The sequence below is a fragment of the Oenanthe melanoleuca genome, chromosome Z (assembly GCF_029582105.1).
Source record: "Oenanthe melanoleuca isolate GR-GAL-2019-014 chromosome Z, OMel1.0, whole genome shotgun sequence".
NCBI lineage: Eukaryota > Metazoa > Chordata > Aves > Passeriformes > Muscicapidae > Oenanthe > Oenanthe melanoleuca.
Window position 1 is genome coordinate 44,328,137 of NC_079362.1, and position 144,179 is coordinate 44,472,315.

Sequence of the window (144,179 nt, forward strand, 5' to 3'; positions counted from 1 at the left end):
GGGCCAAGGCCTTTATTAAGAAGCAGCTCTTTTATTTGAATGGGGGTCGCAGGGATGCCGACACCTGCTGCTGCTGCTCAGCCAGTTCAACGTGGAGAGGAGGTCCCAAGTGCAGTCCCATCTGAAGGCAGGAATGGGAGTTCCAACCTCACGAGCACGTCAAGAACTCTCCAGGTGTGTCAAGTTAGGGGGGGTCATTTTGTTACACCGCTTATCAGGTGATGGCAAGTTGAACGAGGGCTTCCTCTGGTAGCTGAGGGTTTGCCTTCTGGACTGTATCAGTTGCGTTCCTATAGCTGGTGTTGTTCTGTTGCTTTTAGGGATTTTTGGTCTGGATGGAACTTCTGCTGCGGAGGTGTCTCTTGGGAGTTTTGCATATTGGGCAGAGTTCTCAGTTTGATGGACTGGCACGGGGGTGCAGCAGCAGGGCCGGAAATGAGATGATGGGACAGGGCGGAAGGAGGAAGTAATTGGGAACTCAACAAACTCGGAACTGAGATCAAACTGGGAAGTATATACTATGAGAACAACTCATAACAGAACTTTTTAACTGGGGATACAACTCATTGTAACAAATTAACATAGTTGTTTTTGTACAACTCTAACAAGGATTAACAGTAACTGTTTGTAACTCTTGGTTCATTGCCGCTGAATTCCTCTGTTTACTTCAGTTACAAATTTAGGGAATTTTTTAAAAGTGCTTTTCAACTAGATCCCTGTTGTCTGAGCATCCAGAACATAAACAGAAAAGCTGCATAAAGTTTTACAGAATGTTAAGAAGATAATGACAAAGGCCAAATGGAAAAGAATTGCTGATGCTATTCTAAAATACAGCCAGAAGAGATGAAAAGTAGTAACTATTTTCGGTGTCCTCTGGAACACGAGTTCTCAAGGTTTACAGTGAAAGGCAAAAGAGATACAATAACAGGAAAAAACTGAAAGTAAAAGGAATAATCTTGATCACAGAGATTCAGAAATTGGTATTATTTGATCAACATTTTCTCCTTCAGGGCAAGCTTCTAACAAGATTCTTATGCATCCTCTACAGAAACATAAGTTACCCTACATAAAACATGACAAAATATAAAATAAGAGTCTATTGCTTCAATCTGTAGTCTGGAAAACGGTCGAGTGCAAATTGTACAGTCATTTTCCGTATAAAGCATCTATAGACACCATCTTATATAACAGGGTGCTGAAAGAACTAGCTGATGTTGTAACCAAGACATTTTCTATCACAATGGAAAAGAGGTGATCTGAGGCAGCCAGCACAGCTCTTTACTAAGGGCACATCCGCCTGACCAATTTGGTGGCTTTCTATTATGGAATGATGGCAACAGTCAAGAAGGAATGACTGACAGATGCTATCTGTCTAGACTTTTGTAAGGCCTTCAATATGGTCCCACGTGATATCCTCATCTCCAAATACTGAGTTGACTAATGGACACTTCAGTGGACAAGGAATTGGATGGATGGATGGATGGATGGATGGATGGATGGATGGATGCAGCCAGAGTTGGGATCAGTGATTCTGCATCCACGTGGAAGATGGTGACAAGTGATGCCCTTTGAGTCTCTGTATTGGGACAAGTGCTCTTCAAAATCTTCAAGTTACATTGATGGTGGGATTGAGCGCACCTTCAGCAGATTTACAGACGACCTGAAGTTAACAGGTACTGTTGACACAACAGAAAGATGGGATGCTATCCAGAGGGACCTAGACAAGCTTCAAAAGTAGGCCCACAAGAACCGCAAGAAGTTCAAGAACGAGCTAGCTTGGGATAATCCTAGATATACAGAGTGGGAGAAGAAGCCATTGAGGCTAATCCTGCCAAGAAGGACTGAGAGTTCTTGTGAATGAAAATCCAGACATGAGCCAACAGTGTGTGCTATCAGCCCAGAAGGCCAGTCCTTGGCCTGCACCCAAAGAGCTGTGACCAGCAGATGAAGGGAGGGGATTTTCCCCTTTTACTCTGCCCTTTTGATTCCCCACCTGGAGTGCTCTGTCCAGCTCTGGGGTCCGTAACAGAATTACATGGATCTGTTAGAGCACGTCCAGAGGAGGACCATGAAGATGATCAGAGTGCAGGAGCAACTCTCCTTTAGTGACAGGCCAAGAGAGCTGGGGCTGTTTAGTGTGGAGAAAAAAGGCTCCAGGCACACCTCATTGTGGTCTTGCATTACCCTGAAGTACCTTATAAAGCAGGAGAGGGACATTTTATGTGGACAGAGTGACAGAAAATAGGAAATGTATTTTAACAGAGAGAGGACTAGTTTAAACTAAATATGAGGAAAAAATTCCTTATTCAGAGGGCAGTACAGCATTGGGACAGGTTGCACAGAGAATTTGGGTTCTCATTCCTTGAAGTCTTCTAGGCTAGGTTAGATGGGGCTCTGAGCAACTTGATCCAGTAAAAGGTGTCCCTGCTTATGGCAGGAGAGCTGGAACCAGGGAACCAGGTGATATTTAAGGTCCCTTCCCAAGACATTTTATGACACTGTGGTTCTATAAGACCCTGTCTATTTTAATCTGGGTCTATGAAGTGTTGCTGTGGGTCACATCTTTAATTACAGATGTACTCAAGAGCCTATCTCAGAAAAAGTTATAACTTACTTAGTACAAATTATCTCCAGTGGCCTTTTTCTTAGAATACTGACTCAGAGTAAAACATCTGAAGAGAGAAAAAGTTTAAATACTTTTTCTAAAGATAGTGTCCTGGTTTGAAGGACAGGTGTCTGCCAATAAAGGCAGAAGCTTCTCTTTGAAATGGAGAATGCAAACGCCCTCCCTCCAAATTATTATTATAATTTTGAAATTAAGGGGCTCTCAGGCAATGATACGGGAATTAGGAATAACAGTTCTTTACTAGGAAAAATAGAAATACAGTATTACAAAGAACAATTCCAACCCTGACAGAGTCAGAATACAACCTGACACCTCGTCAGTCAGGGTGTTGGTAGCAGTCCAATTAAATGGTGGCTACAGTCCTCCTGCAGTGACAGATGTGGTTCAGCTGAAGCAGTGCCCCTGTTGAAGTGTGCAGTTTTCCTCTGAAGGTCCAGGGATGATGTGGAAAGGTCCAGCTTTCCTCTGGAATCCAGGGGAAAGAAGGTATATCTGTGTTCAAAATCTCAGTTTTTATCTAGGTAGGAAAGGCTTGGTTCCTCCCCCTGGCTGGAGCATCTCCTAATGGGATGATGTGATTTTATCAGTCATGCAGTGGGACTCAATGGCCCAGCTGCCGATGATATCTTCCTGGAGGGAGGGTGGGTTGTGGAAAAGATAAAGATGATTACCCCACCTGGTCTTGAAGATGGCCCTTTAGCAGATAATATGTGCCATGGAGATAAGGAATCACTGTCCCACCCGGCCTCAACAGATGGTGATAGAATACACATTTCTGGCCACATCCTGTATTGCAACCGAAGACAGATAGAAATATTAATTTTTTTCAGGGTTTTGTTTGTTTGTTTGTTTGTTTTTTCTACTGAAACCCAGGAAAAATACGGCATGTAGAATGCATAAACAAGAAAAAACAGTAGTCATTTTTCTTCACTGGAACACTTAAAAACATGATAGCAGAACATTAAATCTTCTCACTCTCCAGTTTGGGTCAAAAGCATGAATTCAACAACGAAAAGAAAAATTTTTCAGTGCTGAGACATTTACATGTAAGAAACTAAAATTTACATTTAAAAGAAAAATTGTCTCTCACCAAAAAGGAGAAAATACTTTGAAGGAAGGTAGCTTCCATTCTTTGACAATAACATAATATTATGGGGGAAGAAGAACACCAGGTAACATGGCACTGATGAGTTGACTTCTTTATTAAGTGGACCAAACCAGCAGGGATAGACTGTGTTAGGTAAAGGATTGTGCACATGTGCACATGCATAATTTTATACTAGAATGCTGAGGACGCAGAAAAAGAGACTGTCTAGTGGCTCCATGATGGGCTCTGCCTGAGGGCTTGGCAGACAATGCTTTAATATAGTTGAATTCTGGATGTTCTGTTTCTTCATGGTGCCGAATACCAGCTTCCCCAAGCTCTTATTGCTGGGGAATATTTACAGCCACATGCTTTCTCAGTGGATACACAATGGTATCACATTAGGCCTTTCCAGCTGTTTCAGGGGTTGTTCTGGCACTTTTGATCCATGGTCCATACTATGGCTCATTCCACTCCTTGCTTTCCTGTCACATGTGGCTTATTATGCTTGGGTACCTTAGGGAAACGGTTGCAATAATACTGCAGCATATAAAAATACTTTGAAACAAAAATATCAAGTATTTGGAAATGAATGAAAATTTTAACATGCTATGAAAAGGATTTGCTTTCAGCTATCACAGGGTATTTTGCCATCTGTATTGTCCAGAAGTTTTGAGAATCTATCACAGCACAGAATATCCAATTAATTTGGCATTGAGACTATGCATTCCTTGGAAACCCTGTGTTTCGTAATCCATATGGGGTTAACTGTAAGGAATTCCCTTAGGTCTTTAGGAACAAATAACTAGCTGATACAATTGCTGTCACTAATGATGCTCTGAAAGGACCAAGGAATAAAGACAGCAAAGATTGGTTGCTAGAAGGGATTTTCCAGAGCTCATCAACAAAACATTTCTACTTTGCACATTCATGATACTTGCAAGGAATGTGCTGACACTGTCATGCCCGGAGCAGAGATTGTGAACCTTCCCTCCTACCATGGTGTGCTGGTGGAAGCTGAAGCCTGTATCCATGGAGCTCTATCCCTACTCTTGTGTTCTTGACTTATTTTGCTGTTCCAATAAGGACAAAAAAAGACCTAGTTTCTTTTTGTCTGACTGTTTTGTTTTCTTTTTAATTAATTCTAAATGTCAAAATGATAGCTAGGAATGTGAAAGTCTCTGTGTGATGCTGGACAAAGACACATTTTACAAAGCATTGGCACTGATGATGACGTTTGGCACTGATGATGACATCTCGGGTGGAGTCATGCAGGGACACATGACAATGGCTTGCCATCATTGCTTCTGTACCTTTGACATCCTGAGTCTTTTCTGCCTCATCTATACCAAGTTTCCAGTGCCTTATTATCCTCATTCTCTGTGCACTCTCTCCTGCACGTGAGCATAAGGTTGATATGATTGCAGTCTAGTTACGTGGATGGTTTTCAGATTTCTCATGAAGAGTTATTTCAGCATTTTAAGAGGTATTTTCAGCTTTGCTGTTTACATACGAATAACTTTTGGAATGTCTCTGGAGAATTCAACTTTACTTCTAAAAACACTTATTATTCCTGATTCTCTAACTTATATCTGGCATTCAAGTTAGAAATTAATTAAATTCCTAGACAGTATGAGTTTCCACATCTCCTCTTAATGCATTTTTAGAGAAACAAAACAAAACACATTTGAAATTACCCTCCACTCATAGTGAGCACTGAGACAACGATTTTAAAACACATTTTGTTAAAAGAGGTTTTTAATCACTTATTGCTCAGGGGCTCAAATATAAACTAGTTATAATAAAACAAATCTGCTACTAGAAGGAACCTCAATTAATATATGTGAAATATTCAGGGAATTTCAAATGAAAGATGCTGTGAACTGTCAAAATACTCACATTCTAATATATTCTTTGAGAAAGTTTGGCCCAAAGTAAGCAACTCTCCTTGTTGCTAAAGGCTCACAGATGGATTTTAGGACAAATAATTTGTGCTTGAATGAACCATTTCAGAAGTTATCCAGGTTTTTTTCTTTTTCAATTTTATGTTTTCTGATTATGAGTATTTGCAATTCTATTATTATAGGGGGCAGAGGGGAGAAAAAGAAATCTTAGTTTAAGTGTGTGGCTGACTGCAGTAACAAAGTTTTGTGCTGGATTGATCTGTAGTGAGCTGACAGCTAAAAATATACAGGACAGATGGTAATGTAATACTACTCAGCTGTTATACTGGAGTTTTCAACCCTTAGGTGTGTTTTATTAACCAGTTCTGAAGATCCATATGAAAAAAACCCCTCACCTACATTATGAAAATGTAGATAAAAGTAAGTAGGGTGAGCTTTGGCTATTACCTCAGCTTGGGCTTTTGTGCTGTTTGGGGAGTTTAAAATTCTAGTATTCAGGTTTTGATGATATAGAAAAAGCAGACTTTCACAGTTGTCTTTGTACAATAACCGTTATCTATAGAAGTCTCTACGTCTGTTAACAGACGTCCTTTAAAACTAAATTTCAGAAAGACAGTGGGGCTATTTAAAAGTGAGTAACACTAAAATGAAATGTCAGGGTGCCCTCTGCTGGTTCACAGTGGTAGCACCAAACAGTAATAAAAATGAGGCATTTGTAATGCACAGTGGTCCAAAATCTGAAGGATCGAGTGCATTTAATTTCAAGCATCTTGCCCCCGTTAAAAACAGGTTTACATCCCTCCCAGGTCTTGAAAAGCTGGTGGTACCACAGGGCTGAATGCAGCTTGAAGGAACAGACTGGCTTCTCCAGTGGCTGCTGAGTGCAGGTCAGAATGAGACACGGTCCCAGTGCATCAACATAATGCATCAACCAGGCTGCAAGGCTGTGCATTATCAGTGTTTGACAAAATGCTTTCCAGGGTATGAAGATAGAAACCAAGTATGTTCTGTTACATTTTCTACATCCCATGAGAGCCTACAAGTTCAGCTACGACCGTGAAATTCCTGCTTCTGCACGAGTTTCCCTGCTATAGTTTTCCACAGGAGCTGTGACAGAAATGGGCTACTGACCTGTGTTAAGCTTAGAAAAAGACTGAGAGTTGCACACTATCAAGAGGGAAACAAACATCAAGTAAACAGATGCCTCAGATATCAAGTGAAAATCTTCTTGTGCAAAATGGAAACATTTGCTCTGAAGGGGCAGCAGCTGATTCCTGACTGTCAGCATCCAGTGCCTGACATGGGGAAGAAGATTTTAACATGTGTCTATTGTACCACAGTTTTAGCATTAGTACTAGGATTAGTATTAGTATCTCTCAGGCTATGTGTAAAAGCCAGATAAGCAGACTTGCTTCTTGATACCACTCTTCATACTTCAACATTGCAGACAAACAGGAAGCGATTGATTTCCTTGGGGTACAGGGAATTTCGAAATTTCATGACATTCCTTTAGACATAAAGAAATGAAAGATGTGTAAACTGGGCATTATTTATTACTTTTGCAAGCTGAGAATCAGAGTAGAAATAGAAGCACTGATGCTTGTTGCAGTATTACTTGACAGGCCCTCTGCCATGAAGGTGTAGAGAGCACATCACCATATAGCTGCACAGTCTAGCAAAGTGCTAATGTTTTGACCTCCAGATAACTATGAAATTGCAGCTCATTAATACTTTTTCTTTGTTTCCAAACAGCTTCCCAGTATTCAGTGGAAGACACCTTCAGGTTACTGCTGTTTTCAGATTCTCAGCTGAAGTTTAGAGTATTAATGATTTGCAAATACTCTTAAAATGTCAAAAGTAAAATGTCTGGCCTTGAATAAAAGCAGAAATTTTGTTTTGGCTGGACTAATAACATAGTTTTGCAAAGAAAACAACAGGTTTTTTTCTCAAGTCCAAAGCTCTCTGAGAGCTTTATGTACATTCATATCTATCCTAAACCACTCTGTGAAACACAAAATTATTATCATCACCATTGCACAGATGGAGAATTAAAACTAAGTGCATTACCCAGGCAACAATTCTCTGTCAGCAAGGGAAATGAAATCTATGCTGAGTTCCATTCTAGAACCTAAAACTGATCAGTTAGCATGTGACCTTCTGATTTTGGGAACCCCACGAGATGCTTCTAGACTTCCAGGCCAAAGAAAGCAGCAACTTCATGATGCCCCAATGTGAAAACAAAGAACAGTTTTTGGGAGAAGGAAGGCTGAGGATGTGGTGAAATGATCTATAATATCTTACCTCTGGAAGCTTACTCGTTTTTAACAGCTATCTCAGATTCACACATAGCCAAGATTCCAGTTCTGCTCTGTTGTTTTGGACATTGTGGTGTACCAAGCTTTTCATCCTTTTGATCAGAAGTGTTAATGATGACATAAACATTCCAGCTTCCTTCTTTATATCTAAAGTTTCTTCTACTCCTGGAAGATGACATTTTAAAGCACCTGCTTAGAGGACCTGCAAAAACTGATCTGCTGCCTTAGCACACTCTTCTCTATACCCCACTCTGTACCAGAGAAGCTGGGTACAACATTCCATCGGAAGATCACTGTAGGATTGATGAAGCTGATGCATCTGCAGCTTCCTCTAGACATCACCACTGCTGTATGATGTCTATCACCATACTGTATAGTTTCCTCATGGTTCAAAAGGACTGCGAGAGGCCTTTATTCTCAAGCTGAAGAATTAAATTATGCTTGAAAGGTTTTCCATTTATGACTGTTTTTCTCTTTGTGCAGTATTTGCTCTAACAGCACCTATGATCATGTTTCACTCCCAGGCTAAAATCAGAGAAATTCCAGGAATGCATTATTCTTTATCTAGAAGAACAGAAAACAAATAAAATTCCTCCCTCTTTTTCTTACTCTGCTGTTCCCTTATGACTTAGGAAGCATTCATTTCCAGTAGCACCTGAAAATGCAGCAATAAGAGGGGATGGTTCTGGTAGAACTTCCTACTAGCAGTTTGGACTTCCTTTCTTCCTCTACTAAAGCTAAGAAGGGCTTGTTCATCATGCAACCCCATACATGGGCTGAAGCTTCAGGCATATGATACCTCTGACATTCCTATCCAGGATCTCCTGGGTTCTTCCTGCTGTGATCTGTGGAAGACCCAGGCAGGTGCAGGTGTGAAATGTTTGACTGGGACTGCCCAATTAGATTAAGTGCTCCAGTTCTTGCTCAGCATTTTAGATGTATTGAAGTTCAAACCACCAACATATGTCAAGAAAATTTAACTACATACGCACTCAGTTCTACTTGCAGAACTGGCAGAGGATTTATCTAGTTGATCAGTTGTGAAGGGTCACAGAGTTTTGCCAAGCTTTCATTGCTTCTGAATAATAAATACAAATACTTGAGGAACTTTACAAACAAAACCTGTGATGGCAACTGGGCTAAGAAAAAACTCAATGGGCACTTCAAGAAACCAAATTTTAAATTCAGTCACTTCAAATGCATGTTCTTCACCGAGGTATTTGTGGAATTCTTCTTATGCAGCCAATTTGGTACAATTATGCAAGTTGTATATTGTCACACTGACCTTTACAGGCCTCAGTACCCCTCAAATACTTCAGCCAGCCAGCCATTGTAGCTGTAACAGAGTCATAATGCACAGCACATACCAGCTAACTTTTACAGTGCTATGAATTTACTGTTTCCAGCAGAAACAAAGTATGTCCTATCTCGCTTTAAAAACAAACAAACAAACAAACCACACAAAAACCCAAACAAACAAACAAACAAACAAACAAACAAACAAACAAAAAAAAAACAAAAAAAAAGGGAAAACTGCACTTCCATCTTATATAGATTCAAGAATTAACCAGATATGGCACTGAGCAGCATTATCTAATCATACCTCCTCTGAGAAGGAGGTTGAATTAGACTTTACAAATCTAAATTTTTCCTTGGTTTTGTGAAAATTTGTTTCACCAACTAACATGAAAATAGATGACGCATTAACTAATATATTATATTCATATTAATCTTCAGTATTTAAGAATTTTGCCATCATTTAAGCATCAAAGTGTTTTGGGTCTGCTCTACATACAGACAACTGGTACAAAAATATATACAATTTATGAGAGTCTTGTAATGTAACATTCTCTGAGGTTTTACATTACAGTAGTCAAACCGAAAAACCAGGGCACAGTGAGGCAGATGGAACACTGACTGAAGGGCTGGTCCAGACAGCTGTGTTCAGTGGCACAGTGATCCCACATGAATGGAGTGTACCAGTGACCACTGGAAACGTGTCCAGTCTTGCTCAATTTGTTCAGGGCTGGAAGAGGGCCATGAACATGGCCAGAGGACTGGAGCATGTCTTCTATGAGGAAAGGCTGAGACAGTTTGAGTTGTTCAGCTCAGAGAAGAGAAGGCTCTAGGGAGATCTTATTGCAGCCTTTCACCATATAAAAAAGGTTTATAGGAAAGATGGAAAGATACTTTTTAAAAAGGCCTCTAGAGACGAGACAAGGGGAAGGGTAAGTGATTTAAACTGAAACAGGAAAATTCAAATTGGACATAAGAAAGTAATTGTTTTACAAAGAGGAGGGTGACACACTGGAGCAGATTGCCCAGAGTAGTTTCCATCACTGAAAATGTTCGAACTCAGGTCGGACAGGGATCCCAGAAACTTGATCTAGTGGAAGGTATTCATGCCCATGGAAGGGTGGGGGCTTGGAATTGGACAATCTCCAAAGCACCCTTCAAACTCAAACCATTCTACAACACTGTGATTTCATTATTTATAGTTTGGAAGATTAGGCACTCTCCATAGCTTTGCAGGTGATACAAAACAGGGAGGGGTGGCTGATAAAGAGGGTTGTTCTGGCATCTGGAAGGACCTGGACAGGTTGGAGAAATGGGGCTTCATGAAGTTCAAGAAAGTGAAGTACCTAAGCAGATGATCTTTGTGATGTGGAAACACAGCACAGCTACACAGGAGCTAGAGGAGCCCATGGAGGGTGGTGGTGCTCACCACAGTGGGGAGGTGAAATAGGAAACAGCTGTGGGGTGTCAAGTCCAGGGCACTATAGCCATAGTCCAGGGATGTGCAGCCCCACAACACCCTGGCACAGGGTCCCTATCTGAAGCCATGCTTTGTCTCTCTCTGCATCAGTCCTCATGTCCTTAGCAAACCTTTTGCATGACCATGGTCTTGGAGGAGACAGAGTTACTATGGGGATCATTAGAAATGCTACTAGAACAGCTGTCTTGGTGATGTTCATTACAGCTAGTGCCTACTGAAGGATCTTGTCCCCATGTGAAGGCTCTGAGCACAGGACATGCCACAGTTCAGTAACTGTTGAGGGAAAGAAAAGTTCCTAGATGTTGATGGTAGTTGGATAAATTGGTGAATTCTCCAGTTTCAGACAGTGACCCAAAGAAGCCCCAGTATTTCTGCAGGTGCTGGGAAAGCAGATTTTGTCAGATAGGCTCTCCTATATTCACAGATAAGCAGAGACAGACAAGCTTGAGCCCTTTATCTTCTCCTGCTGTTTTTCAATTCCATGTTTTACAAAAGGCAGAGAGAAAGACACAAGCCTATAGTAGTGTGAATAGTAGGGGAGAACAAGAAGCATGAGGCAGGCTGCCACTACCCCACCAAATGAGCTGTGGGCCAGGAGATGGCTCTCACTACAAGGATTTCAGCTTGTCCACTGTTTGCCCTACCAGCATCTGAAAGGGTTTTCTGTGTCCCAGAGCTACACCAGTTTTCAAGAGCCAGCAGCTCTAGGAAGATATAGCAGAAACTGCTGTTTATTTGACTCTGCAGCTCTATTGTGCTGCATCTCCAAGAAAATACTAAACTAACAAATATAAACAGCTTAGAAATTTTCTGTATATTACAGTGCACAGCAAGAATATGTATGACAAATCTGTTCCCATCTTCCACAATACGTTACATCAAATGGCAAGGAAAGACAGCAAAGGCTTCTAGAAATTTCACCAAGTCTGTGCTTGAATTACCAGAATGCTAAAAGTTTTAAAATATAAAATAATAATTACAGAACATTCTAGACATTCTAAGTCAACCTACTGTGCTTTACTGAAAATTAAACTTATAGAATGTATCTGCTTATAAACAGTGTTAACTCGAGTACATGCCCAAATTAATTGTGTCATTTGCCTGTCACAAAGTCAGCCAACTCCTGTGTTGACCCATTTCCACTGACCTACACACCTGAATCCTTGCCTTCATGAGATAAGAGAAGCTTAAGATACATTCTGGAGCAGAACTATTTCTCAGCGTAAGAGTGGCCATAAAGATTTTTCAAGACCTAGAAGTGTGAAACCAGAAAATAATTCCTTATAGCAGTTTTCAAGTCTTGTTGAAGTCGTTCATGTGGGAAAAGCAGTATGACTATCTTCAGAAGGAGAATTGTCTGCAAGCCAGATTTGAATACAAAATTCTGGATGCGACTACCATCTTTCTTTCTGAAGGGAAGAGGCTATTTTAAAAAAAAAAACCTTCCTTTTCAATCACTTCGTTATTTAGACAGAGAACTGTTAGGGAACTGTTGGGGTATTTTTCACAAAGATTCACTCTGCAATAACTAAAGCAGGCTAAGAACCTTACAGTTCAACAGAAAAGAAGCCAAAATCAAACCTAAAACATTTAGCTATATTTGGCAGTTGATAGCTGAGTGCTGGCAGGCTTCCTAATTTCCTCTGTGAGGAGCAGTTTGGCAGCCAAGTTTATAACTAGGAATCCATGTCGTATTTTTATAATATTTCTGAAAACCTACACCTTAGGAAGCAGGATTACAGAAGTTTTAAGTCTCCCAGAGAAAAAAGATTATAGCCATCAACAACATAACTTATATGATTCTAGAATGAAAGAGTCATGGAGCCCCATGGGCAAAGCTTTGTATTACTTAACGTGCAAAAGCAAACACCTTCCTCCTTTGTTTCGTGGGGTTTTTTTGGGTTTTTTTTTTGGTTTTTTTTTTTTTTTTTTTGGATCACTCTCTTTATCCTAGGTTTAGATGCAAACTTTTGTCGGCCCTGGTGATTCCTCTCTTAGACAAGTCAGATTTTGATCTTACCACCTCAGGAATAAAGCATTCTTTAGGTATTAGTATTACCTGCAGGAAACACAGAATAGAACAATAAGGATGTGCCAAGAATTGTGCAACATGTCAAGACCAGGCCTATGCCATCATAATGACTATTCTGTACAATCCTTCTGGTCCTGTTCATTGAAAGACCCTACCATTCCCTACACCTTAAAAACCAGGGCCCTCAGCAGGGTGGGGCAGCACTACATGCCAACCACCATTTTGCTCTAAATCATGCAATTTTATCTCTGAGGTTGTTGCCTGTGGTTGTATGCTCTCCACAAATGCTACAGAATAATAATCTGACAAAACAGAGGTGCGCCAGTGCAGTACCTGTGACTGCTAGGCCTTGATAATTAACCTGCTTAACAGTTCTGCAACTGTTTATATTAATAATAACTAACAGTAACTGTAGTATGCCACTATTAATGTATCTCTAAAAAAGTTTCAGGTCCATTGTGTTTGAAATAGATTTCTTCCAATCACTGACAGAAACGTCCTTAGAGGCCAGCCATAGGGTTTAGGACTGAACTGTAACAAAAAGTTGCAGGAATTGTACCTCTATCTTAATGTATATTAATAGTTTGGGTTGGAAGGGACTGTAAAATGTCACCTGGTCCAAGACATCTGCAATGAGTATCTTCAACTACACCAGTTTGCTCAGACCCCCGTCCAGCCTGACCTTAAACAGATCCTTGAAAGAGGTGCCATCTCTTCTACTCTGTCAGTCTCTGTCAACGTGCACTGGGACATGAACATACAGTAGAGAGCAGAGGAGGAGGAAAATAAGAGTGAGAAACACTCCTAGCAGAGGGAACACCAAGATTGAAAAATTATGAGGTGGAGACAGTCCGTGACACACCAGCAGATATTCTCAGTGAGTCCTGTGCTTGACTCACCACTGAAAAAGGGGGAAAAGAAGAGGAGGGATAAACAGTGAGGAGCTTTTATGGACTTACTGTACACCAACAAGTACCCATGCCAGTAAGCAGCTGGAGGGAAGACTCAGGAGTGAATTTGAGCTTGGGAACTGGGACAGGAAAAGTGAGTCTCTTTGTTCTCACTGCACAAAAATACCTGAATTGGTTTAAATTAGTTTTCTCCAAGACAAGTCTGCTTTGCTTGTGACAATATCTCTGTTTTTCTTAAAACCACAAATTTTACTTAAAACCAAAATTTATATTTTTACTTAAAACTATTATGAACACCATGATTCTTTGATAAGAAATAACCTGTATCTACAAGACTGTATACTAGTCATTGAGACATTAATTTAATGTGGTCAGTGTTAAATTCATCCCGCTTATAAAGGTCATTATATGCATTTATTTGACTGAAGTAAAATGATAATGCCAAAAAAAAAGGAAAGAAAAGGATTTTTCACATTTGCAGGAAATGAGGAATATGTTTTCTGAAATAAAATTTTTGTCAGCTGAAGTTATCGAGATTTTAAAGCAATAACAAAGCAATAATCCACAACATTATTCTCATTATTCTCTCAGCATTTATTTGAAATAACAATACTTTCCAATATAGTTTATACATTAAGCAGTAGGGAATTGTCTTCATTTCACATCATCCAGTACTGAAGTGGCACATTCGAAGCAGCACATTAAACCTCTGATAGAGTCTGTACATTTTAGATAAATATAACTCTGGATAACTAAACTAACAGAACTGCAACTGTTACCAAAAGAATTCCAAGAAGCTAGGCACAGCACTGTACACACCAAGTGCAGGAAGGAGGAACACAGGAGAACCAACTAAACAGATGGAAAGTGTTTTTGTATATACAGCCACATGTCTTCAGTTGCTCAACAAAAAAATAACATGTTTTATTTTGTCCTCATTGAGGAGAGAGTATGCACAAATGATGTTCAAAGAACACATGGCAGACAGAAACAAATGAAATGAGGGTTGTGTTTGGTTGGTTACTGTATTCCTCAGTGAGTAAGTTTACAAAGGGTATCTGGTGCTTAAGCAGCAAGGTTTTGTGCCAAGACTTGACAAGAAACATTAAATAAATGCCAGTTTTATTCCCCATCTTGCCCATTTACTGGCATTTTGGTGAGCATGCTAAAAGTTCCTGAAGGGCAAATTCAGGTGGTTTGTGGTCCAACATTTCTACTACAGGAATCCCCATTTGATAGCTTACAGTTTACTTCTGGAGGGAAATAGGCCTTTTAACAATAATTAAGAATACAAAACTTAGCAGAGAGCAGCAGGACACACAGTACAGTGGTTCACTTTCTGAGAAACCAGAGGATCTACACTTAACGCTCTCTCTGTGAGTACAGCCAGCCAGTTTGGTTGGAAGATACAATTCTGGTTAGTCAATGTTAGACCTCTGTGAACTGTATCATTAGGAAGGGAAAGATGGAATGGCAAGAACTTTTCCCTCTTTTTATAGAGAACTAGGGCTGAAAAAGTAATACGGTGGTGATAGGCATTATCTTCCCAACACCACCTTCACTTCCTGCTACTTCACTATGAATTACCTGCTTTGCTTGCCATCATCTTCCCCATTTCATCTCACTAATGGCCCTGGTTACTACCAGGCCAGCACAGTCAATAAACTAATCCATGCTATGCTGGCTCAGAAGATACAACGCATCACCACCACATAGTATGACAACACGTAAACCAAAGATGCTCATTAGGAATTGGTAACTCTAACCACTGCAGTTTGCACTTGTAAGGTGTAAGAAGCAGCATTTTTAAAGCAGTGGTGCTGACACAGCTGTCTGTGTCAGAGGTGGTGGATCAACATTCCTAATGGGGTAATGGAACCAGAATATCGACATAATTGATGGGAAAGAAACCTGACTGGCCATGAAGCATCCCCTCATACCAGTTTTCATCAATCTGGTTAGTGAGAGTAATAATGTCACCCTCTTTAAATCCCAGCTCCCCTTCATTCTCTGGTTCAAAGTCATACAGAGCTCGGCAGCATGGCTGATCCATGTGAGCACCTAAGGAGAAGAAAGACAGAAACAGCATGCTTAAAAATACCAATGCTACCATTTTACTACTGTACCTATGACAGATTTTGCTGTTTCTGTTATCACTCATATTCTAAGGACAGTTCCTCAATAGTATCTGGACTGACAAACTTTGTTACAAGACAACAATTAGCTTCTGACAGTCTTCAGTTACTGTAAGTGTCTGCTGGTAAAAGTGTGAGAATACCAAAAGAACCAAGATACAGTCAAGCTCAGACCCGAAAGTGCAATTATGATCAATCTGGAATCTAATTTTTATCTGTTTATAAAGCATAAAAAATTAAGCAAAAGCCCTAACATATTTGCCAGCTTTACTGGCAAAGAGATGCTTTGTCTATTTACCTCACATAAGTAGTAGCTTTAAGTCATAGCTTAAAACACCAGTGAAGATACAACTGTTTGTTTGCCCTTAATTTGGAAATTTCACTGGTGAAGCTATACCTCTGTATATGCTCCTAATTCTCTGAACTCCAGCATCATGTTTCCAAAGACTTTTATTCCCCACTCCCAAAAAATACTTTACTGCAGGGCCATCAGGATAGATTCAGAAAAAGTTTGAAATTGAGAGCTTCTAATATGCTAGTTCATTAACATCTGACCATAAACTCTTTAGGATGGCTAATGGGTATTATTATAAGCCATTACTTTGACTGGATTTTCATATGTTATATGAAATTAATAAATATGCTCCCTCTTCCCTCCCCCTGAAGCCTCTATACCTCCAAGCCCACCAAATCCAAAGCTTTTACTGGTCAAAATATTTAGGATTTAGCAGCACTAAATTGTAAGAAATCACATCCACACCTGAATTTCCATAGTAAAAGTTCATGTAGTCTGAATGAACCAACACACGCCACTGCACCACAATGATAGTTCTAATAGTGAATAGTGAATAGTGGCTTTAAGATGAGTAAGTCTCAGATTCAAACACCCTACATATTCATTCTGGACATTCACTCTGGTTAGAAGGACCATGCCTGAGTTATTTTAGGACAAAAGTTTTACATTTCTATAGATCCCAATAGAGCAAGCTTTTCAAATACCAGATTTAATTTATTCTATAGTAAAATCTTATTTTCTTCCCTTTACATATTGCTCACAGTGTATTTTGGTTTCTTTGTCATGAAGACTACTGTGCTGACATCAACAAGCCTTACAGTGTGTTTGGTATTCTCATTGTTACCAGCTGAAATTTAGAAGAATTAGCAAATAAACTCTTTAAATTAATCACCTCAAACATATATTCAAGAATTTTCAAAAGCACTTCAAAAGAAGTGAAGAACCCCTATTGAAGAAAATGTTAAATACTGCTCTTCAAAGAGGGAAATATAAATACTGGAGAGATACATGAGCATCAGTCTGCTCTGTCTTAGCACAGACAAGTGCTCATGACACTACAAAAAAGGAGTGAAGAAGAAAATTACTGGTGGAACTACTCCAGCATGCAAGACTCGAGTCAAACTCATGCACAAGGAATCTCTATTATATCCTTCTCCTTGTTAGCATAGTGAGGAGATTGCTAGGAGTTTGTAAGACTGTGTGTGATAATTTCCAGTTGCCAGTGCCAAATGGAGATACTGTTCTTGTCTATGTGTGGGAGAAAATCAAACAAGCACATCAGGATGTGACAGAAAGAAATGAAATATCTGACTAAATATCTAGTGAGAAAAATCTAGTCTTGCAAGGTGGAATTTGATAGCAGTTGTCACTGAGGTAAATGGGAATAACTAAAATCAGGGTCTGGACAGCCCTCACTGTACCAGTGGATAACAGATCATTATTATGTAAGAAACAATAAGCCTTCCATGGTATGTGCTGATATTAAATAAACCATTCTTTAAGATAGTAATTATGTATATTCATAGTAATGCGTTAATCTTGCTTGTGCTGCTCCCATTTGGACAAAGAAAACAGCTCATATAGCTTAGTTTTTCTTTTGTTATTTTTACTTTCAGGTTAATTGTGTTGTAATATCTGATTTTAAAAAGCAAGATATGGTTATGGAGGTCCAGCTGGCCTCAGCTTTCTGCCTTTTCATGGAAAATTTTCCACTGTTATTTTGGTTATCTAAATGCCTATTCTATCAAGATCTGTATTTCAGGGTAATCTTCTAGGACAAAATAAATTTTTGACCAAAAGACACATTTAAAGCAGGTGGTAATCCATCTCTGTTCTACTGCCTGATGATATAACACTTGACAAAGAAACAACAGTTCAAACATTTCTCTCCTATATACTATCCCATTCTCATTTTCCCTTATGGAAAGAACTAATCTCCAGAAGAAAGCAGGCAGCTTCTGCACTGACACAAAACTCTGACGTTACCTGATGGCTTGGGTGTGGTGGCATGGGATATTCCCCCATTGTGCTGTGTATTGTCACCAGTCACAAAATCCAGGCTCATGCGGGGTTTGGGCTGGTACTCTCGCCTGGGCTGAGAAGATGCCTCTTTTATTCTGCCAAAACAACAACGTTAAATGTCAAGAGTTATTATCTTGTTAGCAGATGAGATGCACCAAATACCTTCATTTCCAAGGCTGAAGTTCTCATCCACCAGTCATCCATAGTAAACAAGTTGAGTCATTTGGAGTAGTTTTTGTGTTTACAACAGTAGTTTAAATTACCAAAGCCAGCGGATGTGACTGTGCCATGAAGTTGTTAATTGTTCACTCCATTTGGAAACCTAGCCATTTGTCTATCTTCCTTTCACCTAATGAAAACAAAGAGCTCATAATAAAGAAAATCTTGTAATGTGACTATCAATGCTTAGAGAAGGGCTTTTTTTTTAGATTATAAACTATGAGGTGACAGTTCTAGTGACTTGCTGAAAATTACCCAAAAGCTCAGCATGAGCCATGTTTCTTAAGAAAAGGAATACCTAAAAGGAAATTACTTCTGCCTCCCAGCTGCTCTGTCATGATATTGTGTTGGGAAAACTGCATTCTCATTTCACTTGGTGAAAAAGGGAGTTTAAAATAGTCTTTGTTGACCTTCCATATTTTTTAATTTTACTGAAAGTTTCCCAATGTTCGCCAAGTTCCTAATGTTTCCCAGTTCCTGGAATCATGGCATTTTAAGGAAGCTCATGACTTGCACTGTATTGAAAATCCTTCTCTTGTACTTCCTGAAGAAAGTCCTGAAGTATAAACAGCCCAGAAAAAATTAGAAGAAAAGTGCATTTTAAAATTTTTCGTAGTTTATGCAGTCTATCTCATACTTTACAAAAATTATTTTGTGAGTATTTTACACAGGATAATCTTGGAACTAGTAAGACATTGTCCATGCCAGAAGCCAGCATTAACCAGTTCCATTCACTCTTTTAAAGTACCCAGAAAATGGGCAGTATGTGCTGTAGACATCAGTGATGGTGAGCAGCAACAAATTTGCTCAGCTTAAAAGGAAATAATAATTTATTTTCTCGTCCATATAGTGAAAAAGAAAAACCAACCCAACCAACCCCAGGGGTTATGCATTACTTGCTACCTGCCTATCACCAGCAGGGAAAGACTAGCAGTTTGATAGTAACTGCTCTACATCCTTGATTCATCTCTGGTGTGAACATAGCACAATGCTCAATTTGTGTCCAGTAGTGTGGATAAAGTATGATTTAGCCAGCAGGCTCTTTACAATTAGGGATTCAAACGATTTAGTTAACTGAATTACCATAGCATTATGATGCAAGGTCCTTGAAAAGCTAAAATCATTCACAGCAGAAACTTAAAGCAAAAACACTGACCAGAAGCAGGTATTTCAAAAGGGCAAAGGATCATCTGAATTGAAATATGGAGAGAAATCTATTGTAGAGATGTATGTTCACAAAATGACATAATCCATGGACCAGATAAAACACCTGTTCCTGAGGAAATTGTAATGCTTGTGTAAAGATAGTTAATTGCAGTACACTTTTGCAAGTGCTATAAATTTTTGTTAGCTGTTTAGACAGTACTGCAAACTGTATCCAGGAACAGTCAGCTGGACAGCCTACCCACCAAAACAAGTGCTGCTCCTAGTCACAGTAAGCCTTAGAGCTGAATGAGGTTTTTAGGATATATGCTCTGAGAAAATTAATGCTGACAGATCCAGCAGTGTTAGCAACTTGATCTAGACTGATGACATCAGAAAACAGCTGCCTTTGCATAGTATGTGAATATTACCTCCACTTGGGAATTATATCCAGCTTTTACTAAAAAGAACCATATTGATAGAGAAATCTTTCCTGAATGTTAAATTTCTTTGAAGAAGGATGTGTGTGAGAAGCTGATCAATCTCTTTGGATGGAAACAAAAATTCTAAAATAATATGAAACACTTTTTAAAAAGACGTTGTAGGAATTCTTATAGCATACGCATTCATACAAATGGGGATGGAAGAGGTAGCTCAAGTCTTGTATCAAGATCTGATAATAGGAGGAGTATTTAATAAAGTGGTTAATAATGAAGCTCAGGAAGATCTTCAGATATACAAGAATGCAACAAAGATACTCTTTTGCAAAAATCAAAATTTTAACATCTTCTTTCAGAATAAGCACATTTTGCAAATACATGCACAAACAGTAAGGAATCCAGAGTTGTGAGCATCACTGAATTCAGTCTTTATAAACACTTTCAGTTAACTTTACTGAGCTGAGGTGCTTTCCTGAACTCATACTCAGAAGCAGATTATCTCCAAAATATTTAAATCTCAGCTTGAAATCCTCTAATGAAATGGCCCTTGGCTTCATAAAAGTACAAGTACCAAGTGAAGAAAGATAACAGCATTGCATTCTACTCATAGGTTTTTTACCTCTGTAAAAGTAACTATTCAAGAAATTTACAAAAAGCGCATTACCTATCTTCCAGTTTAGAAGTAACTCGCTGTAGGATCTGTGTGGCCTGCTTATGGTACTCCAGCTGGGCTTGCACAAGAGCAGAAAGCTGGCTCACTTGTTCAATCTGAGGATTGACATTAAAACATCAGATCTTAGGTGAATACCAACAGCTCAGGCAATAGAGAATAGAGATGTCTGTCCACTGCAAAGGCAGTTTAACTTATCTCTCTAAAACCTTGAATTATCTTTGTAGTTAGAAGTGAAAATTTACATATCAGTCTTTATTCATTACCACGTCTGGTTATGACCTGATCTGGAATGGTAACTGCAACTCTTCTCCGCTGATCATCTCTCCATGGCTGATTTGCATGCACAGCAGCCTACAGACCTACCACATTCAGCAAACACTATGAAAGTAAAAACGAGACTGTAATCAGAGTATAATACACCTTTTCTCCCTCCCTGCCTTTGAAGGGTGCAGAACCATAGGGACTATGGCCATGCTTCTGCTGTATTCCGACATGTGAGGCAGACCAAAACAGAAAGATACTACATACTCTGGCATGCAGAATGTTTGTAGTGAGGGCAGAGAGCATTCCACTTCATGAGGGAAAGAACACCCAGACCCCTGCTTTGTGGGCAATGCCTTTGCTAGCAGTTTCCACAGATGGTGTAATGTTGGCCAGCACTATTTGCACACATGGGTATGGATGTTACTATAAAGATTAAAACTACAGCTTTGTTATATTTCATTCATTTCAGTGCAGCTATATTTAATTCCTATGCAAATATTAAGTTCTATATGCAAATATTTTCAGGTTTGTTATGGTTCCTCTATAGCAATCTGGTAACAAAATGAGGAGTTAGAATAGGTGTGTACTTAAAATAAATCAAATAATTCACATCAACAGAAATACTTAAAATTAATTTCCTTTGACTACATATTCTATAAGACAGACCTCAGCTGACATGTTATAGAGATGTTTTTCTTCTTTAATTAATTTCAACATTAATTATAAATAAAACACTAGATAAACCCAGAAAATGTTTAATCCCAACCTATCTAAAAGCAAAATATATTCTGCAGAGTCAGATATTAACAGTTCACAGTAACACTGGGTTTTCTATTAACTATTGCATCTGATTACCATGGGGTAACCATGGGGTTATGAGTTCGTAATTTCTAATCTTTACAGTCCTCTCAGCAGACCACACACTTGAGCAAATTCCTTGGCACAAACCCTATAACCACATGTAAAAATAATTTGTTACATTTACATGATTCTAAGAGGAAGGGTACTTTGGTTTTGTAAGTAATGCTTTGCAGTTAGGAAGCATAATGATGCTACAGAGGACTTACATTCTCTAGCTCAGTTACCTATAAAATACCTAAGAAATTGTTGCTACACTAAGATACTGTACATTACTATAGTTTCTGAACCTTTCACTGTGTCCAACAAGGAGGAAAGTGCTTCCACTATCTTTCTAAGACTGGTCAAAGATTAACAAGGTTTATCTCACATCCATCTCCAGAAGGTTAAACATGCTAGACTCAGCAATTTCTTTTGATTCATCAAATTTCTCCAAAGCTTGACGAAGTTCTTCATCAGGGAGTTTGCCCTGTCTTTTCTTCTTGTAATCAAAATCCAGGCGTCGACCCTCCATTTTCTTCAGGTGATGCTAAAAAACCCAAAAAAAAAAAAAACGTAAGCAGACAATAAAGAATCTTCCCCAGCTCTCCTGATACTGCATTGTAAGCAGGTAGTGCATGCACACTTGAAAGCATATGCTGTTTGCTATCTACTAACCCTTTCCCAGAGGAGAGAGATATGGAACAATGGAATACATGGGTTTATGTATCATTTAAGAAGCAAAGACAGGCCAACACTAATAAAAGGCCAAACAGAATGGACAACTTCAATTGCCATCCATATAATAGATATGCAGGTTTCTTGTTTTTTAGCTCTAATGAAGAATTACCTGAACACTAAGTTTTTTTTCTCTAAATGTTCAGGAGAAAATTCTTTTAAAAGCACAACTTAGTACATTTTTGTCTCTGCGATAGCTTTCATAAACAAAGCAACACAGGAATTATTTTTATCATTTTTATCAGACCACTAATATATCTTAATGCTATCTCATACTGAAGATTTTCTAGACTGTTAATTGAGCTAACAATCACATTCATCTGTTTAGCAGCTGCCACTCCCACTGGCCAGAAGTGAATGCTGTTGTCATGACCATGTTTACTTGAGGTGTTTATTTTATCTCAGAAGAATCAATTTATCATCCACTATGATATTTATAATTACCCATTTTCTAAATTATATCAAGCAGTTCAAGAAAACTTTCATCTACATATATTTAACAGTATGTGAGCCTTACTGAGCTGAAAAGAGCAGCTACTTATGCAGACAAGCATTTGCTATACACTAGAAAATGGAATGTAAACATTGGTATATCCATTTTGTGAAATGGCTTTCAAATGGCAAGAGTACTGTGTTCATGCCTTCATAAGACTGAAAATTTTGCCATAAAAAAATGTTCAAATTTTTATCTTTTCCTTTCTAAAGCATCAACAAGAGACACAGAATTGAAAAATAAAATTCAAGCCAAAAGAGACAAAAATCAGCTCATTTTCAAACCTGAATATCCCATTTTAAACTACACAACTAACAAAAATTCTTAAAATATAGACAGAGCACACATTTGGCATTACTAAAGTGCTGCATTGAGGGCAATACCTGTATTTCTCTCAGATCTTTGTCATGGAGATTCTGAAGTGGGTCAATGAAGTTTTGCTTCACTTCCATGTCTAATGAGTCCTTGACTTCAGAAAGCTCCTTCATAGCTTCTCCCACATCAACAAGTGCTGGCCCTGAAAGAAAAGATGCAGTCAAAATAACTTAGTTTTGAATCACTGTAAAATGAAACTGAGTCATGGAAACTTCATGGCAACTTCAGTTAGTATTTCATTTTTGGTCTCAAGTTTAGGAAAGAAACAGAGGATGATGCACTGTGTGAAAGAACAATGTAGATTTTACTCTTCTGCAGCCACCAGAGTTCATGCCTTGTAATACAGCTGAATCAGTGGCTCTATGTTGTGTCAAGGCTCCTCCACATCCCTTGCTGTCTATTCATTCCTCTCTCTGTTGAAATAAATACGCTAGAACAGAATTAACTGTAGTTAATTAACTATATGTAAGTCGGTGGTACAATCACCACATTGGAGTCTAGGTCTCCCTATTTCTACCAGTGAAACTGGTGACAGGACCAATTGTAAAAATTCTTAACAATTTAACAGATTTTTTTAAATGAAAGTTGTTTTTTTTGTGAGACTATAGACTTCATACTAGACAGACTACTCAAGTGCTGTGTGTAGGTGTATGAAGCTCATAAACTTCAATAACCCTAACTGCCTTTTGACATTTCCTCTAAGATTAACCAGAGTGCCACAAAAATTACCACTCTGTTTTACTCCTGCTGCATAAAAAGAAAAGCAAGAACACACCCTCCTGGTTTGAGGAGGTACAGGTTGGGGATAAAAAAATCTCACTTCCAAAGAATACAAAGCATCTGAAAACCAAAATATGTGAGAAACCAGAAGAAGTTTTGTCTCCCAAGCAGCAGATGCCAGCAATTCACTGCAAAATGAGAGAGCCTTCCACATTTGGACAAAGAGTGACAAATAGCCATAATAGCTGCTATTAATATATAAGCCATAATTCAGCTACTACTGTATCTATTCTGCTGCATGGTACTGCAGTTATCACAGAATAAAAAGTAATTTGCAGAAACTAGATTATATTAGTTCTTCATTTTCCTTTTAAAAACGTGTTTGAAATTTAGTAAATGAGAGGCAACCAATTTAAAAAACCCCCAGTATTTAGCAAAAATCAAACTATGTCTGTCAAGCTTACTAAAAATTACATAAAATAAGTAAGAAATACTTTTCCCACTTCAAATGTCTTTATGTGGAAAACAATTTTATAATGGTTCAAATAGACAATAGGATTTTCACAGTCCCATTTGAGGGTCCTGTATGTTGTCATGTAAAAATGGCCACAGAGAAGTCCACACAAACAAGACAGAAAGACAAAGTATTCTGTTGTGAATGTCATCTTTTTATAATCAGAACTCTACTGCTGAACATAGTGTTAAAGAGTCAGTTTATCATTTGTAACTCAGACAGTTGTGAACTCATCTGGGCTCGGGAAGAAGGAGCAGTTAACAGATAAGACAGGAGTGTTCACTAGTGCCTTAAATGTGGAATTTGGTAAGAAAAAAAAAGACCAAAGCCTACAAAAAATCCCTTTTTATTCCTTACCTGCAATGACGACAGGAAGAGTTACTTTAAGGACTCTGAGGACAAAAGCACTTTGTTTTATATATGCATAAACAATAATACAATTTCTGCACATGTTCATATTTCAATCCAACACAATTTATGACAGAGAGCTAAAGCCTATGGGTCCAAATGGAAACAATTTGACTTTCCATTTATAAGAAAAAATTCTCTAGTTGAAATCTTCAAAAGATACTCAAAACAGGCCTCGACCAACCTTAAAGCAAAAGAAGGATGAAGCAGAAACTCTCGCTTTTTGCAGAGAAGCAGAACTCTAATGTTCCTTGCAGATTTCTTTTATAAGAGTGCAGCCCTTTAATAATGAAAGCTATATGAAATTTTACTACCATTTTTATTGCATTATAATGGAAAAGGAAGTAAACAAGTTACCAAAGTTGCAATCTTCACCAAGTTCTCGGCCAAATTTCAGCATCGCATCTGCCAGCAAGGCTTCTGCCTGAGGGTAGCCTGGCCCCTTTTCCTGGCCTCGAATTTTTGACATAGTGTTGATCATACTGAGTTTAGCCCTGGAAGCTGAAGAAGGCAAGTGACAGAGGTTACAAACATGCAATTGTTTGCTTACACAGGAATAAATCCATTCTTGTGTTTAAATTTATCCGAGCAACTTAAAACATATTTTTAAGACACTATGTAAGTTTAGGACTAAGCTCTGTTTTTCATCAATTCTTTTTAGAGCAAAGGAGTGAAATGTTGTTGGTCAACACCGTTTTTATTTTGCTGGCAGACTAGAGAGGAGTCTGTCCTGAACTTTTAAGTCAAAGCTTCCCTTGAAATGACTTGGACAGAAATAAGCCCAGGAACACTCCCAAGATAGTATGCTTGACATGTGACAGAGAAGAAAATCTTTAACATATCTCCAAATTCTTCTTAATCTTAAAATCCCTAGGTACCAGATGGATACCAGATTTAGCCAGCCTTCCCCTCAAGGAAAAGTTCAGACTGGGTAGACTAAAGATTAAACTGTGGTACCTCTTATTTTTAAAATGTTTTGAAGTTTTTTTGTTGCAGAATATTAAGGAAAGCCTGTGTCTGCAAACATGATGTACAGCAACCTTTGCAATGCTTTATGCTTTTTATGAGGATTCAGGGAAACTCCTACTTCAATAAAGGTTTTCAACTGTACTTTAGCTTGCATTTTATTCCAGACACACAACTGAAGATCAGATATTAAAAGAAAGGACAAAAACATCATAAACAAAGACAGCAAATATAAAAGAACTAATTTGTTTGCTGATGTGCTTTAGTGAATTTTTTTAACTACAGTATGCAAATGGCCTGAAGAGAGTGAATTAATTAATGCCACTTGATTTCAAATTTTTCCAGCTAAATCCTATTGCCAGCAATGGAGACTCAGAGCATGTTTTTTATCTACATTGCTGTGTGTGCTACTGCAGGGCAGCTATGAACACTTCTACCTTCCCCCTTGCAAACGCTTGACTGCATGGTGCTCTTAAAATTAGTTTTACTCTTTACAGAACATCAGTAGTTCACACCCTTGTGTACTTGACTGGTCAAAACTCAACCTTGCACACATTACTTCAACAAAATGAGATATTACCAGACTGGAGTCAACAAATGTTCTTCGTATATTTACTGTAAAAAGTGCATATCAAGAGAAAGTTCTTGTAGAGTATGTTTCAATTTGCAGCTTGTGTATGTGTTTGCACTGATACAGACACGGAAACAGATGCAGGAAAATCAGGCAAGTCTCACAGCACTTGTTTTGCCTGAAAGCAGCTATGAAAGGGCAACGTATCTTTAACATTTAGTAATTATGGTTTCTTTAGTTTTCCTGCTTCTTTGAGTGTCACCAGATTATGCTTTTCAACATCTGAATTTCTTGATGCCTTCTGTTTCTACCCACTACAAAACTACAAGCAGCAGACATGCTGAATGTTCAGTATAAGAACTGCATTTTAATGAAGTTAAAATGTCATTGAAATGATGGTGGCAATAAGAAAACACAGAAGCACAAAAGAAAATAAGGCACAAACAAAATTAGTCAGGGGAATGGAGGCAGCAAGCTGAATTAAATCAGGAGCAAATGGGAGTAGTTTCAGAAATTAAACTAAGAATTATAAGAGGAAATATGAAAAAAATTAAGTGGCTATATTTTGGACAGCAAGGTAAGAGTAGAAAGCAAAAGTTAGACATTAATGCATACTTCTTCTATTGACATTTCAAAACACCATAGACCCAGGTACCACAGTAATGTGCTATCCAAGGATTTTCCATCTTATTTATCAAGGAATATGTGCCGCATCTCAACTCCTCTTCTTCCTACCAAACCCAGGTAAGCAATTAATCTTCTTTAAAATACTGCTGTTAAAAGGTTTATTGCTTATTTGTGGCTTGTTTTGGCCTGTTTTTTATGTTGTTTTTAAAATTACATTTCCTCTTTTTTCACCATGTAATATTCCTAATTTTTATGAAAGTGAGAAAACAAATGGGAATACTAGAATCTGCCATTTAAGGGGACCCATGCAAAAGGTAATACAACTGCAGGGAGAATTTCAAAAGTGAAAAATTTTTATTTTATTGAAAAAATAAATTACAATTCCTCTCACTGTAGGGAGCCCTTTTGCAACTGACATAAAACAATCTAAGATCAGGTGAGTGCTGGAAAGTTTTAGTCCTTTCCTCTCACCTGTGGAATGAAAAACATTATCTCACTATGTTGGCACAAAAGTGAGTCTTCCTCCTGCCTATCACGATGTTAATGTTTTTATTCTACTTGCATGTGCCATAAGCAGATGAAGGGATATGTAGCTGGACTACGGAAACTGCTCTTTCATGCAGCACTGCAAATTTACATCTGCCTGAATTGCTTGAATTCACACCCTTAGCTACATGTAGAAATTTTGCTCTCTGCTTTTGCTGTGAGCCTGTTTCACGATTTACAGCAACCATAACCACTCAGATGTGTCAAGAAGGCAGTCAGAGAAGCACTGAACAGCCAAAGCTTATTACTCAGTCTACGCAGTGTTGCTTAACAACAGTTTGAAGCAGTTAACAATTTTATCATTATCCCTGTAATGTTTGCCAATCCTGTTGCTTTTCCTGCAGAGTACATGCAATGAAGCTGTGGTCTCAAGTCATAAACAGAATTTAATCTACTGACATAGAAAGTGTTCCAGCCATCATTATTTTCTCTCTAGCAGTTCTTGAACTTGTAAATACTATTCCTATTTTTTTTTCAATCCACTGTCAGCATCATCAAAATATTTTCTTCTCTTTTGTGGCCTAATATAAAAATATTGCCAATTAATCTGTACGAGTAATAATCCTTCAGCATACCACACTGGAGTTGAAACATTTCACAGAAGCTCAAATTTATTTCCAACTATTAGGAAAACATTTCTTAGTGTAAAAATGTGTGAATTTGGTCTGTAGTTCCATGAAACTCTAAGATGCTTATGGTAGACAGAAGGCCTAATTTTACTTTCAGCCTGACAGAGTTTGAGAAGTGTTTGAACAACACTCTCAGGCATATGGTATGACTCTTGGGGACGGTGCTCTGTAGGGCCAGGACTCAATAATCCTTGATGATCCCTTACAACTCTGCATATTTTGTGATTCTGTGATTTATCACAAGCTAATTCCATTCATCTTACCAGTGATGCTGGCATTGACTTACACTAGTATCAAAACACTTACATTCCTGATCACTACAGAAATCTCCATAATATTCAACGAATGGTTGCTTGTTTATTGCAGGTTCACATCACCCGTCCCTGCAAGAAACCTTTGCAGAAGAGGAACATGCAGTTCTCCAGCAGTCCAATAAAACCAGTTCTTTCATCTCCCTATGGAAAAGACTCATTGATTTCTATTTTGAGGGTTCAATTTTGACATGTCTGGTAACACTTGATTTTCAGTCTTCTTGTCCAGTATGACACCAACAGCTCTTTCGTACCATTCCTTCTCTGCAGCAAGAGTAAGAAATTGCCAGAGGACCAGAGGAAGAGTGGAAAATCTCTTCTTGTGCCATGAAGGAAATTGCTTTGGAACTTTGGTTCTTCAAGGACTGCCTGGTCCTTTTCCTTCACATGGCAAATGACTGGGAAGGTAAAGGAAAGAGCTGCCTCATGCAGACACTTGTACCATGCCTCTCCTGATATTCAGGTGTGGGCTGATTGTGGGGTCTCCCCTGCCCCATGGCCGGGGCTGTGCCCTCTGCCAGGGCTGCAGCTGCCATGCCTCCAGCTCCTGGCACTGGCAGTGCCAGCCCCAAGGCAGTCCCCACGCTCACAGCTCTGACACGCTGCTTCCTACCAGGAAGTGCACGCAGTTCCTGGGCATGTGCTGCCCACCTACCTAGAGAAAGAAGACTCAGAAGAGAAACAAGTCTTCCAAAGCCAGTCTCCATTCACTGTGACAGCCTAACACAGAGGCCTGTACTCATCTCTGTTGTTCACTTTATGGTAACTTCACCAATTTTGTGTCAACCTTAATTGCACCAGTGAGGATGAGATCTATCAGACTTTATGCCGATAAGAAAGAGTGCTTTCAAAACATGCTGTAAAATTGTAAAAGTGTGAAATTAGGTTACCTGGATTTGGCTGAAGATACTCTATTGTCTTTGCCATGATTTCCATAACTGCCCTGCTGGTAACATCCACTTTCTAGAGGACAGAGATTAAACAAAAAGAAACATGAAAGTTAGACAAAAGGAAGACGTTTTTCTCATATTTAGTTCTTATAAATTCTTTTAACTCGTCTTATAATTTTATTTTATGTATTTCAGAACAGCCCTGGTACCAGAATGGTGGTAATACCTGGAAAACTACTAAAGCATGAGTCTGCCATTTCAGTTTATAGCAGGTCTGTTCTCAAGTAAGGCTAATCATTAGTATGGAACACTTCAGAATGTGTTAGGAATTGCACGTTGTACAGCTTTATTGATACATTTGATCATTGCACAGTGCTAATTCTTTATATCCCCCTGGGAATATGAAACTTTTTCATAGAACAGTCACTGACAATTTTTTGGAGATCTGTCTATCTTTGATCCCCTAATACTGGCAAAATGAGAGGAAAGCAGAAGTCACTCAAAACCAACCATTAACAATAAAAGGAACTGTTTATCTCTTCCAGAGGAAGGTCTGGTAAAATCGGGGTAAGGAAGACTAAATATCACTCTTTCTTGAAATTGCTTGCCATCAGCATGAATGCACTGATCATGTATTTCTCCCTAGTTGATTCCCATATTTCGGATTTTAAAAAACTTAGAACTGAATACCATTACTTTCTTCTACTTTCTTTTGTAGTAAGAAATCTTCTTTTCTTAGGAAGCAGCCCCCTATCCACATCCTAGACTGAATGCAGCAAAGTACGCAACTGTTCTTACTCTCAGAATCAGGTCTCAGAGAAAAAATGCTGCTTTGGCAGATTGGGGGATCCCCATAATATCCTGTACTCTCTATTTATGTGGACACATTGTATTTCTCTGCAGGGTAGCTTTTGTCCCACAGAGCAAAGTCCTTTATCATAATGGCATGTTCCTATTTTAAAAAAGAACACCTGAGACAGGTTGGTTGCATCATGCTGTCATAATGTGTTTCCTGTTTCCTACTGCCACTGCCATCTGCCAGGCCTTGCTCTATCCTTTACAAAGGCAAGCAAGAGTGGTCTGCCAGACCTGGCAGAACAGGGAACACAGAAATGGCTAGGAGGCTGCAGAGGATAGTGTGGGAGGGGGAACAGAAGGCCAGGGACATGCAGAAGGATCATGTCCATTGCCTGCAGAAAAGCTGCAAGTGGACACAGGGCCAGGTGGGGAGTGTGGAGACAACTGATAAGTTCACTCCATTCCTTCCTCAGCTTTCAGTGTTCTTGTCTCCAAGTGTTCTTGTTTCAGTGTTCTTGTCTGCCAACCCATCCTGCCCACAAGCATGATGTGGGACCCACACCTGGCTGTTGCAATGTCCTGTTTTCCTCTCTAAACTTTACCCCAGTTTTCTGAATCCTTGTTAACATCTTCCAGCAGGAATCCCCATACTGGTTACCCATTCAAGCAGAATCTGAGAGGGAAAAATCAGCTCTGTGCTTTCTTTGTAAGACGTACAAAGGATATGCCCATTATTATACATCCAAGATTTCTTCCCCACCTGATTATACAAATATACAGATAAATAGCTTCTTTTTCTTTTAATCAGAGTTCTATATCAGATACATATATTATAAATCTCCTAGCACAAGCTTTTATTACAAGATTTGATAGTACCTCTCAAAGTTGAAGCCTGAAAAAACGCTGCCCCTACAGTTCCTTTTTGAGTGAAATACTATCACTGCCACACACAGCTGTGGCTTTTTTTCTTTTTATTTACCCTTCCACTGAGACACTCAGTGCTATCACTGCCAGCCTCACCAAACAGCCTGTTGGAGGGTTAGCCCCATCTACCTGAAACACACTGCCAGTGGAGGCTGCCTAACAGGACCTCTAAATCTGTGAATTAATACCCCAGTGCCTTGATCCTCAAGAAGCAGAGATTTACTAGCAGCCTTCACCACAGAAAGGGCTGTCTTGTAGACTGACTCAATTTTCAGAGATCCTCTACAGGTTTAAATGCAGCTAATTTGTAGCTGACTTCAGATTCAACCTCTGAATGAAATATTTGCATTATGGAGTGCCATATTACATATCCCTTGGTTAGAAAACAAAAAGAAACAAAAAATGGAAAACTCAGTCCTGCTGAATAAAACTTAAGTATAGCAAAATTCTCTGAGTGATTCCAGGACAAAACCTTTGAAATTCCTGTCCTAGAAAGAAAAAATGCATGGTAATAATGAATATATGCTGTATTTATACTTACCCTTTCCATTTCTTTGAAATCATCATCTAGCTTTGTTCCTTCTGCACCTCCTACTTTTTCACTCACTTTCTGCAATTAAAAAAAAGAACAATAAACAGATTCAGCAACAACTGAAATACCTAGCTACACCCTGTCCTTGTAGAAATGCTAGACTTTTTCTGTTAATTCAGTACAAGTCAGACTTATTATTCCTTTGGAAAACTTATTTTAAACACACTCTACAGTTAAACACTTAGAAATAACATATTACTGCTTAACCCTCAGAGATCCAGTCTTTGACCAAGGATGGAAACCATACCTAAGCACGAAGCAGTAAGAAGATCCCAAGGTGTGGCCCTAGCCATCTAGAAGGCAAGAGGCACCCATGCTTGAGAACTTTCAGATATTGACTCAACCCAAAGCAGATAATCAGTAAAAATCAATGGCTTATATATAAACTTGATAGAGAGATTGATGAAAAAACCACCCTATATTCATGCCATGGAAGAGCTTGAGTGTTATGTAAGTTATACATAAAATACTCACCTCACTTATCTAGAAAGAAAGAAATAAAGTGAACTCTGGTAGAATGACTTTTGCAAATACTCTTGGTTTTTTTATAAAATATTCAGCTTGAAAACTGAATTTGTGAATTATTTTGTGCTACTGTTTCATTTCCCTGATACAATGTAATACATTGAACTATGTTTCCCTTTACAGTCAGTAATATTGACAGTAACAGACTTGAATGGTAACTGCTATGCAGCACCATTCAAAATGGATTTTAGCAATTGCATTGTCAGTCACAAAGTCTTTTAGTGGTATAATCCCTCAACTAAATCACGCGCGTATGATCTAGTGAGCGTATTAATCTTTCACTGGGATGTCATTTGTCATAAGAAATTAATCACCATATAAGTTATTAACTGCTGATTTCAGTGAAGGGATTCCAGTAATAAACAAGAAGGAAAAGAAAAATTTTCCTTTTCCCCACTTGGTTTTAACTACTGTGCTAGGTCCTCCATACTATTTTTCAGTATAAAGAAGAGGAATACCCACAGTCACTCACATGCAGTTAGTAAAATCCAGACATCTGTATGATTTTAAATTCACTTCGGTTCACTACAACAAAGCTGCAAGTGCATCAGGGCCAAGCACTTACTAATGCAGGCTGTAATTATCTGTGCAATAGGAAATAGCTATCAGCTCTGTTTGTTTTTTGTCACCATCTCACAAATTAGTAGCCAAAATGGGGCATTAATGAAACAACAATACTATGACAAAAGCAAGGAACTGTGTTTGTCCTGTCTTCCCTGTAAAAAAAGATATGCTCAAAACCATACAGACACCCTCTTACCAATAACTTGAATACAAATGAATTTAAACTTGTGCTCTACAGAGATAGGTTAAGTGCCACAAAAGAATCACAGTACTGTTAGGAGTAGTGGACAAGGAAGAATTTCAGTGCCCTATTTTTATCCATTTTAGGTTTCATTAATAAATCTTCTGCAAATGGATATCCTACTACAGATAATATGGCTAAATCTGTGCAGGAGCTCCCTAGCATAAAGATTTTACATCCCAAAAATAACAGTATGCTAATATGCTAGCACTCAAATATTTAAAATAGATTTTTAATATCCATAGTTCAACTCTAGGGCTGCAAAGTACTCAAAAGTAATTAGTCTCCCGGCCCTTTTTGGCTGTAGCTCTACATCTCATCATTTTGAAATATTTTCATGGTTGATGAGGATTTGCAAAGACATGTCTGTTCATCCCCACAGATGCACTAAATGTCTTAATTCACATCTATAAACCATAGCAATTGCTCCTTTCTTTCACATTCATCACTACTCTAGCTGAGGAATGTATGACATTCCTAAAAGCACAGCCCAACAGTTCTCTGCTGGTCACTGCAGAGTCAAAATGCAGGTCACCCCTCTCTAGTAAACTTCAATTTTTGCTCACCTTGTCAATATTAGGCTCACAGATACCACTGAGACTCATTCATTTAAGGTGGCTAAAAAACTATGTGCTAAGCAGAGAATTAATTTGTAAAGCCTTGTGACAAGTACTGTTACAAACAGGGGTAAGTCAAAGGAGAGAGAGAGATAAGCTGTCAACTCCTCAGCCCTTCTGGGGCTAGCAGTCTCTTCTCTCAGCACAGTTACATCACAGGCCCTCAAGGAACTGTGTTCACTTCCATTATCCAGAAAAACCTCTGGTTTGGGGAAGCACTGACAGACCTCAGGAAAAAACCAGCTAAATCAAAATCCCACTTAAAAATTTAAGTACTGTTTGGTTTTGATTTTTTTTTCCTTGAAGACCACAGTCATTCAAGCAGTCAGAGATGAGAACTCAAATTAAGAATTCAGATTTAAGGATAAAAAAAATTAAACCCACAACAGTTCTTGCCTCTTGGAGCAGAAGGGGATAATCTGGTCAAAAGAGGGTATCAAAACCCCCTTTTCAAGGCCAAAATCAAAAGTGGTCAGGTGAGACCTTTGACCCTGAGAAAGGCATTTGCAGTTGGGCCCACATCTAATGCCATGTAGTAGTATTGACTAAGTTTAGAGAAATCTTTCAGTCTGTTTATATTAATCCTCCAAATCACTGTTAAAGCATTTCACTAAGGCTACCACTCCATCAGTATCTAAGACTGTCAGATTTGATTATCACAGGTCATGAAGCCATGCCAGCTTCCATCAGCTAGGGATCTGCTCTCCTGCCAAAGATTTAAGAAGCTTTCAGGAACATTGTCACCTAACAGCTACAGATACTCAGAACCAAAAATCTCCCCAACCACGTCATTTCAAGGTATCAACATTCTGGTTCCTGCTTTACAGCAGATTTAAAATTAGGCTTCTTAAAGGAAGGAGGGGATACCCTGAAAACCCTTTTATCAATCAAGAATATAAGACTTCTTCTATCCCTAATAATGTCATGTTTTACTGTTGGTATCTTCATACTTTATTTGACTGAAAACCAGTGCTATATAGCTCCTTAGAGTAAATTCCAATTTTAAGATGCTATTTCCACTCAGGTAGAACATGAATTTGACATCTGCTGGTCAGAATGGTTTCAGTAGGAACAAAAAAACTGGCCTGATTCTTACACTTAGGGGAAAAATAAACTATCATTTTCCTGGCTGTTAATATTAGGAACATAGTTTTTGGTAAATGTTGACAGGAGCTGGAATATAAGGTGGAGAAACAGGAATGAGGTTTGGTAGATGGATTTCATATGAAACAACAAAACTTGTTGAGTCATATTTACAAAGCTATTTGCTTAATTTTTCATATATTTGTGCAAATAACCCTTTCCCCCCCCCCTTTTTTTTGGAGTATTGCTGTGTTATGATGCAGCATGTCAAAGGACAAAAGAATGCTAGTGCAGTCACTATGAACATCTTGAAAATGCCAGTAACCTATTATAGAATACAGTGATGATCACTTACTCAATATCTCATACAGCAGTACTCTAAAGATGTCTCTGATGCTGTCAACTCTCACTATTCACAAATATAAATATGAATCAAACATGCATTAGACAGCCATTCCAGGACACCACATTGTACCAGAGTTCTGAACAACCCACAGGTCAAACAACTGCTACCAGAAAATTGTGAAGGGTACAATATGATAATACCTAAACTTGAAAATGCAGTAAGACCCACATTAAACTACACTAACAGTCACCTGAGTTTGCAGCTAGATTAGTTTAATGACATACTAGTTTGGCAGCAAGTATAGACAGCAGCTTTGTTTCTATAAAGGAGGAGAAAAACAACTTTAAACAGAATACCGACACAATGCACTGTCTTCCCCTATAATGCAGACTGAATACCCACTTTGCAAAGTGGCCATACCACTGTAAGACTGAAAAGTAACAGTCTCCTTATTGTATGCATTCCTAACGCCAAACAGTATCCATGGCATAATTGTCTATTCCTCAAAGGAAGCCTGTTGACAGCACAGTCCTATAAAAATTGTCACACAGTGGACAAGTTGGTAGAAAGAAAATTGTTATTAATATGAAAGCTATGGGAAAGAGTAATGAATGAAGTTTACAAATTCACAATGGAGAAAGACAATGCTCTCTGTAGTTCATGCTCATTAAATTCAAGTCACCCTATAAATTTCTCATTCCTGATTGCTCACTATTTGTTCCAAAGGTTTCTACAGTTCTGTCATGCTGTTTTGCCATTTTGAGGTTTTTTTTGTCACAATAAGGAAGCAGAGTGACAGAATTATTTTCAGGTTTGTTAAAAATTTTCAAATAGCCTTTAAAATGCTGTGATGCTGTGAGCTTTTCAAACACAAGGAAGATATAGCTAACTTGCAAAAGAAAGTACTGAGAAGTATACATTTTAATGAGAAGAAGTCTGTGTGTATATGCTGAAGGTTTTAGTTCATTGCAGGATTTTCAGGAAAAAAACATTTGAAAAGGACCATTTTTATTTTTAAAAATGCAGTCTCTAACCAAGACTTTTTGTTTGTTTGTTTGTTTGTTTGTTTTTGTTTTTTAATTCTGTTACTCTACACACTGGAGTAAGAAAAAACTGCCACTTGCAGGCTAAGTTTTGTGTCTGGCTGATCCTGCACTGTTTGGCATTTATGGCATTAAAATTTGTTACCACAGAAAACATGTGACATCTGCAATTTAGATTTATGATCATGACCCTGGTTCTTTGTGGATTACAAAACATCTTGTGGCAAATCACATTCTCAGCAATAACAGTGAGCAAGAGAGGAACTCTTCTGCGTATTCAGATAAATTAGAATAGGAACTGTACCCACTACAAAAGCATATGTAAATTATCTGCAGTTTGGACTTCTTATTTTTCAACTGGTATCAAAATATACAATAAAAAAAGGACTTTTCCAGATTAATATGGAGATACCTTATCTATCTCAGAAACATTAAGAGGCTGTAGAAAACATCAGTGTTGATGCACAGCATCTTATCATATACTGAAAATTATTTCAGCTGACATAGAGCAATCTTTCCCAATTTTTCCAGAACAGCCATCTGTATAAGGGTATTCCTCACTTACAAGCCAAATGATCCACTAGCATTAGTTCTGGAAAGTTTCAGGAAACTCAGGAAATGTGATAGATCTCACAAGAGAAGCCAGAAGGGTGCGTGTTAAGCCTTACATTCACACTGTAGTTATTTGTTAGTGAAATTGAGTAAACCCCACACTTCCATTAAACACAACAGATTTCACAAGGAAAGCTTATCACACTCAACGTTGCATTTAAAATTATTTTAATTTTATTCTATCTTTCTTTTAAATATGTAAACAACCTCTGCAAAATAGAGACTGTCAATAGAACAACCTGAGAATATAAAAAGAGTCACTTCTGTAGTAAAATGAAAATAGGATCCAAATTTTACATGCATCTAAGTTACAGTAATGTCCATTTACAGTTCACTAGTAAATTGCTCTTCTTCAGCTGTACAGCCACAATGGCAAGCCACCATGCCAGCTGGAGCTCAGCAGCAGCATTCTTTGCCACACAGAACTGAGCAGCACAGTGACACCACTGCTATCACACAAGCCGTTACAGGTCATAAAGACAGTGTGAAAGACAAAAGTAAAAAACCCTAGAGGTCTAGGAATCTCAGGAGAACTTAATATTTCATTCCCTGTTTTCACTGAGACTTTGATCATGCTGTTGAGTCTTTGCTTTCTCCATGGCAAAATGAAGAAATGCACTTGCAAAGCACATGGGAAAATGGTTAGCATTAATTTGCACCTGCTACTGCTTGCCATCAGCAGCATATCTCAGAGAAATGTTCATGATGTATTTTAGGTAAGCATCTGCCAGACAAGCCTGAGATTATCTTTTCTTTTTCCCTTCTGTCACTCAGTAGATATATTTAATCACGGAATAATATACGCTGTCCCCTGATGGCCCTGAAATCACTTTCTTCCTGCTAGAAATCTTTGTTTGCTGGCCTGTTCCATCACAACACCAAACTAGCCACAGGCTGGCTAGCTTTATTCACCCTTAAAAGTTCCCTTGACTCTGCTGTTGGATTCAGAGTGTGAACAATAAAATGTGCTATTCAAAGACCAGGAAGTAAACTGAATTTTGGAAACTGAAGCAGGGAAGGCTATGACTGGACTCTAAAAGGCTTGCCTTCTTCTCTCACAAAGCATCTTCTAAATACCCTTTATACATATACAATAGCTTGGCCTTGCTAGTCCTCACAGCTGCTAGTAGTAGGGCCCACAGCCCTGTTTATGAGTTCCACTAGCAGTCTGAAGGCAGGTCAGAAAGCCAGGGAAATTGGCTATAGATGTGACATACATCAGACACAGGAACTGTCAGCGTAAAAGACAAGCCATTACTAAAGCTTGTCAAACCATGAATTAAACTCTTTGTGGGACAGGCTCTCCTGTAATGCCAGTGTGGAGCAAAAATATCTCAGCCGTACTCTTTCTCCTGAAGAAGGATCCATAAAGGTCAGGATCCCAACCTCCAGCATTTTAACATGATAAGAAATATGCATTGTGAACCTGTCCCATGTTCTTACTTTTTTCATTTAGATTCAATCCCTTTTTTTACTTTTCATCTTCAGCTAGAGTATTAAAAGAGAAGGGAAGAAAATGGCAGGAACAATCCTTTCTTCAGCCTGATCTAGCCTTACTACCAAGGGCCATACTGCAAATTTCTGCAACTCCAGCAATGCAGGGGAATCATTCACATTCAGCGCTAGTGCACAGTATGAAAGTATGCCGCAAGCTTCTGCACTGGCAGGAGTTACTGCAGAGTCTCTGCTGCAATGCTGCTGCATTACACCAGAGACTGTCCTGTGGTCAGTGAAACAAAACTAGGGTGATGGCAGGCAAGGAGCTGCTGAGGAAGTGCTTTTGTAGTACTGCCCCGTGCTGTACCTCTGTAAGGGAAGTCCCTGGCCAGAGGCACCCACATCATGACAGGTGAGGAAGATATTACCCTAGGACCACAAAAATTGAAATTTATGTTATGCATTCCAGTGACAGAAGTGGGCTGATAGCAGAGACACTGCAATGCATCCATGATAACAGAATTAATTTCACCCATTTAAACTTATTACTGAAGTCTCGCCTGTTTACCAAACACACACTTCAGGAGGCTGGCTCTCTGCAAAGTTTAAGTTCAGCCAGAAAGCTGGTCACAACCCCAGCACCTCTGAAGTTTAGAGTGGCTTTGGGAGCTGACAAAGAGAAGCTGGCAGAAGCTCAAAAGCTGACAGAAAGCTGAAGACAGTCAGAACACTGTGTGCTTTTTTCAACACTCCCCAGCAGGACACCAGTATGAGAAAAGGAAGAAACTGGTATTAAAAAGGTGGCTGTGCTAGCTGGAAGACATGCCAATCTCAGCTTTTTTGCAGTACAGGAAAGGAGCAGAGAATCTATTCCTGTATGATATCTCTACTTTCAATGACAGCAGTACCATGATTCGGCCAGTCTCTATAGAGAACCTGTGGGCAACAAAATGATCACAAGTTTTTCACTTTTGTGCAAAGGGATCTGGATTCAGACCCACATTTCTTACAAGTTCACCACAGAGCAGTAGTGGGAGCCCTGCCCTACACTGCACTGCCAAAGAGAAAGAAGACATCTGTGCTTTTTTCTCAGACATTTTTTCTCAGAGTGGCAAAAACTTTGGTAGCTGCCTGTTTCTTTAATGTTAGGAGCTCATTCAGCTGGGTGGGGATACGAATATTCTGAGAGAGTGGCAAAACTAGTCCAAACCCACTAAAAATTTCTGGAGTTCTCAGGTTTCTCTCTTAGAAAGGTGCACAGCACTGGCTTTCTCATCTGCAATGCTGCTGGTTGCCTGCTCCTGACCTATCACGCTCTATTATCATGTACAAATATAGGGTTTGTATTGAAAGAGTGTACACCATAAAATGACACATTCATGCAAACTTCCATACCTCTCTCATGTTTCCAAACCAATTTTATGAGGCTTTCAAAGGAAGCTGCTTCCTCTAGGAAGATAGAATTAAAGCTTTAAATTTTGTTGCCTGTACTTTAGGGAAGATGGGTGGCACATGTACAATATGGAGTGAGAAAAGAGAGAAAAAGAACACAGACCAGGTATCCAATTGGTTAGAATCCTAATCTGAAGCATTTTTATGGATCAAGGTCCATCCTGTCTAAAATACATGCATCAACATGTTTCCTTCATCCATGTAGGTTCTAAATTCAGAAGAAAACAAATTATCTCTACCACCTCACATGGTAAGGTATCTACCTTACCATGAAGCAGACACTAGCTGGGCACAGGTGACAGGAAATTTAAAGCATCCTATGGTTTCTTAAACTATATCACCAGACTGCTTGTCCTCACCTACTCCATTTCAGCACAAAACTGTGTTTCCTGCAGCAGTGGTTTAAGCTGCCAGATGGGAGGCTGAGCTCATGCTCACTCTTCACGAAGAATATTTAGTCTTGGCTACTGATCCAGCTGACTTAAAAGTGCTAGATGTCAACTTTGAAAAACACTGGAGTATTTCACAGGCAGTGAAAAACAGTCATAGCAGGTAAAGAGTGCCAGGACACAGTCTACAGCTTGATAAGAACTCCACAATACAGAGTCCAATTGTTTGATCAGCATTATGCAAGCAGTGATGCAATAATGATAAAGCAGACATGACTTTGTTAGGAAAATCAACTGCCCATTTTTATAGAATGTTAAAGCTTGTAATTTTTCTCTCAATACAGGAATGAATTAAAGTCTAGCAGAAATAAATAGGGCATAACCTGGTCAAAACAACAACAACAAAAACTAAAACCAAACCAAACCAAACCAACAAGAAACAAACCAACAAAAAACCCCCAAAAAAGCAGGCAAAATAACAGCATGAGAAATTTACAGCAACTAAATTCCATTTAGGGCATAGTTTATACCTCTACATAATATATATCAGTCTACATGCCTTCTGCTGGGTGAAAGTTAGCCTAGTCTTTAACATCTGGAAATGTGAGAATGCAGTGAACATTCAGAAGCTGCTAGAGGGTAAGAGAACATGGCTTAAATATGATTCATCCATTTAACAGCTGTACAAACTGTGATATTGTGAAGTTGCTCCTGCTACATTTGGAAAAGAGTTTGTTGGAAACTCTCACTGAATTAATTGTTATCTGTCTAAGAGAAGGCATTAAAAGAAGTTTGTGAGGAAAAACCTGTCTGTAAGCTGTTGCTAGTACTGACATACATTTTATTTCTGGTTTTCCTATTGCCACTACATTTGAAAGGCAGTTTACACAGCACAGCAAAGCACCTGTCCAAATTATTTTCTTATGTTGTTGTCAGGCAGTGTTGATAGCTTATTAACTACATACATAAAAAGCCAAATCCATCCAACACTTTCAGTTTGATAGTAGTCTATTTAGAAATTGCTAAGATCTGCTTTAAGCTTAATTTATTTTTTTTAACATGAACATGTATAATTTAAACTGAATGCGTTCCCATTAAACTGATGTCCTGTGTCTCAACTCACCATGTAAGGGCAATATATCCCAAAGCACTGGCCTGTTCTTGGGGCTGGAGTGCACTGCAATACAACAGTAATGCTCTGCCAGCCACTGGGCATTTCTGGGCTGACCCCCTTGATGGACTGAAATGGTGGCGTGCCTTTTTGTGCTTCTGAGATGTACACAAGAGAAAAAGAAGAGAAAGGGGACTGAGTGAGTTAGGACTGGATGAAACACATCCAGATAGAAGAGAAAACATGACTGGAGGCACCACTTAGCCTGACAATGTATTGTATTGTGAGCACGCTACTCAGAGCAGAGGCAGCAAGGTCAGCAGAGGGATTCTGTCAGTATTTCTGGCACGGAGGAAGAGCATATCCTTCCTACCAAAATGAAGGCATAGCCACAGCCTTAGGGATTAATACCTAAATTTGAAGATGATAATTTTCATCTTTTCAACACTGTGTGTAGCAGCTACCAATGATAAAGGTAATTTTAAAATGTAAGGAAACAAAACCTGCATAAATAAAAAGAGACACATTAGAAGCAGTTTTGACATCCATGCAGCTACACAAACATATCTGCATTAAGCAAAAGCAGAAGTGAGTCTGCTGCTCTCTGATAGGTACTGCTCTCTAAGAGGTACCAAAGAAATAAGAAAAATTATCATAAAATTCCCCTGGAAAATAGATCATGCAATAGCATTGACCTCACTGACCAGTTCTTGACTATTGTCACATCTGATCACAATGCAACACAGAACAACACAACAAACTCTGCCTTGGCTGCAGTAATGAGTTTATGGTTCTAGCTTGTGTTCAAGATATCGATGCTCTAAGAAGGCTCCTGTGACAAAGGAAAATTGGAACCTTTTAGTAAATCTTTAATTAGTTTACAAAGCAGAGTCTTCCCTACTAGAAGTGATATACAGATTTTTAAGAGATAAAATGAAAAAGGCATTTTTGCTAACGTTAGCTCACAATTTGTTTGATGGAATCCTGATGAAAATGTGATTTTAAAAGGAAAGCAGAAATTTTAAAAAACCAAACAACAGACAACACAGGTCCTTCTTCAAAGGATCTGCAGCCAGCTCAAAACTTTAAAAAATTTACTCCATTGAATATCTCAAGATATTTGCAGTCTTCTACAATCAGTCTTTCGGGCTTACACAGTAGTCAAACATCTGAATTCCTTGCAGATGAAATTATAAATATACCTGAAGTTTTACAGAAAAGAGGAATGTTCCTCCTTATGTACAAATTCAGTTGCTGCCTTCTGCATTTTCCCTGTAATTTCAATGGTTTATGAGAATAAACTATTGCAGTTTATGAAGTCTTCACAACCTGACTGTGCAAGCTCATTAAGAATGAGGACTTTGAATTTTAAAAACTAATTTGGAAGATACAAATGTGGAACTGCATACATTTCTTAATTTTTACAAAAATATGAAACGTGACAACAGATTCTTTCTGAATTGCCTTTAGAAGTTAATCCATTTTTATGACCACTCCTTGCCCTCAAAATCTGGAAGTCCATCACTAACAATGAAAGTGTTTTTAAACTACATAGTTAAAGTATTCTTAAACTCTGTTAGCCCATGCAGAAAACAAAACAAGAAGATTCTAATGTGCACAAGTACACACACTTGTAAATAGACTACTTCCAGAGATGAGATAAAATAAGTCTGAAAACAGTGAAGTCTTCAACAGATGAGGTTTTATAAATGCTGCCATTTCATCCTTCCTAAACCACACCAGAGGCATTTTCCTCTGAAAAATGGGCAATCACATTTTAGACAGTGCAAACTGAATAAAACCATACCTACATAAAGGGAACAATATTGTCAACTAAGAGTGCAGAAATGTAGACGTGGAAATATACTGCTTGGTGCTAAAGCCCCACCAGATTCTTTCAGCATTTAATGCAGATGGACTATCCTATGAGTCGTTCTTTTTAGAAAGAAAGCTGCATATTTATGTCAAGTTCAGTTACACAGCAATACTTCATTTCGTTTTTTTTTAGTTTATTTCAACCCATTTAGAAAACCATGTCTGTCTTTGAGAGACTTGGAAAGGCCAATGCCCATGGAATCTGTCTTACTCCAACCTACAGGCACCTCACTGACAAAATGCTCTCCATTTTGCAGTTGTCCTGGTTTAGGGCAGATTTGGGAGGAAACTTCCAAAGGGGTCCCTCTAGTAAAGCAGATTCAAGCGGCCCCTCCTCCAACTGGTAGAGGAAAAGATTTCCGTGGAGAAAAGTGGAAAAAACTGTTTATTTAACAGACAAAGTATTCACAAGCATAAAAAAAGGAATAATACTAAACAATGAAGCTTCTTGCTGCTCTGAAGAGATGCCAAATTCAGAAATTCCCAGTCGTGCGGTGTAGCTCTGCTCACTCAGTCTCTCCCAGTGCCTCCTGCTGGGAAATGCCACATCCCGGCCCTGCTGGGTCACAGGTGTGAGCTCCCAGTGCTCTTCTGGGTTTTCAGTCCAGAGCAGGGCTGGCCAGTTCCGAGAAAAAGAAAAACCACAGTCCAGGGAACTTCTCTGCCTCAAATAGCTAAAAAAGCTAAGAGCCAAGGAGAGCTCTCTCCCACTGCAGACAGCACAGCCCAGGAGAAGGATGGAGGGGAGCCAGTGCAGCTTCTTGTGAACAAACTGCATGCTCCCTCCTCCCCTTCACTCTCAGAACCAGTCCTAAAGGTGCAGAACTCAGTATCCAGTACAAGCAGAACAGGCAGCTGACTTTATGAGCATCATAAAGTCACCCCAAGACAGCAGTATACAGCTGGCCTAAGATATGCCCTACAGTCCTTGCACACACATACAGATTTTACAGCTTCTGTAGAACACATGAAGGTTATTATCTGCTACCTGCAAAACAGTACTACCAAGCAGAAGAGAGGGCATGTGAAAAAAGCAAGGAAATCAGAGCACAAAGGAAATAAGCCCTTCACCCAGTGTAACACACATGAATCAGCTTCTGTTTTATGACACAAGTAATTCTAACAGATGCTCTATGCTGCCCTCTCAGTGGAAGATTCACTTCTTCTTTCATCTGTTTTCTTAAAAACATGTGATTGTGTTGCCCGGCACTGATCTGCTTTATTCCAGGTTCTATCCCAGAGGATTTCATTTCAGAAAAAAGAATATTTGTACTTTACAGAATAAGATGAAATGGACATGCGAAATAAAATTCTGAAATGCACAGGATTCCCCTTCCATTTGAAATAACCTAATGAGAAATGTTTTAAAAGACAATCATCTTACACTAGAGGGGAAGGTAAAACTTTTTCTTCTCTCTGTCCTCCCGTGTTTTCCATACTGGCAAGTATTAAAATATGTAATGAATTTTAGGATAAAACCACATTGCAGTCTGCATGGGATATTGAAGTGCGTATGATCATTTATGTTAATCTGCTAACTAAACAGAGAACAATTATGTTCAATATGAAATTTACCACGTTATTCTATAGTGATGTTAAAGCAAAAAGTAACAAAAATACAAATCAGATGAGGTTTTCAAATGTCAAAATTGAAACATCACAACCACAAATAAAAGTATATCAGTAGCCTCTTAATTTAGTTAGTGAATGAGACAAATTAGCCTAATTATCAATGTGCTCAGAGCTACTGTCCATTTTGCAGACAATTAATATGTTAATTTCACCCAAACAGTTTCATCTTGGTGAGGTGAGGGGAAGAGTAAGTTGGATGGTATTCTCACACAGCCTTGAGACATGTAGTTGGCTGTAAAAGAAACACAGAGATAAGCCACTAAATACTTCACTGGTTTACTCTGTCTTGGAAGTGGCTTAGCAGTATACACAATCTGAAGTTAAAAGTAATTCCTGAGAAGTCCTAAATGTGTTATACTGCTGTTTCTTGCTATAAAATACTATATTCAAAGTACTTGAAACATGCAAGCAGAATTATGTCCAGAGGTGGTCAGCTTTGAACAAATTAATGTGCTTTGTTGGATTTAAATGCCTTAATGCCTTCCATATAAAGAAGATCCTAGACCAGACTGCATAAACCATTCAGTGACAGGCAGAAGGCCCTTGCATCTTCTACAGCACCACCTGAAGGCTGTTGAGTCAATGAGAAGCACAGACTTCGCGTTACTATTTGCTTGTGATGGTGTCTCACATAACCATAATTTAGAAAACGTTTTTAACTCATTTATCCTCAGTCTTCAGAAAACCAGTAAACAAGCTGTATTACAGCTGAAACTACCCTTACAGACATCTTGAGACACCACTCCCTCTCCTATGTGGGTGGGCACCACTGTGAAACGTTTTTACAGTCATGTATCTTGCTGAATGAGCATAACTTAAGCCGTGTCCTGTAATCACCTGCAACCAGATTTCAGCACATACACATTCTTCCCTATACCACATCAGTAGAGGGATGGATTAATGAGGATCCCAGTCACCACCACATCTTGGAGTTAGAATGTTTGTGAAGTACAAATTTTCTCAGCAGAAAGTTAGCAAAACCTGCTTCTTAGGAACATGCTGTAGTTGCCAGAATTGACCTTATACCACAGAGATCAGCAGAAAAATTCTTACTGACTTTACAAAAGGAAAGTGGCATAAGTGATGCAGTGTTAAACATCTGATCTGCTTAGTGGATGGGGGAAGAAGCACTGTGCATGCTGTCTATCTGGACTTTGGTAAAGCTGTTAACACCATTTCACACAACATTCTCTGGGAGAAACCAGATGGGCGCATTTTTCACTGTGTGAAAAACTGGCTGGCTGGGCCCAGAGAATGGTGGTGAATGGAGTTAAATCCAGGTGGTGGCTGGTCACCAGTGCGTGTTCCTCAGGGCTCAGAACTGGGGCCATTAATATCTTAGTGACAGATTAAGGGATTGAGTTCACCCTCGGCAGGTTTGCTGATGATACCAAGTGGAGCAGGTGTTGATCTGCTGGATGGCAGGGAGGCTCTGCAGAGGGATCTGAAATGGGTGGATTGATGGGCCAAGGCTGAGTGTATGAGGTACAACAAGGCCAAGTGCTGGGTCTCACCCTTGGGTTACAGCAGACCCAGGCAGTACCACAGGCTGGGGGCAGAATAATACAGGCATTACAATACATATCAATAATGAATGCGGCTTTTTAAATAATAAAAAATACATAAATAGTATATATAATACATGTATAAATGTAGACATATAAGTGCTAGTATTCTATAACTATCTAAAATCAAATATTTTAGTGGTTGAAAACTATCTAGATGAAACTAGGAAGTACAGATAAATCATACTGGATTTTGCAGTATCTCATTTTTCATACTCCATTTATGCTGAATATGTCACTCACTTTGAAGTTGTGTAGATGGGGGGACAATAAATAAGCTATGTTGTGAATATGGACGAACGGTGAAGAACATTTTCCTTGTGACTCAATTCTTTAGCTACTGTGTGACTGCAAGACACAGAAAAAGAAACCATTTTTATGTCTTCTTAAAATATGCTGGAGTTGTGATTTACAAATCTGTCATGCTGTGCCTCCTGATTATGGTCCAAGAATCTCACATCCAGACACCCTATGCCAATATAAACATGGACAAAAGCTAAAAAAGAGGTACACACAGTTTAGATCTTTGACACACAGTTTAGCAACCTTTTTCAAAAGCAAAAAGAACATCACATATAATGACACTGTGAAAATTAGTTTGATAGATACAATCTGACAAATCAGGGCAAAAAACTGTATGGACACATGTACTACTGGTGCTCTCAAGACTTACTTTTTACTTCTTATTCTTCAACCATTAGGCTCTCCACTACAAATATGTGGACCATGACAAGGTGGGCCATGATCCATTGAATCCTGCTTGTATTAGAAGTTTCAAAAGAGGAATATGGGAAAGCAAGCTGTGGCTGTTGCAGGGGTGGGAAAACAGGAGCTTGGAGAAGACTTCCTTCCAGCACCACAAAAATGCACAACTGGTTATGCCATTAGACTTGTGAAAGGGAACAGTGGTATGTCTGGGGTGGGGGGGAGGTGGAATTAGGAAACCCAAAGCCAACTGCATCTCCTTTTTATAAAGATGTCAAAAGATGGTAAAAATGCACAGCCCAAAGTCTTTTTTCTAAGGGAAGAAAGGCTACTCCCAGTTATATACCATCTCCTGCACTTCACAAACCTGAGGCAGCATCTATTTGTGGAGCTGTCAGAAAAAGCATTACAAGCTCTTGTCCTGGTTGCGACCCAACCATTTGCTTTTATTTCTGATCACTACACACCACAGTAGAATCTGTTCGTGCACAAGCCACCCTGACTTTGTTTTTTTTACAGTTTCAGCAGCTGTACAACCTCTGATGAGATAACCTGGCAGTGTACTCCACTCTCATGACTGATGGCCCATTTTATTTAGTAGAAAGTGGGGGGATGAAAAGGCTTTGCTGTTCTACAGTTTCTATTTCATTCTCAAGCTTATCTTACCACAGCACAGCCACTCTGAAGGATAATGCTACTTTAAATTACTGAGGAAATTGAAGAAAGAATTACTGTGCTTAATAGAAAAGAGCATGTAATTTGTTCTTACAACAAACATTTTACTTATCTTTAGGAGTAACTGATAAGTTTCTAATTCTTATTTGCTGTATAAAGTTCTTTTGTGAAGTCGAGCTATTTCCAAGACACTTTTTCTTAACATATGATGTTGCTTCTGTCAAACAGAGCAAAATGAACAGTTAGATTTGCAAATGAGTGCTCCCTTCTCTTATACTATGGGAGTGTCAGGGGAAAAAAAAAAAAAAAAAAAAGGCAAAAACCCCATGAGTTTTAAGTATGAAAAAACACTCTAAAATAAGGACATTATGCCCTGAAATAGCTTTATCAATAATGAATTTTGCAATCACCATAAAATTTGAAACTGGGAAAACAAATTAACACAAAACAGTATCAAGCTACAATTTTGTTCTCCTGACACAGGAAAAAAATCCTGTGAAATTAAAATTCTGAGAAATTTTAACTCTAAATACTGTGGGATTGACACCAGGTGTATTAACATACAAACTAACAGAGCTAGCCATTTCTTGAAATGAGGCTGCAACTGTGTCTATGTCACTATTCTTTGTGTGAAGAGTAATATCTACTTCCTCAACTTTTCTCCCTTTTGTATCCTGGAGCTGAAAGTCTGCCTGGGGAACACTGGGACTATTTTTATATACAGCATATACATCATCATGCTAGATCAATCTGTCAGGACTGTATGCTTGCCACTGCTGAGGCACTTGTGCTGAGGAGAGGTACACCTCAATTTTGACATACAAAATGCAGCAAGAGGATACATCTAAAAACCTCTCATGCTCCTCATGAAGCCTATAAAGCCTCCTGCAAGCTGCAGACAAAAGCAATAAAACTGAAGCTTTTATGACACTGGCCCTTTCATGTGATACAATCAAGGAGATGACTGATCTGAGCTCTGTTGAAACAGGTTAAACGATACAGAGTGATGATGTTTTGTTCTTCCCTGCCCCTGATTCAGATTCCCTTTGCAGAGACAGGAGCCCACAAGATCAGCACTATTAATAACTGCAGAACGATCTTTGTAGTTCAGGGCATTTGAACAATACCTATAAACAGAAACTGCTACTACACTGTAGAGCAGATTTAGGAATTCCTGAAACAATTTGAATTAAAATTTTGAAGCAAGTGAAGGGAAGAAGGAACTCACATAAAGTGGAGGAGGTCTAAAAGAAACTATTAAGAGAGAAATTTGTGTGGAGTAGGTTGCTCTCATCTTTTTCCACAAAAATTCTCTGCTACCTCAAAACTATTTCCGGTGTCATGCAAGTAAAGGAATTTTCTGTCATCTTGAAAGGCTGCACAGGGCTAGAAAATAATGCTCTTCCTGATGTGATGAAATTTGTATCTTGCAGTGTTTCTTGTGTTTTTAACAGATGCTACGGAAGACACCTTGCACTGGATGTTGGTGACCTTTTGATTCACCAAATCCCTTTTCTACCATGATATTGGCAACGGTGAGAATTAAGTCATCAGTAAATGTGTGCAGATTACAAAGTAAGGTAAGAAAGGCAGAAGACAACATTTCACAAATGCAGAATGTGTGAATCCCCCCCCCATATGTGTAAATACCATCATGTCTAGTAGATTTATCATAGTCTCAGTGAGATTCCATCTAGTGAATCCCACTTAAAAAGGTACCAGAAAGTGCTAAGTAATTAAATACACAAGAAAGAGACAACTTGTTTGCAAAGCAAAAATATCAAGGAATAGCCTCCATGATCCATGAGCTTAATTATATAGTGTTTCCTAATTTAATTACCCACTAAAAATCCATTCATCTATAGCTCTTGCTGAGTTAAATGACCAACCATTCTTACTCAGGTAAAGGCATTCTGGCTGTCATTACAGACTGCTGTGCTAAGGCACAGCAAATCTTACTTTCTTTTGTATGTAATCAAAAGCTATAAACTGTGTATTTTGATTGTACTGAGATGTTAAAATCACTGCACAGTAGCTTGCTTACCTAATTAAAGGTTTTGCTTTTAAAAAGGATATAATAATGGTAATTTTGTATTACATCTGTCAGTCTTCTCAGTGGAGAAAATTGTAATAAGGGTTTTCAGACAGGTCTTGCTGCTTTGTGGATATTTGAGACAATTCCAGTGCAGTGGAAAGGATTGCTGGGTTTTATCCCAGCCAGCATTTGTAAAAATTTTTAAGGACTAAATCAGCTAGTGAAACGTTTGTGTCCAGACATCCCACTCACATGCTTCCCTTTCAATTCTATATTCCTAGTTACCTCACCTTATTTTATATTCCTAGTTACCTCTATATACCTAGTTACCCAGGTACTCTGTTGGCACCTTTGTTACCAACAGAGGTAACAAAACTTGATGATGTTAAGGGTGCTGGCAAAGCTGTGAAACTGGAATTAGTATCAAACTAATATCCTAACAAATAACCTCTTTGACACCATTGCAGCACATGCATTCGTCTGTACTGCATAATGCAGCCCCGAGACAAACATACCCAGCTGCCTCTGGGAAAGCTGGCTCATCAATAAGAGCCTGGCTGTGATAGATGTCATTTCACAGAAGGCAGTTCAGGCAGGCAGAGGAGGGCAGCAAGCCTGGCATGCCTTGAAGCGTAGAGCACAAGTAGAGTCTCCACACTGAGAACAGGCAAACACATCAGGTGTTTGGCTTAGCTAAGCAGGCACTCACAGCTGAGCTTCTATGCACAGGAAACGGCAACTATGAGAGGTTGCAAAGAAGGAATGTAGGAATCTTGACTGCATATACAGGGACAGGAAATCTTCAGAGCTCAGCTGAATCCAGAACTGGCAAAGAATACCTAGAAATGCAAGAAAAGCTTCTTTCATTGTTTTAGAATAAAGAGAAAAATTGAGGCCCCTTGCTGAACAGGGTGGGAACAACTGTAAGAGGTATGGATAAGGCCAGAATGTCTACATTCCTAATCTTAGTACTGATACTTTTTGAGATTATCCCAGCATTTGTCATGAGATTCTACTGTGCGTGATCAAGCAGATTAATGAAGAAATGGCTCGGTCAGTCTCACATACTCTACCTATAGGCTGATAACAGTTGGACGTGATCAAGGGTCTGTCCTGGAATGTCACATCTGTTCACCACCTTTTTATCAAGTTAAATATTTAGGAAAGAAGAAATTTTAAGAAAGTGGGTATAGCTAAGCCACAACTGCAATGCAAAGCTACAGAAGCATCATCCCAAAATGCATGCAGAAAAAGAAATCTGCTGGCTTCAAGGCTGACAATCACTAAGTACCATTGCCTAATATGAAGTTTCAGAAACACAGTACATTTTTAGTGATTTATAAACTGAGGGTGCAGGAAAAAAAAGGAAGTTCTAGTGTCCAAAAATATAGGCATTGAAAAATCCTGAAAATAATCACCTTTTTAACAATTGTACTCCCAATACTGATGCCTGTTGTAAACCCTAGGAGATAAGACAGGTCCCTCAAATAAGTCAAGAGTGAACTTTTTCATGGTTTTTCCTAAAAGACCACTAATTATTTGAAAAAAATGGTGAAAACTTGCCCAGAAAACTCCCTATATCATGCAAATGCTCTTATTCAAGAAAAGCAGTGGACATACACTTTATTTTTAAAAATCTACCTGTAACCTATTTATATATATTTAAAAACCAACAACAACAACTAAACACATCTAGATAGAGCTAAGTTAGATATAAGCTAGGATTGCACAGACAGGAGTAGAGTTTTATTGCAACAACCCAGGAGTAAAATGTGTCATCATTCAAAATTTGTTTCACTTTTTCTTACACTTGTACATTTTTACGCTTTAAAAATACTACTCTCTCAGAGAAGAAATAAACTACTGATATGGCAGTATAAAGGCTTAGATCCCCTATCCACACCACAAGTGGGTTTTGTTTTTCTGCAAGCACTCTCAATGGCAGCTAAAGAGTAGAAAGGTTGCAGGTATGCTGTCAGCTATACATCCATCCTGACATTGCTTTCTCACCAGCATTTGGGTTTGAGGGATATTCTCTGAGGTATCATAATCTAGTCTTACACAAACAATCTTGCTCTCACTTCCCATACAAGTAGCATTTCTTACTAGCTAGTTCAATTTATTATCAGGTCAGTCTCAGCTGTAGTAGTTTTGTTTGGGAAGATGTCAGATAAGCCATGAGTCATAAGAGAGATATTATACAATGCTGTAAAAAAACCCCAACAAAACAGGATGAAGGAGAAAAAAAAGAACAAAAAAGCTCAATCTCTGTGGATAACTTTAGAAGCAGTCCCAGTCCTGATACAAAATGGATCCTGAAATGGTTTTTGTGCACAAACTTTCCACTGCTGAAGTAATTGTTTTCTGACCTTTTCTTACTCCAAGCAGGAGGCACAGGGTATTTTTAAAAGGTATCTTTGTAGAAGATGCAGGATAGCAGGTAGATAAGAATACTTGACATTCAGCCCCATAAATTTTCAGCTATAGGCAGGTCCCTTAGCTGTCCATACTGTATCACTAGACTATGGTAAAATACTATTCCAATGTCCAGTAATTGTGGGACTCTATTCTTCCCCCTGAGTTTCCTCTGAAGTTTTTTTTTTACTGTCTACATGGAACCGTCCTGTTTTCAGCCATTCCACATGCTTACATTTCTTTTCTTGAAATCCCAGCTGCCCTGTACTGCAGACATTTCTTTCCCACCCTCTCAGAGGTCTTTCTCCCTAAAAGAAATGGGTGAAAAAAGATTATTATCTGCTGCTGATCCCACTTACTGAAATATTTTACTAACTAGACTTCCTGTGAACAATCTATGTACAGCAGAAATGGCACTAAGAAACAGAGATCACAAACATTGAAGCTCCAAATAAGCAATCTGCTGCTCTGATGGCACAGAAGGAAATGCACTGAAATCCTCAGATTGGCTGTGCAGTTTGATCATACTTATACATGATTACTAAATTACTACTTATTACTAATTATTACATGATTACTAAATAGAGAGTTGAAAACATATGACAGAATGATTTTTATCAAATGAGAGCTTAATACAGAGGAGTTTCACTGAGAAAGAATAATAAATTAACATAAAAACATACAAATTAATTGTAAATCTGAAACTTTTATGTGTACAGTAGGGCTTCAAACATGCTGTAACCAGCAACCTCAGTTATCAATATTACCTCAACTTTACTTAATTATCAATACTGTTGTTTGCTTTACACATGAAACATGCACATAGAAGAGGTACATGTGTTTCAAGATGACATTCAATTATTTTAATACCAATTAATATTTTAATGTATCAAGTCTCAACCAATCATCAGTGTTGCATTCAGTGCTTTGGCACATTATTTCATCTGCACATAATTTCACCTGCACATATTAGTTTCTCAGTTCCAATTAAGTCCAAAGGCAGGGATACATTCCACTAGACCAGGCTTCTCAAAACCCCATCCAATCCAGCCCTCAATGCTTCTAGGGATGGGGCATGCACAACTTCCCTGGGAAACCTCATCACCCTCAGAGTGAAAGATCCCTTCCTAATATCTAATCTAAACCTACTCTCTTTCAGTTTGAAGCCATTTCCCCTTGTCCTGTCACTACATGCTCTTGCAAACTGTCTCTCTCCATGTTTCTTGCAGCTCCCTTCAGGTACTGGGAGGCCACAATTAAGTCACTCTTCTCCAGGCTGTTCAATCCCAGTTGTTTCAGCCTTTCCTCATAGGAGAGGTGCTCCATCTCTCTGATTACCTTAGTGGCAGTCCTTCATCTGGTCAATATCCTTGCTGTGCTGGGGAACCCAGAGCTGGACACAGCACTGGACTCCAGGTGGGATCCTACCCTTGGTGAAGCCATGCAGGATGGCTCAAATCACCTCCTGATCCTCCCTGTGCCTTAGAACAGCTTCTAGGAGGATCTGTTCCATGATTTTCCCAGGTACAAAGCGTCCCAGGCTGACAAAGACTCATTTCTACCTGTCACAGTGTGACTTGAGTTTTGCCAATTTTAATATATTTAGTTTCTTTTAGAGATAGGATTTAGGAGTAAAGACAATGCAGGCTTAAAACTTAAAAGGGTATAAGAAGAAATTTATTAATAACACAAAAAGAATTCAGAATAAGATTCCTAGATTATTACCTCCTTCCCCTTCCTTCATTCCATATTCCTTAACAACAACATACAGAGAACACTTCAGTCAGTTATCCACCCAAATAATCATTTCAGTTCACTCAAGAAAGAAAAGTCCCGATTTTGATTTAGGCTTAGGGGGTGTCTTCACCTTCACAGTCTGCATCCGCCTGGGACCTTCAGAACCATGAATTTTCCTCCCATTTTCACAGTCCTTCCAGAGCCGTGTTATGGGTTATGATGCACACATGGGGTACTACTTTTAAAAGAAGGCTGGTGCGAAACAAAATTCTCTTCATCTCCTTCTCTATCAAATGTCTCTGTTCATATTCCAGTCCCAAAACTGAGAGCTCAATTTCCCTGAGGCAAAAAGTCTTCTTCTCAAGCAACCAAACCTCCCCAAGTATATTTCACAGTTTAAAGGAATTTTAGTGAAGTCACAGTCCCCTCATAGCCCCACAAAATGGGTTTTCAGCTACTTATCAGTTGCATCTTTTCAATCTCTTCCCATCAGGAACTTATCTTCATTTCACTGACTTCTGTGGACTCCATACTTTATTTCTTCTCATTCAGGGGAGCTCAGGTGATCGAGAATCTTAGCCAGGCATTAAGAAGTTAAAATTGTATCCAGATCATGAAGAAAACCACATGGGCAGCTGGAGGCCTGTTCTGCCATGTGGAGAGGCCAGCTGAGGCGAGCGGAGCCGGCAGGGCCGATGCCCAGGCCAGAGGCCACCACACCACCCCGGGAGCCGGAAACTGAAAGAAGATTACTTAGCTTGAGCCAAGGTGATTTGTGAACGCGAAGTAACTTTTCATTGGTTTCCCGAGCTGTCCATCACCAAATCAGCTCTCCGATTGGTGCCAGCAGCTCACAAGGGGAGCTCCCAGAGATGGGAGAGTCCCTCCCACTCCCCAGCCTAATGGAGCTTCCCTCAGGCAATCCACCTCTCCCCCCTAGCACCTGAAACCAACACATACCCTTTTTGAATATGGGTACAATGTTTCACTTTTCCCCATCCCCAGAGATTTTCCCTGACTTTTCAAACATCATGGAGCGTGGCTTGGCAGCTACATCAGGGAAGTTCCTCAGGACTCTGGGATGCAGCTCATCAAGTCCCACAGACTTATGTATAGTCAGGTTCCGCAGGTGATCATGAACCTGGTATTTATTTACATCTGGGAGTACTCAGACCCCCAGTTCCATCCTGCTGTCCATCCCCAAGAGACATGTGGGAAGATAGGTCGCCATTGAAGACAGGCAAAAACAAAATCATTCAGTATCTCAGCCTTTTCCTGATACATAGTTATCACTTTTCCAGCATTCTTTACGAGGGAGGTGGGGAGGGGGTCACCTTCTTTGACCTTCCTTTTCTGGTTAACATACCTGAAGGAGCCTTTCTTATTCCTTATGTCCCTCACCAATTTCAGCATTGCTTTAGCCTTCCTCACCCCATTCCTACACAACTGAACCCAGGGATCTCTATATACCCTTCCCAGATTATGAGTCCTTGTTTTTACTATATGCACTTGCTTCTCTTCCTTTAGTTTGACCAGCAGCTCCCTACTCAGTCATGCTGTCATTCTTTGCCTGACTTCTTGTTCCTGGGGATTGCCAGCTCTTGGTCTCTAGAGAAGACTTCCTTAAAGATCTGCAAGCTCTGTTCTGCTCTCTTGTCCCTGAGGGCAGTTTCCTGCAGATCCTATTGACTATCTCCTTGAAGAGCTGAAGTCTGCTTTTCTTAAGTTCAAGTGAATAACTTTACTTCTTACCCAATTCACATTCTTCAGGACTGTAGTATCTGACTCCCTAAGACACCTTGCTTCCTCTTTACAGGGGCACCACTACCAGGAATCTCTAATACAGTCAGTTCCTCAAAATAACTCTTTGTTTACTGAACTTTAAATTGCATAATAAGGATGCACAGTCTATCATGGCTGTTGTCAATTTTGCCAGTTACTATTAGCAACAGCGAGACCTTGTAAGTATTCCTTGATATTTAAGATGATGATAGAGAAGATCTTATTTTCTTGGACAGTACCACCATTATGCAAAGCTCTATATTCATTATTTTAAAGATACAAATCATACTTTGCTGTTGTCTGATGGAAATACTAGACATTTGCTAAAAGTCTTTATGTCTGAAGACTGTTCAGGAGGAACCATGCTCCAGCTTTGTTTTGCAAGATGCTGTGTTTGAACCTGGGCAAAGTAAATCCTTCACTTGAAAAACTGCAGATGTATCTCTGTACACAGTTTAGCTTCAACCATACCAGGTAGAGTTGAATACATATATATACCAGCTCCAGGTGGAGCTCTGAGTCATAACTCAGAGAATATTATCTTTGAGCCTTTTTTCATAATCAGGACACAGCTCTTTCCTCATTATAGATGGTGGTGCGTATTCCAGCTCTTGGATATGCCACCAATTCATCTGAAGTTCTCCACTCTGCTAACATCTAACATAGTAAATTCATTGGTTTTTTAGAACTTTGTAAGCCCCATGTAAAGACTTTCAGAGAGAAGCTAAAAATAAAAATTGTAAACAGCAGTAAATGCTTAAATGTCTGCCTGTAACACAATATTAAAGACATACACAGTGTCTCAAGCTAGGTTCAGGGATGGTTCTATAATGTTTTTCAAACCTATAATGTCATTCTACAAATCTTGAACTGTCAGTAAAGTCACTAATAATATTGTTTCTAAGAAATACAACCTACAATTTTACCTCTTCTTACTTATGAAATGAAAGATAGATCTACTGGAAAGTGCAAGCGAAAAAACACATAGAACAGAAATGTAAAGGCAATAAAAACAATAACCAAAAATACATATAAAGAAAAGCATCTAGTATCACACAAGTGATGAAAATTAGAACAATCAAAACAAGAAAATTAAACCAGTGCAGAAACAAAACTGAAGAGAAATTGCTGGATGCAAGAATAAAACAACTGACATGAAACAAAAGAAATACAGTGCACGCTAAGATTTTTCAGCAATGCAAATCTAAAATGGAAAAGGATAGCTGAAACTGCAACGTAAGCATGGAGCTGTGCAGCTCCTATTCACCAGCATAAAAAATACCAGTCCAGGTGGTTTGAACACAAGGAAGGAAGGTCCCAGAGAGTGTAGAAAATGACAGCTGGTGTTTTTTAGGTAGGGACGCAATACAAGCAAAATCCCTGCTAGATTAAGAGATTATGTGCAAGTATCTAGACTCTCTGATTTACATTTCAGCTAAACTGGATAGGCGGGAGAATTTTAAGTACTTTCATTTCAAAGAGAATATTTTTGGGGTGAATTGTTCCTCTCTTTATAAACTGAAGGTCTATACTCCAACTCACAGTTCAGTAAGAAGCTAAATCCACCTTTGTAACAGGCATCAAAATCTGGCCTTCAGTAGTGAGGAATTCAGCTGGAATTCCTCTAGAGAAAGACAGCAATAGCTACAAGCAGTCTGACCTGAGACCTGCAGCACCAAGGACATGACCCAGTCACAGCTGCCTACAGAAATGTGCTATGTGTAGCTCATACTTTCAGGAGCTAACAGAACACTTTCAAAAGTATGGAAGAACCGCAGAGCTAAATCTTTCAGGTGCTTCATACTCCAATTTTCATTTGTGAGTTAAGGTTTCCAGAGAGGCACCAGTAGAATTAAAATAATTCTATTAAGTAGAAAATAAATAAGAAAGGTGTGTGTTGACAAGAGTCAGGAATAAGGGATTTTATTATTAAAAAATCCCTAGATCTTTAGGATCAGAATCTAACAACCACAGAGATCAGGATCTTTTTGTGCTATTACAGTAGTCACATACAACAGAACACATGTTGGAGAAATGGCAATTATTTAATTTTTTAAACTTGGATTTGAAAGGAATAAATACTGTGTTAAAATTCTTTATAATGCTCTTAATGGAACTTTTTCCCTCTCTTAGTAATCACTTGAACCAAATTTTAAATTAGTGTTTTTCCTCATCTCACACTAACAGCATTTTTTTTCTGAGCAGTATCTAATGGGCAAGGATTATATCCCAAGCAAATATTCAATATCCTGAATGGATTCAACTTTGCTTCTGCTTCAGACTACTGTCCATGTCCACCAGCTGGCTGAATAACAGCAAGAAAAGATGTTTGTCATAATAACAATAATGACAAAATATTCTGCATTACTAATGTTAGGACTTTTGCATAGAGAAGTTATCGAAGTAATTCCTGTAGCTGCAGCAGAAGTATATTCAAATAAACCACTACATAAAATATTTATCCTTCTGAGTATGAAATTAAGTTTATCTATCTTTTTTCTACTATATAGGTAGTTTGTTGTGTCTCCTCTCATGGTGAAAGACATCTTTCTGGCAATAAAAACAATTTTTCAAGACTATGAACTGGAAGAGCATTTCAACATCTGCAGTCCTACCCTTATCTAAGCACTTGGTAATGGTTATAGCAATACATTTTAATTGATTTCAGAGACTTCCCATCTTCAGGTCAAAGGAACAAGTGTTATCTTTTGAAGAGACATAGACTGGAACAAACTAATTTGAGCAACAGCTGTCCAAGCAAAGGATTTCTCTGCTGTCAGTTCAAACCACAGGAGTTAGTTACTGACGTTTTTTTTTTTTTTTACTGACGTATTCTTTTTTTACTGAGGTATTTATTTTCTTTAAATCATCTTAGATTTTGCACTAAGTACAATGATCCAGCACTCCCCCTCTGACGGTATTTATTTGGTATTTTATGATGACAAGTCCCTGATTCAGTGTATTTTGCAGTAGGTTAGAAGGGTCTGAGCCTGCAATTGTTTCTCTGATCTTTTCCTTATCCTTGCTGGGTTTTTGCATTTATTGTGATGAGCAGTTAACTAGCAGGCTAACATATACCAGTTCAACACCTGCTCACTAGAGTATACATGTTTCCTCACAAATAAAGCACAGCACATAGCTCACAAGTAGCACTGAAAAAATGCCAACCCAGAGCTATTAGACCATAAAACTTTCCCCAAATTTTTCTCCATTACGAACTTGAAACCTCACAAATCTACTATAGTTTTGGAGCATTTTCAATCCCAGAGTATGATAGCAAGAAACTTTGGATCACACCCAAAACAACTGACTGCTAACCCATTAAATAACTCCGAAGCATCACCTATTTAGCTGGCCTTATCATCACACGTCCTGCAGAAAGCACCTGCAAACTCGGTATCAGTTTACAAACCCACAGGGTTTCAGTTCAAAACTAAACACCGTGGTTCCACCTTGCTACACTGATACAAAAAATTGAAAGGAAAGCCAGGGCTACAACAACCACTCCCTTCACCTACTGACAAGTAAAAAAAGATACCATTGTAACAAAATGATGCACTGCCTCCACACACTGCATCTACGACATTTTTCAAATACTAGCACTCCGTTCATATTCTGAAGCATCTAATGGCATTTTATTACTCAAAGCTGAAGAGCTTCAATTTCATTTATAAATATTAAGGTTAAAACTTGATTATGTATTTTGGCAACTAAATATACAGTTGGATTAATTTTCCTAAATCATATTAGCTTCAATGAGAATTAATTGTCCAGTTATTAGAATAAGTCTAGCAAATGCTGGCTCTCTTACAAATTAACTCAGAAAGGGTCAGATCTATCAAAAGGTAAAAACATAAGGAGGCTTATGTGGAAAAATGCAAAAGTTTACAATATATTTTGAATTCAGCAGTGTAAACAAAAGATGAGAATATGATTCCGGCTAATACTAATCTGCATAGCAGAGAGACTCTTGGATCTATACACAATACTGCTGAATACAAAACCACAGAAAGTCAAGTCATTAACAAGAGATTTCATTTTATGAAACTGGCCCAGAGGGAACATAACTCTAAAGACAGTGCTCTTGTTTTGTAAATGTTGAATCAGGTTATTGATATAATTGTACATTAATACATCATGCAAAACAAATTCATGTCATAAATAGCCATGAAACTATAATGCACTACCTGACTCTATTTCTAACAAAGCCCAGGCAAAACTCTGCACTGAGTAATAATATTTTTGACACAGCAGAACATACAGTCCCGAAATATTATTAAACAAAATCCATTAGAAATAACACTTTGTTATTACTTAATTGAAAATTTATACAAATTGTTGGAGAAATCGTTTTTTTCTGGGGCCATAAATTTCTGGACTGGTAATAGCTGAAATTTGTTTATAAGATGCTGTATCACTCAGTGTTCACAGCAACATTCCCGGGAGTTAGAAGTCTAATTCCCAGAACCTTGTTTTAAAGCAGGGTAGTGGACTGCTTTGCAGCAGACCAGGAGCATCATTACTTTTAGCTCCACCTACACAATTAATCTTGATACAAGCTGATGACCTATAGGTCAAACTCTGTTAACCTCATTACCAGCACTGAGTTATTTAAGCACCTTGAGACACGTCATTTAATTACCTTAGTAACTCATATAATAACATTTTCACAGATAATATGTCATCCTAGGTAACATTAATTGGTTTAACATCCACTTCAGAGAACACAAAATCATCCCTCAGCACGCCTTTCGTGAAGTACTTTCTTCAAACATGTAAGTTTCAATTTAACTTACATGAACAAATTTACATATTTTTTCCTGTACATACTACAAATTTATATTGCTTCTGTAGCAGTTTAAGAATTAAAACCTTTTTTGTTTTCCTGAAGTACAAAATAAGAAACATAACTCAATTTGTTCCTACCACTATCTGAAAAGAGAAATAATGATGATCACATTATATACAGAATGTACTCTGCTTACAGAGACCCACTGTGACTGGACTGCTGATGACACAGACTCTGAGACAGACAAGTCTTTGATTGTTTCTTTATAGTATAGACTTTTAGTCTTAAATCATCTTTTCCTTATATCAAAGAGACTCCTGCTTCAATAAACTTTCAGTCCTTGCTCTTCCCTTATGAAAATATTCTGACTTATGTAACAGGGATGCTGAACTCTGAGCTCTAAAGAGGTTCTAAATTCTGCTTTGTTTTCTGCAAGAAGTATCTGCTTCCTCATAGCTCTCGTGCACAGCACTGAGCAGAGCACTTTAATCAACTGCGGAACGCTTTCAAGCTGTGATGCCTATTTGGGACTGTCCTGAGACAGTGATTTGACAGTCTGCCATTTCTCAGCCTCGATACTGCAATTCAGTATTTGCAAGGCTCAGAGGGATTTCCACAAGCTCCAGTTCTACATAATGCAGCTGATCAGCTCCCCACCAGGAACTGCAAGTCAGATCAGTTCTCTCTCTTCTGCTGAAGTTTTGAACTATCTTTAAGATGAAATAATTGTCTGTAATATTATCAGTGATGGAGGTCCCTCACAACCTTGCATGATTTAACAGAAGTCATACATGTCAGAAGGAATGAGGCTGTCTGAAAAAAACACATAGACTCCAGTAAGCTCTGACAGCTCTTGCTCTGGAGCTCTACACATTGCAAAACCAGAATGTGGCCCACTGAGGTTGGGAACTAATCCACCAGGCCTGAATCTCATGTGATGTGTGTCCTATGAAGTGCAGTGCAGTGCTGCTCATGCAGAACCAGAGAGGGTAAGTGGGCATTGGGAGTCTCTGAGGCAAGCGTTGTCCAAGGACAGATGCTTCGTACCTTCAAAACAGTGGGAAAGCAGGCACAGATAACCAGTAGTCAATTTTGAGTTTTGGACAGCCTTACTTTATCAACAATTTTCAATGCTCTTAGGCAAATTACTAGTAAAAATACATATTTTTCACAGGTAGTCTTAGAATTATACAATCAATTAGGTTGGAAAAAGACCTCAAATATCACCATCAAGTCCAAACCAGTTAACCTGGCCCTGCCAAGTCCACCACTAAGCCATGCCCATAAGTGCCACATGTACACGGTTTTTGAACACTTCTGGGGATGTTGACTGAATCCACACAGATGTTTTCAGTGTCTGATCATCCTTTCTGTGAAAAGGTTTTTCCTAATATCGAATTCAAACCTCTTCTGGTGCAGCCCGAAGCTGATTCCCCCTTCCCTGTCACTGGTTGCCTGGGCTCCTTTCAGGCAGTGGTAAAGAGCAATAAGGCTTCTTCTGAGCCCCCTTTTCTCCAGGCAAGCAACCCAGCTACTCCTCACAGGACTTGGGCTCCAGACCCTTCACCAGCTTCATTGCCCTTCTTTTCCCTGAATTATTCAGAATAAATAACATGGGATTGCTGTGTGCTGCACACAGCACGTGTCTATATAGACATGCAACTTCAACATTACACTTGTGCCATGAAAAAGGTTTACCACCTTTTAAATAGAAGTCATTACCTGATCATTAATAAACCATTTGTGTTTTAAATTTACTGTGCAGCTTTGTTATAAGCATTCAAGGAGGTGGAATCTGAAAGTAATATTTCACAGAAGAATTAAGATACAGATACATTCTTCTAAAATAAGGAATTCTTACAAAATGTGGTATTCTCGAGCAGCTATAAAATTTAAAAAAAAAAAAAAAAAAAAAAAAGAAAGAAAGAAAATTCCCCTATCTTTTAAGAACTACAGGATACTTTGCATTATTATGCTAGAATCATTACTAGAGAAGTACACTGTCTTCCTGTCAGTAAATATAATTTATTTATGAGCAGGTTTTTTTTCCACTGCTGTACCCTAGCATTGTTCTAGGCTGTTTAATAAGCTTCCTGAGCCATTCAGAAATACTCAGAAAAATGACAGAGCATTTTATTTCAATAAATTAGCTGAAAACAACAATAATAAAAATATAGGCTAAAAAAACCCAACAAAAACCTGCTACAGTATTCCTTTCAAGAAATAATGAATTCTTTAATATCACAAAGCATAGGATTTCAGTATATTCCTTATCCTTTTCCACATTTTGCCCTCCAGATTAATGTTCTTTTTGGCTTATGAGACAGGTTTCTTTTGTGCTGGCTCAGCTGGATTAAAAAAAAAAATTAAATTACTGCCTTCAAATAAAGGAATAGTCTTGTAAATGAAAAAAAACAATGAAGTAAAGAACTTCATCTAACTGTTTCAGAAGAAACACACCGAAAGTGGGCAGACATGACAAAATGTAATATTGGAAGCAATCCTTCTATCACAGAAAGATTTAGACATGGGCTATTGCTGACTTTCTGACATGGATAAATGCCAAAGAGAAAGGAGCATCTGCCAAGGAGAAGCCACATCTGCCAAAAATCAAAATAAAAACCTAACTATTACCTTTTAGAATAAACATAATGTAGCCCACACTCACCTTCCACATGCTCACATACTGTACACCTTAGAGAAGATTTTCTTCAACTTACAGAAATTACTGATCTATCCTGAAGGTATGAAGTCAAATATACCGGAACAATTGACATGATTATGTCCAAATTCAACATAGTAAGGGTTATTACATAATTTAATATACCAGCTGTAGCAGTATTGTCATCTGGCTGGTCAGTTTGCTCAGACTGTCATGTGAGATACAAACATGCAGCATGTAACTGGCCTAGATAGTGCATGACAATATTCTGTGCTGATCACAAGAAGCTCTCCTGGGACCAGATTTATCTCTTAATTTGTACAAATGAACAAAAATGAAAGCAAGCTCTGGTGGAAGATGCTGGATCACAAACAAGACTGTCACCTCTGTGATTCTGTGCATTAGAGACCAATTTGACCAGGCCAGAATAGAAGCTGGTACTGACAGCTGTTGGACAGCACTACCCTAAACTGCCAGGCTCTCCTTCATTTCCCTTGTGGAAAAGCTGCCATGCCCAACCTGTCCCCACACTACATAATGTGAAATGCTCAGTGAACCTAGCTCTTCCCCAAATTCTTCCTCTCTTCCTGTCTGGAATTTCTTAGGTGTTTTGCTAAGCAAAAACAACTTTATTAAATGTCATGTTCCATGGTGCATTACTGCCCATTCCCTGCCCTCCAAGATTGTTTCTGAGGACTAGAACAAATATCCCACCATCCTCCCTCTAAGCAGTCAGACTCACCATGCTCAGGCTCAAGGACAGGAGACCCCAGGTCTCTGCTACCTCAACAGAGTAGGTATAGAACGTCCTTATAATGGCTTCCCTGAGAAACAGGTGCCAACAGATCCTCAAAAGGGAGGGCAGATTTTACACTAACCTCCTCCTGCCTGTCAAAACATCTCACTTCACACTGCTGTGAGTGCAGCTTGATGTGTACACCCGTAACAATACAGGCACAAGTGAACTAACTGTTACTTCTTGTTAGCTGTATATTAACGTGAAGGAACCCCCATATCTACCAGAAATCCAGACGTATGAATGACATACAAAACAAGTCGTTTATGTAAGTTGTTCTTTTTTGATCAGAAGATGGTTTCAATACTGAGTAAGTGGATCTAAGATGCTGTAAAATTATTAAGGTGCTGTTGCCTGGATACATTTTTTTTCCTATTTCATTTCCAAGCAACTTTATAAAAAATCTAGGTTAGCTTTGTTCCAGTTGTCCAACTGAAAAGTAAAAATTCCTTAACATTCAGAGTAGTAATGCAGTAGTTGTCTTAACTTGAAGATATGTATTATTTCACTTGATATATATGTATATAAAATTTTAAATTAAATATTTTAAATTTATAATAGTATTTATGTTTATATTTGTATGTAACCATAATTAATGTATCTTTAATAATAAATTGCATTTTAATGAGTTATTTGCAATCTAACATTATTTCTGAAATACTGTCTATATTTATTGCTAAAATACTGTCTATGCAACTGAATTTTTGAGACATAAAAACATAAACTAAACCACATGCATAAAATTGTTTTAAAATAAGGAAGGTTTTATAGATGCATTAAAAAATACAAGAAATGGCACTATTAGGCTTTCTAAGTAACTTCAATTTGGCTCCTAATATGCTTTCTGCATATATCACTAAAGTATATAAACTTTTACTACTTTTGAACTAGCTACAGTTTAACTATCATTTTGTCATTCACTATATAGAATGGGCAGCATTATTTTTTAAAAACCCATGGGTTTTTCTTTGTTTTAGCTCTATTGCGCATTCTAAACAGATCTGTCTTACAATAAAATCATTACTTGTATAAAGATTAAATTCTTCATAATAACATTTCCCATCATATTCATTATTATCTGAGAGCTAAAAACATGTTTGAATTAATTTTGATTAAAAACTCTGTAGAAAACCCTATTTTTTTTTTTTTACATTTGCTAAATACAGTTCTGATATTCTTTTAATCTGGTATTTATAAATTGACAAGCATATATGATCATAAACACCTTTTCTGTTATGTAAAAAGCTTAAACTCTGCTCACAGAATTTTGTTTTGCAGTACAGTAATGACTGTACTCAGATATTTCTAACAGCATTGCTGGATACTGATGGTGCTCAAGAGAACATCACAACATCACTCATCTAAATATTGCCTTGGTGAGTCCCACATGTCCTCAGGGAAAACATGTCTTCAGAAAACGTGTCATATTTTAATTCTGAAATACTTAAAGATAGTTATCACAAGACATCTCAATTAATCCAACTGATGCAGTAAGAATAATGCAGTTAAATACCAGCACAATTCAGATGAGGTTATAAAACATGTGCACCTTCCAAGTAAGTTAAAAAAAAAGTCTTATCACTTGTTTTACAGATACACATGCTAAGTACAAAGGATAATCAAGAGAAGAAAATAGAGAAAGGAAAAAAACCTGAGAAATAAGGATGAAATAAGGAGGAAAGGGAGGAAATAAAGAAAAACAAGCAGAATGCGAAAAGAAAACTGAAAATAGAAAGAAATAAAAAGAATAATCCACAAAACATGCCTGGTTTAACAGAAGACCTTGCCTGCACAACAGTGTCTTTATCTACTGCTTGATGGAACAAGCACAGCAGTGACAACTAATTTCCTGAATTGCAGCTTGCAGCCGATTTGTTGCATGACCTAGAAAAAGTAGCCTTTAATGAAGTCATAAGTGATTTTACCATACACAGTAACATTTCATCCAGTCACATGCAATATGTGTCCAGCCACACAGCAACAGACCTCGTACTGCACCCCCAAGAGTGAAGGTTGTCATGGCTACTGCTACTTCAAAAGTCTTGACTTCTTATGACTAACATCTTATGTTTAAAAATAGTATTATGACAAATTATACTAGATAAAAAATACATCTTTGGGCATGGTGCCATGAAAACACATTAAAAATAAGGCTTTTTTAAATCTAAACCATTAACAGTCATACAATATAAAGAAAAAACTGACTTGGACTGTTTTTCCATACATCTAACAAAAGCACTCCTTAATGTCCTTAAAAAGACACAGTTTCCTAAAATCATCATGGAACACAGGACAATTAATGTCCATTTTTAATAAGATTCCCTCCAAACTGAAAATTATCACAATTAAAATGTTGGTACTGAATTATCTGGTTGTGGTAACAATTTTTTATACATACAAACATATCTGATCGATTCTTTTTCTTAAAGGCCATGCTTCATGAGTTTGTGAAAATCTTGCTTAATTAAAAGCCACAAAATCATACATAGTAAAGCTAAAGGAAAAAAAAAAGAAAAAAAAGGAAAAAAATTTATTTTTCCACAACTATGTTGCTTTCACTTCATAGAATGGGAGTATTTTTATTCTATTTTTGGTATGAGGACTCAGCTCTGCTTACGCAAGATGAATCATGGGGATGTCTCCCTGATGGAACTGCCAATTTTGGAGCCTTCATTAGCTTTTAATGGAATACGTAAAAGCTTGCTGCTCACTATAGCATTGAGGTACATTACTCTCTATCCTAGGTCTTTACCCTAATTTACCTTCAACTCTTTTCAATTCACATTTCTTCCTCTTGAAGATATTATTAGGGCATCCACAGTCAGTAAAAAGAGGGTTTAGAATCTGAGAGTTAAATTCCCAGCTGAAGTTCTGTGAGACTGTCTCCTGTGATATCAATTTAAGTTGTACTATTTCTGCATCAGTTGAACTCTGATGGAGTCTCAGCTGGAGAGAACCTAAACCAAATTTTTTGGTTAGGCTGGTTACTATTTATGCTATTTTATTCTTGTTCCTTGCTGAAACTTTCCCTTGCCTTACCTGTCAAAGATGCGTTCTGCAGAACAATGAGTAAGAGCTGTGCAGAAGCATTTCTGTGAGTTTTGGAGGGCTATCTCTATCTTTGGAGTATTAAAGGAAAGGTCAAGACCTTTCTTCTCTTCTTCCTGGTCTGCAGTGTTTTCCAGACCTACATCAAAAGGATTATCCAGCTGTAAGAAGAGTCTGTCTACCATATGTGGCTGCAGTATTTATAACATTTAACAACATTTTAAACTAACTGAGTTACAATTATTTAAACCGAACCAAAACAAGCCTTTCTTAAAAGAGAATATGTTCCAAAAATATTGTGGATCTGTCATTATACATATATATAATTTGCAGCCATTTTATAAAAAATAATTATTACTTGGATGTACAGCACAAAACTACCAGTCTTTGAAACATATTAAGATATTATGGCTGCTAGACATTTGCAGTAACCATTATCTTTTTTAGAGAGATATTGAACATTGAACATGGAGAAAGCCAGAGGGATACAACTCAAAAAAGAAGATGGACATTTTGAGGTGAAAACAAATCACCAGCAGTCAAGATTTTGTTAAATTTGGTAAACGCATATTGGACTCTACAGGGAATGTCTAACCATCTAACCATCTAACCATCTAACTTCAGCATTAAAGGGCTGAAAAGCAAGCTACACTTCTGAATGTGACTAATTATATGATTAATGGAATTATTAACCTGATAATGCAGTATGCTTTTTAAAAAATGCTTGTACTAGTTGCTTTTTTAAGTTGCGGAGGCTTGAAACTATTCCATGCAGAAGCTATGTTTCCTTTTTTACTCTGTTTTCTTCTGGTTTAGGTGACAATGCCCCAAAGTACAGAAGAGACATGCTAAATAAAGGTGCAGCAAAGCTCTGTTTTTTCATTAGTTTAAGACTCTTAGCATCTCATATCTCAATAAATTGTAATACTTACATATTTTAATTTCTGATCAGGATGTTGCAGTTACTAACTGTACCAAAAGGGCAGCCTGTTCAGCGTGCATCTAGCTTCAGATTGATTAGCTTTAATAAAAGCTAGCATTGTAAATGCTCCTGATACAAACAGCAAATAAGAATCCTAAGAGTTAACTTAGGATCAAATGCTAGACTTTGGATAGGTAAAGGATACGAAGCAAAACTGATTTTGGCTTCTAATGTTCTTCACAATTTCAACAGCACTGTGCCAGATTCATTCATTATCTTAAATGATCATTTGGTATTTGCTCCTCACATCAGTGCAAAATACTTTCAGGTACTACTGAAGGACTGTAACAGTGAGTTAAAGCATTCCTTTGTAAGAATATAGAGCACAGGAAGTGAGTCAGAAAGTGATCAAAGGAGGAAGAAGACAGCAGAGAAACTGGGTCCAGACACCCCATGGGAATACTAAGATACAGAACTGAGGCCTCCAAATACTGAATTTGTGTTTACTGCAGTTACCCTTGGCAACTGCAGTGTGACTATGCAGCTCCATCTGGTCCTAGTGAGAGTAACTGCATTGCCATGTCCCATTAGACTGGCTTGGTTGCTACTGTAAAGTGCAATACGAACTACCACGTTCCAAATGTCCCACGGCAGCAGTAAGATCTTAGCTGCTTTTTAAATCTGCTAAGAACATACCAACATAGAGATACTGTCATTTTCAGGATACTTACAGAACAAATATGAACAAGGCACCCCAAACCAAGCCCACATCTTTGGGACACTTAAACTAACCCAGATACCCATCATGTAACAGATGAGTTTGCATCCTAATTAGCTGTGCATGTCCTGACAAGGAGGCACCATCAACAAAATAGTTTTTCCTTCCAGATGTAACTAATCTGGACAAAAATGTGCCAGTTCATACCGGCCATTATTGGTGGTAAAGCTGTGGGCAGATCTGCACTTACTCTATGAAATATGCGTTTTCTTGCTATATACACAACTACATTATCTTCCATTAAAAATGTCAAGAATTCAACTCAGGCAAACTGTCTCAGAAAGAGATAATTTTGGCCATGACTTCCTTCTTCATTAAAGGAAAAATCCTACCACAATGTAAAGTGGTGCAGCAGCTAGAACTCACAGCCAGGAGCAGAATCTAGCAAACATGCAGACCAGGCAAACTGCTGTCCTCCTCATTTAAATCCAGAGTCATCTTCCAAGGATGCTGACTGCTGTTCAGCTGAGTTTTTAGACAGTCAGCCATTTGAAATGAAATATGTCCTGGCCATCTAGGTAAGCCATCTGCAGTCTGCAGGTGTAGGCACTGTGCTTGGCAGCTGTAGAAAGACCTTGTATTTAACACCAGTGTGACACAGCTCCCAAGAATGTCTTGCTCAAAGGAGATCTGATGTCATGACCTCTCCTTGAAGGATGAATCACCAAATACCTATTCCACGGTTATTCTTTCTTAATGGCTCCATATGGAAGTATGCTATTCATCATAATGGAAGCCATAATGAAAGCCAGTGCTTGAAGTACAAATGTAATTCATTTACTATATAAAATACAACACCACAACAGCACATATTTTTTCCATATCTATTCACTTGCATTTAAAAAATGAGATAGAACGTGCTTTTCAAATTTCCATAAAATTCCTTTTATTCTGGAGTAACACACTCAAAATACAGTGCCATAGGGGCAGAATGAACACTCTAAGGACACAAGGTATAACAGCAAGATGTGAAAAAGCACCACTTACTAGTCCTCATAGGAATTTTAATTTTTCCTTGAAAAGAAGCAGATGAAATCTTTCTGCCGGAGACAGATCCAAAAGAAACAGAGTAATTATCAAGACTCCATGCCTACATAACATTATCTTCATACCATGCTCTCCTGTGATATCCCATGAGATAAAATTACTCAACCGACTTGTTTTGGAATATTTCGTCTCTTTAAAAAACAAGTAAAGATTTAGTTTCTGGTAGCAGGTGCTGCTACTCTCCAGTGATATGAAGAAACCTTGAAACAGTCTTTAATTACACAGCATTATGTCTTCATCATAAGGCAATTCCTATGATCGTAGTCTGTCACTGCCATCCTCAAGTGGCACAATCTGTAAGGGTGGTGGACGTTACTCATGTTCAATCTCAATGAGACTGTTTTCTTAATGAGTTCTCAGTGCCACCTATTAGTTAATTTCAAACTTACACCGTTCATGATTATAAAGGAAAAAACAGAGAAAAGAGAGTGGTCCTTTTGTTACTTTTTGAATGTTTATTTTTAGACAGTTTCAAGGTAAGAGCCAGCTTCTGAAGTTGTAAATATTACAAAGAATCATCCAGGGTGGACATATTTTATTTTTTATGTTTGTAATGGATGATACATAAATAACCAAATGTAAGGTCAGATACTTGCAGATTCTATTTTTTTAAAGCAGGTAGGGAGATAACTGAATGTCAAGAACTATCGGATATGAAGTTTCACAAAGTACAATTTTCTTCTTGCAAGATACGTCTTAGGATTGTATTCACTGGGTGATTAAATGAAATAAATGTGAAAACTATTGCAGAATTTAATTAGCAGCTTGACGTTCTTAACACAAGCTGTTCACTTACACGCAACGTCTGTCTATTTGGAACATTTTTGTTTGGACATTTTACCAGGGATTTTGACTAATACAGATGTAAGTAGCTGTGAGATAATCACACCTCCACTTGTATTCTTATGTCTGTCCCATTCCTCTGAAAACAGATTTTATCAGGCCCACAGTGCTCTTTAAATAAAACTTGTGTTAGAGTGATCCTGTCTGGTGCTAAGTTTACGCAGCTTAACTGCAACAGTGAGAAATGTGCAGGTGTCTACGTGATCATGACATCAGTATTGGAATGGAAAAGCTCAATTTTTTTAACAAAACCAGGAATTACTAAGAGTATTTTCCTTCCCTCCCTTTCTCCATATACAATCTCCTTAAACTGGAGGTTGAAACATTATTAGCAACATCAATTTGCCTGTTAAGATCTCCACATGTCCAGGAGGGCAAAACTAACATGCTAGTAATCTTTATGTCATTAACCTATTCTGCTTTTTAACTCTACAAATGAAATGGTAAAATAAATACTACATAAGAAGCGTTTTCTCTGCCTGCACATCAGTAGCAATGATATACCTTTGCTAAGCAAACCATGTTTATTAGGGTTTCCTACATACACAGAAATGGATCTCAATAATGCTGCGTCCAAAATCCTGAGAGAGCTCTGCATGACCCATTTTCCTACTAAAAGCATTAAAAAAATAGCTTCTGATTTTACTCATTTAAAAAGCACATCCCATACAAATAATACTTGCACAGGAGAGCCAAGTAAATTGCCTATACCATTGCCTCAGTTTCCTCATCTTTGAAAAGTGATAAAATCTTTTAGACACTGTCACAGGAGGCACTATGAGAGAAAAGTGCTATTGCTCTATGAAAGAGTATTTGTTCAATTAAATCTCTCAGTCTCCTTTGATGCCATTTTCTCCACATTTTGCCTCATTTTTAAAAACAGCCTTTACAAAAATGATTGCACATAATTTCTAGAATTTTGCATCCACAAATACTCACAGAAGCAGTGGAAAATACAGGGAACTCATTTGTGTAAAGCAATACACGAATGAAGTTAAGACTCATCAGACCCTATGTTACACACTTCCCTCTCAGAAAAAGAGGAAAAGCAATTGAATTCTACTTTTGAGGCCTTGCTACACCAGCATGATAAAAGAGCATAGGAAAGATACATAAATTCCTTGCTTGACTGTTTGACAGACAGGGTACCTTTGGGTCACAGGATCTGGACACACTGAAGCATTATTCTGTAAACTGACTTCTCTCCTTGTCGCACCGTCCTGCTCCTATACTGCAGCAGATGTCTGCAGAACATGCTTGACCTGTTTGCTCCAAATGCACAGGTTTAACTGCAACTAGCTGGCCTAGGATACAGTTGACATTTAAATATTGTTGGGAGGAAGCCAAAACATTACACTTCCTTCCCCTCACTCCAATCCTCCTTTTCTTACAGCACTTACTACTAAAACCTGCTTGCTTTATCCCTAGAGATGCCAGCAGGCCCTACTATCCTGTGAAATTAATTGTTTATGATGTTTTGCTGAAAAGGAAAATGTAGTGATTCACTCATCTGAGATGACTTGAAGTTCCACTAACGCCCACATGCACCAGAGTAGGCTCAATTTTCAAACTACATTTTTTTATTTGTTCTTCCTGTGTGTCACCTTCCACCTGCAGCCAGAGTTCTGTTCCATTTGCAGCTTTCCAAACCCTCAGAGAATGTTTAAGAGAAGGGAGTACAGAAAAACATTTTCAGTAACTGTGCACATCTATGGTTTATGTTAGGTTTTTAATTAACACTAACCCTTAAGACCCTTTGCAGAGTCTTGGTCAGCATTAAATTAAAATATGGTATAACAAAAATGATATGGCAGTAAAACAACTTAAGGAAGAGATGTTACAAGTATTCACTCATTGCCCTACTCTCAGTCCCTAGACAAATCTTCCAAATCCAATATGGAGAAACCAGGTAGGACAAGATAACATCTCACAGTCATGTTCCCAGTCACTCAAAAGATCAACTGTTCGTAAGATCTGATTCAGAAATAAGGTACAATATTCCCATTCTGGTGACTGAAAGAGTGCTAAGAAAAACAGGAGGCATGGACGATGAACATTACTAGTCTTAAAAAGAATTCTCCCATTTTCTGAATGAGTGTTTTAGGTCCTGGTAGGAGAAGTGGTACAATGAATCCACAACATAACGAGAGATGATGATCCCAAGGTGAGTACGAGACCAAATCTTCTTACTGCATAGAAAGCAGGAAGCACTGACTGATTCAGACAGGTAAGAGTCCAGCTTTTTAAATCCTGTTCTTCTGAATTATAAAAAAAGTCTTCAGTTACTAAATTGTCTAAAGCTTAGAATTCAGCTGGTTGTTTGTAGAAATAGAACCAAAGTCACTGACAGGCTCTAGCCACAAAACTAAGGACTAGATGAGACAAGGTTTTAAAAGCCAGTAAAATTTCGCAGGCATTCTGGCCCAGGGAATAAGAAGAACAGGATTTTTCAGGATTTAAAGTTTGGAGTTTGAGGGAAAGATTTCAGCTATATCTGCTTTAAGATCCAGCTGTAAGGGCAAATGGCCTTCAAAACATGTAACATTACTGTATATCTGTATATACTGGAGAAAAGAAACTGTTTGAATTTATCAACGTAAGCCTTAAAGTAATTTTTAAGGCTTAAGAAAAATCACTGCGTTTAGGATGCCAAAAAAATCCAAATTATAGAAGGCCGTTTTAGCTACTTTACAAAGTAAAACCACAACTGCACTGTAAGCATTCTAACATTTACATGCAGCACCTTCACAAAAATTAGTCAAGAAGTCTTATTATACAGAGAATTTCAAGATCCTTCCATACACTCAGAGAATGGTAAACCTGTGCAGGAATAAAAATGGCTTAAAAGGTAATGGTCTGTTATCCCTGATGTTCTCCAAATGAAAAATAACAGATGGCTCTTTCATTACTGATCTTTGTGCTCATCAATGCCTGAACACAAGCTTTTCAGTCAAAAAAAATAAGACTAATCTTACTCTAAGTACCCAAACATCAAATGTCAGACAACTGTGACTGACTCACCTGACTGGATGAAGCAAAAGTAACATGATTTCAGCCACAAGTGAGGACCTATTATCTAAGACCAGTGCAAATTGTATCCAAACACATGAGGACAAATCAAAAGGGAACAAGACTAGTGACTGAGACAGGATTTTTTCTGCTCTTATTCCTCAAAACCAAAATATCCAGAGTATCTATTATTTCAGGTCCGATTGGATTTGCATCATAAACTATTGTGTATTATCAAATTTCTACAAAATCCTAAATTTTTAGTCAAACGTTATGCTTAAGTGGACAGTTTACTCCTATAAGCAGAATTTTTACTATCTGAGAAAAGATTGAAGGCATTTAACCCTTTAAATGAAAAATATAACAATTTAAGAAGATTCATTGCTGTGAGGCCATAACAATATATCTTCTAGAGAGAAATTCAGACTGAAGAAATGGTATAATAATCACATGAGTGTCAGATACAGGAATGGCTAGGTGAGATAACCTATTTTAAGTAATCCAAAGGTAAGCATAACCAGAATGACTCATTATGAGTGTAAGTACAGACCTATATGCATCCCAGCCAGCAGCTGTTGTCTGCTTAATATAGCAGCTGACAGAAAAACTTGAAAGCTTTTAGTGAGACAAAACTTGCTAGTTAGTCGTGAGACGATTTACTGTGGGTTCCAACATTTTTATTCAATTTATTTTGTGTTTGTTGAAATACTACCATCAGCCAAGCAATAAACTCTGTATCACTTTCTCCATAGTGCATTTTTATTTTGCTGGATAAAACTCAAAGTATCTCAAAACCACTCTTTATTTTAGTACAAAAAAATAATTACTTCATAACAAGTGATGGATCTCTGATGTAACTTACAAGTATGCTAGGTCATATTCCTTCCTAACAGAGTAGCTATGGTAAAAAGTTCCTTATTGCAGAATGCAGAGATCTGTTTTGGCGAATCCACAATGTTTCAAACTTTTTCCTCCTTTTTCTTAAGTCAAAATAAACATTTACCAAAGTCTCAAAATGGTAGAAAGTCTAGACCTCAAAGTAGCCTAGAAAAGACTATATCAGGTGATACTAGAATGTTTTGCATTTGTAAACTTCACATCACTGCAGTAAAAAAGTCTATTTCTTGCTTGCTTTTTAATTATGATTTGTGTCTGAGCAAAAAGCCCAAGGAAAAGCTCACATCTTCATTGCATCTTAAAAACAAACAAGAAAACAAAAACCCATACAAACAAGCAAACAAAAAACAACAAACAAACAAACAACAAATAAAAGCCCTACCTACAAAATTTAAAAATAATGGATAGAAAGCTCGAAAGGGCTTTTTTCTGTAGTTCTCAGTGGCTACAAGGAGGCTCAGGATGGGTAAACTTAGCTGTATAAGGAATTAAAATTACTTATCTAGCAGATATACCTTGCTACATTCCCTAATGTTGTCACAGTATCATCACATTATGTTATACTACAAGGAATTTTGTAAGTATTACTTCTGTCCATGTTTTTCTTTGCAGAAAGTGGTAAAAGACTATTTTTAGAGATACAGAGGATGACATCCAAGTATCAGTGTAAATAGGATTTCAAGATGAATGATTGTCAATCCCACTAATTTTCCAAGTGGGAAAGTGGGGGAAAACACAGATGATTTGGATTTTCTCTTAGATTAAAAAGTCAGAAGCATGCCATTAATAGATTCCTATATTAAGTGCTGGAAAGAAGTTTTTCCCATTAGCTGGGTTTGTCTGATACCTACGTCTGAATAAAGCAACAGATAGAGGTAACTCACGGCAGACTTTAAATCACTTCATTTGGGCAATTTAATAATTGTATACTCAAAATAACACTACATCCCCTCAAAATACCCATGTTCCAACAATCAAACATCCAAGTACTGGAATACACTCACCTAAGTATGGCAATGCAAAGGTGAAAGATATATATATTGACATTTTGACTTTTGTGAGTAAATCCAAACCCACCGTGTTAAAAAAATAAAAGGGCTAGTCTCTTTTTATGTCTCTGTTTCTGTAAGTGTGCAGAGGATAAAAGCAGAAATTACAGGAAGGCAGGCATTGAAAGACATCTATGTGACATACTACTTTAGCAACTATTATGTTTTAGGAAAGCAGAGATGACACAGTCATTACTTGTCTGCATATACTGAGAAACAGATCAGCAGGAGGAAAAGAAAATACAGTAAAACACTATGTCACAACAGTGGTGCTTCCACCACATTACCAGGTGATTTAAACTCAGAGCTGCCCACTCTCAGCCGAATAAATCGTCCACAGTTTTTCACAGTTACTAACTGGCAAGGTTTTACTGAAGCAAATTGATCTGTTTCCTATATAAAAATTGAAAAAAAGGCATTACTCTACAAAAAGAAAAAAAAAAAAAAAAAGTTTTATTAGTACTTTAATTCAAATGACTTTATTAAGAAGCAACATTTACATAATTTTCCAAGTATCTCTTCATCTTCTCCTGTCTTGAATTCAGAAGAACTAGGAGAACTGAGGAACAAAGCTAGTTTTACTGTCTGATGATGATCTTAAAATGTTCTTACTAGCATCAAATCAAATATAGTCAAAATACATTATCTTTACCTTTTTCTATGCAGGAAACTCAAAACAGGTATTATGGTGTTTTAAGAAACAAAACCTAAGGGTCTCTAAGAGTCCCTCCTTCTTGGGAAGGCTCTTTAAGGAAAGTAACTCACAATATACCAGACCATACCCATTTTCACACAACTTAGTCCCACATGAGAACTTAGCCCATAGAAGGAAAAACACATCTGAAATGTATCTCCCAGAGTTAAATTCACTGAAATCTTCTGATCATACGTTTTTGTACTTAATATAAGAAGTTAAAGTTTTACATAAGAAGCTGACAGTTCTTGCAAAAGTGAAGTTTACCTAATAGTTTTATTTTTAGGAAAAATAAAAAAACTAAGCAGAAATGGAGTTTTACCACAAGCATGTCACCTTTGCTTGTTTCATCTCACCTACTAACTTGACCGATGATGGTCTTTGAATTAATTTCCAGAGAAGATCACTGACCCTGTACTAAGTGAAAAAACTCCAGAATCTCCTTCCTCTCACCCCACCCTGGCCCAAAAATCCAAAATACTACCTCTACCCAAATGCTGAGGGGGAAAAAAAAGTGCCAAAACAACTAATCTCTCTTGAAGACAGTTGTTTGTGTTGTAAAAGAGACACATCCCAAGCTCAATAATCATCATTTATCTAGCAAGTAAAGAACACAAACTGTGGTCACAAATGACTATTATAAAGTGGAAAACCTGTATGGGTCATCATCTTCTAACTTGTCCTCTGGCTATGGTTTTAATTAAGATGAACTCAAATCAGAATCCTAGAAAATAAGAAGGGAAAACATCCTCTTGTGGCCCTGATTTCTATGCAGGATAAAAATTTAATAGAGTGGAAGAGTCAGGCTTTACCAATAACTAGAAGTCATCACTAACTGATAAAAGATTGACAAGCAATCCATGCAGTTGCTGCTATAAAACGTAATTTCAAATGAAGCTCCACTGCGAAATCTAAAATGAAGACCAACCATGGAAAAAATCCTTTCATGAAATTAACAGACAGGAGTTTAGGAAGACTACAAAAGCCATTCTAACAGAATGTTGTTTTAAACTGCATAAGTCCTACAGGTGAGATATGAGATGGTTGGAGAAACATTTATTTATATATATGGTAGGTTTCACAGACTCAAAAATAAAAATAAAAAAAGTTTATACATTTTAAGTCTAGAAAGCATGCAAAATTATTCCAAGGTGCGGATGTTCTGAAATTCTTCAAAATCCTGTGCTTTAATTAAAAAAAAAATAACAGAAATTATTTGGAGACAATGTTTTATTTTGATACCAGTTGTCACAGAGAACCAGCGAGGGAAGGGAATGGCACCTTTAAGATGTCACTTTTCCAGGAATTTTGCTTTTGGCTAGTTGCAGAGATTTCAAAGTTTATACTTTCTTTTTTCATTTTGGTTTGGTTTGGTTTTTTGTCTGTTTTGTTTTTTTGATTTTTTGCTTTTTTTTTAAATAAGCACAAATTTTAAAAGATTATTATCTAAAAAAAAATAAATTTAAAGACCTATGAAGAGAACATGTATAGAAAAGCTCTCAAGATGAGTGGCATAATCATAACACATAATCAAAATTAGAAGGCAGTTGAATCAATTTTACCTATTTGGCCCAGATTATTAAACAAAAATTAATTTTAATTTTTCCAGTCAGTGAGGCACATATCACAGTTTTGCAATTTCCTTTTCACTGGCATGGATAATCCCCAGGAAGCTTCTGCAGAACACATGCTTATTCCAGAAGCTGCAGCAGTTAAATAACAAGCTAAGACAGCTGGGTTCAATTTAGGTTGCAGATTACTCATACACGCAAAAAGATAACCACTGTTAGGCTGGTGAAAGCCATAACTGCTGCCATTACTGAAACCAATTGCTATACCCAGCTTTTTTTCTATTCAGAACATTAAGGAAACGTTTCTTAAATGCTACTTTTTTCCAGTGGAGAAAAAAACATTATTTTGTAAACGATGACAATTCTTTATCAGAAATAATTATTACTCTTAACACCCTTTTAAATCTCGCTTGGGGAGATTAAAAGCACAGGAATTTGACATTTTCAACTTTTGTAGAGCATATTTTGTCCATATTTTACTCTGTAACTGATTTGTTATTTCCCGTCTAAAATCTTTGCACATGAAGGATAGACTTTGTGAAGGAACTATTGTTATAGACAATGGTGTAATTTTTTTTCTTATTTAGCATTCTGGCAGGAAATAGGTTTACTCAAGGGTGGGTATAGGTTCCAAATGTGTGTACTTCCATTTTCTAGCTCTCTCAATTTCAATGTCTATCTAGTTCCTTTCCTGTGAGAAATCTCAAATGGTTATACACTGACTTGTACAAAAGCACTAGAAGATTCACTGAGGTGTTCTCGGTCAGATATTTGAAAAAATCTTTATTCGAAGTACAGGTCCCAGAGTTTGATATGAGTCCATCTACTTTTTATGATGACCTGATTTCTAATTTTAGTGAGACTTTTTTTTTTTCACCATTTGAATACAGTAAGCAAGACACCAGATTCTGCTGACATAGTTAAGGACAGCTATTGGTAAAACTTATTCATTGATCACTCATATTCAACCCCAAATATTTTCCACGTCTGTCTTTACTGGACATTTTGATTTATTAAGAGTCCACTTTAGTGTGCAGGCTTCATCCTACCATAGGTAACTCGTCAGAATATTTTGACACAGCTGAGAAAGGAAAAGTACCAATACTGTTACAAGACTATCCAACTGCTTCATTGAAGTTTGATTTATTTGTAGAAGATATTTACAAATGTTGGGGTGACTGGATAAAATTATTCCATGGCTAAAGCAACAGTTCCACACTATAATGTGGCTCCTGTAACTTGATCAAAGCTTAAGTAATGGCCTCTTTTCTTATATGGACAGAACTTTTTTGTAATATCTTGAACTACTTCTTTATCTTTTCACATCTTCACTGCTTACTCATCTTTTACTTTTTCATGCAATCATGATAGCTACTTTTGCAATATCTTATTTGTAAATCTTATATCTCCATGCTTGCACACTGATAACTTGTATTCAAAGCATAAACTAATAAGCCAGTACCTTAAGAATCAGAGTACATAGTCCATGACAAGTTAGAATGTCACTTTAATGCAGTTGCAACTTGCAAAGTTTCCATATATGCAAAAGTGGACCCAAATAGTCCTTCCTGTTTTAACTGATTTCTGAGAATCATGTAAATTACAGGAGGATAATAATTTTTTTGTCACAAATCTTTATTTTCATGTTTAAGTTCTAGTGGCATTTCCCTGGATTTTTACAGCATCAGCATAAGAGAAACTTTTCAACACGTGAACCTTCTCTTTTTGACAGAAAGTCGCATATTCATAACACAAAGAGGCACTTAAAATCACACCACAGGATGCTCACAGGTAAGCCTTCAAAGCTAAGCAATTCATTTCCATTTAAATATTGTACTTTCCCAATACACACTAGCATTACAGCTATCAAAAGTTCATCTGTCAAAACCTGACAAAAATAATTTCCACAAGATCTGAAAGCTTTTGAAACATTATTCACCATCTATAAGTAGCTGCAGGAAGGGCCTGCAGCTCTATCCTTACTCATGGCTGCAACAGAAATAAACCTGTGAGAAAGAAATGTTTGCTGTACATTGGTAACTTGCTGACTATTGGTTAACTGGTTATATTGCAGTAGCAAATTCTCAAATTTTTTGATCACTCACAGTCACCACATTGTATTGTGATCTGTGGCTGAAATTACTCAAGCGAATGGTAAGAACCAACAGATTTAAAAGGACATTGCCAAGATTGATACTTGCACTGTCACAGAATCAACTAGGCTGGAAAAAACCTCTGAGATCATTTTCCAACCTGTGATTGAATACCACCCTGTCAACCAGACCATGGCACTGAATGCCACATCCAGTTTTTCCTTAAACACCTCCAGGGACAGTGATTCCACCATCTCCCTGGGCAGCCCATTCCAATATCTAATCACCCTTCCTGTGAAGAATTTCTTCCTGGGGCCGTACCTCAACATCCCCTGGCGTACCTTAGGACTATATTCTCTCATCCTGTCACTAATTGCCTGGAAAAAGAGGCTGATCCCCATCCAGATGGTAGTTAGAGAGATAAGGTCACCCCACCAGAGTCTCCTTTTCTCCAGGCTAAACAACTCCAGCTCCCTCAGCCGCTCCTCACAGGACTTGTGCTCCCAACCATTTCCCTTGATTGGATACACTCCAGCAGCTCAGTGTCCTTCCTGAATTGAGAGCCCCAGAACTGAGCACAGGATTGGAGGGGTGCCCTCCCCAGTGCTGGGTACAGGGGACAATCCCTGTCCTGGCTCTGCTGGCCACACTGTTGCTGGAACAGGCCAGGATGCCCTTGGCCTTCTTGGCCACCTGGGCACTGCTGGCTCATGTCCAGCTGCTGTCAGCAGCCCCCCAGGTCCTTTTCTTTGGGCCACCTTTCAGCCACTCTGCCCCAGCCTGTGGCACTGCCTGGGGCTGCTGTGGCCAAAGAGCAGGAGCCAGCACTGGGCCTTGTGAATGTCATGGTGCCGGTGTCCAGTCTAAACAGATCCCTTGCAGAGCCTTCCAGCAGATCAACACTTCTGCCCAACCTTGTGCTGCCTGTGAATTTATTGAGGGCATGCTCACTCCCCTCATCCAGATAATCAGTGGAGATAATAACCAGGACTGGGCCCAGCACTGATCCCTAGGGAATGCCACCAGTGCCTGGATGCCAACTGAATTGACCACTCTCTAGGCCTGGCTGTCCAGCCTGGCCGTTTCAACAGAATGAAGGCTGCACCTGTCCTATTCCAGGACAATGCTGTGGGAGACTGCAAAGACACTGACAAAGTCCAGGCAGACAACATCCACAGCCTCTTCCTCATCATCATTACAGTAGTGCTGCACCATAAGATGCTGTGTTTGCAAGAAACATTTCAGAAACAGTGACTTCAAAAGGTATAAAATTTTAAGGCAGTGTAAAACAAGTTGGGTAAAATACACATTGAAAACAATTTCCATATACAAGCTTCTTGAAGGAAAAATGTCTTTAAACAGCATTCAAATAGTATATCATTCAATACCTATTGTTCTCTTCCCATGTCTATTGTTCGCTCTTTTAATTAAGAGCAAAAGTCTTCTAAGCAGTCTTTGAATACTTCAAGGAAATACTGAAATTGCCTTAAAAACAGTGCTTTATAAAGAAAATAAGATATATAAACTGCAGAAGGAATACAAAGTTTGTAGATACCTACAGCAATATCTGATTTGAGCTCACTTTAATTAAACAGATTTCTTATCAACGTCAAAGGGCAGTGCTCATAAAGCACAAAGGAAACAGGTTAAAAATCCTGTCAGGATTAAATTTCAATAATGATCTTTAAGACAACTGTTCAAGAATTCAGGTTTTTATTACTGAATACTGTGTCAGCTTTTGGTAATAATTATGCTCTTGAATATTTAAAAATGGGCCTTACCAAGGTACACAAAAGTTTAGGAATGGCAAAACACTGACAACCACTATTTCATCATATCACCTTTTCAGCTTCTACGTATGTAGCTTTACAGCTTTGGAAAAAATGGAAAAAAGGACTTATTCCAGATGCTTTGGCATCTTAAGAGCTGTCCTTAGTATCTTTTATACAGATCATATGAAATGGATGGGCTGTTTCTAAGTAAATGATTAAATATGGCTTGTAACAATAGTGCTACAGCACCAGCCAGCCCACGACCAACCGAGACCCCAGCCTGTGCTCGTGGGACATTATTACATAACCTACAGATAAGCCATATAGAGCTTATCATATCCTGTGACTAAATAAAATCCTATCAGACAAATCAAGAGAATTCGAAGAAGAAAAGAGAAGAAGAAAAGTAGCTTGTACTGCTTTGTGAGCTGACAATAGATCAGCTCAGGAGGGTAGGGGACAAGGCTGCCCAACAACAGCTTATAAGCCAGAATTTCTCTGAGCAGGCAACCTGCATACAATCTGCTGCCCATTCCCCCCGGGACACTGCATTATATAACCACTGTAATACTCTTAAATCAACTGGAAAAGGCCAGACACAGGGTGCAGTGTGTCTCCCTTGCCCCCCCTTCTCCTCCGCACTCGTAACTGATGGTAACTGAAATTTGTTAAGTGGGGCCCTGAACTAATGCTGTGCTGAAGTCACTAAGCAGCTGCCAGGGAATGCACTGCCACTCCCCCAATGATCAGCCTTTGCTTCCTGCTGCCTCACCTCACACCAAACACAGGCAAAACGGTGCTCACAATGCAAGACACAGGAAATAAATCTTATACAAGCACAGATATTGCAGGCATCAAAGGTCCTATGCTTAAAACTTTCCTAACAACACTGATGTGCTTCTCAACACCCTGAAAACAGACCATGTGGGTCTTTGAGAAATGAGTTTAAAAGATTTCAGCATAGTTGCTGTAACTCCTAGCTGGAGAGAACACATTAATTAGTGCTACTGACACAGCCCCAACAGCATATTTGTCTGGAAATGAGGATGCTGACAAACTCTTTACAGCAGAAATACATTTAAGTACAGATCATCAGGAATTGAATGACTTCTGCCTCTTAGAAAAATAACGGCAATTTTTTTTTCTTCTGTCAGCATCCTGGCTTGAGCCAGCCACAAAGAGTACTACTTTTTTTTGAAGGGATGAACAGAATCAATCAGCTCTGATCCAATAACAATGGCTCCTTCCTATCCTCTATCTCTGCATCATGTAAACCGACAATAAACCCAGACAGGGAGCCTACAGATCCAAGATTAACTTAAACCATCTTGCACCTTTAGTCACAGATGTTCCTCATTTAGTCACCCAACAGTCAGCCACAACAGTAATCGCCATTTAAGCAGGAATCAGAGCCAAGGTTTCTGGCTGAGACTTTAATAAGTCTTTCTGTTTATATGCATGTAAAATTAATTGACTACTTAACACTGAAAAAGTGGTATTTTAATTTCAAAATATAGTCTTGAATATGGTGTTCATCCATTTATTGCCAGAAATGCAAAAAGAGGCAAAGTATTGCAGATAACTCCTTTTTCTTTACTGACTCCTTGCAGGAACCTGTGTACCTGCAAATTCCCTGCAAAGTGCTTCTGCTTCCAAGCTATCAGTGGAAAACGGGTCAAGGAATAGCACGGATAAAAGACCTCTAGATATTTCTCTGCATCCTGAAAATGCCATGTCCAAATGGCAAAGTGCTATTAACTTTCTTTGCCTTTGCAAGAGTGTGAGGCTTGAATGGAAAATAATATTGAACCACTCACTTACACTGACCATGTCACTGTTTCCCTCAGGGAGCCCCAATTCACACAGCTGTTCAAAGCACCAGCCACTCTTGTAGTCAGCTCTGGTGCAACATTTTTATGTCTAGATAGACTTCCCAAAAAGTCTGACTTTTCTTCTCTTAGCATATCATGTTTCCTGCTAATCAGTACTTTTTAGTGCCTCCTCAAGACTAGCATTCGGGGAGTTAAAAGGAAAGACAGAACAGAAAAATACAAGACAGCAGTTCCTTGAGTGTCCCTCTTTTAGTGGACATTTTAAATATATCGGAATGGAACAGGAATGTTAAATAAGTAAGTGTTCTGCTGGAAGGAAGGCAAAAGTAGTCTAACAACAAACTTCTCCACAGAGAATTTTTCCTTAGGCTGAGATAAACAAAAGCAAGAGCTGAAAGTAAGTGAAGCCTCTTTGAAGGAGAGGTCACAGGGGAACAATATGCTCTGGGACTCCAACACATGGCACACTCTCTTCTGGAAACACAGATTTGACGGGAGTACCAGAACAGGCATCATTTTCCAACGTCTGTGATGTCTGCACAAGCAAGCAGAAAGGAAAAAACAGTGGAAGACTCAATCAGCAATATTCTGGGGAAGCCTAAAAGAAATTTAACCTTGAAATGTCACACAGACAGGGATCATTACCATAATGATGAGAATTTCAAGTCAGTATTGGCTTTCCTACTGAGTATCTTTTGCAGTGATTTCTCAAATGCCAAAGTTCAAAAAAAAAAGCTCGTATTTTTATAGTCTTGCCCATAAAGCCAACAAATCAATGTACTTTATTTTACTGTCTCATTTGCTAACTTCTGTGACAAATGTGGTGACCTTTTTTAGTGTTCCTCTACCTTTAGATTGCCATAAATCAGAGCTCATTTCACCCTCAGTTCACTGATCATTCCTCTACTTGGCATAGCAACTACCTACATCTCAAGTATCCACACTGAGAATTAGGTATTTTGATGAAATATCTGAAATGACTGAAATGTTATATGGCCTTTTCTATATACAATTCTATTACGAAGTCATTATTATTTTGATGCTGTTGAACATCCAAAATACTCTGCAAAGTATTTCCATTTACGTTTTAATTAGATATGCCATTCCTACAAAACATAGTTATCTTGAATCTCCCATCCAGATTTACTTTCTTCATATTTCCTCATAGGCTTCCAAATAGTGGAGCCTTAAACAATGAACAACCCCTTTGACAGTGCTTGATTCTGCAGAGTACTCAAAAGAAGTTTAAAGTAATTTACCATATTAAGTTGGATTGGGCCTGTTGCAGAGTAGAACATGCAGTTCAACTGTTCACTGTGGCTTAGCTGTGCTGTGCCATTTTGATAATGAGCATCACTGACTGTGTCAAAGCCTGATATGTGTCAGATAGCCATCATCATGTCACAAAGGCACTCTTATCACACAAAACAAGACTGTTATTGAAAGACCAATTGTTATTGGTGTAAGTTGGACCGCACAGTCAAAAGTATTTGTCTATTACCACACATTACTCATTTCTTAACTAATTGTTTATTACCATTTCCTACAGTTACTTGTGTGAACATTAAAGGTATGTCAGAAGTTCCTACAAAGACTGCATCCTCATTTGAAAATGCATCAGCCTTTTTCCTCCCTCAAAACAACTCTAAAAATGTATTTTTTAATCCCAGTATTTGTCTTTCAGAATATTTGTCCTGCCCTTTTAGTCAGCTTAGAATGGAAACAGAAATTTTAAAGGTCTTTTTTCTGCTTTTATGAAAAAGCCATTATTTACATGAACACTGTTACTTGGTTTAAAATGCCAATGAGGCTTCGTTTACCAGCCTTGTCCACTAATCCTCACTGCAGTGCTCATCATTGACCTGATTTGTCTCCTGACAACAGTGTTTTCCAGAGTGACACTCCATGAAGCCTTCTCCTTTCCTCCCAACAGTGATTCTGCTGCCACTTGCATCCCTGATGGTGAGGAGGTCCCTCATTTGGATATCTGAACCAAAACTGATTGCTGATGGCAGAAGCATGAAGACTCCAGGCAACGGTCCAGAAGATATGGCCCTCTGCAATTGTGGAAGCAGAGACAGAATTTTTCAGAAGGTAAGCTCCTTTGCTCTTCCAACACTACACCCCTACTTGCTCACAAGCAGGCTGTATCACTGGAGGCCATTCTGGCTTTAAGAGCCTTTCACCTCTAAATTGCTAAGAAACAGAAGCTGCTTAAGAGAGCAGAAAATCAGTGAAACACTGGCTTACAAACTGCATGAAACACAAATGGAAACTTCTGCTCCCCAATCAAAATCTCAAACTTCATTCTACATCCTGTACATCTCACAGATAAATGTTGCAGTTTATCAATAATTGCCAAAAATTTTGTGAAAATTTTTATTTCTTAGCAAAACTGCTCCATTCTACAGATGGTGTTAAAACATTACTCCCGTATAAGTGATTACTTACTAGCAAGAACCACCTCTACAAGAAAAATCAGCCAATGGCTCCGCCAGCAAAAAGAAGAAGAAATGCTGAATTAGGAACTTAACAGTCAACTTGTATTTCACATAGACATGATAAAGCATACTTAATCTCCTGAATGTATCTGTGCTTTAAATACACCACAAGATTAACAAGGCTTTAACTATTGTACAATTATCTCTTAGTAGTGAAAGATGCTATAAACCTTTCATTAAGACTTATCTTTTCCCTCAGAATCACAGAGAGTTGTTCCTTCTACAATCACAATAGCTGGCATCATCACTGGATACATTATTTCATGTCCTCACCAAATTTTGAAGTATTTGGGTTTTGAATATTCTTTACGACATCTGAAGTAGCCTAAGAACTTACTTGAGAATTGATGTTCCAAGAAAATCAATGTGCAGAATCTGAGTTAGAAAAATAATGTATTTCCTTTCCTAAAAAACGTAAAACAGAAGTTCTATTATACATTACAATAAATTAATAATAAAAATTAGGATACTAAGAAGTTAAAATGTCCGCATGTCTTTTGTAGCTGGAATTAATTTAGCTAGAGAAAGTGCTTATACATAAATGTTTGATATGTTGAGAATAAATATCTATGCCACAAGCTTCTATTTACTTCAATGTTACCTTTGTATTCCTAGCCTTAAATCAAAACCTTAAACCTAGATGAAAAATCTGAAAGCATAACTGAATGTTTCAGAAAGCCTCCTATTTTTGTTAACTGCACAGTACCTTAAGACCAGGCTGTGCATCCTCCAAGAACCTGAAGATCTGTGTTGACGCCCATGACACCACACAGCTCAGCAGCCTTCTGCAGCCTGGTCTTCCCTGCAAGCTACTCACAACTCATTATTGCTTCAGACTCTTTGGCCAGCATGTGTAACACTCCGTGAGCAGACTCCTGTCCTTTTTTCACACCAACCATTCAGACAGATCTACTTTGCATATTTGCCATAACACAGCTAAATGTTGCCTGGGAACTGACTTGACTCCTGATCTCCAGACCTCTGCCAAAAGAAGCCATTCACATAGAAGCAGCAAAGCAATTTTTTTCTTCTACAATTCATTTTAATTTTAAGAGCTTCATAATGGCTTTAATCCCAGCATGTTTTTAATACAGCAATCACAGTCATTTATCAGTGCCACATGATAATATTTCCATACTGGTGATACATACAGTGATCCTTCTTTTGCTCAAGCCTCCCTTTCCCTCTGTCACTGAACAACAGCCTACAGGCAGAATATCTGCAGCTATCTGTCTCTCATTGCAGAAAAAAATTGAATACTTTTGTTTTTATAAAACTACTTCATTGGGGTCAAGCTATCACCCAGCACAGTGAGTCATCTCTGCAGTTTCAGACATGGGAAAACAATCTACACAGTGGAACTAGAGGGGGTGAGATTTAATGCAAATTTTATAGAGGACTCAAGAAAACTTTATTTAACAGTCTAAAGAACTGGCTAAAGAAGTTTCACACTCTGTTGTAGATATAAATAGTTAAAACACATTATATAATGGAAAGGATGTGATGTGTAGCACTTAATTAAAGCATTCCTTATGCATGATTAATATACCATCTCTCACAGTAGCCTGCTGGACAAAATGTCCAGCACACAGCTAGGAAAGTCTATAACATGTTGGGTGAGAAATTGACTGATGGGTAGGGCTTACAGTAAGTCACGTCACACCAGGCTGGCAGACAGTCACCAGCAGGCTTCATGGGGCTCAGTTTTAGAGCCACTGCTCTTTGATGTTTTTATAAATTATCTGGACACTGAAATTGAAAGTATGTTAACTATGCTGATGTCACCAAAAGAGGAAAAGTTGTGAACTTCCTCAGAGGTGGAAAACTAGAGACATAGACAATGATCAGCTACATGAAATTGAACAAGAGAAAGTGGTGGATTTTCTACCTGTGATGGGATAATCCAGGTTGTGTTACAAGCTGGGGACAAGAGCCTGGAAAGCAGCCTCATGGAAAAACAAAAGGGAGTTTGGAGCAGTAGCAAGCTGAATACGAGCCAGCAGTGCCCTGCCAGGCAGGAGGGCAACTGTGTTCCTGGAGTCCCTCAGGCACAGCTGGGCAAAAGAAATTATTGCTCCTCTTTACTCTGTGCTGGTGCAGCCTCACCTCAAGTTCTGTGTGCAGTTCTGGGAGCTCAATTCAAGAAGGCTATCAAACTATTAGAGTGTGTCCAGAGGAAGGTGATCAACGGGGTGAAAGATCTTCAGGGAAAGACTTAAAAAGAGCAGCTGTCATCACTTATTGGGAGAGTCATTATCCCAAAGCCAACATTGGGAAGAAAACACTATATACTACATTCAGTCTATGGAGGAATTCACTTTGATTATGAAATGTCTGTGATTTTTTAACTTTGAAATCTTGCAATTTTATTTACTATTTTCATAAAAGCATCAGAACTTGGAGGCAAAAAATTTACTTGAAAGTATCTATTTAATGGAGCTTTAAACAAAACACCTGGCCCCTGCACTTCTTGAAAGGTTTGGAATCATGAACACACAAAGTTTCAAATCAAGAACAATACAAACTAAGTCCAGTGTAATTTTTTAAAATCATGTTTTTAATTCAGCCTCTCATTATCATAACAGCCCACCTCAAGATTTTTAAATGTTCACAGCTGACTACAATATATATCAGAATAGTACTGCTTGTCCCATTAAACTACCATGATTTACTACTTGGATATAAAACATAAAATATTAATTATCACTTCAGAAGGCACTTTCATCCCTTGATTTGAATGCTCAAGCTTAAGATTGCTACAAAAAGCTTGATGATCTCTTATCCACATCTACCCTTTTGTTTATGTTTGCAGCACACATATGTATACAATGGATGCACCATTTTCAAATATTCTGCATTGGTCAGACAGTAACAATAGCTAGCTAGTCATTTTCTCTGATGTACCACTTCATCACCTAAAGAGGAACTTCAGATTACCAGGGGTAGGGTGTCTATATCTAAATATCTCCTATGCTGATACATAAATAATATGGTCTTACACATAAAATTACGTATCTCCTTTGTCTAAGTATTACATTCACAACCCTAATGGCTGGGACTGCTTGATACATAATCATATACAGATATGTGAATGGGGATGCACCACAATAATTTCATTGCTACTTCCACGAGGACAAGTAAACCAGAACATGAAATGAAAAAGGCTTGCATGTCTATGGGGAGACTCTAATCAGATTCAAGATTCAAATTCATCTCCAAAGGCAGAAAAGCAAAGACTGACTCTCAGATCTTTCCACAGAGAATGAGTACGTGAAATTAGCAGGAAAAACTCAGGTTATGTGGGCGGAGAAATGCTATAAACCCAAATATATTCATAGTGTAAAAAAGTAAGCACAAGTAATGTATTTATACAGCTCATAAGAGCTTCCTGATAGAGGGTCAGGACCAGAAGAGGAGTAATTGCCACATATATGTCACCCCAGAAGCAGACAAATATTAAAAGCTAAAGCTGTGTTAGTCTCAGGGGGACAGCTACTTTTCATTATTGTCACTCAAGAAATCAAGTTATAAAACTGTGCATACCATATCAGTGTATATAATGTTCAGTCTGAAGGAAGTGCATAAATAAAGTGTCTGCTATTTTAGTTTTGTCTGGCTTTGCCCTCACAGTCGTTAGGACACAGGAAGAGAATGGGTGTATATGTAGGATTCCACTGGGATACACAAGTCTTTACAGCTATTTGCAGCATCAGCTCTAGCAGTCTAAAGGCAAAGTAACCTCTCTGCTATTTAGACACATGATCTTGGACCTTGCTGCATGCAGCTCCATTGAACAGTCCACTGAAAAAACAGAGGTTATTCAGGTTGTGGTCTACTCCTTGGACAATTCTGTGTGACTGATTAGTTCATATTAAAGGATGAAGATCACTTATAATGCTGTTCAGTGATGTCATTAGGTCTTACGGGAAGAAAAGTTGTAACAGCCCTAGAAACACATTAAACAGAAAGAACAGAACTCTCACAAAGGCTATTTGCATAAGTACAGATAAGCTTCCTTTCCACAGCATGACAGTAAAGTACACCAGTGATGGATGACATTTGCTTTAGGAAGATTTAAAGGAAAAAAACAAACTATCCACTTTACATGACTGGTCTCTGTAACGAAGAGTGCTTTCTGAAAACTTCAAAAGTCTGTGCAGCCTGAAAGTTTTGCCATGCACATGCCCCTACCAAGCAAGGCTTCAGAGATCACAATGACTTTACTGAACCTGACAGATATATACTGATATGAGCAAAGCCATGATTAAATAGAGGGTACACCAATAAGTTTAAATACAGAATGGCTGCCACTCACCTATATTAACAAAACTATAAATTCCCTGATTGATTAAAGTATTATTCATGAGAAACAGTATTTATTACAATTTATCAAGCTTTTGTGTGAGCTTTGGGAAGTGTAGCTGAACAGCTGAATTTTTTTAAAAAATGATGAATTATGATGAACTCAGTGCTGAAAATTTACCTACTCTTAACTTACTTTAACTACTCTTTCTTCATTTAAATCTTCCAACTCTTCAAAAAAATTAAATATAAGGCCTTAAAAATAGCAAAAATACATGTCTTTCTCCTACCACACACCAAAAACAGGTTGTGGTGGAAATAAAGAATTTGAAGGTGATTAAAATTCATGGCATATGGCTCTGATGAAGTGCATTGCTTTACTGGAAGCATGTGGAAAGATAAGCTTCCAGAAGTCAGGAGGCATCATGTTCTTGACTCTTCAGAAGGATGCAGAATGCAGGGTCTTCCCATACTCACCTAAAATATTTCAGTTTCTACAATGAGCTTCGCCTGTTAAGCATAGATTAAATTCATCAGATCTTCCAGTCCCACTGATTACTTGATCAAAAGCAAAATTACAGTTGTCATGTCAAGGAGAAATCACAGGTCTATCTTTGTCTGCAAAGTATGGTTTTAAAACAACATATTTCAAATCACTGACAATAAACAGGTATGGCAGTATCATTACTCACTAGCACTGCACACTTGGGTAAATTTGCAAATCAGAATTACACAGTATGTATCTTCAGCAAGACCAGCATCAGTCAAGATCACACACCACTCTAGTCATTGGGTTCTTGCTGTATAAGAGCAATGGCTCAGATCAGCAAAACACAAAGAAATACAAAGCAAAAAAGCAGGATAAATAGACACTTGCCTTCAGGGCCATGTCTACAACAGGTACCATCTTTGGCATATCCTGAGATCATGAATTCACAGTTTCCTCATGGGTTTGCAGCAGCTTTCCCATTGTCACAACTTCTGCACTGTGATGAAACAAAAGTGACGCAAAGCAGGGAAAGGAACTCTGAGCAAAGCTTGCACTGCCAGTGTGGATCCCTTGGTTACTACAATTATCTATTGCTTAGCTTATGTCTAGGTGCACAGAAAGTAAGTGGTTAAGGATCCTTCACTCCTTAGGCCAGCTATGGCAGGCACCAAAACTCCTGATGGAATACAGAAGTGGTTCCTCACCAGCCTCCCGGTTTGCATTATCCAAACCTTGGAGACGTGAACTATCAGTGCTGCAGCAGGGTACCCAGTACCTCAGATTTCCTGAAGATGACACTCCTAGACAGCAAACCAACAGAGCTGCCAAGACCACAAGAGATCACAGGGAGTGTTTCAGGAGTTCCATCCTGGTCTCTTTAAAGTCCCGTGTTTCCTGTACCTCAGAAAATACAATATAGTTCTTTAAAGTGAGATGAAGGTAAAGAAGCCTGCTCTGCCACATCTGTTCATTATTACACCATTTCTTATAACACAGCCCTCTTTGTCCATAAATCTACATGATTTATTTTCTCTGCGGATGATGTTACTTTTCTTCTTGCATCTACCTAACCGCTTGCTTGCAAAGGAAGTTAGCCAATCAATTTGCTAAATTTAAAATTCAAGTCAACCCACCAGCTGAACAGAGAGCTCTTCACAGCTGTCTGGGAAAAAAAAAAACCCAAACAAACAAAACTTTAAATATTCACATGACATAGAAAAACTCATCTGGAACTGGAATATTTCCTGCAATTTTCACAAGTTTTTTGCACTGTGTGGCTTTACAACATAGACACTGCCTCAGAAGTTCAGGTCAGCTGCTACATCACTCCGTCTGAAAGAAAGAAAGGGGGAGGGGCACAGTCACACACTGTCAAAGATCTGGAACACATTTTAAACTGGAACAGCTCTCAAAGGAGGTAAACTCTAAGACAAAATGGCTCAGAGGAATTACTGATGGTCTTTGCAGTGCCTATCATTTGTCTGCTGTTGTGTGTTGTTTCCCCCTCAAAACTCCTAAGTCTTAAAACCATGTGATTATAACAAAACCCTAGCTTTTGCTCTTGCATTACTGATTTTAAAACATCTGGATTCTGCAATGTCTCCTTAATGTTTGGTATTATATGCTGCTAAAACACTGTTAATAATATATTTTTTTAAAAGCTGGGTTAAAAATGACCTCTGAATGCTTAACATAAACGAGCAAAAATACTCAGATCCGCAGAATTTAGTCTGCAGAATGTTTTCTTGCTGCTGAGTAAAGGCATATGCCACATGCATTAGTGAATGCCTCATACTAAGAACAAGGTCACCTCCATTGCACATTTGTATCAAGTCTCCTTTGGAAACAAAAATACTGGGAAAATTTTTGTAAATCTTGATTATGCACTGCTTGCTTGCAAAACCTGCAATAATATATAAATATTTTCTACTTTCCTTAACTGATTTATCCACCTTTTAAAATATTACATTAAGGAATTAAGAGGTATGCTACACTGTTATATAATTTAGAGCAATAGTTAATGACATAACTCTTGCTGTTTAAAAACGAGCAAGGTATCAGAACAAATCCCAACCTTTCCAGCCTGCTAACCAAATACATTATTTCAGTAGAGCCAAGGAGTCACAATAATAGAAACAATGATTTAATTGCTTAAGTCTCAGCTCCTTGCTCACCCTGACCTGCTGCAGAAACTAAGCCCATAAACCCTGCCAGAAATTCCTCAGATGTCAAACAATAGCACAGAAAAAAACCAAAAAGTCACTTTTCTGCCCTCCTAGTCAGTTACTTTGCAGCAGAGATGTGGGAAAAGGAATGGTTGCAGAAGGCGCACTGCAGACCTTTTCTTGCTGGCACAGGCTCAGGAAGGGTGTGGAAGGAAGCAAAGTACCTGTAAACATACTTTATCTTTCCCCCTCACCACTTCCACTCTTCCCTAGGATATTCTGTCAGAGAATTAGGTTTATCTGTGCTATGATAGGACAGAATTCTTAGACCTTTCTCTCAAGTCTTCCCTGTAGCTCAGCACAGGTACCTGAAATGACTACTACTTTCTTCTTCAGTGTATAGAAAGTAACTTCCAAGGCAAGACCATGAAAGCAAAAATAGGACAACAGCTTTTTAAAGCACTCTCACCTGGGAATACTAAAGAGCAAGTAGGCATGACCTCATCCATGCTTATTAATGCTTCTTAGCTTCAGTATTTCACATCTTAAACCTATAACCACAAAGCCATTCACTCTCAAGGGGAACAGCAGCGAGTTTAGGCCAGGAAATGGGCATACCAGACACCTGATTAATTCTGATAGTGATACAAACATGGTGTGTTGCGGTATCATGACTACATACATGATGTTGCCATAGAGAATAGGCAAATAAATTATTCTTCACATTCTCTTCTGTTAAGTCCTTAGTGTATTGTTAATAGAATTGCTAAAACACAGCATACAAAGACAACAGCTCATCCCACTCTCCCCACTTGCTGTAGCTCCCTGTTACTTGCTCCATCACATGCTTCAGAAAGCCCTAAGTTTCTAGCCCTGAGCCAGCTGTCTCAGCCATCTACAAGGCTGTTACTTATACTCCTGATCTGGTCTTCATTCTTTAACAAACAGCTCATTTAGCAACCATGGCTTCTCCCTCAGCTGCTTAATTTACCTCCCCGACTTTAATTTTATTGCAAGAAAATTAATATAGCATTTAAAGGAAATTAAATTTACTGTAACAATATTTTACAAAGGTTTTAAAGAAATATCAGGAGGAAATCAGGGAAAAAAAGTCTACAGCAGTCAATCTGTTTGTAGGTCAAGAAGTTTCCCTGGGCATGCACATAGTTAATCTGCAAATAAGAAATGAGAAAAATACGGAACTAGAATAGGCTGCTTTATTGCAGATTCATTAAATTTTCAAATCTCTCTTGCTCCAATGTACTGTGGAAGAAAAGAGAGAGTCTTTTACAAGGAAGAGGATATATAAGCATCGTGTTGGTATGTCTCTAGAGAAGCTTTGAAATTTGCTTAAGAAGACTGCCTGGATTTTAAAAAAGTTGCTAGAAATCCCTATAGCTGTTTTAATACATAATTTGGGAAGTGGTCTTAATATGATAGGGGTAAATCAGCCCAAAAGAAATGAGTGTAAGGCCAGGCCTTGGGCATCATGTGAATTTTCTCCTATAGTCTGGCAGACATTTTCAAACAGAAGTCCATCGACATTTCAATTTGATTTTATCCCAGGAACTTATTTTAATTATTAGAACAGGTTTTGCAGTGGAACCAGTAGGCCCCACAACTGAGCTTGTCAGAAGCTCAACCCAAGCATGCTCATCTCCTCTCTTGGCTAGTACATTCAGGTTGTGCATCAAGAAACAAGACAGCCAAACCCCAGTTTCTATTGTCAAAACTCCAGACCTCAAGCGCCACAACTGCACGCATGTTCAGAGACTTATGTTCTTCTGATGAAGGTGAATATAGGTGGTTTAGTCACTTAAGACATTCACTTAAGACACTGAACAACACAGAGCAGAAGGATAGCTCCTTTTCTATAGGTATACTTAAACTCACCTTGAGAGTCTGCAGCAATGCTTTTTCATGTTAACGTACAAGGATCTCCCCATCCTTCGGGGCTATGGAGAAGCAACACATATTTCATCCAAAAAAGCCACATATCTGCATAGCCAGCATGTGTCACTGCATCCTGCCTCTGCAGCCTGGCTGGGTACCTTCAGTCTCTGGCAGCACCCTGGGCCCCAGTACATCACGGCACTGCAGGGAGTCCCAGAGCTCAGCTTCTGCCTAGGAGAGGCAGTTTCACTGGATTGTTTGAATGAGTCACCAGTTTGATGCAGGGACTTGGCTGATCAAAACCTAGCAGAACCTTTGGCAGCCAGAGCTGGAGAAACTTTCCACACACAAAGCATAAAGGCTCTGTCAGTCTACTCAGAACAGCAAACTCTCCCCAAGGAAAGGAAGAAGCACTAAGTCATGGAAAGCTTATTTTTCAGTGGTTGGCCAGCAGTTCTTGTTAAAAGACTACCTTGAAATCAGAGCAGCAGAGAAGTATTGCCTTTTCCTTATTCTTTCTCTGAGACAGGAAATCTGCAACAGCTGGGGTTGTCATCTTAGACACAATGTTGGCTTTTTCCCTCGTTACCACCTATACTGATGGACACCAGCAAACTCATGCTGACCTCGTTAACCCATTGGTGATACTTAAAGCTGTATGCGTTTTGGGAACAGCCATCTTTCCTGGTGGGCTGGAACAAAACACATAATCACTGTGTCCAGATCAGGAACTGGAATCCTAGAAACAGCAGGCTAATAAAGCAGGAAACAGGAAATTCTAGCTTTGTTCACTAACATCTGCCATTCCTTCTCCCTCTAGTCAGTCACCCATACATACCAGAGCAGACAATTTGCCTCCGCTCAGTTTTCAATGATTCCTGTTGTGGATTTCTCCAGTCTTTCATCCTCACTCAACTTCCTTTCTAGTATTTTACTCCCACCCAAGTCTACTGTTAAATAAAAAACCAGGATACCTTCCAGAAGCTTAGAGTTTTGTTATTCTATTTCAAGTGTTACAGATTTTTGGTCATGAAAGTGAAGCCTTCCTCTAACATGCCAGTCCAAGCCTTTGAAAAGTCACAGGTCCAAAATCACCCTGACTTACATATTTTGAATAATGATACTGTAAAACAAAGAAGTTATTTGCCTTCTGATATTTTATGTTTTGTATATTTTGGCTCTTTCTCTAGTAAGAAAATCACATTCCTACCATGCAAAGCTTAACTCTTGATTCTATATGCCTCATTTTGCAGCAGCCTACATAGGTGAAACAAAACAGAAAAAGTTTGATAGAGGAAAAAACACTTTTTTGCATTAAAAAGCTGAAGATTTATATAATTTACCAAAGCTTGTCTCACCTTTCAGCAATTACATCTTCCCATGCTTCGTATTTTACCTGTTTATACTTATGGCAATCTAGAAGCAAGGCATTATGTTTACTGCTTGCAACAGTCATATCCACCTCTAAAAGTAGTGAATTTGCCTCATATTTGGCAATAAGTCTTTCAGCAATTTTGTGAGAAAGGAAGATTCCCTGCCAGCCTCAGAATACTATGTGCATATTTAAAACCCAAATTTAGACTGCAAATAAAAACATAAGACCCAACCACCCTTCCTGAAAGACAAACTTCCATTTGTAAATACTAGTGAAAGGCTCCTTGGATGATCGAGTCTAGCCAATAAAATGTGGACTTGTGTGGCTATTTTGCCCATCAAGGCACATTTCCACATTCAAACATTCTGGTTCCTAAAAAAATGTTTGCATTTGGCTGGAACATTCTTCATGCCACAGCTCTGCTTTAAAAGTTCTTAATTCCTTTTAAAACAGTAGAAAACAAAAACAAATTCCACTGCAGTGGAAGAATGAATCTTAGTCTGATACCTTTGAAAAAAAACAACAAAAAAATCCCCAAAAACAATTAAGCTGAAAAGCTGTTCTACAAGCAGAAAGAAACCCATCCACTGCAGAGTTATACTTGTAAAATTGCAGCACTTCCAATTCAGCCCCTAGATTACGACGCCATAACTTTCCAAGGCAGACAAGCTCTAAGTGACTCATCTGGAAAGGCAAACACCATTTATTTTTGACATTTATACCTTATGAATTATTAATTGGTTTTCTGCATCTAGATTGATTTTACATGAAAAGGAATTTCTGGCACATATCTTAAAACTGAAAAGTGCACAGATTGGAAAAGAACTCAGCAAAAATATCTGTCTAGTGTTGCTTAAAAGAGCAAATCTTGTTAGTCTACTGGAAGTCATAAAAGACTAAATCAACAACATTTAAAGGAAAATTTTCTTTCTAGAGAAATCCCCCCCCACCAGTGTTTATCTCTACTGAAACTTGTTCCCCTACCACTCTGTTTTATTGCAGCTGCACTCTTTTCCAAAGGCACAGAACAAAAGTGATGTCTAGCCCTTAAGGACACTTTAAATTGAAAGATAAACAGCGTCTTTGGTGTTTCTGCATAACAGTCACTGAATTTCATAACACAAACGTAAAAAACAAGCCCTGTATCAAAATGTTTAGATAAACTCTTTTCATTGCAGCCTATAGAAACTGGAAATTAGGCAATCAAAAAGAGTAACAATTGATATATAAATAATTGATATATAAATAATACAAGTTATAAAAAACATCAAAATAAAAAAGTTATTAAAAACTGAAATCCACAAAAAGTATGACGGAGGCAGACATTTTAACAGCGTGTAGTGTTCTGCTGCCATAGAATTGTGAGGAGAAAAAAGCCAATATTTTTCTCTATTTTAGAATGCCTGCTTACAAAGGATTCAGCACAGTATCCCCTTTTGACATGAAAACAAATCCAAGGAACACAGGACCAAAACACAGTCTGATGAAAATCACATCAATGCTGACAAGGACCCCAACTAGTGGCACCTATCTACTCTGAAATAGATATGCATTCAATTCTCCACCCCTCCTCCAGTAAGAAGTGCAATAGCCAAATGAGTGGTTGAATTTCTTGTTCTTTCAGAAGGTCCTCTGGCGTCACACCAAACCACAACGTTATACTGCTGCTGCCTCAGCAGCACCTTGGCTGGGATCAAATAGCACTCCCTTTCTGTGGAGAAATGATGATGGGCAAAGAAGGTGAGAGTAAACTGCTGCACTCAGTGTGAACCATATGATGCTGCAACAATTACGTCAGTCCAATTTCAGTCTACAGAATAAAAAAAATTGAAATATGTTTATTTTTAAAGATATCCCCCATTACAAACAGAAGAGCATCATCGCTATTGCATCAAATGCAACTACATACCCAAGAATCATTCTGTCCAGGTCCATCACAGTGATTCCATATACAGAAAAACTGAAAATACACTGAATTTCAAATAACTACTTCTAATTTTTAATTTTCTATCATGCAGGTCTCATTTTCTACCATGTAGAGCTTCCATAAAGGGAAATCTTATGAAAAATACAAGCACAGTAAATATCAGCTTCTTTTTTCTTTGATTTGGGAGAAAAAAAAATTAATTTTAACTCCTAGCACTTCTATGACAGATTGGATGTATTCCTCTGATGTGCTATAACCTCAGATTACAAAAACACTACTAGTTTGTCTCCAAGATTAAATGCAGGATTAGATAAGCACTGAAAGCAAGGTAATTGTGCTGTGGCAAACATCATCACAATAATATCATGCTGTAGTTCCATTTTCTTTCATCAGATTATCTCCATATACTTAAGAAAGGATAAGCACCACCACTGTCCATCAGAGGCCACTACCTGAGAAGAAACTGAGAATCAGAGTCACAGAAGTTTCTGGAAAGCAGCAGAAGGAAGACTTTCTAGTTCTAAAAGAAGATGTTTGGAGGACATTTTGGCTGGCCATACCACAGACCATACCACAGACTTCTACTGATAAGATGGCCACGAGTCTGCTTCATCATCAGGGCACGTCCCACTAAATGCTGTCCACACAGTTTCTCTTCAGATGTACTCACAGAGTGGCAGCAGATCCTTGGGGCCTGCAAAGCAGATTTTCAACTCCATACCTGCTGCTGAGCTTTTAAAAGCCAATGCCTTCACTGGTACACTACTAGGTCATGACAGTCAATGCTCAAGCCCCTCAACCCTTCATCTTTCACAAGAAATACATCAGATCAACCCAGCACCTCCACTGGCAACCAGGAGCTACAACAAAACTAGATAATTTTCTGTGCAATAACCTCTGCAAAATCTTCTTCAATTAAAATTGGTCATGCTGCTCCAGCACTTTTATGAAGCATGCTTTCTATCAGTATGCTAGTCATGAGGACACATTTAAAACTCAAAGACAGATTTGCATGAGTGACCAAGACCATCCATTTCTTCCTTGCTGTGAAACAATTAAGACAGAAGTCAAGACACAAAACAAAAATCAGGTGCAGGCTGTGTTCTGAGCACAGCATCCATGGGTATTCTCTGCCTCCAGATATCACTGGGGGAAAACCTAGAGATGGGTGTCATGTAGTGCTCCAGCTTTTACATACATACATGAAAATGGAAAGTCTATCCGTCAATTGCAAAGATACTACGGTAATAGATGTTTGAGAAATAAAAAAAAGAAAAAAAAAAAAAAAGAAAAAAAAAAAAAAAGCCAGTATCATTTTAGTACACAAAGCAGCAGTTCTTCCAATCAGATTTAGAAACAGAGTTTGAAACTGGGGCAGACTGTTTAAGCCCTCAACAACTCAGAAGGGTTACACAGTATCCAACTAACGGGCAATTTAGATTAAAGTCAATTTTTCACCCTTTCAATTATGTAATATCATAAAAGGACGCATGGGAATGATGCCAAATGTGAATAATGTATCTGGCAATCAAGCTAGAGTGCACAAACAGAAAGAATTTCCCTACCTGCTGTGGAAATAATTCCCTCTGCAGCTAAGTAGGCATTTTTTTCTAAAAATAGGCTTTATTTCCAGATCAAAAATTTGCTCCCTTTCCTTGATCTCAAAAGGTAGCCCTCCACACTGAGGGAAACCAACAGAGTGCCGGTGGTGCATGCCTCTCGGGCAGAGGTTTCTAGCAGCCTGTTCAGGCACTATCCTCAGAGCCACATCACCGTGCAAAAGGCTCTCCTTCTGCCTCCTCAGACTGCTCACAGGTTTCCACTCCACATGAGAAGGAAGGAGAAGGAAGCTCATTAAATTCCTCTTGAGTGACACATGGCGCAGCACTCGCACTATGAAAAATGTAACGCTGCCCAGCTTTCCAGACCAACTCCCACATGTCCCTTTACATGCACAGGAGCTGACCATTATTTGGTGGGTGAGGCTGTGAGGATACACTGAAGGAGAAAAGCAGACTCAGTGTGAGTCCAGCTTCAAGCAGCCAGCTGGAAAAGACAGGTGATGTCCTATCATTAGAAAAGTACACAGGGCTCCCACTCAACACTGCAGGACAGTCAGGAACATATTATGAATACACAGTGTGCCAGAGATTTAGGAAAATATTGATATCAATAGAGAACAGTAAAAATTGGTTAGTTGCAGTTTCTTTAGTGAGCGCATTGTGTCATACATTTCAGTGAAAAACATTTTACATACTTCTGACCAAGGAATGAAAAAAAACATACAGGCAGATGAACCCACATACTCTCTTTTTTTACAAGAGAACCTGTGTAGATGGGCTCTGAATCAGCACAGAATCCCCAGGAAGATCACAGAATCTTGTGAACAGCAGCATAGCTAGGCAGGAGTCTCATTTGTTTCTTACTAACCAGAGGATCATTCTCTAGCTGTGCCATTCACAGGTCACCCTGCTAAAGACAGAAGCACAGTACTTTCCACCTAAAGTAAGGGCAAGGTACTGAAAATGGTGAGTAGAGTGGAAGCAATTTCTTCAGATGTTTCTTTCAATATCAAACATTTTTCTCCATAAAACTGTATAAACTGGTTAATTTGGTCCTGGTGTTCAGACAGATTTAATCATGATGTATCATAAAAGCAGAATACTGCGGTAGAAAATAAGCCATATTACAGGCTTTTGGTTAAAATCACCACATCTATACTGTTATTTAAATGTCAGTCAAATGAAACATCATGTGATATGACCATTCCCAGAATTTTTAAAAATCTCTTTCCCTATGAAATTATTACTTTCTGAAAGCTTAGTTTTGACTGTGCCTCACAAGAGTCATATTATGCAATGAATGCAGTCATGTGGAAACAAAGCTCATGCTATTTTAAAACACCTCTTTAAATGCCCCAGACTGTCAAATCTCTATCACTCAAAGTGATTGTGGTAGTTTTAAAACTGTACATAAACCTGTAAGAAGCAATATTCTCTTGGTCACACTGGCATAGCAGAACTGGCAAAGGAGTCTGCATGCCTAAAGAAAAAGGGACTATCTGCACAGTACTTTGTTGCCCATTTCTGGAAAAACACTCTATAGATCTTCCTAGCTTCAGGATGTATGATAGATCTGCAGCAGCACATTAACATTTAAATGGGGTCATTTTCTCCTTCTTTAGGTGCTTTGTGGGTACTAGAAGTACATGAATAACCTAACCCACTCCACACTGGTCAGTCTAACAATACAGTCCTGCAATTTGGTATCAATGTCAGAACATCCAGACTCATCCTGCTTTTACAACTCAGGAAGATTTCTCTAAACTTTATTTCTCTGCTGCACAGAGGTAAACCCGTTAGTTTTTATGAAAGGCAAAAGGGTGAACACTCAACTCATTCCAGAAAGTGCAAAGTATCCTCCTGTTTTTCAATGACTCACTGCTGTCGCAGTTGGTCCATTAAAGTTGACAGGCATTAAGTTCTTCAGCATGGCTTCTAAACTGGCAGTACTTCATGCAGCTTGTCATGTAGCTTGACATTTCACAAGTCAGAAAACAATAAATGAAATTAAATAAAATGTTTACATTGTATTAAGCAATCCAGATGTGTTCTTGATATGTCTTAGGATTCTATTAAAACAGCGCATCATATAAATAAACATGAATAAGAACCAAATCAATAATTTAGAATTATTTAAACTTCCCATTTTTCTGGTCCTATCTGGAAAGCTTCATTCATGCCAGCAACGTCAATCTGTATTTCACCTGGGGTTTAATTACTAGTCAAAAGGATTACTCCCTATAGCAAGGTCAGCACAACTATGTCGCGGATTTCTCACTTATAATGCAAACAAGCCAATAAGCAGATCTGTCTTCAACATACTTGTGACTCATTCTCATACATGAGTTGTCTTCATGGTGTGCATGAAAACAAACTGTGAAAGTCAAGGCTGGGGCCAAAATCCCGGGTCATCAGATGTTAGGCTGCTAAATCTGGCATCAGAGACTTAAATATTTAGGTTCTAGACAGCTAAAACTCTTCCTTCCTTCTAAAGGACAGTATTGCTGACAATCAGTGTGAGTGTCATCTGAAGGACAAAACAGCATGCACAGACCTTTCACATCATGCTCCCTCAAAAGAAGATGTTTGCTGCTGCAGATGTATTCTCATTACAATAACAGAGAACAGAGACTTGCAGTACTAAAAAAGTGAACTTCAGCTTGCCTGCTTCTTAAACATGGACAGTACAGACACTGAAATTCTTATTTTCAGTACCAGAACTCATTGCAGGAATGATGATTCCTGTGCTTCTCACAGCACCATAGGCAGCAGGGGGAGAAACAACAAAGTAAGCAGCAGCAGATGGGCGCTGCTGGATGGGCTCAGGCACCCTTACTTGCTCCTTATGGCATCTGTTTTGAGTGCAGCCTTTTTCTTGCAAGGCTTATTTTACCAATGATGCAGCACAACATAGCATGAAAGTTGCGACAGTGTTATTCGGTGCCTGCATGCACCCATGCAGGACTTGGCATAAAACCATGGCATTCAGAGTTATAGGGTGTACTGATATAACTGCAAAGTATGGAAAATCAGAATTTAGACAAATACTTCGATTAAGGATCATTCTTTTAGGGAATACTTCCCCATAGTGCTCAGGCGATGAGATGCATATGAAAGGGAAATGATGGATGTTGAAAAGTCTAACACCTGAATGTATCTTGAGTGCCTGCATCTACAGATTGCTTTCACGGACCAAGACCATCTTCCTACCTGAAGATGTCTGCAATGGCAAGTAGTAGGAAATGACTGGAGATTTTGCATTTAGTTACAAATCAAAAACAAACAAACACAAAAACCCCAAAACACTGCATGGGTCTTGGTGTCAGTTCTCTAGATCCAAAGCAATTCCTCTGACTTCTATGAAACCATTTTAGATTCAGCCCCAAAGCACAGTGAGTCAGAAACTGTACCCTTGCAGACTGTAACACACAGATTTTGCATTATGAAACAACTCAACTACTGGTGAAACACTCACCCTGACCTTCCTGCAATATCACACCATGCCTAAAGCAACAGACCCAAACATCATTACTCGGATTTCAGCTGTTGCCCATTCCCAAAGGTCACGTTTATTGCTGTTTTCCCAAAGTCAGGCTAAAACAACGCCTATGGAAACACGGAGTGCAGACTCGGTAGGGGTTATTTGCTCCAGCAGCCGCCCCCGCGGGCTCCAAGCGCGGAGGTCAGGGCAGCCCAGGAGCTGCTCCCGCACCTCGGGAGCGCCTGCCCGCTGCCGCAGCGCGGCCGGAGCCGGCCGGGGGAGGCGCGGCGGCCCGGCAAGCCCCGGCCCCCGCAGATGGACACCCCGCACACCCACCGCCCCCCGCGCACGTTCCCGCACCGCACACACCCGTGCGGGCCCCTCGCACGCCCGCTCATCACCCACGCCCGGGCACAGCATCCGCGCAAACCTGCGCACCCCGCACTCGCTCACTCGAGTGGCGACCCGCGCCCGACCCCGCACAGCGCACACCCGTGGGTGCGTGCCCGCACACACGCCGGCCGCCGCCGAGCGCGCCCCCCGTGCGGGCAGAGGGCTCGGTACCTGCGTGGCTTTGTGGAACTGCTTCTTCAGCCCGGCCACCGACATGGCGAGGGCAGTGCGCTGGAGCGGAGCGCAGCGGAGAGGAAGCGGGAGCGGAGCGGAGCGGAGCCGAGTCGCGCCGCGCCGAGCCGAGCCGAGCCGAGCCGAGCCGAGCCGCGCAGCCGGGGCGCTGTGCCTGCCCGCACCGCACCGCACCGAGTCCGGCGGAGGCTGTCAGACGGCGGCGGTGCGGGCGCGCCGTGACGTCAGGCGGGACGCGCCGCCTCCGGCCGCCCCCGCCCCGCAGGTGCCCGGGCCGTGGCCGCCGCGGGGCTGCGAGGCCGCCGCAGGCCGCCGCCGCATGGCCCCGGGAGCAGCGCCCCGCACCGCCGGCTGCGGCGGGCAGCGCTCGCACACGCGTGTCCGGTCGGTGGACCGAGCGGTGGTCCGGTGCGGACACCCCCGCGATGGGCACCCGCGCCCCGCCGCGTCGGTCCGGGCCACGGGCGTGGGGGTTCGTCCTCCCCGCCCTGCGCGGACCGCGGTCTCGCCTCAGCAGCCGCCTGGCAGGGACCGGGATTCTCGTAACCCCGGGACAGCATCCGCGGAAATGAGCCCGAAAAGAAATTGGCGAGCAGTAATGGGGGCAAGAGAGGAAAGCATTGGCAGAGGGAATGTCAATGTTGGCCTGTTTTTTGAAAAAACGTTTCTAGCTTCTTTGGGCCTGATCGTGCCTCTCTGGAGCACAGTTGGTAGTCAAACGCCGGCTAATTAGGATTCTCTCAACAAGTGCTGTTTTCTTCTCTCCCATCAGATTGTAAGTGATGCATAGAAAAGCACTTCTAAATCTTGCCTGTTCCAGCCTGCTGGTGTGTCTGTTGGCTGGAGAGTAAAAGGCTAGAACCCAGATAAAAGTCATGTACTTTAGCAGTTCAGTGTTACAAACACTAGCAGAACAGTAATTAGCAATTATTAGGCTCTGCCAGCAAAAGACTAAACAACATGAGCAATGTGATCCAAACACAATGATCCTTCTCTGCAGGCTGAACCAGTCACTGCATATGTGTGCTGCAAATTAGCACAACGGAGATGCACACTCACAGCTGTTCGAAAGCAGCCATGCTACACTGGCATTTAATTCCATCACAACAAGCACTCATCACTCGAGCTAGACAGCATTTTCAGAAGCACCTACACCTGCTTTATAAACTCTGTGAGGGCTTGCCATGGTGCTCCACGCAGGCTTGTTGCACCTAGCCAAGCTGCACTCTTCAGGCACACAGTATGGGGAAAGGGACAATGCACACCTCTGCGCATCCAGAGGCAGAGCCAGGCCTCCAGATCACTCGTACAATGCAGTTCTTGGAAGTGACTTGCAGTGAAGAGAAGCATCTGAAATGGAAGTCCTGTGAGTGCTTTTGGAAGCATTATCAAAGTTGTTCATTGTCAAGAATGGCAAGATAAGAATACCTCTCTTCTCACTGGAGAGTGGGAGATGGTGACAACCTCATCCTGAGCATAAGCAGGAGGCACTGCTCCCTGGCCTAGTCCCAGGTCCCAAAAACACTTCCATCCACTGTAGTCGTAATATAGTTTTAAAGGATGAGAAATAAGAGCACATGGAAATGCTAGGCAGAGAGTGGGAGTCTCTTGTGCCAGCCATTGTGCTTTTAACAGAAAAATCCCATCGTTCTTAGTATTTGGAAAGGGCATTTCAGTCTGGAAACACAGTGAGAACTAAAAAGTAAATCTGTGATAAATGTCATAATTTTAAATTAATTTTATGGAATAAAGAATGTGTTTATATATTACTAAATAACTGGAATTCAGTGGAAACATGTTGGGATCTAACTTTCGCTGACTATTTCAAAAGAGTACATTCCTGTCCACTATGAATTTTATAAATAAATAATAAATAAATAGACATAAATGTCCACCAAATTCAGTATCACGGTGATGAGGTGGAGATACAAATTATTTCTCATTATCAAGGGTATTAGACCCCTGCTGCTCCCCCTACCTGTTGATTGAAATGATAGTATAATGCCTTGCTATAAATCAGCCAAAATCATAGTTGAATGCCCTGACTCACCTATATTATTGTCTGTCTATTCTCACAGCTGAATTTGACACTTCTGCTTCTGCTCCCACTTCTTTCCTTTTAATTTTTTTTTCTTTTTCTTCTAGAATATCTATATTCCTGGGAGCGGAAAGTATTATCTTTATTAAAACACAGTTTATTAAAACAGTTCATGTATATCAGTGTCAATGGACTTAGAACCCCTTTGTGTAAATTAAATAGTGACACTTCTTGGACAAAGAGAAATTAATTTAGTTACTGCTCCTCAGTAGATGGTGTCATTTGTGATTTATTCTCCTGGAGGAATATAAACAATGCTTTCAAATCAGCTTTAGTGAGACAACTTCTGGTTTTAATAAACTATTGCAAGCTATAACAAATTGTTTGCCTACAATGTATCACATCTGATTCTAAAATATTTTATATATTTATGACATCTATGCCTATAAGTCCAAACCCCATTTTAAAATGGATAAGTATAATTCCACATGGAAAGAAAAATTCGAACAATAACTTAAGAATGTCGCCATTGTTGCAGCTGCAAGAAATAATCAAGTGCAGGAAGGACAAAGGCTTCTGTAGGTGCAAGCCTAGTCCTTTTCTTTTGTGGACTGTTATGACATTAGTTTGTAAATTACTTTAGTTCTTATATAACATACAGTTGAATCTGCAAATTTAGAACTGCATTCTCTTTCTGACAGTCATTTAGTGAAATAAATGGAAATATTCACTTCAGTAGGTCTTAAAGAATTAATTAATGCTTTGATTGATACAGCTTTTTAGATTTTTTTTTTTCTCTTAAAAAGGAGGTAGGTAGTATTTCAACAGCACAAAGTCATGTAAAGCATAATAAAATCCACTTGATAAGTTGCCTACTGAAATAAAATAAAATGCTAGAAATACAATTAAAACATTAGCAAAAAATGTTTACAAAAACAAAAAACTAATTCCTGGACAAGATGGCATGGATTTTAAGTCCTTGAAGAAATTGCAGCAGAAGCAAATCACTCTGTTCAGCACTCAGATAATAAAATCACATTGAAAAAACAAAGGTAAATATAATGAAACAAAAAAAGAAACCAGACAGCATTATAAATACAAATTTTTCCAGATAAGAAACACCAAAAAAAATACTAAAATATTCTTAGAGCATTTGTTCATAGTTTACTGGGGAAGAATTTGGGTATTTATAAAGTTCCTTATATTGCTATGTCAATAATTTTATATGAAATATTTGTTGATATTTTCACAATACTTGTTTAAGACAGAAAAACAGAAACATCCTTACAAACAGGAAAAGCTTCAGAAAAGGTAGGTCAATCACCTGCAACTGATCAGGAACTGTGTATCTCAGTCAGAAATTAAGCCAGAAATTAAAAATCAGAGCCCTCATTTGAAATCTAATCTGACCTACACTACTACAGGTCAGCTGGCAAAGACATCTAAATCCAAGCTGTGTAAATCAGCAGGCAGTGAATAATTGCATGAACATTAAAATAGTGCTGGCTTTTGAAAAGGATGAAAGATAGCCATGTAAGTGTGAGACATAAAGGAAGCAAACAAAATAATCTGTTATTGTATTATCTCTTAAAAAATTAATTCCTTCACTGATTAGGAAATATTTTGTCAGCTTGTGAAAGTAAAAAAAGTGCACAAGACATAGGCAATAAGTTACAAGCAAGGGAAGATGGAAGCATCTAACAAGGAAAAATCAAGGTAGAAAAATATCAGTAATCCCTAACCTTTTGTTTGAATTACAGGAACCCTTTAATTTCATTTCACACAAACCAGTAAAATAAAGAAGGATTAGTGACAGTGTTCTTATCAGTTAACTACTATTACTCTTCCAACCACAGTTGATACAGATTGAATAGCTGAATTTTTTGTGTGTTTGAAGCATGACATAGATTATTCAGGTTTGGTAGATTCACCTTTCCAAATCATCTATCTCCAGTCTCATGAATTTACAACTTCCGTTTTCTTTCTTAATAGATGATCAACAGATGAGGTTTCCTACAATGTACAAGAGTTCTTCTTTATAAGAGTACAAAAAGTTTGACTGAACACAATACTATTACTCTCATAGTATTCTTCCTCAAACACTGTTCATTGAAGCACAGCAGGTTTTTTGTCCCCATGCTCAAAAGAAAACAAGGTCTGTATTCTTTCTGTCGTACCTTAGTAACAAGCACTTTTTTGTTTGTCTTTGGTGAGAGCTGATGAGAGCCTTTTCTGACAAAATGCTTTTGATAAGATTGTTGCTGAGTTCTGTTCTGTCTATTCTCAAAGATGGTTATTTACTTTCAGTCCATGTTTTATGAGGTGTCCTATTAATCCTGCTGTTCTGCATGAATGTCGTGTCTTATCCATTATAATTACATATTTGAAAAATGCAATCATGAATCTTGTCTTTGTGGTTTACCACCAGCAGTAAGTTTTTGTTAATTGTTCCATTAGTTATGAAGAGAGAGCATGGATTGATTCTTTTCAAGCTTCAAATCTCCTTTAATTTTGATTTTGCAAGAAGCTAAAAAAGTTGTTAGATCCCTCATTTACCAAATACTGCCTAATCTGGATAATAAATAAATCTTTATTAATCACATCTAAAATTAATTTTCAGCTGCCTTCATTTCTTTAAGGAGCAGCTTTTAACTGTGTTTCATAGGACAAGATGCTTCAGCATAACAATCAAGAAATATCAGAAAAACACCTGTAGACAAGACACACTCTTTGGCCAATAAATCTAGCACCAGTTTACAGCTAGGGCACCTAGCAGCACAGAATAACCTGGCTCAATTTCAGAGATGCTGGACCACCTTACTCAGTTGCTTATATACATGATGCATTGTCTAGGCGTTGATGTCTTACTAGGCCAGAAGTCCTGAAAGTGGATTTTGGACATCGCCAGGTTGTTTCTGGTGTAGACAAGAGGCATGCACACATATGCTTGTGTCTGTGAACATACAGAAGAACAAGAAGCATGGCTTAGGTGTGCAGATAACTTAGATTTTTGAATCAGAAATTTTAATCAGCAGAAGAGTTAGGCTAAATTGCTCATATTCTGTCCCTTGTCTCCTTGGAACAGATGATGAGCTACTAAGCTGCACAGATGCCAGCATGTCCTCATCCCCAACTCCCAGGAAACCAAGCACATGAAAAGGTAAGCATCATTTGTTCATTAAATTAATGAGTGCTCCTTCTGATCTCTCTGTTGGTAAGCAGTTCCCTGCAATACCATATCAGCAAGATTGTCACAAACAAAGCATTGCAGCAAGGGTAGACGTATTTCAGATTATTTAATTTAATAGTGATATATTTCATCTCTTTGCTGAATTACAGCTTCATTACATATAGATGCATAACATATGTTCAGAGAGATCATACAGAGTGAGAACTTATCACAATTATATTCATGCTGAAAAATTCCTACTCAGTTTTTCAACTCGGTGCTGTAAGTCCAGTTGTACCAAAGTGACTGTTTTATATTTACTTATGTTTTTAATCCCAGTGGAGATGTTTCTAAGTATTTCAACCTTTAGATACTTTTAGCCTACTGTCTTTGTCTCATTATGATGCATAAGCAGCAAACACAAGTCAATGCATACATTCTAAAGAAAATTCTGGCTATTGAGACTATTTGACCTGAGAATCAGTGACAGGCCATTTTTCCTCAACTTGCTGAAAAAAATCTTAGGACACTAGAAATGCCATCCAGAGAGACCTGGATAATCATAAGAAGTAGATCCAAGGTAACCCTTGAGATTTAACAAGGCCAAGTGCAAGGTGCTGCACCTTGGTCAAGGCAACCCCCAGTATCAATGCAGGCTGGAGATGAACAAATCAGAGCAGTCCTGCCCAGAAGGGCTTGGGAGTGCTGGGCAATGAGAGGCTGGACATGACAGCCAGACAGCTTATTGTATCCTGGGCTGCATCCAAAGCAGAGTGGGCAGCAGGGGAGGCAGGGGATTCTGCCCCTCTGCTCTTGTGAGACCCCACCTTCAGTGCTGCATCCAACTCTGGGATCCCAGCACAGGGAGGGACAAGAACCTGTTGGAGTGAGTCCAGAATGGCCACCCAGTTGATCAGAGAGATGGAGCAACTCTGGTATGAGGGAAGGCTGAGAGAATTGGCATTGTTCAGCCTGGAGAAGAGAAGGCTTTGGGGTGACCCAATCACAGCCTTCCAGTGCCTGAAGGGACCCTAGAAAAAAAATGGAGAGCGACTGTTTACAAGAGCATGTAATGTATGTAATGGCTTCAAACAGAAAGAGAGTAGATTTAGATTGGATAGTAGAAAGAAATTCTTTACTGTGAGGGTGGTGAGACACTGGGCTGGCTTTCCCAGAGAAGTTTTAGATGCCCATTCCTGAAGGTGTCCAAGGCCAGGTTGGACTGGGCTGTGAGCAACCCGGCCTAATAAAAGGCTTCCCTGCCCATGTCAGGGGATTTGGAACTTGATGATCTTTTAAGGTCCTTTCCAACCTTTTCAAATTTCTTTCCTTTTCTGGAAACGTAAGTTGTTTTGAGAGGACAAAACATTACAGACAATTTGTGTTGGGAGGGAATTACAGAAATACTAGATGAAATTGTGAAACTTTCCAATGTACCCTTTTTTAGGGACTTCATTACGATAAAAATAATAGAGATTCAAATAATCAGTGCAGTCAGCATGAAACAGCCCAAGTTTCATAACAAATTTTATTGTAATATGAGCTTTAAATAACAAACAGATCTTTCAGGTTTGCAGCAGTCACTGAAGCGGTGAATTCTGTTTCAGTGATGTGCCATTAACTCTTAAACTCTGTCATAATCTTGCCCAGATATTTGTGTTTCAATTACCACAAATCCATGTGAGGTTTCAGTACCAGCTGGTCTTTCTGTACTATTGAATATCCAGTAACTGTCAGTCTTGTGTCCAGTTATTCATCTTGCTGTCCTTTGGTTTAGAAGCTACTCCATCTGTGCTTATTTGGTGTACTGTATCTGCCATCCTTGACAGATATTAGCAACAAAGTTTGCAGATATTGCAGCCTATATTCCCACTGGTCATTACTGAAAGAATGATGCTAAGACACTAAAGCAAGCCCATGGCTCCACAAGCTTGAAAATTAACATGGATTTGACCTAATTGCAGAAAGATAATTTCTGAGACTTTTGAGTGGACCAAAAAGGCCAGAAAGTGGACAAGAGAAACAATGCAAGAGTGATTGGTGCACTCAAATTCTTCAGCTGAAGTAAGATGAGCCTTGAACATCTTGATTTTGACCTGTTGCTTTGGATGTTAAGTACTGTGAATGAAATATCCAGATCCCTCTCCATCCATTCCAAGTTCATGTTGTTCATTTTTTTTTCTTTCCACTAGTTATGTAAAGATTAAGAGCTTCACTAAAAATCTTGCAATAATTATCATCTAATAATGCTATGTACTGCACCATGTAACTGATCCCAGGTAAGCACTGAGTCAGGGACCTCAATCACTAACACAGGTGCCTGAAGTTCTCTAGCCTTGATGTTCAAGCTGGAAAGAAAGAAAGAAGCCTTTGTTATTTAGCATGCCCTTATTAAGTGGACTGTTCTACACTCACTAGGCTTGCTACTGTACAAGCATCAGTGTTAATATGAGCATAGAATATCCCAGGTTTCCAGCCTTGTGTTTCTATCCCCTGACTAAGAGAAGCTGAAACAGGGAGAGCATCCAAGCCACAGCTTGGCATCACCCACACAGCTTTCACTATATAGATTCCTTTCTGTTAATTAAGTAACTGGTACACTTCTCTCAGCTATTAAGATGATTCATATTCCTTCTTTTCCCTACACAAGATGGTCTTTCAGAATTCCTGTGTAGGTTTTTTGTCCATCATTTGTAGGACTGGGCTTGAGTTATAACAGAGGTTGTACAGTTGTACAGAAAGTGTCAAATTGACTGCCAAAGCCACTCCAGTGGCTGAAGTGAAGTTATACAATTAATGGAATTGGTTTATTTAATTGATTAGAAACCACTGTTTGGTAACCTCAATGCCCAAACTAGAGAGAAGAAGAAAAGGAATTAATTTTTCTGCTTCTACAAACATAGATAACAAACAAGTGTCCTGCTCCACTGACTATAAAAAAACCCAAAAGCCAGTCTTCCCTGCAGAAACAAAGATTACTTGTCTCTTCTTTGTAGCTTGTTCTTCACTGCTGCAGGGCCTCTCAGGCATGTTCCCCAAAAACAAGACAAACTAACTCACAGAAATGTTATGGGATTATTAAGCTGTATTTTCTCATAACCTTATTTATACCTGCATGAGGAACTCAATGCAACCTCACAAGGCAATACAGGGTGAAATGGGTAAAGTTCCTGGTGCTTCTTCTGCATTGTAGGCAAGACAGAGCATCATAAAAGCAGGTAGCAGATTCCTATCAGAGCACAATAGCTTTTCAGAAAGGCTCCATTTTTTAGCCTTTCAGCATCTAAAATGCAATAAATGTAAATGCCCCACAAGAAGTGAGAACAGAATATCAACAAGAAAAGAATGAATCTTAAGCACTCTGCAAACTCCTCAACCCATCTCTTTTTGAGTAGCCTAAAGAGGTCATCATTGTTGCCTAGACAATATTTTATAATATTACATCATCTCTGGGATTCTATGACACGTAGTTTCTTTCAAGCACTGGCTAGCACATTTCATTTCTTCCTGTCCAGATTTTAGCCAGAAGGTACAGGTTTTTTGCTTCCTGTTTTATCTCCAACATATAGGCCCATAACAATCATCTTTATCCCAGAGAGCAATAGTGTAACTTTTGAGAACAACTCAGAAATTAACTAGTTCTCATGGATATGCTTATGCAGAGGTTTAATATCTAGCTGTTGCTAGATTCACAACCATTTCTACCTGTTATTTGAGAACTGTACATTTTTTTCCACGTGCTGTTATCACATTTCTCTGTTCTTTCATAGTCTTGCGTATGATATTTGAACCACCAAACCTTGCAAACAAAAAGAAAAAGAGAAAAAAAAATGGAAAGAAGTGTCTTTTACAAGTCATTCATGCACTATACAGTCCAAAGAGACAGTATTTAGTGAATTCATAAACATTTTGCTAGCCTTTTAAATGGAAGTAGCCTTCCTCTACTTTGTGTTCAAGTGTGATGTCACAAAGCTAAATCCACATTATATTTTTAGTACAACTCTGATTTACATGAAACTGCTGCAGTACATGAGACTATGGAAATCCCTAAAGTGGAAGAAAATTAACTTTGAACTAAATGAACTTTCTCAATTCCTATAAAAAAATTGCATTGAAAACAAGGGAAAAAATTGCAAATATCAAGGAATAATAATCACCTCAACTAGCTTAAGATTTATACAGGAGAGATATAGAACCATACAATGGGTTGGAGAGAACCTTAAAGATGCCCTTTTTCCAAAGCCCCTGCCATGCGCCGAGACACCTTTCCCTAGATCAAGTTGCTCAGAGCCCTATCCAGCCTGGCCTTGAACACTGCCAGGGATGAGCTTCTACAGCTTCTCTGGATCACTTGTTTTGGTGCCTCACCACCTTCACAGTAAAGAATTTCTCCCCAACATCTAATCAACACTAACCACTCCCCCTTGTCGTACCCTTGTCAAAAGTCCCCCCAGCTGTCTTGTAAGCCCCCTTCAGGAACTAGAAAGCTGGTATAAGGTCTCCTTGGAGCCTTCTTTTCTCTGGGGTGAACAGCCCCAATTCTTTCTTTTTCTCGCAGGACAGGCATTCCAGTCCTCTGGTCAGCTTGGCTGTACTCACTCCAACAGATCCATGTCCTTTTCATGCCAGAGGTGCCAGAGCTGAATGAAGAGACTCTTCCAGGTGGGGTCTCCCCAGAGCAGATGGGCAGAATTCCCTCCCTCATCCTGCTGCCCACGTTGCTTTGGATACAGCCCAGGACAAAATTGCCTTTCTGGGCTCTGAGTGCATATTTACAGGTCATATTCAGTTTTGTGTCAATCAATACCCCAAGTCCTCTGCAGGGCTTCTCTCAATCCTCTAATTTCCCAGTCTTAATTCATGTTTGGGTTTGTCCCAAAACAGGTGCCGTTTCTTACGCTTGTCCTTGTTGAACTTCATGAGGTTCACATGGGCCCACCTCTCAAACCTGTGACTGTGCACCTGGTTGGCATCTCTTCCCTCTAAAGTATTAGCTACATCATTCAGCTTGGTGTCATCTGCAAAGTCACAGAGGATACAGCTAAGCTATCTCTGTATCTCTATTAATTAACAAAGAGATAGATCTTCTTCTAAAGCAGAAGTTAGCTAATTCATCTGTCTGTTTTCAGATGACAGGACTGCCTTCCATTCTGTCAATAATCTCTAAAAGATAACTAGATTGTCACCTTAGATGTGTACTCTTTACTAATTAAATGCCTAAAATCAGGCATTCTGTTAATTTTAATATTACTGGGTACAGAGTAGAATTCTATTCTGCATGGTAGAGGAAGGGATGTATTTTTGTTTATTGTATTAAAAATACAAAAGACATGCGGAAGAGAGGTTGTTACAATGGGAGAGATACAGACAGATATTTCCACTTCTTACTAAATGAAGGTTATATAACTAAACCAGTCATTGACACTCACATAGAAGATAATGTTAGGTTTCTAAGACACGGAATTTGCAGATTACCTGATAAATCCACAGGATTTTGCCAATTCTATTGTTTCCCTAGAGAGACTGCAAACTGCTATAAAGAGATTATTTAATTCATTACAAAAATAGCCTGAAAACCTCATAATGATGGAGTGGAAAAAGAGAGACTGAAGAGATAATTATAGAAATAGTTAGAGGCAGAAGCATTTTAATTTGAGTTGCCTATTTTATAATATTTGGGGAATCCTTGTAATCTGAAATTTCCTCCCCCTTTTTCATTATTGCTTCTTTCTTTTTTTTTTTTTTTAGTTTGCATCTATTTCAGATACTCTTCATAATTTTCCATTTAAAGACTGCAGCTGCTTGTTGAAAAACTCACTTCTTCGATGTTTTTAAACTTATAAGTGACCTTTTTTTTATTGAATAGCAAGTTTAGAGAGGCAAGGGTTGAAGGCTGCCTTCTCGAAGAAAAATCTTGAAATAAGACAATATCTTAAAAATTTATTATACTTTTTAAAGCAAGAATTGCTTTCTAATTGTATCTTTTCCTAATGAAAGGAAAATCATTAGTGGGTTTGTTACTTTGCCAGTAATGCTACATTCACTGCAATCAGTCAATTTGTCTCTCAAATGGAGCAGCAATTTACACGGAGGCTTTGCTAAACTGCCAAAACAATACCTCAGACTTAATAAAATATGCTGGTATAAGCAATCAGCATTTTTAAAAAAATAATTTTGCTGGAAACTATTTTGAAAATATTTTCTAAAGGAAATATTATGTGGGCGTGAGGAAGGTAAGCTAACAGAAGGAAAGAGAGATCTGGTTAACATGGGAGCTATCTCCCCTCCCAGTTAAACAAATAGAGGCATGCCTTTCTGAAGTCCCAGTGAGACTTCCATAAGATGTGTACGTAAACAGCAAAAGTAAAATGTATTTAATTAAGTACCTATAAAATTTTGTTGAAATGCACACAGACCATATTTTATAGGCAGGTTGTTAGAACAAAGGATAGCATGAGTAAAATCAGGCAGTTTTTTGGTACTTTTGGTACTTTTTGCAGCAGGCTTCTTTTTCCAAGTATGCCAGTCTGAACATCAAATATAAGGGAGTATCTTTCTCTGCAGACTTGAAGGACATTCTAAAAGATGATTTTAAACTTTCAGGGGTGCAGTCCTTGCTCAGCACATTAACTGAAATATATTACTGACATTCTGCCCTGAATTCTTCTTCTACTACTTCTTGGTCTATACTTCTTAACTTAAACATCCGTATTAAAAGGAAGATCCATTATAAAAGTCCCTATTTTTGTGCACAGTTTCATTTGCAAACTGAAATTAAATACTGGTGAGAAAGTCAGACCTACTGCAGAGGAGATAGAAATTGTGCAGAATCAATTTTGTCTCCCAAAATTTCATTTGGCTTCATGACGTTAAATATAAAAATCCAAAAAACAAAACCAACCAACCAACCAACCAACCAACCAACCAACCAACCAACCAACAACAACAACAAAAAAAAAAAAGGCAGCAGATTTTGCAATAAATTCATCCAAGCATTAAAAAATAATTATTTATTTTCTTTTGAAGAAGAACTGAAATAGAATAAGACTTGCCTTAGGCCTGCTATAAAGAGAAGTGCTTAAATGCTCCTTTCCATCTGTTGTCTTTCAGAGCCCCCTAGGGTCTTCAGAACTGCTCAAAGTGGAGCTGCTCTGCACATGCCTCTGTCATAATGCTTGGAAATTGGAAACTTCCCCTGGATCACGGGTCATGTAGCACAGTCCTGTCATCAGACCATTCTCACTAATGTAATTTTAAATACTTCAGCAGCATTAGTGAATACAAGACAAAGCAGGCCACCTGCTCCTGGATGTTGATGGAATGTCAAGAGTCTAAGCTGATAGTCAGAAACGAACAATTGAAGGAAGCACTTACTGCTTTCCCATTCAACATTCAAGACTTCAGACAGTGCCAAACTATAAATATCTTCAGTTCAAGCTGCTTAAGGTCAGTGGATTAGCATTAACAGTAAAAAAACCTCAGTGCATTAAACTCTCATATCGTCACAATTAGTAGATATGTTTAGGAAGCAAAAAAGCAGTATAGAATTACTGCTACGGAGAAATTAAGTACTGAAACTGTGTATCATGATTCTGTGCTGGAATAATATTAGGCTAAAAATTTTGCATTATATAATATTAGATATTAACAAACCCTTAATGTCAACATCATGCTTTCAGAAGTTTTTCACAGCATATCGGACGAGACCAAGCACAATTGTTATTCCGTGGAGTACTTGCAAAGAGCTCAAAATCCAAATCTTTCCAATTTCTATTCTGTGTGATCTCACTAATACATTATTTTTATCTCATGTTTAGATCGTTTCAGTTATGACACTGTAAAAAGAGGCAAAAAATGTGCATCATATCAGACACCCAACTTACATTAATCATTCAAGGAACAGTCTTTCACATACGTTTTCAAAGCAGTCATTAACAAATTCACAACCATGAAATCTGTTTTCCTTTGTGTATTTGCTTCTGACCCTCATTCACTAAACTATTTTCTCACTGTCTTTTTCTTTTTGTTCTTTCATAATTGTTCTTACCCCGCATATTTTATCATTTTAGTGCACTGTTACACTTTTGTGTTGATCCCTCTTGACAGCTGTTTTGCTCCCCAATTTACATGCTAGATTTTACTTCATCAGTATGCCATCTTTGATCTTTCTATTTCTTTCCCTTCAGTCTTAAGGATGCAATAGGAAGTTACCTGCATCCGGGATGATACCGTTCTTTCTGATGTAGGAAGAAAGGAAACTAGAAAAATGAATGTCCAAGTCATCAGACAAACTTCATAAAAATAATGGCCTGTGTTTGTGCATTCCTTGGGAGATAAAGCAGTGGCATTAGTGACACCAAACACATTATCATCTAAAAGAAGTGGATTTCCATAGTATCTTGTCTCACTCATCCCATGAGTAAAGTTTTCATGTGTGTGCTTCTATCAGACATGGTTACCAACATTTTTGTTTATTCTAAATATAAAACCAATGTATGCAGAGGCTTCAGATGGAAATTCTGAAATACTGCCTTATTTTGGACGAGAGAAAGATTACTGAGAGATTTTGAATACTGTAAAATATTTCCTTAAATATAAGAAATAGCATATTATCTCTGTTAAAGTGAGTCATTTCCAAAGGGAAGACAGAATTATAGGATGGTTCCCAAAGTAGTCTCACCTTTGTTTAGTGCAGTGACCATAATCTGCATGAAGTTTCCAGAGAGAAAACTGAGTGCAAGAGAAAAATCCTTTGCCAATTTTAAACCCACTATGAGCTAGTTATTAGTGGATAAGCAACTTTGCTTTTCAGCTGGAAGTAGAGAAAGAAAGCATTTCTAATTGCCTTTTTAAACAATTATATGAAGAATAGTTTTCCTTCATTTCTATTCCCTATATATTTACAAATTCTGCAGCAGTATCCTGTGTTCAGATTTCAAATTAAAACAGCTGGCTGTGTTATGGGCAGTTATTAGCATTATTGGTTAAGAGCATCATTAGCTAACCTCAAAGCACACTCCTCCTTTGTGTTATGGTCTTTACAGTGAGGGTGTGAACTCTTCATACATCCCTGCCACTCTTATGACGGGCTGGATTTCTTCATCAGTACAACAGTCCAGATCGAGAAACTCACACAGCTGAAAAAGAGCCAAAGAAAAGAAAAGATGTTGAGTTTTCATTTATCTAGATAGGTGCTAGCACCAGTCCATAGATAGTAGCAGGATGTGCAGCCAAAGCAGGGAAGTAATGGAGAGATCATTACCTTTAATGGCAGCCAGTTATTCTGTAGGTTTAGGGAGATTGTAAAACCACACTGCCTGGCCATCACTTACAGAGGAAAGAAACCCTAAAGGGAAAGATGGAGCAGCTAAAAGCCCAAAAATATAGTTTAAAATCTGTACAGATGAGTACAGACTTCAGGCTGTAGACATGGGTGTTGGAAGAATTTTAAGCAAAACATCACTTTGCAAGCTGAATTAATAATGATACTTGCTTTTGAAGCACATGATAAATTAAATGCTTTTTTGTTGTTGGGCAATGGTAACTGAAATCTATGAAACCAGCTAGAATAGCACTCCATACAGAAAATGAAATGTAAGAAAAAAGTTCTATTTTAAGGAAAGAGCAAAAAAGAGCATGTAGCTAACCTCATTAAAAAAAGAAACAGTCTTATGATTTTGAAGCACTGAACACCTATTGAGAGAGCAGATCAGGAGCAGATTCTGGGACAAGAAGTTCAGAGACGTCAGAGATCAGGTGAGGTGGGGTGAACACAATGAATTTCTGACAGAACAATAAGACGCTGTCAGGGACAGGAAGTCAGAGTCTGTAATGAAGGTACACAAAAGTTCACACCAGTCTGTCACTGAGCATCCAATCTGAAAAAAAAACCAATATCTGAAGAAGGCAGGTGCCAAGTTTTACCCAGGTGGACAGCTGAGTCCCAAGCTGCTGCACATTCTATACCACCCTGGGGGGATGAGGGAGAGGGAGAGAATTGGAAGATTAAAAGTGAGAAACTCACGGCTTGAGACAAAAACATTTTAATAGGTAAAGCAAAAGCTGTGCACACAAACAAATTGAAACAAAGAATTCATTCACCACTACCCAGGTATTCAGCCATGTCCAGGAAAGCAGGGCCCCATCACATTTAGCAATGACTTGGGAAGATCAAATACCTCAACTTCTTCTTGCACCCTCTTCCTCTCTCAATTCTTACTAGACAAGATAATCAACCAAGAAATAAAATTCCTAACTTTACAAACATCAGCAAAGCATGTTCACTGTACATATGTGTGTACATATGTGCTCAGACATGTTCTGTCAGGGAAAAGGCTGTACAATTGTAGCACTTGTGCATCAGACACTGGAGCCAAAAACAGTGTCACAGCAAAACAGAAAATATGGTGAAGAAGCCAAATAAAACAGAGCAATCAGTTTATCTTGATGTATCAATACCATCAGAATTTAAATAAATTAATTATATTATTTGTACTTTCCCCTTCTGGTATCTCTGTTGTCAAAACCACAGTGTATATGAACTTCATTTGTGAGTTGAAAAACTAGAAAATATACACTGCTGATTTTGGTTCCCTAAATTCAAAGATCTCAGAATAATACCATATCCAAAATGAACGCAATCATTTATCCTGTGACTTGAGTTTGATTAGGAATCAACACATAAAGCTTAGTCCTATTCTTCATTAAAAACTGCCTCTTGCTGATTGTTTTTTTTGGTGTACAGTGGGCTATAAAATTTTAATATAAATACTAGTAAGCTGTAAACAATATGATCATCAGCATAACTGTGGTCAAATTATTTTATCTAAGAAATTTTTATCAATGAAATCCAATATTTTCATCAGCAGAGTTAGGACAGATAGCTTGAATGGGCGACTATATGAAGCCTAGAATATATATAATACCTAGAATACATCTTAATATTGAGCTTAGCTCCCAGTAGTTATCAAATTATTTATGCTGTTCCTTTTGCTTTAAGGTGGTTGTTATGGCAAATGAAAGCTACAAAAAGATGAGCTCATTAGGAAGAGTCAAGGGCAGGCAAGGAAGAATGTACACATGTATATTTCATTACGCCAATAAAAATGATATATAAACCACAGCAATGTCAGAAACAATTTAAGGCTTCTCAGGGTTGAACTATACTGAAAATTTCATGAGCATCGATCAGGATTACTTTGTGGGACAATCTATAGACATGTTACAATTGATTTATTTTCCTCTCCCTAGTTTGATAGACTTCTATGTAACCCCTGTAAAGTAAATGCCATTGGATATTTCACAAGAAGGAAGGCTTGTTTTTTCCATCCATTTACACTTCCTTCTACACCAAGTAATTGTTTACTTAGGGACATCAGCAGCTGATGAAAAGGTGAGACATTTTTCATTCACTCACGGGAAAGTCACTGTATTCTTAGGATTTACGACTTCTAACTACAGACCATAATGAGGGACATGTTTATTTTGGTTTATATATGTGGCATTTCACACACTATCAAAAAATACTGTGCAGCAAAGAACCACAAGAACAATGAGTCACTACTGTTTTTTTCAGTCGGCAGATTTCAGAAGAACAGAGCTTAAAAGTGAAATCATTACTTGTCCCTGTCAAAAAAACTTGTAGAAGTTTTCAGGGAATAGGAAGTGAAGGAATGAGTCATTGATGTTAGAATTTATTAGTGGATAATCTAAAAATTATGTTATGACATGTTTGTATCTCACTTTATAAGTTACAGAAATATATATATTTTAAAACCACATTGCATATTAGTGTGGTTTTTTTCTTGGAACTGTTTGTAAGAGACAGATTTTTAACTACTAAAAAGTGCTTCTAAGTTTATCTCCTTTGTTGGCTTGTCATAGCATCTGCACAAACTTCCAGTTCTTTGATCATAGATTCAAAACAATCTCTAGTCTTCTAGGTTAGGTATCTAATGTCCATCTACCAGCACAGGAGACTGCAACACCACATCATGACAAGAGAATTAAAATGTAGGAAAATGTAGCAGTGTGGGTGCCATCGGAAAGAGGAACTCATTCCACAGGCTGTCATATCTTATTGTGATCTGTGATCGGTGTGGTGCAGCACTAGAAAACACAGCCCTGGTTTTTATGTCTGTCTTGGCCTGCAGCTGACTCATTCCAAACCTTTGCAGGGACACAGTAGTTACATCACCAAATGGATGTAAGACATAAATACCACTAGATCTTCTACTACTTTACATCTGTGTTGGCTTTCATCAGTGAATTTACATATTAATTACTAGCCAGGTGCTGATGTTAGTATGGTTCCAGACGCTGCTGCAATGTGCCAGTCTCCATCACACAAGATAAAAACTTACTGATCTCAATAATTTGTGGACAAAGGTGCCAAAATTAAGCTTTGATTTGTTTATGTTACCAGCACAGTTTGAAGTCATAACTAAGAAGGTGTTTTAGAGGCGACTGAAAAGTTGGTGAAAAATAAACTTGACGTAAACAGGAAGCTGGGAGACATCATCCAGGTAATGATGGCTATAAAAATTATGATCTTAATATTATTACTGGTCTATGCTTACTGTTTGAGGAAAATTACTTTTTTTTGTATGAACTGCCCAGTCTCTGATACTTCATGTGTCTCTGATACTTCATATATCTCTGATAAAATATAGCATCATATTCCAAGGTAGTACTAGCACCAAAACTAACAGCACACAGTTAAGGGCAAGACTAAAAATTAATCATTATGATTTCAAAAAGAACAATGAAACAAGGAACATACTTGTATTTCTTGCAACATCAGAAATATTATGATTTTTTTTCAACGTGAAAGAATCAATTCCTGCAGACGGTCTCTGTGTCATGGCAAATGACAATGAACTTGACAAGGTCTTTGACATGTACAAAGTAGGAGAGATCCTACCCTTTTATTGCTCTGCTAAACACAAGACTTCTGAAGACACAGAAATTCTAAGAAAAATGCAAAACTTAAAATACAAGTTAGATGCCTTCTTCAAAATCACCCCAAAAAAGCAATGTTTTGAGACTTTTCTTCTATAGAATACACAGTAGGCGCAGATATGAGAAGGCAGGAAGGAGACCTTGACAGTCATCTGATGCTTGCATTGCAGCATCATTCTTCATTCTTCATTTTTCTCACACGGTCATCTCTGAAGCAAGAGGGTATTTAGTACCCAGAGGACTTCTAGTGTGCTTAAGATTCAGCACATGCTCAGTTCACATCCTCATCTGGGTTGCACCACTGCAAATCCTTCATATTAATGAACATAGAAATATGCCTCTTAAATAGAAGGCCTATATTCAACTCTCAGCAAACTGCATATGGCAGTCAGAGGACAGCTTCACATGCAACCAGACAGAAACACTGTGTCATGATAGAGTTTGCACTCTGCCTTGAAGTCTCAACATAAAATTTTAAATTATATCAAGTGCCTGCTAAGTTTCTGTCAAAATGCCAGGGTAAATTCTGAATCAGACCTCACAGACAACTTACAAATCCTCTTTGCATAGCACCTTAAAGAGATACTATTTCGGGAGAGGCTAATACCATGAAAACCCTTTATCCCGTTAGTTCCATGCAGAATGAAGCTTTGTAATGGAACTGAGCCACTTCCTGTACCCTACTTGGCTCCATAGCGTGTACTTCAGAGCCATCCAGTGTTAGACATGAGGTCATTTACCTAAAAAAGTAATCTGATGCTTTAATACTTCAGTTCTTAATTTTCCTTGCCCAAGGATCACAGTGATCTGAGAAACTTTGTGTCCTGAAAAAATAGAAGTTAATTTGATTCCTATTTCTCTTAGTGGCAGCTCATATTAGTTGCTAACAAAGTGCTCCCTGTTCGTTCATTGTTTGGAGGAGAAGTCTGTATTATCTGGAGGAAATGGCTGTCTCCATATTAGAAGGCTCAGAACTTACTCTGTGGCCACTTCCTTCCATAGGAAGCCCCACTAGAAACTTCCTCTGAAGGAGGGAATTTTATTGGCAAAATATTTAAAGAATTATCACTGCTTACTTTCCCTTTGAACTGGCACACCATGGAATCTCTTCCATGAGGAAGTGACCATGGCATTTCATTTTTCCATCTTGAAAGATCACAATCTTCAGTCAGTGTTGAACTGATGTACTAGATTTTTTTTTTAAGAGCTCTACTTCAGACTAGATTCACAGACATTCTTATCAAATATAGATTACTTCTAAAATAATAAATGAATGCAATAATAACCCCAGCAATTACCTATAAACATTCATTAACTTCTCAACCATGTAATCATAACTGTGAAGGCTTGGAAAATCAGATTGGAAGCAGATCAGAAGCCAAGAAACAGCAAGGAATCAAAGCAGAGCTAAGAAGAGAAGCAGCACAAGGAAGCCTGATGGGCTGAAGTGGGAAGTGAAATCTGCTCTAAGGAAAAGGAAGAAAAAGCACCTTAGCCCAGGCTGAGCTATACTCCAGGAATTCTTGTCTCCAGTCTGGTCTCCTGTTTGGCTTTCCTGGGCTGATGCTGGATGTGAGTCACCATTTCAGTTGTCTGATGATTGCAGGCTGTCACTCAATGTGTGGTTGTAAGCAGCCTGCTCTCACAGCTCCTGGATCCAGGTGCTGGAGGAGACTGTGTTCCTGGAGAAAGCATATTTCAGGGCCCAGGGAGGCCAATGGGTGAGCCCAGCTCACACATTATCTGTGTCAAAAATTCCTATCTTGAGCCAGATGCTCAAGGGTAGGCAGCATGGAGAGCACAGAATTGCACTCCCCAAAAAAGTACATTTCTGACATATATGATATTATGCTAGCACAGCAACAGATTTTATTCTTCATGTATTATTTTTTTTCGAAAGGCAAAAATTCTAATTCAAAAGGAAAGTGCAGAATCAGCAGCTTCCATACATGAACATCTCAAATTAAATTTAATAGAGATAGAGTTACATAAATAAGCATTCAACTAACCATTCATCCAAGATTTTCTAGAATGTCAATATTATTCTCCTATTTGCATTCACAAAAAATCATTATTTTTAGTGTGAAAAAATTACATTTTCAACTGACACCTTCAAACCTTGATTTTCACATGGATTAAGCTATAGTTAGAGCTCCTGTTGGCTGCAGTTATTTCTGATGTGTGGTTATCAACAGAAGAAAAATTCCTTATAGAATAAAGGTTAATCCCTTGAAAAAACCAGTTCAACATGGGTTCCTAATGCAAACTTGTAGCTAAGAGTAAATGTAGTCTGTGCATGCATAACTAGAGAAAGATCAAAGAGAATAAGGAAATAGCACTACTTTTTCAATAATTATCACCACATACTGAGGTTGTTACTTGACTCATATTTTAAGAAGCTTTTCTGCAGAAAGAGCAATGTGCAAAGATACATCAAAGATGCAGTGTAAGGCTTGAGGTCCACTCATGCCCTTCATCCCCACATGCAGACGATGACTTATAAGTTCTGTCTAGCTCACAGCCTTTGTTACCAGCATGCAGGGATTTTTTTACACTAATAAATTGAAACTGAATCTAGAAAATATCCGTGGGAAATCTTGAGCTATGAGAATTCTTGATCATAGAGCTGCTCTGCTGGGTTCTCTGTCACATGATTTCTTCAGCCCAGGTTGAGTAGTATTTTTAAATACAAATTGAAGTGGTTTATGCTAAAAGTTCTGTTTTCCTCCACAACAAACAATCATGAAGGAAATCTGTGATCCCTGAAAATCTAGGATTTGTCAAATTACAAGTGTTGTAATAGTGCTTCCTTTACCAAGGGAGTTTTCCTGTAGCAGAAAAAATGTCAAATCTGTGTTCTGCAATAGGTTCAATAGGTCAGAGTCACTTGAACCTCTCCTTTATACCGTCTGATAACGATTTCCAAATAGGCTGTTAATCTGATAATCTTATTCTTTCACAAAGACAGAAGCCTCTGTCTTTTTTTCTCCAAGCCGCTAAACATGCTGTAAAGTAACCCTCACAGAATGCTGGACTTCGATCTAGCTGAGAAAGATGTGACTACTTCTCCACTTATCTCAGAAAGGTTGTTATTTTGACCTAAAAATTATACTGAGTCAAAATCCTCAAAGATCTGGACACTTTGCTTATCTGGCTCTGGACCCTTTTGGAGTCATATTCCCTTCAAATACCAGTTACATATCAATTTAAAATCACATGAAGCTGTCCAATGGTGATGCACAAACTGTGTACAATGGCTCAAAACTATGAAAATTATCTGTTGTTTTCCTTGTTCTGTTATTTATCTTGTAGTTTATTATAGATATTGCATTGTATAGTGTAGATATTAATTCAGTTATAAAAGTGAAACAGAAAAGAGAACTAACCTAGCTGAAGGTATGACAAAATTAAAATTCAGACCTTCTTGACTCCATACCCTTTCTGCAATCCTGAAGATAAAAGCCGAAAACTTAACATAGCCAGCAACACAAATTGATTAATTTCTAAATATGTGGTTATAGCAGAAGTCAAGGAGTGTTCCCAGCTCTCTCAATTATTTACTATGCTACAAGACATTTCAAATAGTTACCCACTGGGAATTCTCAAATCACAAATCAGGAAACCTCAAAAATAGATCCTTACTATATGTATGAGAACATAGACACTACAGAGAAAAAATAATGCTTCAAACACATTTCTTCCTTTCAAAAATACAAAAAAAGGACAGGTGTTGCATGATGGCTACATGAGTGCTTTGAGATGTTTTAAATCCCTCCCTGATCTCCTCCTCCTATTTGGTCTTACACTTCAGTCTCATTTAGAACACCTAGCCTTGAAAATTGCAACCCATTCAGACAATTCAGACAACTCTGTGTTCAGAGGCACAGGGGAGATACACACAGTGCTTTCTCTATCAGAGAATCTGCAGTACAGAAGAAAATTGATTTAATTTGTATAAGAGATCTACACTTAGGAAGACCTTTATTCCTATCAAGGTAAATTAGGATTTGTGTGGCTTACACAGATGGCACTACAAGAACATACTGATAAGTGCCAGATAGTTTGACTAGAATGGTTTGGGTTGGAAAGGACCCTAAAGATCATCATTCCAACCTCCTGCTGTGGGCAGGGACACCTTCCACAGATTGCTCAGAGCCCCATCCAGTGTGGTCTTGAGCAATTCCAGGGATGGAGAATCCTAATATCTAATCTAAACACATTCTTCTTCAGCTTAAAGCCATTCCCCCTGGTCCTACTACTACAACATACCCTTTCTCTCCAGACCTCTTGCTGGCCCCTTTAGGCACTGGAAGGCTGCTCTAAGGTTTTCCCAGAGCCTCCTCCACACTGAACCATCCCAACTGTCTCAGTCTTTCTTCACAGGAGAGGTGCTCCAGCCCTCAGATTATCTTTGCAGCTTTCAGTTATGTCCTGTTCCCCTCGGCAGATTTAAGGGAACATTGTTTAATTCACTCTGGGCAATGTGGCAAATTTTAAAACACCAACAAAATAAGTAAGGCACTTCATAAACTTGAACTTAGCAAACTTAAAAGTCTTCAACCCATCCAGGCACAAGGAACTTACTAAGGCATTGACTGGAATTTTTTAGGCTTACAATATATTTTCAGAAAAACTTTGGAGAGCAAAGAGACAAAGAAAAAGGAAGGATAATGGTAGTAAAAAACATCACCACCTGCAGATCCATTAATGAGACTTCATTGTTGAAATTTCGATGTCCATTGGTTGAAGTGATGGTCACAGTCTTTATTGATCTGGGGTAGGGCAAAACCAGGAAACACAAAGTTCAGTGGGTTGATATACTCTCGAGTCCAGGTGAAACATCCAGGTATTTCCCTTGGAGTGGTGACTTTTACACTGTCTGATGCAACACTGTGAATCATGTTGTAAAACTGTAGATCATGCCCATTCCTCTGGTGGAAGGCCCCAGAAATTACTCTGGGGGGCATTTTTGGGGTTTATGACACGTTCTCTCACTTCAGCACAGTAGAGTCAGTTATACTTCATCAAAAGGGATGAATAATGTGAATATCTCAGTAGCTTTTCCTGGCGGGAGGTGGGAGAGGAGTTTTGCAGCTGAGCCAGTCGTGTAAGGGATGACACGACTAGAATTAAAAGCATTATGCCACCTCACAGGATCTGCTTATCAGCCTCTTCCCTTATCCAGCTCAAACCCTAGCTTCTTGCTAAGCACGGGTTGATTTGTCATGGCCATCCTCTGGTGCCCACACCCCCTGCACACGGGTTGTTTCCTTGAGCATGACAGCAAAACACCAGTTTTTTGAGACATTAACCATTAACGTTTCAGTCTCTCACACTGCCTGTGGACCTGCTAGTGCACGATGAAGATTTTTGAAAGGGCTAAACACTTAAACAACTTTGAAGCACCTTACAACTTTGCGTATTTCATATTTAATGAATGCTCACACAAACACGTGTTTGTGTATATATATATGCAAATAAATTTATATATATATAAAATTTTATATATATAAAATTTTACATATATATAAAATTTTTAGTATTTCCTTGTGTCACCCTTGTGTCGCTGTATTAATGACTGTAAACAGCCCATTAATTTCACAGGCACAACAGATGCCAGCTGCCTGGCAAAGAATCTCAGATCCTGCAGGGATCAAAGCACCGATCCATTTTTTGGGAAAGTTTGCCATCTAGAGGCTGTGTCAGGCAATACCAGGACAGAAAACTACCTTAACAAAAGAAAAACAGATTAAGTGGATTTTCTGGATGTCCGTATGCATAATTAGTTCAAAAGAACACTGCCTTTAATATATTTAATATTTAGCTTTGTTAGCAATATCATCTTGAAGGAGTTGAGCTAATGCTTTTTCCCCAAATCAGGATCAGTTCTTCACTCAGCATAATGAGCTTGGTTTTAGTGTAAGGGAATTCTTAAAAAAATCATAAAACATAGTAAAAATAATTAATTTTAATATTTTTACCGTAATAAAGACCTTTTCAGAGGCCATCTCCTGCTCTGCTGCTCCAGGAAATATCAAATAAGTAGTAAAAAACAAGCATGTTAATCACAGACAGAATTCAGTATTTGTGTCAGCAAAAGGCAAAAAATCATTTCCTTTGAAGTAACATCCTTGTTTTTTCCTTACAAGTATCTCTCAAACTACATGACTTTTTATCTCTGAAAAATAATTTTTGAATGAAAATACCATTTCAAATAACTTTAAAAGATTAAGAAGGATCTTCAAAGATACTTGGCAAAATTTCCAGCAAAGTTTTCAGAAAGAGAGCAGTGTAACACTTTCAGGGACATTTGTGCATAAATCTGTCTCCAGTTGGATTTAAGGATTTCATCTTGCTCTCTCTTTTCAGATGAAGTAGATAATAATTTGGTTATGCAGTGCTCTTCTTTACTCTTGCACCAAGAAAAGACGTCTCTTTGTACCCAGTTGCCCAGGAGATACAGAAATTTGCAGGGGCAGTAAAGCAAGATGTTTAAGTTGTGAGAAAAAGATAGTAGTATGGCAAATTCCCTCTTTTTGAGACATTTTCTATGTGAATTAGCTGATGCTCCCTTCATTTTCACTATGACAAAACCTCAAGTGTTAAATATCAGCACCAAGATCAGACTTGCACCAGCAGGTGTTTGGCAATGTGGAAATAAAGACAATAAGGGTAATTTTCAGAGATCTTTGGCTTCCTGAAGCTCTTTTCACTAAACTGCATTAGACGTTTTTTCAAATTATGTTCAAATGCATCTTGCTGGAATTACTGAACAACATAAGAACATGGTTTCCACATGTCTTGGTGGATTTGTCTTCCTTAATTTTTGTTGTCATTATTTTATTGGTATTGAAGTCCATGTACATTTTTAGCTTCTGTAAAACCTGAGGCAAACAGCTCCAACAGGTTCAGTTTCATTGCCATGTGAGTGGCATCTATTTGCTAACTTTTAATATATCACCACACAATTTCATGTGATGGCCCTTATTTCTTGCCTTGAAAAAGGTGGTGGTCAACCATTACTAAAGACATGGGAGTCTTTTCTTATACAGGGCTAGTCTTAATTTACAGGTTCAGGTGGAATATGTTTGCATGATTTTCTCTAATAATTCCAAAAATTCTCTCAAGTCCCTGTGTTTACCAGGTGCAAAAGAGCAGAAGTTTTGAGATGTCTTCCTTTTGTTAGAGACATCAAACAGTGAACTCCATATATCAGAAGATATATAATTACATCCTAGGAAAAGCACTGGACTGATATGCAGAAAACCTGAGGTTCAGGCTTCATTAAGTGAATTATTAGTCCAAATAGGTCTTTATTCTGATTCCCCACCCAATATGGATAATGGCATCTGTTGTAAAACAACTTGATATCCATAAATGATACATATGTAAGAATTAAACATTATTAACACATGAAATCAGAAACTTGTGTCTTGTTTTTTTGTCAGGTGACTTGGTCCAGAGGAATTCAAACTCTAAGATCAAAAATGTGAAGCAGCAATTGTTTGTTAGTATCACCAGAGAAATCCTGGTGGAAGTACCTGACCAAAACTCTTCACTTCTTACCCGAGGCAAGTGAGAGCTGCTTGTCAGCTGAGAAAGAACTGGATCTACTAGTGAAAAAACACTATAATAGAAAAAAGTTTATTGAATTTGTAAAATACATTGCACATATTATGATCCAGTATGCTCCGAAGACAGTACAGCTTTTCCTGTGTTACTCCACACAGAATACTTTTATTCTGCATTCATTCATTTTTTCTAACGCAAAAGCGTATATTTTATGTAGCATGTATCATAAAGCTGGGCTTTACAAAGAAGCTAGAAAATACCTAGAAATTAGGTATTCAAAATCCCAGTGATATTCCCAGTTGCTTTGTAAATCCTACTTCTACTGTTCTGACTAGTACAATCAGGTGTTACTTGGCTGCATTTTGTTCTTTCAAAATTGTAGAAATGTGTATTCTTCATAACAAAGACATCCTTTCTCTACAAAGCCTGCACATGTGTTCACTGCCAATGCATTTAAAGGAAAACAATTTTGAGCTTTGCATTGATTTGCAGCAATTTTTCTCTTCAGGAATCAAATACCACACTGCTTTCTAATAGGAATTTAATTAATTCCTCTTGTTCAACAATTAATTAGTTCATGGTTTCTGTGTATGTATTGAACATGCATATTGACAGTTCTTTATGAGAAGAGGAAAGACATGAGGAAACAGCACACATTTTAGTCACTCTTTGCAAATATAAATCTTAGGAATATCATACAGTGTGCTTCATGAGGGAACTGTATTCCTCTAACAATTTCTTCTTCTCATTTAATTTTTCCAGTACAGCATCCATTAAGTATGAAGCAAAAGGAAACTGAAAAATAAACAGAGTAAGAAAAATGATCATTGAACTTTATTTTCTTCATGTGAAATACATTTATTAAATATCTTTAAACTATCAGATTTCACTTAGTTCTGACAACTACCACATATACATTTCTGATCTTTAAAGTTCATCTGCCTGGTTAGTGTCTGAAAATTTGCTCTCTATCATAAAAATGATAAAAGAGCAGTGTAAAATGAAAAAAAGATAAACTCCTTATTGAACAATTCATGCTTTACTGACCATGTTAATGATGTAAACTGCAGTACCAGCATCTCTGTCATTTATCTTCAATCAGCTGATCAATAAAAGGTTACAGTCACCTCTAGGGCATGCAGAAATGGTAGTGTATAAGTGTAAGTTCACTACTCTCAGGAGGATGAGACAGAACCAGTATAATTCTCAATGCTGTGGCAAATTGCCTTAGACTCACACACAAAACCTTGTAAATAATTTAAAAACAACAACAAAAAAACCACCCCAAAACAAACAACAAAACCCCCAAACAGAACAAACAAACAAAACAACAAAAAAACCTCTCAAAGCAAAATCCCAAACCTCCAAATGCATTAATTGGAATATGACACAAATATCTGCTTCTCTAAAATGTGATACCAAAAAATTGTATTGACATATCTACAGCAAAAATTAAAACCTCTTTTAACTTCTCTGATATAAAAAGATGCATTTACAAAACAAATTTCTTCAAAGGAGATTTGATATATTTTTCAGTGTCATTGCTTTAATGCTTAAAGAGGTTTTCTTTCAGTCTTGGTATATCAGTGCACTGTTTGCTGGAAGTGTTTTCAGAGGTGGCACAGAGCAGTGTTTGTGGCAGCTCCATCCAGAGTGGCCAGTGCTGTGCCACAGGAGAACAGGACAGTTTTCCATCACCATTGAGAAGTCTCAGCTTCACAGAACTCTCTCAGCTTACTGAACACATGATGAGACCAGTGGTCACTGAGGGGTCAGTACCACACCAAAAGTAACAGTCATTCAAAAGGAGAGATAATTTTACATTATAAAGCCACTAGAAATAAATAAGGTAAAATATAGAAGCTGGTGGAACAAGCTGCTGGCCAATCATCACTTTCTGCTTTTTGAAACTTTAGTTTAAAGCAAAACTTTTTCATCTAGAACTCCTGTCTAGTTCCAGACTTCAAGTATTACTGTTCTAGTTTCATTTTTTCACTTTTCTATTCCATCTGAAAGAGAAAATTGTATGGTCCTTACACCAGATAGAGTAGTGCTTGTTTCCAAGATAGACATGAAATGAAAAATACAAAATAAATAAATAAAAACCCCAGACATCAAATCACATCAAATACCAAAGCACATCAAGTACAAAATGTAACATTTGAACTGATATACAGACATTAATCTATATACTGATATTTATAACCGCTAACAAGTCAGAAAAATCTAAAAAAGGAAAATCTTGTTAATAGAAGGCATATATTGTGGAGAGATACAGTGGCACTTCAACGTGCTGCTCAACAGTCACTTTGTAGTTACAGAAACAGAACAACAATATGTATTATTTCCTTTTTCTACAGGAAAGGGGGTTTTCAAGGGCTGGTGCTTGCTGGCATGCTTGCAGACATGTCTGCACCTGTCATAAATAACTTACATGCATGGTAAGAAATTTCTAGAAGACATCTACACCTGTCAGCTTTCTCCTGTGTGCTATTGTGATGACTTTTTGGGGAATAGAGGGCTCAAATTCACTGAGCATAAATCTATTCTGTGTAATATAAGACATAATCTTATCTGAAATGCTGGGACACTTGCTACTATGCTTTAAAAACACTGAGTCCAGCATCCTGTTCACTCCAACTTCCTCTTTTCTAGGTATGTTTTTTATGACAACAACTGTATCATTACCTCAAAGTCTCTAATTCTTCTTGCCTAGCTTGACTACAAGCATTTCTGATACATTTCACCTCCTTAATGCTGTACCTGAGATGAATGGCTTCTTATTGATGTCTCTGGCTCATATCATTCTAACTACATTTTACTTGCTACTCACTACTCTCTGTGGCTTCCATGTCACAGCAAAGTGATCTTTCAAGAGCTATTGCCATTTAAGTGATTCATTTAAATCAAGAGCATTTGAAAGTGGAGCATTATGTCATTCTTTCAACTCTTGTTGGTTTCAGAGAAAGTGCTGTATGTTTCTTTCTGGTTTTCTTTCCCTGCAGACACCCAGAACTGGATGATTTCTACAGTTTTAAACTTTAATAGAAGCTTGTCAGACTTATTTTAAATGATGGCTCTGTAACTATCCCAGGAAACTTCCCTTTACATTTCTCCCCAGAACTTCACAACCATTGAAGTCATCTCTAAAGCATTTATCCCAGATTCAGAACCTGCCATATGCTTGGGGAAGGCTTTGGAAGTTCAATTAGTGCTAAGTGCACACCTAAGGAGTGAAAGCTTGTTTTTACCGCTGATCATTAGATATTTTAATACAGAATTATGCTTCTTTCAGATTTTTACAATTATCTGTGCCACAGCTCACTTAGCATTAATTGTGGTGATCCTAAATCAGTACATTATGGTAGGCTTAAACAGAAGTAGTGTTTAGTTGATCCATATGATTTCACATCTGAATGTCCAAACTACATCTGCATTAAAAGAATTTTATTTATTTATTTATTTATTTGACTTCTCAGATTTATAAATTTCTTCTTTGATAATAGGAAGCTATATGAGTGAAAGTCATATTTCTTACACAACTTATCAAACAAATATATGACAGATAAATGTAAGGTAATGCGATCCTAAAGAATCAGAAATAGTGACAGTTAATTCTCCTTCTCTCACCTATTTCTTCTGGCCCTAAGTTTGCTTCTTTTGGAGATCCCCTCTGTAAAAAACAAACTAGTGATATTTATTGACCTTAAACCACATGACTGAGTCTCTGTCAGCACAAGTGCATAAACACACACTGAACTGCCAGTGAAAAGTCTTATAATGAATGCAAGGCAATCTTGTTGTTCTAATGAGACACAGCATCTCAATTTGCAGAGTGTAGCCTTACTTCTGCTTCACAAACTCTAAAATAGGTTAGTGTAAAAAAAAAAAAGAAACTATTTAGGCTTCGGAATATACAAATTATTGGTTACAACTACTTCACACCTTTCCATATGGATCATCAGTATAATATATTTTCCCAACAAAAAACTACTCAAACACCTGCAGAGCTGCCTTACATTGAAATAAATGGACCACAAAAAAACCAAACCAAACCAAAACAAAACAAGACAAAAAAAAACTAGGCACTAAGACCAATAGCTAAAACATCCTAATTTCACTAAAACATAAAAGTGAAAATTTAAAAAAAAGAGAGAAATGCTTCACTTTTTTGTAGTTTTTTGTCTTATTCTTTGTTCTTATTCTGCTTTGTGATGGCTGCATATACATCATTGTATAAATATATGTGAGCCTTTTATCCTGAGTGACCAAGCCAATTTCTCCTTGTTTTCAGTTCATAATGAATTCATAATGCAGTTTAGTTTGCGTGCAGGAGATAAAACATATTTATACCATAATGCATTGTCAGTGCACAGGAATACACTCTTGTTCTCATAATGGGAAGAAAATCATGATCTGGTATCAGTGCTAATGGTGCCCAGAATGTGGTTCAGACTGTGCTGGTGCTGCTTTTTAGGTGCAGGTACTTTAAACACCTGGTGATGGTAGCAGTGGTGATTGTGCACAGGTGTTTGTACATGGGTGAATACACATTTCTGGGTGTGAGCTCCACAGATTGGAGAGACACTAATGAAAGCAAAGCAGGTGAGTTACAAGCCAAGAATTTGGAAGGAAACACCTATGGTCATTAGTGTCCATTCCCAGATGACAACAGCAGAAATAAACATTTAGAAGCCTGTGCGAATCCTAAAAGGGGGTTGGGGAAAATCCTTACTGATGATTAATGAATATACTGTTTAAACCCTATTCTAGAGATGTGTTACACAGAGTGCCCATAGAATAGAGGAAAGGGAGCCTTTCTGGAGGTTTTCACTATTGGAATATGACTTTTAGACCCATAATGAAGTCACGAGAGGGAAGAATTTATTAGGCAGCTTTGTTAGTGCAAGATGTCATATCCCAAGGAGTGCATGAGGAGAGAGGAAAGGCAAATGCTGCTGTAGATCTCACAGGGACATGCTAAATCAATGCTGTCATTTGCTTCAGTGCTTGGAAAACTTAAGCAGATGATTTGCATTTTATTAAAAAATAATTCTTGGAGACTTCCGGCAGTAATCTGGATTGGGCTACCATACTGTACTCACCACACAGAAAATTATTAACAGATTTTTCCTAGATGGTGTTCCATACAATAAGTCACAGTAAATGAAAGCCAAAGGAAGTGTAAGAAATCATGTTTGAATTACATGAGAAGAAGTCATCCTCTTGGTTTAGCCATATGTTTCCTATGATGGGGAAAAGCTAGAAAAGATTACTGTTTTGTTTGAGTTTTCAGGGGGAGTTTTTATCATTATAAGAAGAGAGTACTACTATAAAGAGCCAGGCTCAATTAATAAAGCATAAACACTCAGTATGAGGCATAAACTGGGAAAAGCTCACAATTTGCCTTGCAAGATGTAGATATACCTACATGTTGAGATTATACTTATTCATACTTATTCCCCTCTAAATAATATAAACCACTAAAAGCTCAAACGTCTATAATGTTAGACTTCTCCCAAGCCCAAACAAGTAATGTGTAATTAGTCTGATACCTCTAGACATGTGAGATAGCAAGTATCTGTGTGCACTCACGTGAAAACTCTCCTCATACAGGCTCTTCATGGGCCAGAGACCTTTTTGTTTTGTCCCAGAGTCAGTTATAGAGATTATTTACTTTTATTCTTTTATTCTTTAGTGAGAACAATCTAGATTTTTACTGTACAAATACAGAGAGACAACAGAAAAAATCCCCCACTTCTTGGCCATTCAAGATGTACATTTAGACAAGTGATTTTTACTAGATCTGCTCAGTTTATAACATGACTGTACTTTCCTGTTATATGATACTTGTTTACATAATAACATCACTATTCAGAGACATCTCTTTGAAATCATATGTTTCTCAGTAATAGCCTAGTTTCTTGACATAGTGATTGATAAAATAAGGACACAAACTCTGACTGGTATCTGTGAGTTTCAGGAATGCAAGAGTATTTATCACTAAAATATTAATATTCTTGTAAAGCTGACGATAAGAGACTTTCCCAAGTCATAAAAGTATAGGAAATAAAGGTATAAATGAAGTGAAAACAGAGTTGTGGTATCCTTTATCATTACACTTTAGGGGAATCTATAAAATGACAGTAAAAAACAACTAGTGCTTCACTCAGTCCCCCCCAAAATTCTAGTGCAGCAGTAAAAGAGCGTATGTCAGTAATAACAATAAAATGTCTATGACATTTTAAATGTTATCGTACTGTCACAGTAGAATAAAATTAGCTTGAAGAATGATCTAAAGTGATATGATGCAGTTCATTATGTATAACAGCAATAGCAGCAGTTTCCCAGTGTTCATAAAGGTTTCTCCATTAAATTTACCTCCAGTCAATAATTAGGAGTCCACAAATAAACCTAGGCAATTAAATCAATACTGCTGGGCAATTATGTTCCAAAGTCCTGGCTCAATGGCACAAAAAGACACTATATCAAACTGCAATATTAAGTCATCTGATGCAGTTTTCCACTGAACGTTTACTCAGACTAACAGAAAAGGACAATCCTGCATCTTTGTTCAAGATGCAAAAGGGGAACAGTTTGCCAACATGTCACACTTAGCAGCAGTCTTTTATGAGCAAGCCCTGCAGAAGGCTTACATTTCACCATGGGCTTTAGTTTGCTGATCAGAAATATTACCAAAGCTTACTAAAAGAAACCACAACCAAACTCTGCAAGATATGAGTAAAGTGTTTTAAAGGGCATAGAGCTGTTCCATGAGCTGCTCACAAATACAGATGAAGAAATCTTAACTGTTTCCATCTATGTGCCTTAGCATGGGCAGAAATGAAAAGCAGAGCTGGCGGCTCCCCAAAACCATGATAAACCTCTTGCAATTCTAAAAATGGTCTGCTTGCCAAAAATTACTTCTACCCTCAGTGTTTCTTCTGAGGAACCCCACAAGATGGAGCAAAAAACACAGAAAATCGCTATTAACTTGTACACAAATGTACATGGCTAAGAGCAATGAGCTCTTCTCTCCTTATATAACATTTGCAGTCTTAACATACCTGGTTGCATTCAACAATTCCTTCACTCTCCCTCCCCTGTTTTTTGCTGTCTGTCTATAGCAGATAAAGAAAAGTGATAAAATTCTGCCTAGTGTTTTTTTGTGATTTGCCAAATAACAACGGAAAACAGAACAAGAAGTCTTCATTGTATTCTATTAGTCTGATCCATATTTTGGAGCCCATAATATAAACAGAATCTTGACATTTATATATATATATATAAATTATTAAAATTAAGGTAACTAAGTGAATATAAATAATTGTGCTTTTAATGTTTTCATATAGCATTATGAGATTTAATTAAAATGCCAATTTTCCTGACAAAGCCAGTAAAAGCACACTGATATTTCTATCCCTCTGCTGCAGCAATTAAGCAGTCTTCATGGTAGGAAGTTTTGATAATGAAAGAGGGAAAACCTGTCATTTCATAAAAATCTGGTCACAATTTCAACACAAAAGTTGTTGATGGTAAAATACATAAATCTGATGTGAATGTTCCTTTAAAATGGCTTTCAAAATATTTTCAATCATTTACATTTTTAACTGATATTAACTACATCACTAATGGACCCATGTTAGTGAATATGCATTAGGAACACTGGATGTACAAATCAAGTATTATTTCTTTCCAGACATCAGCTGCCCATCATTCAAATAAAAGAGACAACTAAAAATATAATATAAAAGTTTTAAGAGTCAGTGTATGTTGTCAGTGATGTCCAAACAAAAGCTGACTATGGCTAGAAAAGCTGGGCTCTCACCTGCCAATAAACTGCCCTTGATCACTTACAAGAGGGGAGCATCCCAGCAGACTCTGTGTGTATTAAAAAAAAGGACTTGAAAGAGAAGAAAAAGTATCACACAGGTCACAGCAGCAGTCTCAATGGACCCCTCAGGGATTTCTGCTAGTCTCAGACTTGTCATCCTCTATGCAGCTTTCCTCTCTGCCCAGAAAATGTCGATAGGAAAATGTTTGAGGGGCCTCTGGTGGAAATTTTTTCATTCTTTCTGCATTGACAGGATGCCAAATCAATATTTACTTCCCACTAACAAGCTGCTCGAGGTCTCAGTAGAAAATATTGTAGAGAATGCGAGAAGACACGATAATAAACAGCTGTCTGGCTATGAGGAAAACATGAATTGACTGGAAACAGGTCCACAGTAAAAGGTCACAGAAACCCATGAACTCCTCAGGTGTCCATAACAACTAGTAATTTTAAAGGCACATAAAAAAAAAGTCTCTTTTTCCTAAGAGGTATGAGAGAAGAGATAATTTTCACTCTAGCAAGCATTATACAGTGTTTCAATAATTCAATTAACACATTTGCCAAGATCTTTGCTGATTTCCTCCAGCATTGTTTTATTGGTTAGGTTGGTTAGGTTAGCTGAAGTTAGCTCTTAAGTTAGCTATCACAAAACCTGTATTAACATCTCTTCAGTTTTATACAGTATCTCTGATTTTAAGAAAAATACAAGGAAAAGCTACAAAACAAGGATTTCACATTGCTCACCACAGTACAGTTTGAAACTATCAACGGCACCATAATTACAAATAAAATGTATTAATTACAACCTACAAACACTTAGCTAATCAGAGCAGAAAGTTATAATTCATTGTGGGATGATATAAATTGAGCACCTGTGCTTCAAGAAGTTTCTGGATATGCTGTAACTATCCTTTATCTTTTTCAAATTTCATTTTTGTCTTTGCTGTTTCCTAAAAATATAAAAACAACAGGAGCAATAAAGGAAGCAACTGGGAATACATTAAATATAAAGGATTTGGAAGTTGGAATCACATTTGCAAAATTAGCTATCTGCAGCATACCCACCAAGTATGAGGGATGTATTAAATTTTTTAAACCTACCTTTGTCTGTGCATGCCTCTAGAAATGTGCATAGCATGTTCTTTTCAAAGTAATATATTGGTGTATGTGTGATCTATGTCTCAATTGTTTGAGTTCAACATGAAGGTGCCTGCATCTATGCACTGATAGATGGAATATGTAGTGTATGTGTAGTGTAAATTCATCTCCTGTCTAATAAATTTTTTTTTAATATTTATAGTTAAATATTTTTATGTATTTTACACATATATTCACAGTGACTACAACAAAAAGATACAGGATATAGAAATTACTCTGAGAATAAGATAAGCATTGAACAACTCTGTCAAAGCGAATCACTTTATATTGTTGTATAAATGTTAGTAAACAGGGCAGGGATCAGCCCATTTTATTTGTATTCATGAGTGTAATCCCTATCAGTGCATACACATTCCATGCACTGTTTAACCAATGGGAAAACTCCATTTTTGTGACCTCTTTAATATGAAGCTCCAAGGAGGCTAAATCTAAGTCATCACCAGAGTACTGTTACAGGCCAATAATGGCCAGCTTCTGGACACTTGCTAAAGTAACTGCACAGGCTTTTTCACACATTATTTGATCAGGACTAAATAAATCTGAGTAAGAAATCCTATCACTGCATCTATTTAATAGAGTGATTTGATGAAACACTATCAAATATTTCATAGTAAAATGTATGATAGAATCAACTAAAAAGGTAATGAATTCACCCAGAAACCATCTGTCTACCAGAAATACCTTTAAGAGTATCACAATTCAGAAAGGAAGTATCAACAAAATCAATCTGGCACAGCATTATACATTCTAATTTTGTTTTCTTTAATGCAGAAGTCTATTTAAAAAGTGTAATTCCACCAAATAGCCCCACGAAGAAAGGAAAACACTGAATAATATCTCCATATACACATGCTCAAAGCAGTATGTTTATATTTAAGCATACCATAAGTCTTTTCACCTTACAAATTTCTAACTTGACCTTTTCATTTAGATTAAATCCTTCTTGATTTCTGTGCTGTATATTGTGCAATGAAATTTTAGTCTTTACCTGCAAATCCTTTTCCTGAAGGAGGGATATAGTCAGCATCTTCTCATCTATGCCTTTTTTACTGAAGTCCTTAAAATAACTTACCTCGTCATCTCCTTCTTGTAGTATTTCATAAAGATCAGTTGTTGAAACATTAAGGATAGATGCTGCCAGCTGAAGACTCTCTTGGGAAAGACCCTTTTTGCATGCTTTCATTTATCTCTTTTTCTTTGCCAGTCTGATTTTTGTTCTCAGCTCTCATACGCTGTGCTGTAACTCTCCAGTTAGAGTCTAGAAGACATAAGCAAAAAATACTCACTTTTTTATAGTGCTAATAAGATGGAAAAAACCAATATCATTTAGACTAAGCCCCTTTAGATGGGAATTATCTTTGTTCTGTGTTATTGGTTCACATGTTGGAATATTAAACAATATGCTACTTAGAACACAAAAGATGAATTAATACAGTAAGCCAAACAAATTTCCTCAATGTATGCACTGTTTTGGAATGTTGTTAACAAAGCAACTATTCTTATAATGCCATCAATAGTAAGACAAATGAATTAATCTTCCACAGAATTAATCAAGATGCTTTCTGATCCAGTCTAACAGAAATATTCTTGAAATAAGAAAACAAGTGTCAGGCTTCATTGTGGTCAAATAGAGACTTAATTTTTTTTTTTTTTTTTTTTTTTTTTTTTTTTTTTTTTTGTTAGAAAGCTTATTGAAATTCTCTGCATGCAGAAACACCAGTATACCTCTTTATTCAAAATCTGAAATTTTGTTTTCCACCAAGACAGAGTAATTCAAAACTGTCCTGGCTACCAAGTTCCTACCTTTCCTATTTCTTAACTTCTTTGGTTCAATGAAATAATATTAAGAAGCAGTGTAATTCATAAGTATTATAACTGAAGTAATTTTGGTTTAATGTTTATGTAACTATGACAAAAAGATTTCATCAAAAGCTGACCAAGACAACTTTATTTAAAAATTGCTGACTAATAAACATGAGTAGTAATACATTTTCAGAAGATCCTCCTAGAATACTCAACTTCCATGACTCAAGCAGAACTGTGATTGTCAACACAGACACCTAGGCTGAGTTTAAAATGAGAGAAGGGGTTTTTTTCTGGTCATCCTAGTGAAACTCATATTAGTAGTTCATCTTATTAAGATACATCTTAACAGTAGCTGATTAGCTCCTTAAAACTCTTTTTCTTCAGGATGCCTTCATCTCATAGAAAGTGACAATAGGATTATGAAGCCTGTTTATTGGCATTTTGGTATTCTACAGCTTATAGTGTATCTGAAACAGCCTTTAGACAGCATTTGCCAATACATTTCAATGAAGGCACAGCAGACTCATCCAATTCCAAGTTGTTTTTTTCCTACCACTTCCCAACTGAACATTTTTCTGTATTTAACAGAATTTAATTATTAAAAATAAAAATACCTGCCACAAATCTGGGGAGAGGAGGTTAAATTTGTCGTGTTTTCTGATTCAAGTGTGGGTCCCTCCATCTACAGAATTTCCAACAAACCATTTTAGACATAAACCTATCTGCAAGTGCAGAGCTGACAGGAATGAAGAAACTTGAAATGTAATGGGCAGAGAACCTTGGGCAACTTGATCGAAGCTCACAGAAGGAAATAGACTAAGAGAAGAGGGAGTCTCTAAAAGAAAAGCGCACACCATGAAAAAAATATGGTTAAATTACATGTTTTTGTAGCATTTGAAATGGTTTGACAGTAAATTGGCTCTTGCAACGTATAGGAGATGTAATTGACAATGGAAAAATTACTTTTTCAATCAAATGGATCAGCTTCTCAGATTTCAAAAAGAGTACTCTCTCAGGCACAAATGATCATTCTAGAAGATGCACATTTGTAACCTGATTCAAAGAGGAAATATAAATTAAAGGAGCAAGAAAATTACCTGCAAAGCCACTTGGAAATGCTACAAATAATGCTACAAAAACAGACCAAAAAAAGCAGCATGATAATAAAAAATGTTAAACATGCACTGGAATGCCTTAAAACATAGTAATATTGCCAGGCAATAGTCACTTGGCATTATTACATAAATGTTATTGGTATATCCAAACTCCAAAAGAAGTTCATGATGAATGAGCAAACTGATAGCAACACTGGAACACAGAAACTGCAGCTTCAGTGTGATTGGCTTTTAGTCCATAATTCCAGAAATGAAGGTGCCATAAAGAAAGGTACCAGAAAGAGACTGAAGAATCTATAGCATCAATTTAAAAACAAATGAATAAAGAATAATATTTTTTAAAAGTTAGAAAACAAGAATAAAGAAAAATCAAGTTTAAACAAAAATCAAAGAAAGAGAAAATTACAACTAATAGATTTTAATATGCAAGCATATACTTTATATGTAATCACAGCAGATCATACATATGGAGGACTTGCACTTCAATTTCTCTGTCCCTCGAGCAGTTCACATACACTAAAGCATATGTGAAGCACAAACCATATGTGAAAAATAACTCTACTTTATGGACTTTCAAACTGGACTCTGAGAGACTAGCTCTTTTTGAACCTCCCTCCTTCATGTTATTGATATAATACTTTGACATAAATTTTATCACTAAATAAGTGCTTAAAAAGTACAATCTTCCTATGATTTTAAGTTGCTTTTTCTTATGATATTTTCTCATCCATCATATGCTAATGTATTCATGTGCTAAATTGTTTTCTTATTAGTGATTTAATTTATATGTCAGTGCATGCTCCAATACAGAAATGTTCAGCCTCAAGCCACATAGGTTTTAGAAACTGAAAGACCAATTTCCAAACTCAAAAGTACAAAAACTCAAGAGTTAATCTATACAGATTTTGCTGATGAGTGGATTGAAGCCAGTAAAATATTTTTCTGTGAGAAAAGAATTTGATCCAATGCATTCTGGAGCTAGATGTAGGATTTTGAAGTAAAACATTTCTCTATGTGTATTTCAAAGTTGCTTATTTTAAAACTAATAAGCATACACAGCTGATACAAACTACCTAAAATGAAATCAGTGCAGTACATGACTTTTGTAATATACTGATTTATAACAATGCCTTTATTAGTATCAGTAACACTAGGACTTGATATTTTCTTTTTTTTTTTTTTTTGCTGTCAAATCTATAAGATATTTTGTTAGCAAAGCCATTTTCCTAACTTAGATGTTACCAGCAGAGCTACTCCTGTGGGACACACTTTGCTGCTACCAGCCAACTAGAATAGGAATTCTTGATTAATTCCTGAGATGAATCTACAGCACTTGTCAGACCAGTGCAACTGCCACTGATCTGACTAGAAAAAAAAGAAGCTTAAAATTCTAACAAAATGACCTTAAAGTTCATAGTTCTTTTTAATTAATAAGAATTGTTGAATTATCATCCAACTCCATATCATTTATATAGTATACATAACCAATGCTGGGTTACATATAATTCTGAAATATCTCCATTATAAACCTTCTTACTTTATTTTCACTACCTCATATTAAGAATATATTGGTTTCAAATTTGGCCTCAGCATGTAATCACTTCTTAGCACTGGAATCTTTTGCCAGTTTTGAGATGTATAAATACAAAGCATTTCTTTCAATTAAAAGGCCATATTTAATTAGACACTCAAAGAAGCCTTGGTGACACAGGTACTAACAACACATTATTAATAAGGCCTTCAATCCCAAAACATTAACACTTGTTGATCCTGGAATTAACACAATTTGATCAATGGCCCTAAGTAATCTTGTATGACCAAGGCAATGCCAAACTTTTTTCCTGCAGTTACCATGTTAAGTCACACACTATTATTGTTTGTAGCATAATAAAACTTAATGATTCCAAGGCAAATTCTGATGCTACCTAGCACCATACCTACATATAGACAGATTTCAGTCTTGCACTGGTGAAGATCTCATGGCAGAGACCATGGCTCACGAGTAATTATTATAGCTAATGGAGAGTAATTAATAGACAATTTTAAGTTTTACTGTATTTTGTACAATAGTAATAATGTACAACAGTGTGCTCCATCTGGCTGTGATCACAGAATCGTCAAAATTGGAAGAGACCTTCAGGATCACCTGGTCTTTAACCACAGAGGCCAAGTTAAGGTTCAATTTAGCTTTGGCCCTTCTAATCTTCTCTCCATATACTTGACAACATCTCTGTAGTTCCCCCAAATTACCTGTTCATCCTTCCAGGGATGCCACACTCTTTTTTTGCCACAAGTTTGAGATTAAGGTCTCTATTAACCCAGGCTAGTCTTCCTTCCTACTGGTGTATTTTACACACGAATGGAGATGGAGTTAATTGTGTTCCAACAGCTTCTAAGGTGCAGTGTTTGGGATCTGTAGCTACACCAGTGCTGATAACACACCAGTCATTGTTAAGCAGCACTGGCACAGTGTCAGGGTCTTGGGATGCAAGTGGGCTTGGGATGCACAAAATGTAGAGAGCAAACGCAGCTGGGACAGCTGCCCCCGGGACCAAAGGGACATCTCCCACGTGCACCACTGAACAATAAAATCTGAGGGGGATGGTGATTTGTCTGCTCAGAGACTGGCTAGGCATTCATCTACATTCCTTGGGGATTTATTCCCCTTTCTTTCCTTTATTAAACAGTCCTTACCAACACATAAGTTTTGTCACTTTTCTCTTCCTCTTCTTTCCTCAGTCCTACTGGAGGAAGGGAGCAAGCACGGAGTCAGCAGAGAACTATGTGGTGTTTAGCTGCTGGCCAGGTCAACCAACCACAAAAAA

At 38.1% G+C, this 144,179-nt stretch overlaps 1 protein-coding gene across 1 annotated transcript; it reads right to left on the reverse strand.

Annotated features, from left to right (window-relative positions):
- Positions 1–14,045: 14,045 nt before the first annotated feature.
- On the reverse strand, positions 14,046–103,897 carry SH3GL2 (SH3 domain containing GRB2 like 2, endophilin A1). The gene is made up of 9 exons (XM_056513475.1): positions 103,682–103,897; positions 31,728–31,796; positions 29,465–29,537; positions 25,282–25,425; positions 23,291–23,424; positions 22,068–22,226; positions 20,567–20,670; positions 18,065–18,195; positions 14,046–15,709 (listed from the first exon to the last, which is right to left on the reverse strand). The coding sequence occupies exons 1-9, from the start codon at positions 103,724–103,726 to the stop codon at positions 15,510–15,512; spliced, it is 1,059 nt and encodes a 352-aa protein (XP_056369450.1). The 5' UTR covers positions 103,727–103,897; the 3' UTR covers positions 14,046–15,509.
- Positions 103,898–144,179: the final 40,282 nt, after the last annotated feature.

Bases quoted from the DNA above. Each gene is read 5' to 3' on its own strand.
- SH3GL2 (XM_056513475.1), bottom strand. From the start codon at position 103,726: ATGTCGGTGGCCGGGCTGAAGAAGCAGTTCCACAAAGCCACGCAG. The intron at 29,538-31,727 runs GTAAGTATAAAT...TCTGTCCTCTAG, and splicing joins ATTTCAAAGAAATGGAAAGG to AAAGTGGATGTTACCAGCAG. The intron at 23,425-25,281 runs GTAACTTGTTTA...CTTTTCTTTCAG, and splicing joins TGGTGAAGATTGCAACTTTG to GGCCAGCACTTGTTGATGTG.